The sequence below is a fragment of the Spinacia oleracea genome, chromosome 3 (genome assembly GCF_020520425.1).
Source record: "Spinacia oleracea cultivar Varoflay chromosome 3, BTI_SOV_V1, whole genome shotgun sequence".
In the NCBI taxonomy this organism is placed as follows: domain Eukaryota; kingdom Viridiplantae; phylum Streptophyta; class Magnoliopsida; order Caryophyllales; family Amaranthaceae; genus Spinacia; species Spinacia oleracea.
The window spans coordinates 53362099-53506277 of NC_079489.1; the positions used below are offsets into that span (position 1 = coordinate 53362099).

Consider the following 144179-nt stretch of genomic DNA (forward strand, 5'->3'; position numbering starts at 1 on the left):
AAGGACATATTTCCTTCAATCTCCCACTTGTCATTCAGACAAGTGTGCATCCACATTCCTTTGTCACTTAGTGTTACTTACCGAACATAAGGTAAGATCCAAGCCATCCTTATTAGGTCCAGAAGTGTTTCTCGGATTACAGAGTTCAACTGTCAAACTTTTGCAGAAGGTTAAGCCTAGCCATTCTGAGCACGGCCATGCATTTTACAGTATCTAACTCTCCGAGAGGCCTTGTTACACAACAACACCATATCCTATCAAAGATAGGAGGACCATCCATTCTTGCAATATATGAACACTCACTTTGATTCATAGTACGCCCAATAACTTCTTTTATAGTCTCCTTTTACGGTGCGACGTTTAGCTAGTATCAAAATGAACTAATTCTCAAACGAGCAGACATAATCGCTCATGTTCTGAGGAACGGTTTCTAATCACCATTAATGAGAACTACCTATGACATGACTTTAATCTCTTAAAGCGTTCTCATGGTCAATCCAATGCAAGATCCAATAAGTATCTATGCAAAAGATTCTGACATCCAGTCACTCTAGTTCAAGAAACAGAACTAAGTAATCTACTTGCAATCTAATCTTCATTAGTCATTGGTCGTCCACCTTTCAATGACCTGGATTAGGGATCCTTTGTGACTTCAATATTCAAGTTCACTTGTGGGTGTTTCTTTGTCAAAGAATCCATCTTGACATCCCATTTGAATGATTTGAATCACATGGACTTATCATTTAATTCTAAACCACAATTAAATGAATATGAAATAAATAAATTTCATAAATATGAAATGGTTAAACCAATTGTTTTAAACATAGATCTAACAGATGTTCTAAAACAATACTTAGAAAATCAAAGCCATTCTCCAACATGCTTGATTCCCATGGTTGCTACATGTGCGTTGTGTTTCACTTGTGGCAACGGTTTAGTCAATGGATCCGCGACGTTGTCGTCAGTTCCAACCTTGCAAATCTCGATTTCCTTTCTTTCAACGATCTCTCGAAGTATATGAAATCGCTGCAGTACGTGCTTGGACTTCTGGTGGATCCTAGGCTCATTTGCCTGGGCAATGGCTCCGCTATTGTCGCAATACAAAGCCACTGGTCCTTTAATGGAGGGGACAACACCAAGTTCTTCGATGAACTTCCGAATCCAAACAGCTTCCTTTGCTGCTTCTGAGGCAGCAATGTACTGGGCTTCTGTTGTAGAATCCGCAATAGTGCTTCGCTTAGCACTTTCCAGCTTACTGCTCCGCCGTTGAGGCAGAACACAAACCCAGACTGTGATCTGAAATCATCTCTATCGGTTTGAAAGCTTGCGTCCGTATAGCCCTTAACAATCAACTCATCTGTACCACCATAAACCAGAAACTTATCCTTAGTCCTTTTCAGGTACTTTAGGATGTTCTTGGCAGCAGTCCAATGCGCCTCACCTGGTTCTGACTGGTACCTGCTCGTTGCACTGAGTGCGAACGAAACGTCCGGCCTTGTACAAATCATAGCATACATGATGGATCCAATAGCCAAAGCGTATGGAATTCCACTCATCTTTCTACGCTCATCAAATGTTTTGGGACACTGATTCTTGCTTAGATATATGCCATGAGACATGGGTAGATGGCCTCTCTTGGCTTCCATCATATTGAACCTAGCTAGCACTTTGTCAATGTAAGTGCTTTGGCTTAGTCCAATCATCCTCTTAGATCTATCCCTATAGATCTTGATGCCCAATATGTAATGTGCCTCTCCTAAGTCCTTCATTGAGAAACACTTCCCGAGCCAAGTCTTTACAGACTCCAACATAGGAATGTCGTTTCCAATAAGCAGTATGTCGTCAACATACAAGACTAGGAATGCAATTTTACTCCCACTGACCTTCTTGTATACACAAGATTCGTCCTGATCTTGATGAAGCCAAACTTATTGACTGCTTCATCAAATCGTTTATTCCAACTCCTTGATGCCTGCTTTAGTCCGTAGATGGACTTCTTAAGCTTGCATACCTTTCCTTGGTTCTTTTGATCGGCAAAACCCTTCGGCTGTGTCATGAACACAGTCTCTTCAAGAACACCGTTCAAGAAGGAAGTTTTGACATCCATTTGCCATATTTCATAGTCATGAAAAGCGACAATCGCAAGGATTATCCGAATAGACTTAAGCATCGCGACTGGAGAAAAGGTTTCATCGTAGTCAACGCCGTGAACTTGCTTGTAACCTTTTGCTACCAATCTAGCCTTGTATATGTATACAATTCCGTCTTTGTCTTTCTTCAACTTGAAAACCCATTTGCATCCGATAGGTGTGAACCCATCCGGAAAATCAACCAAATCCCAGACTTGATTTTCAGACATGGAGTCTATTTCAGATTGCATGGCCTATAACCATTTAATGGAGCTTGGGCTCGTCATAGTTTGCTTGTAAGTCAAAGGACCATCACTATCCAATATGAGAACGTCTAAGTTTTCAGTCACGAGGACGCTTGTCCATCTGTCCGGCTGAAAAATAGTTCTATTTGACCTATGAGGGGCAACAACGTTTTGAGGAACTACTCCCACTAGCTCTTCTAAAGACCTTGGAGGTTCATCAACTTGAACTGCTTCTAAAGAGTTTTGAGTTCGTTGTTCGTCTCGAATCTCTTCGAGGTCTATTATTCTCCCATTTGTCAATTTGGAAATATGATTTCTTTCCAAAAAGACACCGTCACGAGCAACGAAAACCTTGTTGTCTGACTTGTTGTAGAAGTAATACCCCATAGTTTCTTTTAGATACCCAACGAAGAAACATTTGTCAGATTTAGGTTGTAGCTTGTCCGAAATTAATCGCTTGACATATGCTTCGCAACCCCAAATCTTCAGAAAAGACAACTTTGGAAGTTTCCCAGTCCATAATTCGTATGGAGTCTTTTCAACAGCTTTTGACGGAGCACGATTCAGTGTGAGTGCTGCAGGTTGCAACGCATGTCCCCAGAACTGTAAAGGAAGTTCGGCCTAACCCATCATTGACCTGACCATATCGAGTAAGGACCTATTTCTCCGTTCCGATACTCCATTCCATTGAGGTGTCCCCGGAGCAGTCAATTCAGAAAGAATACCGCATTCTTTTAGATGGTCATCAAACTCGTGGCTAAGATATTCACCTCCTCGATCCGATCTTAGAGCTTTGATTTTCTTGCCATGTTGATTCTCTACTTCATTTTGAAATTCTCTGAATTTCTCAAACGATTCAGACTTGTGCTTCATTAAGTAAATATAGCCATATCTACTGAAGTCGTCCGTAAACGTTATGAAATAGCTGAACTCACCTCTAGCTTTCGCACTCATAGGCCCACATACGTCCGTATGTATTAGCCCTAGTAGTTCGCTTGCTCTTTCTCCCACCTTTGAGAAAGGTTGATTTGTCATTTTGCCAAGTAAACAAGATTCGCATTGATCAATCTTCTCTAAGTCGAATGATTCTAGAATTCCTTTCCGTTGAAGTAATTCCATGTGCTTTATGTTTATATGGCCTAATCGACAATGCCACAGAAATGTGAGATACGAATCACCAGTTTTAGCCTTTTTGGTATTTATGTTATAAATGTGTTTGCTCGTATCTAGCACATAAAGACCGTTTTCTTGTTGTGCTGAACCATAAAACATTCCATTCAAAGAAAAAGAACAACTATTGTCTTTAAATTGAAAACTAAAACCTTTAGAATCCAAACTTGAAACAGAAATGATGTTTCTGGTGATACTAGGAACATAGTAACAGTTTTCTAGTTCCAAAACAAACCCACTAGGCAAAGAAATAAAATAAGATCCTATGGCTAATGCAGCAATCCGTGCTCCATTTCCCACGCGTAGATCCATCTCGCCTTTATCAAGCTTTCTACTTCTCCTTAGTCCCTGTGAATTGGAACATAAGTGTGAGCCACAACCAGTATCTAATACCCAAGAAGTAGAATTAGCAAGATTACAATGTATAACATATACACCTGAAGTAGAAGCAACGTTCCCGTTCTTCTCATCTTCCTTCTTCTTCAAGCAATCCCTCTTCCAATGCCCCTTCTTCTTGCAGTAGAAGCATTCAGATTCGGCAGGAGAACGAGTCGCCCTTTTCTATTTACCAGAACTAGCGCTGTTGGACTTGTATGAGGGTGAAGCCTTGCCCTTACCCTTCTTGCCCTTATTCTTGCCTGATTTCTTGAAGTTCTTGGCCTTGCGCACCATAAGCATATCGTGCTTGTTCTCTTGCTTGAGCGTCTTTTCAGCGGTTTTCAGCATACCGTGATGTTAGGTTATGATACATATGACAAAACATAAATCATGCGGAAAACCTTAATGCCAGGAAACATATTATTTACACATAATCATTTAGCATAATTTAGGAGCATACACTTTGTAGCGTGCCCTCCCTAGCTGCGCCCGAACCGAACAAGAACAAGTCTTTAGGACTCCAAATGTCGTCCCTCCATAGATAGTCCACAGTACGTCCGGATCCGCGTCAAGTTAGACCAACTAGAATCGCCCTTAAGGTTACTAGGAATTTCGGCTATTGTGTTTGCAAGTGTATGGCTGATTTTTCTTTCAAAAACATACCCTTTGAATACTTCAATTGTATCTATAAATTATGACCCTAGGCACTTATTTATAGAGGTATGGAAAAGGAATTATAATCCTATTAGGTTATTAATTAGTTTAATTAGAATCCTGCTAGGACTCTATTAAATAATCATTATCTAATAGTTTTAGGATTTAATCATATTTCGAATCCCGTTTGCTTTAGGATTCCCGCACGAGCATTGCACGAGCACCGTACACCCGCGCAAGCCTTGCGGCCCAAGCTAGGCGCACAGCGCTCAGCCCACTGCTGTTGTGCTCTCGCGCGCGCGCCCCAGGCCTTGGCTGGGCCTGGCCTTGCGCTGGGCCTGGTCGAGGCTTGGCGTGCGATGGTGTGTGTGGCTCGCTGGGCGATGGCCTGGCTTCGTGCTGGGCCTTCGTCTAGCGGGCCTCATCCGATGCTAATTCGTATGATACGCTTCCGATTAAATTCCCGATTCCGGAATTCATTTCCGATACGAACAATATTTAATATGTCCGATTCCGGAATTAATTTTCGTTTCGAACAAATATTTAATATTTCCGTTTCCGGAATTATTTTCCGATTCCGATAATATTTCCGATTCTGACAATATTTCCGTTTCCGGCAATATTTCCGATTCCGGCAATATTTCCATTTCCGATAATATTTTCCGATACGTACCATGTTTCCATTTCCGGCAACATCTACGACTTGGATAATATTTATATTTCCAATACGATCCATATTTCCGTTTCCGGCAATATCATCGTTTTCGGAGTATTCACTTGCTTGTGACGATCTCAGCTCCCACTGAAACCAAGATCCGTCGATTCCAAATATACATAGATAGAGTATTTAATGCCATTAAATACTTGATCCGTTTACGTACTATTTGTGTGACCCTACGGGTTCAGTCAAGAGTAAGCTGTGGATTAATATCATTAATTCCACTTGAACTGAAGCGGCCTCTAGCTAGGCATTCAGCTCACTTGATCTCACTGAATTATTAACTTGTTAATTAATACTGAACCGCATTTAGTAGACTTAACATTGAATGCATACTTGGACCAAGGGCATTATTTCCTCTAGTCTCCCACTTGTCCTTAGGGACAAGTGTGCATTTCCTAATTCCTTTGTCGCTCGATGCTTGCTCTTGAACATAAGGTAAGAGATGTCATCCTTATTATGTCCAGAGGTGTTTCTCGGTTTCAGAGTTCAACTGATCAAATAAACAGATAATCATAGCCTATGATTCATCTGAGCACGGCCATGCATTTCACAGTTTCTAGCTCTCCGAGTGGCCTTGTACAACTTTTAAGCATCTCATCCCGATTTATGGGAGGACAATCCCAATCTTGCGATCTTGAGATTAGACTTCGTTTGATAGGTGATTACCTGAGCGTTGCCTTTATAGCCTCCTTTTACGGTGCGACGGTTGGTCAACGTCAAAGCAACCAGTTCTCAAACAAGTAATCTCAAATCACTCAGGTATTGAGGATTTAGTGTCTAATAATTTTAATGAAATTTACTTATGACAGATTTTCATCTCTTAGAGTAAAGTTTCATAGGTCTGTCCGATACTAGTCTTCCCAAAGTAAGTATCTATGCAAATGATTATGACATTGCTGTTAGGTTATGATACATATGACAATTCATAAATCATGCGGAAAAACCATAAAGCCAGGAAAGCATATTATTTACACATAATCATTTAGCATAGAATAGATGCATACATGTTGTAGCGTGGCTTCCCTACCTGCGCCCGAACCGAACAAGAACAAGTCTTTAGGACTCCAAATGTCGTCCCTCCGTAGATAGTCCACAGTACGTCCGGATCCGCCTCAAGTTAGACCAACTAGAATCGCCCTTAAGGTGCTTAGGAATTTTCGGCTATGTGTTTGCAAGTGTATGGCTGATTTTTCTTTCAAAAACTTACCCTTTGAATACTTCAATCGTCCCCATAAATTGTGACCCTAGGCACCTATTTATAGGGGTATGGAAAAGGAATTGTAATCCTACTAGGATGTGGATTTGCTAGTTAGAATCTTATTAGGACTCTAAATAACAAAATCAATCTATTAGGATTAGGATTTAATCTTTGCACGAATTCTAATAGGATTAGGATTCCCGCACAAGCGTTGCACGAGCCGTGGACCCGCGCAAGCCTTGCGGCCCACGCCAGGCGCACAGCGCTCGGCCCACGCTGCTGTGCTCTCGCGCGCGCGCGCCCTTGGCTGGGCCTGGCCTTGCGCTGGGCCTGGTCGAGGCGTGCATTGGTGCGTGCGGCTCGCTGGGCGATGGCCTGGCTTCGTACTGGGCCTTCGTCTAGCGGGCCTCGTCCGATGCTAATTCGTACGATACGCTTCCGATTAAATTCCTGATTCCGGAATTCATTTCCGATACGAACAATATTTAATATTTCCGATTCCGGAATTAATTTCCGTTTCGAACAAATATTTAATATTTCCGTTTCCGGAATTATTTTCCGATTCCGATAATATTTCCGATTCTGACAATATTTCCGTTTCCGGTAATATTTCCGATTCTGGCAATATTTCCATTTCCGATAATATTTTCCGATACGTACCATGTTTCCGTTTCCGGCAACATCTACGACTTGGATAATATTTATATTTCCGATACGATCCATATTTACGTTTCTGGCAATATCATCGTTTCCGGAGTATTCATTTCTTACTTGTGACAATCTCAGCTCCCACTGAAACCAAGATCCGTCGATTCCGAATATCCATAGATAGAGTATTTAATGCCATTAAATACTTGATCCGTTTACGTACTATTTGTGTGACCCTACGGGTTCAGTCAAGAGTAAGTTGTGGATTAATATCATTAATTCCACTTGAACTGAAGCGGCCTCTAGCTAGGCATTCAGCTCACTTGATCTCACTGAATTATTAACTTGTTAATTAATACTGAACCGCATTTATTAGACTTAACATAGAATGAATACTTGGACCAAGAGCATTTTTTCCTTCAGTCTCCCACTTGTCCTTAGGGACAAGTGTGCATTTCCTAATTCCTTTGTCGCTAGATGCTTGCTCTTGAACGTAAGTTAAGAGTTGTCATCCTTATTATGTCTAGAGGTGTTTCTCGGTTTCAGAGTTCAACTAATCAAATAAACAGATAATCATAGCCTATGATTCATCCGAGCACGGCCATGCATTTCACAGTTTCTAGCTCTCCGAGTGGCCTTGTACAACTTTTAAGCATCTCATCCCGATTTATGGGAGGACAATCCCAATCTTGAGATCTTGAGATTAGACTTCGTTTGATAGGTGATTACCTGAGCGTTGCCTTTATAGCCTCCTTTTACGGTGCGATGGTTGGTCAACGTCAAAGCAACCAGTTCTCAAACAAGTAATCTAAAATCACTCAGGTATTGAGGATTTAGTGTCTAATAATTTAATGAAATTTACTTATGACAGATTTTCATCTCTTACAGTAAAGTTTCATAGGTCTGTCCGATACTAGTCTTCCCAAAGTAAGTATCTATGCAAATGATTGCGACATTGCCATGTCCACATAGTTTAAGAAACAGAACTACTAGTCCTCTTGCATTCTAGTCGTCTAACGTTTTCTATGCGTCCATCTTTATAGAAAACTCCGACCAGGGACCATTTTCAACCTTTGACATTCAAGTTCACTTGATAGACATTTCTTAGTCACAGGACTGGTCCTGACAGTCTATCTTGAATATTTCGTCAAATTGAAGGAACTCATCATTTAATACTAAACCAAGATTAAATGGAATATGAAAATACATTTCATATATGATAAATTTTCAACCCCAATGTTTTACAACCATGGGCCTTAAACCCATTTTTAAAACAGTTCATGGAATTCAAAGCTATGCTTGATTTCCAGTGCTACAATGTGAGTGTTGCTTCTCACTTGTTGCATAGGTTTAGTTATCATGCTTTGCCAATCTTTTTTTTTTGGCAAATAAAAATTTTATAAACCAAAAGGAAAGAGCAACAGCTCAAAGATTACAAGCACCAGAACAACTGGAGCACTAGTTCCCCAACAGGAACAAAACAAAACCACCTAAACTAGAACCTGACAGCAACAGGCCTAATACAGCAACAAAGCAATGTCTGAATCTCTACATCTGCAAGCAACCTTAAACACAATTTCTTTAACAATTTGCTCAGCTGATTGAACATGACCAGCAAAGACTCTTTGATTCCTTTGAATCCACAGGCAATAAACTGCTTCAGCAAACCCAGCAAGGAGAAGTTTGCTCACAGCAGTACATTTTTTACTCATTCTCATAGCAAATTGGAGCTCCTGATCAAAAGCTTGGCTGCTCCTATTGATAATCAGAATCTGTAGGAATTTCTGCCAGACTTGTCTAGCATAAGAACACTGAAAGAACAAGTGCTGCACTGATTCTGGATCAACACCACATAAACTGCAAACACCATCAGTAGCTATGCCCCACTGCATGAGTCTGTCTTTGGTAGAAAGCCTCCCATGAACAGCAAGCCACAAAATGAAAAGACTTTTAGGGCTAGAAAAGTTATTGCTTTGCCAATCTTAATATCCTTTACATCGAATGTTCTTCGAGATAGATGATAAGATCTTTTGAGTATGTTCATTTTGTGATCTAGTCTTTTCTTGCTTCAAGAGTGGTTCTACGCATTTTTCAATGAAGAACCATCAAGCCAGCAGACATGTGATCTACCCAAGTTCGGTGAAGAACTCTTTAACATAAACAACCCTGTTTTATTGCTTCTTAGGCAATAAGTACTTTTACTTCAAATTTATAGGTTGCTAGTGATGCTTTGTTTGGAATTACTTATCCAAGCAGTTCACAAATATGTGGAAGACTTTCCATCTGTATCTCAGAACATAGAAATTGATATTTAATTTCCCACGCAACAACTCATGGTCTCCAATCCATGTTGCCATTTCAAAACACGATGCTCTTTAGCTCGTCCTTGTCAATGGTTAACTCCAAAGGAATCTTGCTTGATCCTCTGCCAGTGTTTATGCGTGTAGCATCAATATTTTGCATATCTTTATTTCCTTGAATCAAGAACTATTCCTATGTACTTTTCAAGTACCATAAGTATTCTTGATCTCAATCTAGTTGATCTTCACTTAGATCAATAGAGATTGGTATATGTTCGTTATGCCTAAAGCCATACGATATATTTTTGGCGATCCTCATATTATATCATACATGATAAATTCTTTTGCAGAATTATTCTCAATTGAATTCTATTCATGTAACTTTAGCTCATTCAATTTCAGTAGATACTGAATCCAGCTAAATTCTTTGACATATAATATAGGTTTAAGAATCTCATTTAGACTCTTTGATGTTTAACTTAGTAAATGCTTATACATAGTTCAAACATCCTTTACTTAGATTTATTCATATGGGTCGAATATCTCCAATGGAGTCCTTCGTGTTTGATTTAGTAAATTCCATTACTTAATCTAAAACAATATTATAAGACCTTTGTTACCAGATCTTAATACCCAGTATGTACTAAGTTTCTCCATGGTCCGTCATTGATGAATAATTTCAAATCTAAGTCATTAGTATTTGAATGTTATTTCACAATAGAGAGATATGTGTGTGATACACATAGGACCAATTAAGTTTTTATGTACTCCCACTAAACTTCTTATATATCTATAAGAATCATGTACATTTTATGAAACTAAAATACTTATTAGCTTCACTAAAATACAATTCCAATTCCCAATTGCTTGCTTAAATCTGTGCTCAGATTTCATAAGCTAGCTTTCCTTTTCAAACATTTATTTGGATCCACAAAAATCCTATGACATGCCATGTACATAGTTTCTTCCAACATTTGATTGAGGAATACGTTTTGTCATCCAGTTGCCATATGTACCAATATGCAATCATTGCTTGAATTATAGACTTGAGCATTACGATTATGCATGAGGTTTCAACACAATCCATGCCATGAATTTGCTTGTAACCTTTAGCAACTGATCTAGCTTTGTGTGTGAACACAATTCCATGTTTGATGGTTTTTATCCTTAAAACAAACTTGCAACCAATAGGTGTGAAACTATTCTTGCAAATCAACAAAATTTCAATTTTGTCATCAAAACATTGAGTATGTTTTATGGCCTCTAACCATCTAAAACATTTGAGTCTATATATGGCCTCTAACCATTTTAGGGAATCTATATTTCGTCATAGCTTTCTTATAAGTCACAAACTCATTAATCTACATGATAATAGTTTGAATGCAAGTTGTAGGTTTCTTCACTATCTAATAGAAGAATCTCATAGTTTCATTGACCTGAACTCTATGTTTCTTCACTATCTAATAGAAGAATCTCATAGTTTCAGTGACTTGAGCACTATGCCTATTTGGGTATAGAACTTCAAACAATAGAATATCAACAGCCACTTGAAAGTCCTTTGAATATTCTGTTCTCCTTGAAGCACGTATTTGTAAAGTCTTCTAAGAGATGTCTATTCTTTAAAGCCAATGCTTAAGTCCTTAAAGAATAAGTTCGGGTTTTCTGAAGCACTTCGAAAAGCCTCCGGAATGTCCGTTTATGTTTGTTGTTCGCCTCGAAGACCTTCGAGGTCTATTTTCTCCCACTTGTCATTTTGGAAACGAATCTCCAAAAGGACATTATTTCGAGCAAACAAATATTATGTTCTCAAAAATTCGTGGTAGAAACAATACCCTTGTGTCTCATTTGAATAAATCACAATGAAACATATATCTATACTTGGGCCTTAGTTTGTCGAATGAAAAACACTAAGCTCCCACTGAGTTTAGAAACTCTCTAGATATATATTATGAAAAGATATTCTGAAATTACTTTTCAATAGCTTTGACGAATTTGGTTTAGTTTGGTGGTAGTTGAGCATTTTGTTTTAGAAATTATAGGAAAAGTCTTTATGATCCATCATTGATCGAATCAAGTACTAATCGACTTCGATCATTCCAACTTAGATATGCCATATCTTATGGAGCTAGATTGTGAATTATACTACACACAATCATTGATGATCATTCTTGACTTAAGTAATCATCAACATGATTTCTTGCCAAGTGGATCTTATACTTCTGAATCTTTGAACTAGCCAAACAGATTCGAGTTTATATCACTTTGAGTAAATAAACCTATATTCACTCAGATCCATGTGAAATAATAAAGTCATAAAATCTTTCTTTAGCTTTGAACTCTATTGTCTAGGCGTTCTAACAATAGTTCATATCTTTTGTTACTTTCAACAAGTAAGACTAGTTGTCTTAAATTGATCTAGAAATCAATCAACTTTCAAAAGTCCATCAAAATAGATCTTTTGAATGTTAACTTGTTGATATGGTCTAAGCAACAATGCTAAAGGTTAGTGGAACTCAAATCAAGAGATTGATTTGAACCTAGTAAAGTTTTATTGTTAAAGATTTGTTTGTTTTAATCAAGCATATTGACTCAACCCGTAAATGACCATTTCATTCATATAAACAAACAAACAAACAAGCATTGTTTTTGTTCTTCTGAATGTGAGTCTTTCTGTGTTTAAAAACAGAAATTTAGGTATGTTGATTATGGAACAATATAGCCATTAAGTTCCAGCCTTGAAAGGACTTAAAAACAAACTAGATGACCCTACAACTAATGTAGCATTTCCATGCTTCATTTCCCACTTGTAGGCCATTAGTGTAGCCTAGCTTCCATTGTTTGAGTTATTACCGAAGTAAGAACCTCAAGCGGTATATGATACCAAGGAAGTTTGATTGCTAGGTCACTTCTCTTTAAATATAAACTTATAGGTAGTAACGGAATCGTAAATTCTTTCATTTGTTCCTTTGTTTTCCTATTTCTTGTACCTTTTCTAATAGCTTTAAGAATTGAATTCTTTAGTGTTGACTTTTATACTTTGTTTAGACATGTCCAATGTCACTCCAACAAAGTTCTTACCATTTATGTTGAATATTCTGTTTCAACTAGATGATCTTACCAGAAGCTTCTAAAGTTCTCTAAGCATCTATCTATTCGAATGTCTAGGGACTAGACTCATTCGAGAATTAAATGGACAAAGATATTAGGTTGTTAACCATTGGTAAAGCTGAGCGTTTAAACTCAATGCTTTATGATCTCAAAACTACATTGTATTTTGAATTCACAAGCACCAATCGGTTTGCCATTCGACTTTCATATTCGAAAACAACCATAAAAGTCGCTAAAAGAAACGTACATTTAAATTCCTCATTTTCTCTCATTTCCGTGAATCGTTCTTGGATTCACTACCAATCGAGGAAATTTACTGTTACCTTTCTAAAAGGATTTATTGCAGTGCAAGATATTTAATTATAAACAATAATCAAAACATTCATTGAAGCATGCAAAGTCTAAACATTTATCATGAATAATAACTTGAAAATGAAAGCAATCATGAAATTTAAACAAGTCATTAGCATTTTATTCGAATTATGTGTTCCGGCAGGTGTGAATAAAATGATTCCAAGACCCTAAAACCATTGAAGAATTAAGCACAGTTTGTCGACTCAATTCTAAAACATTTTAGGTAAGCAAAAGTCTTTTCCTAATAGTCTAGAAACTACTCTTGGTTGATAGGTACGTCTAAGAACTTATTAGGTAAACCTATCGATTTTGCCACGACATAAAAGGACTCCTTACTTATATCGTTGAGTTTCACCAAAACTAACATGTACTCACAATTATTTTTGTACCTTGCCCCTTTATGACCAATAAGTAACACCTCGCTGAGCGAAAACTATTACTAGATTGATGTAAAGGATATCCAAGCAAGTGTATATTTTGGCATGGCACCTTTTAACTCAATTTTTAAGTTTGGAACTTAAGGCTCTTACTATGTTGGTTAGATTTTAAGTGAACTAAAATCCTTAATCATGCAACATAATCAAGCCACAAACTCATGCATAATTAAGACATATTTAAAGCAATACATAACTTAAAGCATGCATAAGATAAATGTGATCTAGTATGGCCCGACTTCATCTTGAAGCTTCAACTTCAAAGTCCGTCTCGAAAATCTCTGTGGGAGGCACCATTTTCTTCAAATAGGATAAGCTATAATTAAACTAATTACAACTATTTGATGGTACGCAGACCATATTTGAATTGAAAAACAATTTTGGTACTTTAGACCAATTACATTCAAATTAATGGTACGCAGACCATATTTTCTATCCTATTTGGGCCATACTAGTCACTTCATAACCTGCAAAACAGTACATTTACAATATATACCATTCACCCATTCATTATCATGAATGGCCCACATAGCTGATTAGTAAAACACATTATGCATCACATAAACAATTGCAGCAATTAATCAAGGGCACCAATAATCTACAAATTATTCAGTCCTTATTAATTCTAATCAAGTTGTTTTAACCTTAAGGATTTGTAGACCTAATTAAGAGTTTATGACTAAAAGGGCTCCCACTTAAACCAATAAATTCATATGCTTTACTAATTTTAAACATAAAAATGTATTTCTAGTCTAACCGGAAACATACAAATTTAATTAAACTTTAATGCTCTTATAAATTTATAATTGAATCCACATATTTAATTTATTTTCAGTCGTATTTAAATTAATTCATGATTTTAATTTTAGTAAAATAATTAGAATAAATGAAATTTATTATAATTACAATATTCAAAATTAAAATCCAAGAAAATAATTTAAATTATTAATTTTAAAATTAATTAAAATTACGTAAACTGAAAATTTCAAATTAAAATTTTAAGAACGATCTAATCGTGACGCAACATCACCACGCAACGCACAGCCATAGGCCACACGCACGCAGCCATCGCTGGCCATGTGCACGCAGCCCATGCGCTGCGTCGCATCTGCTGCTGCATTCCATCGCAAGGCATCCGAGGAACGCATGACCTCTGGCTCGCTACGCGCCTGCCCTTGTCGCACGCGAGCTTGCGCTAATCGCACGAGGCAGTAGCATGCGAGCAGGCGCTCGCTGCGCGCGAGCGATCGATGCTGGGCGTAGCGCTCGTGGCACGCGAGCTTGCGCTCGCTGCGCGCGAGGCAGTGCGCGCTGTGGCGCAGCTCGCTTGCTGCCCACACGCGACTGCTCGTGCCTTGCTTTCGCCCTTGCCCACTCGCCCATCGCACACAGCCCACGACACAAGGCAGGGATGCTGCCTTGTGCTCGTGCACCATGCCCTTGTGCGCTGCATTCGTACCGCATGGCCGACGAGCTCCCTTGCTCGTCGTCGCATGCCCGCACTATACAACACCCCTGAAGGGTAGCACGTAGCGTCCATTGCTTTGTGCGTGCAAGTTTTATGAGCGAGTCGCATAAAAATTTAAAATTTTTTATTCAAAATTAATGACAAATAAATAAAACATATTAATTTCATAATTTTAGGGCGAAAAATCGAAAATTTATTAATTAATTAATTTCCGATCGATCATGGATTCAAATCTAGGTCATAAAAATTTAAAATTTAACACAAATTTACAATTTTTATGGTGGTTTTTAATCATAGGTATCTAATTAAATTATTAATTAATTATGAAAATCAAATCAATTCTAAATTATTCGAATTTCAACAAATCAATCATAATTACAAATTAGATTGCATAATTAACAAGGCTAGGTATTCAAACTTGTTAAACATATACAGTAGGTCAATCAAAAATTCAAGATTTATCAACAAGAATCGCAAATATTTAATTTAACATCTTAAATTTACAAAATTTTGCGTTCGAAAAACTAAAACCTCCGAAAAGTCATAGTTAGGCTTCGAATTTGAGAATTCTGGGTTCGGCCGAAAAATACTAGTTTTGTCAAAATTTTAGAATGCCTTTTACATGCGGAATTGACACAAAAATCACTCGCTTTGGATGAGTAACGAAGAAACTGCCGAAAAACTGCGTACATATAATTACATAAACGCAATTTGCAATTAATTAACAATTACGAAAATTAATCACCCCTTTTAATTCTTGCAAATTTGTAATATTTAACCATGTTTATGCAATTTAGATTATGAAAATAATAAGAGGCTCGTGATACCACTGTTAGGTTATGATACATATGACAATTCATAAATCATGCGGAAAAACCATAAAGCCAGGAAAGCATATTATTTACACATAATCATTTAGCATAGAATAGATGCATACATGTTGTAGCGTGCCTTCCCTAGCTGCGCCCGAACCGAACAAGAACAAGTCTTTAGGACTCCAAATGTCGTCCCTCCGTAGATAGTCCACAGTACGTCCGGATCCGCCTCAAGTTAGACCAACTAGAATCTCCCTTAAGGTGCTTAGGAATTTTCGGCTATGTGTTTGCAAGTGTATGGCTGATTTTTCTTTCAAAAACTTACCCGTTGAATACTTCAATCGTCCCTATAAATTGTGACCCTAGGCACCTATTTATAGGGGTATGGAAAAGGAATTGTAATCCTACTAGGATGTGGATTTGCTAGTTAGAATCTTATTAGGACTCTAAATAACAAAATCAATCTATTAGGATTAGGATTTAATCTTTGCACGAATTCTAATAGGATTAGGATTCCCGCACAAGCGTTGCACGAGCCGTGCACCCGCGCAAGCCTTGCGGCCCACGCCAGGCGCACATCGCTCAGCCCACGCTGTTGTGCTCTCGCGCGCGCGCGCCCTTGGCTGGGCCTGGCCTTGCGCTTGGCCTGGTCGAGGCGTGCGTTGGTGCGTGCGGCTCGCTGGACGATGGCCTGGCTTCGTGCTGGGCCTTCGTCTAGCGGGCCTCGTCCGATGCTAATTCGTACGATACGCTTCCGATTAAATTCCTGATTCCGGAATTCATTTCCGATACGAACAATATTTAATATTTCCGATTACGGAATTAATTTCCGTTTCGAACAAATATTTAATATTTCCGTTTCCGGAATTATTTTCCGATTCCAATAATATTTCCGATTCTGATAATATTTCCGTTTCCGGCAATATTTCCGATTCTGGCAATATTTCCATTTCCGATAATATTTTCCGATACGTACCATGTTTCCGTTTCCGGCAACATCTACGACTTGGATAATATTTATATTTCCAATACGATCCATATTTCCGTTTCCGGCAATATCATCGTTTCCGGAGTATTCATTTCTTGCTTGTGACGATCTCAGCTCCCACTGAAACCAAGATCCGTCGATTCCGAATATCCATAGATAGAGTATTTAATGCCATTAAATACTTGATCCATTTACGTATTATTTGTGTGACCCTACGGGTTCAGTCAAGAGTAAGCTGTGGATTAATATCATTAATTCCACTTGAACTGAAGCGGCCTCTAGCTAGGCATTCAACTCACTTGATCTCACTGAATTATTAACTTGTTAATTAATACTGAACCGTATTTATTAGACTTAACATAGAATGCATACTTGGACCAAGGACATTATTTCCTTCAATTGCCATGTCCACATAGTTCAAGAAACAGAACTACTAGTCATCTTGCATTCTAGTCGTCTAACGTTTTCTATGCGTCCAATTTTATAGAAAACTCCGACTAGGGACCATTTTCAACTTTTGACATTCAAGTTCACTTGATAGAGATTTCTTAGTCACAGGACTGGTCCTGACAATCTATCTTGAATATATCGTCAAATTGAAGGGACTTATCATTTAATAAACCACAAATTAAATGGAAAAATGAATTCTATTGATTTATTGTGAATGATTAACCAATAATGTTTTACAAAGATTTAAACTCTAAAACTTTAAAACATTAAATAAGGACATCAAAGCCATTCTCCAATATGCTTGATTCCCATGGCTGCTGTGAGGGGGTCGAAAAAGCACGAGGCTATTGCGTGACCTCGTCCCTCGTGGGTGTGACGCTTCTTTTTGTCAAATCAAGTGTAATTTGATTTCCTATGAGTTTACACCCAATTGAATAGTAATATAGGAGTCGCCATTCAGTTTTTAACGACAATGAGAAAAACTGACAAAACCCGGTTATCGTGACATAAAGGGAGTGCAATTATGTTTGACCACGACGGCCATAGGTTCCCTTGTGATCCCTGGTGGTGGGGATCGCTCAACGTACACCCGCAGGGTAGAGATTGAGGGTTCGGGGGACTATAACTACCGAGAGGAGTACTCGCTCTTTGATAACTCTAGAGGCAGGATATCCTTACTAGCTCAGCATAAATAATTGAAGGGACATGCGTTAACTATTAAACTAATCTGAGTTGATTTTATCAATATGCAACATATAGTACTAGATCGAACGCAATTATCTGATTTAGATTATTTTAAGGGACCTAGCATGATAATCCAATTTCCCAAAAATATCAAATTTATTAAGCGTGATCGAACAATCAGATTTTAGTTAGTTTAACAGTTCATAAAAGGGCGAGGAAAGCAATTAAACCATGGAAAAGGGACACATTACGACGCACCCTTGAGAGGTGCGTCACGGTTCTCAGAAAACTAACCACTTTGACTTTGCTATTTCTCCTTTTATTTAACGAATCTCAAATTATGGGACAGGATACGTTCTGTTCGATTTATGGATCGATTGCGACAGAACGCATGATCAGTTTTGCAGCGTGAGGCTTAGGCTTAGGGGTTCAGAGTAGATACTCAGAATATAATTGTGTGTTGTGTTCTTTTCACGTCGAACTTAAGGGTCTATTTATAGGAAAGAGTTCGTGGAAAGATAGAATTGCAGAACCCTAATCCACGAGGAATTAGGAAAAAACACGTACCCGGTATTTTCAGCGCCCAGAGCCAGGCGTTGAAAATAGGATCTGGGCTGTTTTTCTTAGTCAGATTCGGATTCCTAGAATCCGGAGTATTTGAGATTTAATTGAGTCCTTTAGTGCGTATTAACCTTGTGACGGGATGCGTCTGGGCCCGTTACGAACTCTAGGCTCGTTAGGATTTTAATTAATACGTGACTCTTACTTTCGAATCATATTAGGAATAGGATTCTCTCGCAATGTCTATCTCATTTAGGATTTATGTTGCAGTGCAACACCTAATTCTGACAGGTTTCTATCTTTTATGACTTGCCACTTTTAACAACTACCCATTACGGTAGTTACTATTTTTAGCAGGTTTCCATAAATAGCAGGTTTCTATAAATAGCAGGTTTTGGGTGAAATGAAAAGGGGAATTGAGATTCGTTATTTTATAGGAGATGCGTTGTCAAGTGGAGATTTACGTTTTCATCATCGAACCTTCCCTTTCGGGAATAGGGACAAAAGTAGGTGTCTACAGTTAGCCCCCACTTTGACTGAGTCTTGGAATAAGACGATGGTCAAAGTACTAGACGGAGTGCGTCACACAAGCCATGGTGACCTATTTTTGCGAGGGTCTCACGAGCCCCCGAGTGATAACATTTGACTTAAGGGTCATCACTTGGAGTGTCGACATATCCCTCACGTGTCATTGGGATTTGTCAACGGATAGTATAGAAACTTCCTCACTTTATCATTGGAAGGATCTAAAGAAGTGTAGAAAACTCCCTCACTTTGTCATTGGGAGTAGCTACAGATGTTTTCGAAATCAAAGCTATAAAGTGTAATTGGGCCTGGCCAAGCCCAACCACGAGGTAAAAATGTTTTTAAAGATTCTCATTTTCAAGGCTAGTTAAACGAGAAAACCCCCTTGCTTTTATGGGACGTAAAACGAAGGAAAATCCAGCACATCGTTCTTTTTTGGAAAAACGGAAAACCAATCACATCGTTCTTTTTTGGAAAAACGAAAAACCAATCCTTTAATTTTTGGAAAAAGGGAAAACCGATCACATAGTTCTTTTTTGGAAAAACGGAAAACCAATCCTTTAATTTTTGGAAAAAGGGAAAACCGATAAAGGTTATCGCTGCAGTGACTAAGGACCTGCGCGGTTAGTGACGCAGACCCCGCCGGCTAAAGATGGCGAGCCTGTCCGCTAAGGGTGGACACCCCGTCCGATAGAAGTGGACGAATCTGTTTTTTAAATTTGAAGATAAGGACCTACTAGGTTTGTGACGTAGACCCCGCCGGCTAAAGATGGCGAGCCTATTTTGAATTTGAAGACTTTATTTTTCGAAAACTGAGGACCTGCGCGGCTAGTGACGCAGACCCCGCCCGTTGAAGGTGGGCGAGCCCATTTTGAATTTCTTACTTTCTTTCCATTTTGCCTATGTAGAAGGGCTTTTGTGATTACAACCTGTTGGTGGGTCGTAATAGTTCCCGATTAGGTGTGTCCTACAAGTGGGCCCACACTGAGTATATTTCTGTTAACGATTTTTTTTGAAATACCGTCTTTATTTTTTTTTATTTTTTTTTTGAGATTATCCAAACACGGGACTTGTGTATAGCGCAGCCCGGGAATGTGATTTTGATTGCGCGCTCCCTGTTGGAGTATACTTTTTGCGAGCTCGGGCTTTGGTGGTCATTTTTCGCATGCTTCATAACGTTTTTTAATCATGTTTGGGGTGGAGCTCGTATGTGCGAGCGACTCTTTCATAGTGGTGTGCTACTTTGGCGAAGTCATGGGGTGCGACTTCAGTCTTCGGGCGACAAGGTTTAATATCATTCGGTTTAGCTTGGCGCGATTTAATCCTTTGACAGACAAACATTTTTTATTTTTGAGAAACCAACGACTTAACAACATTTTTTGGTGTTTCGAAGAATGACCTTGATATTTTTTTGTTTTGAAAAATGTACATATATGTTTCTTGAGACAAGTCTAAGTTTCGACCAAGTTTTACCATTCATTTTTGCTATTTGGGAGCTTAAAGGTGCTTTTGGGCTTGATCTTAATTGTACATAGGGCCTCGTGTCTAGCAACATGGTTTTAAGTCTTTTCCTGCTCCGCGTTTTGTGAAATCTGGGCCTTGGGCTGCATTTTCGGCGCCCAAGGCTGGGCGTTAAATATTTCGGCGCCCAGCTTCGGGCGCTGAAAGTTCTTTGCTGGCTAATTTTGACTTTCGGATTTCTTAACGCGTTTCCGAATGGGATCTGGATGTCACTTGATGCGTTCAGCTATATATAGGGGCTAGATACGTCCCTATTTTCCATCACTCTCAATTTCCTTTTTTCTTTGCTGTGTTTTAATTACTCCTTGCTTTTGTCATGTCGATTCCCACTTTCTCACTCCAACGGGCTGTTAGGCGTTGGCTCCGGGCCCTTAATCCTACAGAAAAGGCTTTATTGAAAGAATACCTCTTAGAGGCACTTTTAGGCTTACAACAAATTAACATTGACTATAATTTTCTGCACGCAGCCCTAGGCTTTTGGGACTCCGATCATCATGTTTTTGTCTTTTGGAGCAACGAAATATGTCCTTTGCCAGATGAATTTGCTGCGATCCTTAGTTATCCTACTAATGCTACCCCTGCCACTCCTGGCACTATTGAAGAGAGTAAAACAACCATAGGGGCTTTCCTAGGACTAGATGCTAACATGCTTGCTGAAGTTGTTGTAGGTGATGAAGTTAATTTGGCAAAACTTGTAAAACATCACTTTAGACCTAGTAAGAATATGACCGAACAGAAATTGAATATTCGAGCCCTTGTATTTTGCTTGTTGAATCATTATTTGCTGTCGAATAACAATGGTGAGTTCGGTGACATAAGGTTGATCCCCTTGATTAGCCAGATGGAAAGTTGCTATTCTATTATGCCTTTGGTGGTTGCCGAGACTTTGCTGAGTGCGGATGAGCTGAAGAAGGACGCCAAATCTGAATATTTTAAGGGAAGCCCCCTATTACTGCAGGTAATCAAATTTTTTTTGCGCACGTATACGTTTTTTTTCATATATATTTTTTATTCGTCCTGCCTTGGGGCTGAGTTTCAGCTCCCAGGGCTGGGCGCTGGAATTTTTGGCGCCTGGTCCTGGGCGTTGAAACTGCGCCCCAGGAACCGTTTTCTTTTATTATTATTTTTTGATCGTACCCGTTTTTTGCAGATTTGGCTCGTGGAACGGCTTAGACTCTTGGAAGCTCCTGCCGATCCTAAACATTATCGCCCTATAGCCTTGGGTAACCGAAAATACTTGCACCAAGGCCAGGACGAGGCCGAATGGGCCTCCTTTTTTACTTATGGCATTTGTTCTATTAAGTGGGTGGTACCATGGTGGGGTTTGACTACTATGACGGGGGGTTCTGATGTATCAGTTTATGTTTCTTTGTTGGGGCTATCTCGGCCCATTTATATTTTCCCTTACCGAGTCATACGTCAATATGGTTTAAGGCAGACTATCCCCTTTTCTGATACGGTACCACCTAAGGTAGCGGCCTTTGCACAAGCACGGGTTCTAGCGTGGGCTAAGTATTATGATGGTCTCCCGCGTTGGGCCGTAGCTACAAATGGCTTTGTGGGTCTTTCTGAAAACTACAAGTTGTGGATGAGCTCCAATGATAAAGCTGTGAGGACCGAGGCTCGAAATGGGGAGCCGGCTGAGCTTTTGATACCTCGTATTCGTGTTAAGTATGAGGGTCCTGATTCTGCCAAACCTCGTACCTATGGTATTAAGACTGTGAAAGCTCATCCTGATCGAAAGCGAAAGGAAGTTCCTCCCCGTTCCAGTTTCAGGCCTAAAAAGATGCCTAACATGAAGGGGCCTGCTGTTGTTAAAAGGAATGCAAGCTCTCGCGGAGATCATCGCCGGAACAATGTATGGGTTAGGAAGGCTCAGCCGCCTGTAGAAACAGTGGCTAGTCTAGTTGATGATAATAATCCTTCTCCCACCATTGTCTGTGCCCTCGAGGCTGAGCGGGCTATAACTGAGAATGTTTCTGAAGCCTTGGCATCTTTGGAAGTTAGTGTCCAGGAGCCGGTTCTTATGGATTGATATTGGGGCAGCGCAGAAGACTGTGGGGGTGGATCCTGCGAACATTGCCCTCTACAAGACTTTATTTGATGATCCAGAAGAACTAGAGTAGTGTAGTTCTTGCTAGGGTGTAGTTGCCCTTTATTTATTTCAGTTGTGTTTGTTTTTTCATTCCTTAGCACTTTGTTTTCCTTCTTATTATTTTTCAATAAAGGCGTATTTTATTTATTTCATTTTCATTTTTTGTTTCTCCTTCTTTTTATATTTTTACATGTCTAACACTTTTTGCACAATTTATGTATGTTTGTTTTTTGATTGGACCGAATCCTTGGTAAGGATTGCCTACGTATCTTGTCAGAATCAGGTCGCGCGTAGTTCTGGCTAGAATAAGTTCTAGGATGCCAGATTTTAATAGATATGCCCTGAGGTGGTAGCATATAACTTAATCGGTCAAATGAGTGAAGTATTATCATTATTTTCGTCTGCCGATTTTTGTTTGCCGTAAGTCGCGTAAAAAAAATGAAATTCGACTACTTTTTGTATGGCTATATTTTTTGGTGAGCCTATTTGGATACGTGTTGTACCCCCCAAGTGTTCGTTATTTTTCCGTTATGTGCGGATAAAATGACGAGCACTTCTAAAAATTTAGGCAGGCAGAGAGTTTCAACGCCCAGGCTGGGGCGTCAAAGATTTCGGCGCCCAGCCCTGGGCGCTGAAAATGACTTAGGCGGTCGTTTTTTACGCTTTGCTTCACGTGTTCTTGCATTTATTTCTTTTTTCCCTTTTTTAGTGCTTTGATTTTGCTCGTTTTTAAAATCAATTTTGAGGCTAATTCGGAGGCTTTTTTGACTGTTAGCGTGAGATGCATTTTTGTCCGGATTAATTTTTTCTATCCGTGACTCGAAACGGATTTGAAAATGGAGTTAAGGTGTGGAAGATATGAAGATCTTTGTATAGGCTTTTTGGGTGGATTTAGGTGCGCGTTGTTAGTGAAGGGTATGATGGAATTATGTTTTATGAATCTGTTTTTTTTGGTAACATTTGCATTGTTTTGGATTTTGATTTCCTTTGATTTCTTTGGGTTGCATGGATTTATTCTTGTGATAACACTGGTTGACTTTTTTTGGGGATATGAATGGGATGGTGCGGTTTATTTTGTGGGTTTCGGGAACTGGTTCCCATGGCACTATTTCGAGACCGAATGGGCCTCGTTTGTTGGGCCTTAGAGTGGGCCGCCTCTTTATTTTTGTATTTTGCAAGTACACTTGGTGTTTACTTAGTGTTAGAATAAAATTTTAAGAGAAATATTACGCCTTTATTAATTTGGAAAGTAAGGAAAACACACTGAAATAAACTTGATCTGTATTCTAAGGGGCCTTAGGACCATCTAAAGTCTTTATTACTTTTTTACCAATCTAAAGAACAACTAGGCGCTTTTTACTACGGTGCTCTATGTGGCTCAAGCCTTGGGTTTAGTCTCGTAAAACTTTGGTCCTTCACCGGTACTCATCTTGAATTCTATTCCTTTTGCATTGACCCACTGATATGTCTTCACCCATCCGTTATCGATCTCTTCTAGTGTTGATGCAGGAGCAATTAACCGGGTTGGATCGAAACCTTCATCTTGTAAAGCTAGGGTAGTCGTCACAGTCTCGTCCTCCATGGGCCTCGATTCGTTAAACAATGTCCATAGAGCCTGGTCGTCCAATATTTCAGTTGTTTTAGTCTTGGTGAGGTGGGGTGCCTCATCCAAGGTGTGGCAGTCATGGAAGATTTCAAATCCTGGTTTTAGCAAGCCATCCTAAACGAAGGGTTCAGGGAAATCACAGCATGGGTGTCCTTCTCCTTCCCGAACGAACATCCCGTTAAGGGTTCTTTGATATGGGGAAAGGAGGGTGGTTTGTTTGGCATTGTTAAGGCGTAGCCTAGACAGGCGGTCAGCAATATCTTCCTCCGTTGGTTCATAGCCTAAGCCAAAGGGAGTAGATTTGTTGGGTAAAGGATGGAATGTGCATTCCTTCTTCCTTATGGCCAATGGGGTTCCAGGGAAATAACCTTGAGCCAACAGCATTCTAGGGATGACTCGGGATGCATGCGGGTCTAGGAATGCTGGATCATAATCTTCGATGAACTGGATTGTTTCTTCCATTTGAAACCCGTAAAGGTCGTCTGCAGTTTCGGCCGTTCCAACCATAGTACAACTGACGTCGAGAGGAGGGGCGCGGATTTCTAGTATTACCCCGTTATGGTTAAGTTTAACCATTTGGTGCAAGGTAGAAGCCACACCTCCTAAGTCATGGAGCCAAGGTCGCCCCAAGAGGAGGTTGAAAGTGGGCTTGATGTCAATTATTTGAAACTCCGTGGTGCGTGCCACAGGCCCGGTTTGTATGGTGAGGTTGATTTTTCCCAACACAGGCCTTCAGGAGTTATCATAAGCTCGTACCCCTTGTGTGGAGGTTTGGAAGTCATCATTTCCTACCCCCAAGCAATGGGCGGTTCGCAATGGGCAAACATTGACCGCCGAACCGTTATCTACGAGCGCTAGGGGGATGTTTTGTCCTTTGCATCCAACCACTAGATAAAGGGCTTTGTTGTGAGCACCCCCCTCTTTGGGCAAGTCTTTGTCAGTGAAAACTATGGCCTTTTCTCCGGCATCTCTCGTGACATGGCTAACCAGTGAGTCAGGTATCTGTAGGTACTGAGATGAGGTCGAGTGAGCAAATAAGCTTTTCGCGATGTTCCTTTGAAGTACACATGAGATCCCAGATGGTAATTTCGGCTTTGGTTCTTTTTAGTTGTTTCAAGAGAGGATTTTCAATCACTTCCGCGACGGTGGTGTGCCGTCCATTCTCAGGAGTTTTCCTAACTGGGATATCGTCCATAGGAGGTGGGCGAATATCCGGTTGGTATATCCTTCCGGATCGGGTGAGGTTGTCGACCTCGGGCTCCTGAGGGGTGGTGTTAATGAGAGCATACCCGGGCCAAGTTTCAGTAAAGAGGTCCTGGCCCGACACTTGAGATAGGTAAATATCTTCAGTATCATCATTCCACACACCGCACACTTCTCTCTCGATTCGATCCATAGGGACCATAGCGGGTGGTACACCTTGGGGCGTAATGTACACCGTAGGGTCGAAGTTGAAATTCTCTGGCTGGTCGAGAGAGATGTGACAAGAGCCGAGTGGGCTCTTGTTGTTGTTGGGTTTGCCAACGTTAGGGAGAGGTATCACTTCATCCTCTATCATGTCCTGGATCGTATGTTTTAGATTCCAGCAGTTTTCGGTGTCATGCCCATTTCCTTGATGGAATTTGCAGTAAGTACCTTCGACCCAATATTTTTTCTTGACAGGAGGGTCACGGGTGGGGCCTATAGGTCTCAACTTTCCTTGATTGGTTAGTCTTTCAAAGGGTTGTACCAAAGTCGACCCGAGTGGGGCAAACTTTCGGTCTCGGACCCATCTTCCAGGGCTTCTTCGGGCGGGAGTCTCCTCTACGGCATGGACTTCTTGGGCTTGGTATGTGTTGCCCCTGTTGTACGTATTGCTTTTGTATGCGGGTTTACTTTTTATTGTTTTTGCGAGGTCATCCTCGATCTTTATTCCCACATCATAAACTCTTTTGAAAGTGTCAAATCCCAGGTACCTAAGGTGCTGTCTGTAGGCCGGGTCCAGGTTGTCAATGAATTTTTGGACCAATTATGTTTCGGGAGGCCTATTGATTAGCTGGGCCGCCTGATCCCTCCATCTAGCAAAGTAGGTTGTGAAACCCTCATTTTTCTTTTGGAAGAGAACTTCCAGCTCGCGCATGGTGACTTGAAAATCCATGTTCGACGAGTATTGCTTGATGAAGACATTGACAAAGTCTTCCCAAGTGGGGAAGAGCTTAGGGTCCTGGTGATAGTACCATTTGACCGGCACAGGTTCCAAGGACAAAGGAAAGGCAGGTAAATACATGGACTTGTCCATGCCTTTCAAGTTCATGACATTCACAAAGCTCAATAGATGATCACCGGGATTATCCGTGGCTTTAAACTTTGGTAAGTCCGATGAACTAAAATTTTATGGTAGTTTGCCAGGAAAAGGTTCAGGATCGAGGAAGAAGTACTTGCTCCCCATGGTTTGCTGTAGGACCATTTTTTCAATCCTCTTCTCGTTATCGAGGTCGTTTTTGGCTTGCGCAGCCGCTAAGGCTTCATTTTCCATTTTCAGTTGGCCCATGAGTTGGGTCATTTGAGCCATCTGATCTTGCAATTCTTCGATGGACATGTTTGAGGGTGCGAATCGAGGTTGGGGAAGCGCAGATCCTTGAAATGAGGGATGACGGACGGAGCTTGGAGTCGCTAAACCTGGTGTTGGTGATGTATCTTTGAGGCGCACTAACCGTTGATTTCCTGATCGGCACCAAGTGGCAGGACCAGTCCTATGCATAAGATAAGCTAAAGTTTAGGTCCCAAAGTTTCAAGTATTACTTAGTCTAGACTTCGACTCTCTCTATTGGTTTTTCACTCTTTCTTTTGTTGGTACACTTTTCAGTTCTTTCTTTTGGTCATTCTTTGGATTTTCGAAACACTTGCCCGTGTGACATTCATAATTATTAGCATGTTCGGTTTTTAGTGTCGAGCATTGTCGTCGTAGGAGGCCTAACAACGACGCAAAGAGTTATTAATTTTTTACGAGTCGCTTTTGAAATCGAGTGCTTTTCTTACGCCCTCGTAGCAATTCTTTTTACGAACGTTTTTTTTGTGCTACGTATTTTCCTTTTGCGCGGGCACCGAGGCTGCTGCGCCTGACCAGAAGGTCAAGCAGCAACTTCAGCGCCCAGCGTAGGGCGTGAGAAATTCTGGCGCCCAGCCAGGGGCGTTGAAAATGCGTCCCTGGCTGGTTCTCGTTTTCTGTTTGCGTCTACTTTTGTTTACGCGACTTCAATTTTGTGTGCTTGCCTAATAACTTCCTTTACGCGTTGTGCAGCGTTTGTGGGATTCGTTACAGGCCATCCCGAGGGCCGCTTATTTTTGTGGCGATCGTTCGGGTTTGCGAAACACGTGTTTTGGTATAACTCTTTGGCAAATTGGTTTATGAATGTTTGGGCAATTTTTAAGGTCGTTGGTTTTTCTAGGACAGTTTGTCACACACAATCATATATTTCGCTACACATAACTAACATTCCATCATGAGGCAATAATAATATGTCATGTAGTTTATGATAGGCTTCTATAGGTAGTTATTTGCGCCTGGCTTGGTACCGATTCTATCTTAGATCCAACACATGCCCCGGTCGAGGTAGTGTCTTCAGCAGACGAATTTCGCTCAAGAGGCCAACCCGCAAGTGCAAGCCAAGGGGGCATGCAGGCGAGAGGACCTAATGGGCGAGCGATTGGGTTTGGGACGGGTGTACTACTAGCGAAAGTGCCGAGTGGACAACATTCGAAGCGTATGCACCCCCCGGTTGGCGATGGGTATCCTTAGTCCCAACTCCCAAGATGAAACACCAAGGGAGCCAAGATTCGTTATGCGGTTCTGTACGTTCACATTAATATGATGATTTTCAGGTCGTCCCAACTTGATTGGGAAATAAACGCGGGGTAGGATCGTTTCACCCTTCGGCTATTTTGACTACCTACAAGCACGAGTATTTCCTTCACTATCCCCAGTGGAGTCGCCACTGTGAGGGGGTCGAAAAAGCACGAGGCTATTGTGTGACCTCGTCCCTCGTGGGTGTGACGCTTCTTTTTGTCAAATCAAGTGTAATTGGATTTCCTGTGAGTTTACACCCAATTGACTAGTAATATAGGATTCGCCATTCAGTTTTTAACGACAATGAGAAAAACTGACAAAACCCGGTTATCGTGACATAAAGGGAGTGCAATTATGTTTGACCACGACGGCCATAGGTTCCCTTGTGATCCCTGGTGGTGGGGATCGCTCAACGTACACCCGCAGGGTAAAGATTGAGGGTTCGGGGGACTGTAACTACCGAGAGGAGTACTCGCTCTTCGATAACTCCAGAGGCAGGATATCCTTACTAGCTCAGCATAAATAATTGAAGGGACATGCGTTAAATATTAAACTAATCTGAGTTGATTTTATCAATATGCAACATATAGTACTAGATCGAACGCGATTATCTGATTTAGATTGTTTTAAGGGACCTAGCATGATAATCCAATTTCCCAAAAATATCATATTTATTAAGCGTGATCGAACAATCAGATTTTAGTTAGTTTAACAGTTCATAAAAGGGCGAGGAAAGCAATTAAACCATGGAAAAGGGACACATTACGACGCACCCTTGAGAGGTGCGTCACGGTTCTCAGAAAACTAACCACTTTGACTTTGCTATTTCTCCTTTTATTTAACGAATCTCAAATTATGGGACGGGATACGTTCTGTTCGATTTATGGATCGATTGTGACAGAACGCGTGATCAGTTTTGCAGCGTGAGGCTTAGGCTTAGGGGTTCAGAGTCAATACTCATAAAATAATTGTGTGTTGTGTGTTCTTTTCACGTCGAACTTAAGGGTCTATTTATTGGAAAGAGTTCGTGGAAAGATAGAATTGCAGAACCCTAATCCACGAGGAATTAGGAAAAAACACGTACCCGGTATTTTCAGCGCCCAGTCCTGGGCGCCGAAGATTTCGGCGCCCAGAGCCAGGCGTTGAAAATAGGATCTGGGCTGTTTTTCTTAGTCAGATTCGGATTCCTAGAATCCGGAGTATTTGAGATTTAATTGAGTCCTTTAGTGCGTATTAACCTTGTGACGGGATGCGTCTTGGCCCTTTACGAACTCTAGGCTCGTTAGGATTTTAATTAATACGTGACTCTTACTTTCAAATCATATTAGGAATAGGATTCTCTCGCAATGTCTATCTCATTTAGGATTTATGTTGGAGTGCAACACCTAATTCTGACAAGTTTCTATCTTTTATAACTTGCCACTTTTAACAACTACCCATTACGTTAGTTACTATTTTTAGCAGGTTTCCATAAATAGCAGGTTTCTATAAATAGCAGGTTTTGGGTGAAATGAAAAGGGGAATTGAGATTCGTTATTTTATAGGAGATGCGTTGTCAAGTGGAGATTTACGTTTTCATCATCGAACCTTCCCTTTCGGGAATGGGGACAAAAGTAGGTGTCTACAGCTGCAGTGTGTGAGTTGTGCTTCGCCTGCGGCAGAGGTTAGTCAATGGATCTGATATGTTGTCATCAGTTCCAATCTTGCTTATCTCGACTTCTTTTCTTTCAACGAACTCTTGTAGAAGGTGAAATCTACGAAGTACATGCTTGACTCTTTGCCTGTGCAATAGCTCTGTTATTATCACAATACAGGGCTATTGGTCCTTTAATGGAGGGGACTACACCTAGTTCACCTATGAACTTCCTTAGCCATATAACTTCCGTTGCTGCTTCATGTGCAGCAATGTACTCCGCTTCAGTTGTAGAATCCGCAATGGTGCTTTCGTAGCACTTTTCCAGCTTACTGCACCTCCGTTGAGGCAGAAGACAAACCCAGACTGTGATCTGAAATCATCTTTGTCGGTTTGGAAACTTGCATCCATATTGCCTTTAACAATTAATTCATCATCTCCACCGTAGACCAGGAAGTCATCTTTGTGCCTTTTCAGGTACTTCAGAATATTCTTGGCAGCAGTCCAATGCGCCTCTCCTGGGTCTGACTGGTATCTGCTCGTAGCACTGAGTGCGTACGCAACATCCGGGCGTGTACATATCATAGCATACATTATTGAACCAATCAATGACGCATATGGAATCCCATTCATTCGTCTACGCTCATCAAATGTTTTTGGGCACTGAGTCTTGCTTAGAGTCATTCCATGAGACATGGGTAGGTAGCCTCGCTTGGAGTCTGCCATCTTGAACCTATCAAGCACCTTATTGATATAAGTGCTTTGACTAAGTCCAATCATCTTTTTAGATCTATCTCTGTAAATCTTGATGCCCAATATGTACTGTGCTTCTCCTAGATCCTTCATCGAAAAACATTTCCCAAGCCAAATCTTGACAGAGTTCAACATAGGAATGTCATTTCCGATTAGTAATATGTCGTCGACATATAATACTAGAAAAGCAATTTTGCTCCCACTGACCTTCTTGTATACACAAGATTCGTCTGCGTTCTTGATGAAACCAAAGTCACTGACTGCTTCATCAAAACGTATATTCCAGCACCTTGATGCCTGCTTCAATCCGTAGATTGATTTCTTTAGCTTGCATACCTTTTAGCATTCTTTGGATCCTCAAAACCTTCAGGCTGTGTCATGAACACAGTTTCTGTTAAAACGCCGTTTAAGAAAGCGGTTTTGACATCCATCTGCCATATTTCGTAATCGTAATATGCAGCGATTGCTAACATTATCCGAATAGACTTTAGCATTGCAACTGGTGAAAAGGTTTCATCGTAATCCACACCGTGGACTTGCCTGTAACCTTTTGCAACCAATCTAGCTTTGAAAACTTCAAGTTTCCCATCCTTGTCCTTTTTCAGTTTGAAAACCCATTTGCTTCCAATGGCTTGGTAGCCATCTGGCAAATCGACCAAATCCCATACTTGGTTTTCAGACATGGAGTCTAATTCAGATTGCATGGCTTCTTGCCATTGCTTGGAGCTAGGGCTCGTCATAGCTTGTTTGTAAGTCGCAGGTTCATCACTTTCAAGTAATAGAACGTCATAGCTCTCGTTCGTCAAAATACCTAAGTACCTTTCCGGTTGAGATCTTATCTTTGCGATCTACGCGGGGTAATATTTCTAGATTGACCATGATTCTCACCAGATTCTTCTAAAGATCTCTGAGTTTCATCCTGAATGTCATCTTGAGCATTCTCTAGAGTTTGTTGTTCGACTCGAATTTCTTCGAGGTCTACTTTTCTCCCACTTGTCATTTTGGAAATGTGATCTTTCTCCAAAAAGACACCATCTCGAGCAACAAACACCTTGTTCTCAGATGTATTGTAGAAGTAATACCCCTTTGTTTCCTTTGGATAGCCCACAAGGATACATTTGTCAGATTTCGGATGAAATTTGTCTGAAATTAATCGTTTGACGTATACTTCACATCCCCAAATCTTAAGAAAAGACACATTTGGAGGCTTTTCAAACCATAACTCATATGGAGTCTTTTCGACAGCTTTAGACGGAGCTCTATTTATAGTGAGTGCAGCTGTATTTAGTGCATGTCCCCAAAATTCTATTGGAAGTTCGGCCTGACCCATCATTGACCTGACCATGTCTAGCAAGGTTCTGTTCCTCCGTTCCGACACACCATTCCATTGTGGTGTTCCAGGAGGAGTCAATTCTGACAGAATTCCACATTCTTTCAGATGGTCATAAAATTCATAGCTCAGATATTCACCGCCTCTATCAGACCGCAGTGCCTTAATCTTCTTGCCTAATTGATTCTCTACTTCACTCTGAAATTCCTTGAATCTGTCAAAGGATTCAGACTTATGCTTCATTAGGTAGACATAACCATATCTACTGAAGTCATTAGTGAAAGTGATAATGTAGCTGAAACCACCTCTAGCATTTGTACAATTGGTCCACATACATCTGTATGGATTAAACCCAATAGTTCGGTTGCTCTTTCTCCAACGTTAGAGAAAGGTTGCTTTGTCATTTTGCCAAGTAAACATGATTCGCATTTACCATAATCCTCTAAGTCAAATGGTTCTAGAATTCCTTCCTTTTGAACTCTTTCTAAGCGTTTCAAGTTAGTATGGCCTAATCGACAATGCCACAGATAGGTGAGATCTGAATCATCCTTTTTGGCCTTTTTGGTATTTATGTTATAAACTTGTTTGTCGTGATCTAATAAATAAAGTCCATTGACTAATCTAGCAGATCAATAAAACATCTCTTTAAAATAAAACGAACAACTATTGTCTTTTATTAAAAAGGAAAATCCCTTAGCATCTAAGCAAGAAACTGAAATGATGTTTTTAGTAAGACTTGGAACATGGAAACACTCTTCCAGTTCCAAAACTAGCCCAGAGGGCAACGACAAATAATAAGTTCCTACAGTTAATGCAGCAATCCGTGCTCCATTTCTCACTCGTAGGTCGACTTCACCCTTGCTTAACTTTCTACTTCTTCTTAGTCCCTGTGGATTGGAACATAAGTGTGAGCCACAACCTGTATCTAATACCCTAGAAGTTGAATTAGCAAGTATACAGTCTATAACGAAAATACCTGAAGATGGAACGAATGTTCCGTTCTTCTGATCTTCCTTTAGCTTCAAGCAATCTCTCTTCCAATGCCCCTTCTTCTTGCAGTAGAAGCATTCGGATTCAGAAGTGGGTTGACTGACCTTCCTCTTTTCAGATTTGGCGCCAGCTGGTTGCTTAGTCTGGCTGGCCTTGTTGCCACCTTTCTTAGCATTCCTCTTCTTTCCAGATTCTTGAACTTGCCCCCACGCACCATAAGCACATCTTGCTTATCACTTTTGAGCGTCTTTTCAGCGCTCTTCAGCATACCGTGAAGCTCAGTGAGCGTTTTGTCCAGACTATTCATACTGTAGTTCAGTTTGAACTGATCATACCCGCTATGAAGAGAATGGAGGATGGTGTCTATAGCCATTTCCTGAGAGAATTGTTGATCCAGCCGACTCATATTCTCAATGAGTCCAATCATTTTGAGAACATGTGGACTTACGGGCTCGCCTTTCTTAAGCTTGGTCTCAAGAATTTGCCTATGAGTCTCAAATCTTTCGACTCGAGCCAGATCTTGGAACATGTTCTTTAACTCACTGATGATCGTGAAAGCATCTGAGTTGATGAACGTTTTCTGCAGATCTGCACTCATGGTGGAAAGCATTAGACATTTCATATCCTTGTTGGCATCAATCCAACGATTGAGGGCTGCCTGAGTGACCCCGTCGCCTGCGGCTTCGGGCATCGCCTCTTCCAGGACATACTCCTTTTCTTCCTGCATAAGAACTATCTGCAAGTTCCTTTGCCAGTCAAGGAAGTTTTTCCCGCTCAATTTCTCCTTTTCGAGAATTGATCGAATGTTGAATGAATTGTTGTTTGCCATAATTAAAACTACAATTGAAAAGAATAAACAAATATATAACCATTCACAGTTTCTCTTAATAAACTTAAATTCTAGCTTACATGCATAATTCAATGTTCATTAAGCATTTTATTCAAGTTATGTGTTCCGGCAGGTGTGAATAAAATGATTCCAGGATCCTAAAATCCATTGAAGAATTAAGCACAGTTTGTCGACTTAATCCTAAAACATCTTAGGTAAGCAAAAACCTTTTGCTAATAGTCTAGAAACTATTCTTGGTTGATAGGCACGTCTAAGAACTTATTAGGTAAACCTATCGATTTTGCCACGACATAAAAGGACTCCTTACTTATATCGTTGAGTTTCACCAAAACTAACATGTACTCACAATTATTTGTGTACCTTGCCCCTTTAGGACCAATAAGTAACACCTCGCTGAGCGAAAACTATTACTAGATTGATGTAAAGGATATCCAAGCAAGTGTATATTTTGGCATGGCACCTTTTAACTCAATTTTTAAGTTTGGAACTTAAGGCTCTTACTATGTTGGTTAGGTTTTAAGTGAACTAAAATCCTTAATCATGCAACATAATCAAGCCACAATCTCATGCATAATTAAGACATATTTAAAGCAATAAATAAATTAAAGCATGCATAAGATAAATGTGATCTAATATGGCCCGACTTCATCTTGAAGCTTCAACTTCAAAGTCCGTCTCGAAAATCTCCGTGGGAGGCACCATTTTCTTCAAATAGGATAAGCTATAATTAAACTAATTACAACTATTTGATGGTACGCAGACCATATTTGAATTGAAAAACAATTTTGGTACTTTAGACCAATTACATTCAAATTAATTTTACGCAGACCATATTTTCTATCCTATTTGGGCCATACTAGTCACTTCATAACCTGCAAAACAGTACATATACAATATATACCATTCACCCATTCATTATCATGAATGGCCCATATAGCTGGTTAGTAAAACACGTTATGCATCACATAAATATTTGCAGCAATTAATCAAGGGCACCAATAATCTACAAGTTATTAAGTCCTTATTAATTCTAATCAAGTTGTTTAAACCTTAAGGATTTGTAGACCTAATCAAGAGTTTATGACTAAAAGGGCTCCCACTTAAACCAATAAATTCATATGCTTTACTAATTTTAAACATAAAAATGTATTTCTAGTCTAACCGGAAACATACAAATTTAATTAAAATTTAAAGCTCATATAAATTTATAATTGAATCCACATATTTAATTTATTTTCAGTCGTATTTAAATTAATTCATGATTTTAATTTTCTTAAAATAATTAGAATAAATGAAATTTATTATAATTATAATATTCAAAATTAAAATCCAACAAAATAATTTAAATTATTAATTTTAAAATTAATTAAAATTACATAAACTGAAAATTTAAAATTTTAAAACGATCTAATCGTAACACAAGGTACGCAACATCACCATGCAACGCACAGCCATAGGCCACACGCACGCGGCCATCGCTGGCCATGTGCGCGCAGCCTATGTGTTGAGTCGCATCTGCTGCTGCTCACCATCGCAAGGCATCATCGAAGCACGCTCGCTGCTCACCATCGCTGGGCGCGCGCCAGCGCTCGTCGCACGCGAGCCAGCGCTCGCTGCGCGCGAGGCTTCGATCGCTGCGCGAGGCAGTGCTCGTTGCACGCGACTGCTCGCTGCCTTGCTCTCGCCCTTGCCCACTTGCCCATCGCACACAGCACACGACACAAGGCAGGGCTGCTGCCTTGTGCTCGTGCACCATAGCCTTGCTCATTGCATTCGTACCGCATGGGCGACGAGCTTCCTTGCTCGTCGTCGCAGGCCCGCACTATACAACACCCCTTAAGGGTAACAAGTAGCGTCCATTGCTTTGTGCGTGCAAGTTATATGAGCGAATCGCATAAAAATTAAAAATTTTATTTTCAAAATTAATGACAATTTAATAAATCATATTAATTTCATAATTTTAGGGCGGAAAATTGAAAATTTATTAATTAATTGATTTCCGATTAACATGGATTCAAGTCTAGGTCATAAAAATTTAAAATTTAACACAAATTTACAATTTTTATGGTGGTTTTTAATCATAGGTATCTAATTAAATTATTAACTAATTATGAAAATCAAATTAATTCTAAATTATTCCAATTTTCAACAAATTAATCATAATTACAAATTAGATTGCATAATTAACAAGGCTAGGCATTCAAACTTGTTAAACATATACAGTAGGTCAATCAAAAATTCAAGATTTAACAACAAGAATCGCAAATATTTAATTTAACATCTTAAATTTACAAAATTTTGCGTTCGAAAAACTAAAACCTCTGAAAAGTCATAGTTAGGCTTTGAATTTGAGAATTCTGGGTTCGGCCGAAAAATACTGATTTTGTCAAAATTTTAGAATGCCTTTTACATGCGGAATTGACACAAAAATCACTCGATTTGGATGAGTAACGAAGAAACTGCCGAAAAACTGCGTACATATAATTAAATAAACGCAATTTGCAATTAATTAACAATTACGAAAATTAATCACCCCTTTTAATTCTTGCAAATTTGTAATATTTAACCATGTTTATGCAATTTAGATTATGAAAATAATAAGAGGCTCGTAATACCACTGTTAGGTTATGATACATATGACAAAACATAAATCATGCGGAAAACCTTAATGCCAGGAAACATATTATTTACACATAATCATTTAGCATAATTTAGGAGCATACACTTTGTAGCGTGCCCTCCCTAGCTGCGCCCGAACCGAACAAGAACAAGTCTTTAGGACTCCAAATGTCGTCCCTCCATAGATAGTCCACAGTACGTCCGGATCCGCGTCAAGTTAGACCAACTAGAATCGCCCTTAAGGTTACTAGGAATTTCGGCTATTGTGTTTGCAAGTGTATGGCTGATTTTTCTTTCAAAAACTTACCCTTTGAATACTTCAATTGTATCTATAAATTATGACCCTAGGCACTTATTTATAGAGGTATGGAAAAGGAATTATAATCCTATTAGGATATTAATTAGTTTAATTAGAATCCTGCTAGGACTCTATTAAATAATCATTATCTAATAGTTTTAGGATTTAATCATATTTCGAATCCCGTTTGCTTTAGGATTCCCGCACGAGCATTGCACGAGCACCGTACACCCGCGCAAGCCTTGCGGCCCACGCTAGGCGCACAGCGCTCGGCCCACTGTTGCTGTGCTCTCGCGCGCGCGCCCCAGGCCTTTGCTGGGCCTTGCCTTGCGCTAGGCCTGGTCGAGGCTTGGCGTGCGATGGTGCGTGTGGCTCGCTGGGCGATGGCCTGGCTTCGTGCTAGGCCTTCGTCTAGCGGGCCTCGTTCGATGCTAATTCGTACGATACGCTTCCGATTAAATTACCGATTCCGGAATTCATTTCCGATACGAACAATATTTAATATTTCCGATTCAGGAATTAATTTCCGTTTCGAACAAATATTAATATTTCCGTTTCCGGAATTATTTTCCGATTCCGATAATATTTCCGATTCTTACAATATTTCCGTTTCCGGCAATATTTCCGATTCTGGCAATATTTCCATTTCCGATAATATTTTCCGATACGTACCATGTTTCCGTTTCCGGCAACATCTACGACTTGGATAATATTTATATTTCCGATACGATCCATATTTCCGTTTCCGGCAATATCATCGTTTTCGGAGTATTCACTTGCTTGTGACGATCTCAGCTCCCACTGAAACCAAGATCCGTCGATTCCGAATATCCATATATAGAGTATTTAATGCCATTAAATACTTGATCCGTTTACGTACTATTTGTGTGACCCTACGGGTTCAGTCAAGAGTAAGCTGTGGATTAATATCATTAATTCCACTTGAACTGAAGCGGCCTCTAGCTAGGCATTCAGCTCACTTGATCTCACTGAATTATTAACTTGTTAATTAATACTGAACCGCATTTATTAGACTTAACATTGAATGCATACTTGGACCAAGGGCATTATTTCCTTCACGTGAAGCTCAGTAAGAGATTTCTCCATGATGTTCATGTTGTAGTTCAACTTGAACTGATCATAACCATTATGAAGCGAATGGAGAATGATGTCAATAGCCATTTCATTTGAGACGTCAGAATCTAGAGCTCTCATGTTCTCAAAGAGTCCAATCATTTTAAGAACATGTGGGCTCACTGGTTCTCCTTTCTTGAGCTTAGTCTCAAGGATTAACCTCTGAGTCTCGAATCTTTCGATTATGGCTTGGTCCTGAAACATGTTCTTCAACTCCGAGATGATTTGGTAAGCATCCGAGTTAATGAACGTTTTCTGAAGTTCAGGACTCATGGATGCAAGCATCACACATTTGACATCCCTGTTGGCCTGAATCCAATGATTAAGGGCAGCTTGAGTTACCTCCGGCCCAGCCTCTTCCGGTAACTCTTCCTCAAGGACATATTCTTTTTCCTCATGCATAAGAACTATTTGTAAGTTCCTTTGCCAGTCAAGGAAATTGTTGCCATTCAACTTCTCCTTGTCAAGAATTGAACGCAGATTGAAGGTGTTATTGTTTGCGGCCATTTTGATTACTACAATCGAAAAGAATTTGCAATAAATAACCATTCATACAATTCAATAACTTTGAAATAAAAGCAAAAACATGCAATCATTAAAGCTATTAAAACATTTCATTCATGCAAAAAGCAAAAAACATGGTCCAAAATGAATGAAACGATTCCAAGACCCCAAAAGTCCTAAATCCTTAAGCAGCTTTAGCATGTCTTAAGTAGTTTAAGATTTGAGGTAAGCAAAACCTATTGCTAGTAATCTCCAAATTACTCTTGGTTAATAAATTAATGCCATAATTTATCCCATTGCCACAACTTAATGCCATTGTTGTTTGAGTTGTAACCACAATCAACGTGCTCCTTTAGGACGCCTTACCACCTAAGTCAACTAAAATAGCACCTCGCTTTAGCGTAAACCTAATATCTTAGATCCCTATATTTTTGTAAGTGTTCATTTGGAAGGCAATTTTGAAACTCAATATTACTTGGACCTAGTTGTTTCTATGTTGGTTCGATTATTAAGTGAACTTAAAACTAATCGATTCGTAGGAAACAACCTGTTCATGCAAAGCATACATACATTCATACATTCACGCATAATATATATATATAGAAGTGCATAAATAAATGGTGATCTAGTATGGCCCAAAAAATCTTGTCTTGAAGCATCCAATCTTCATCACCTCCTTGTTAGCTTCGCATCGTCTTGAATCTTCGTTCAAATGCTAACTTAAAGTTATAAACTTAGAAATACTTGAAATAATAAAGTTACATCAAAATTTCCATGGTACGCAGACCATATTTAAAACTTTACATTCAAAGATAGAACGGTACGCAGACCGTATTTAACTATCCTAAATTGGCCATACTAGTCACTTGGAGTACCTGCATTACATAAAATATATATACTATGCATTAACCCATTCGTATGCTAAAACGAATGGCCCATGTTAATATGCATGTATTTACGTGAATTAATTAAAATTCACGTTCACATAAACGCGTCCTAAAAGATTAATCAATTTCCAAATTATTAATCCTTAGACTTTATTCTAATTAAAATTGAATTTAATTAAAATAATGCGACCTACGAAAATAATTAAAAATAATTATTTCATTTTAATTTCATTTAGTGGCTCCCACTCAAACCAATAATTATTCCGGATAATTAATTGCGAAATATTAAATTAAAACTCGCGGCCCGGCCCAAGCAAATAAAATATTAAATTAAATATCCCGTTAGCCCAAATTAATGCAAATATACGAAGCCCAACGAATTAAACGATTTTTAACAAAAAAGTCCAATTACTTAGTCGGGCTAGGCTTGCGCCCAGCCCTTGCCTTGCGTGAGGCCCAAGAGCGCACGAGCAAGGCTCGCACACCCCCAGCCCCATCGCGCGCGCGCACCGCGTCCCCGCAGCTATGCTGCCCCTGCGATGCGTGTTGTGCGTCGTGTGTGTGCTGGACGTCGCAAGGCTTGCGCCTCGCTTCGTCGCAGCCCCGCAAGCTCACCCGCCTGCCCCTTTCTTGCCCAGCGCGCACGAGGCACGCAGCGTAGCTGCTGCTGCCCGTGTCGCATGCAGCTCGATCCAAGCACAATGGCCTCGTATGGCTCGACGAGCCATACGTCCACCATGCTCATGTTCGTGCCTTTGGTTCGTAATACGGACCAACTTAATTAAAATTAAATTTAATTCAAGAACTTGCATTAATTTTATTTTTCAAAAAAAAGTTACGATTTTTATTTTCGAAAAACAACGATTTTTAACGATTTAATAAACTTTAACGACAATCCAATTTCGTAAAATTAATAAATCAAGGGCTAACAATATTCAAACTTTTAAGAACGATCGAATCAACATTTAAAGTTTGAACTTTTAATTAATAAAATCCGAAGCTTTAAATCGTTCATAAACAATTAAATTTCAGATTTTTAATAATTTGGTTTAAGTGCGATTAAAATTAACGAAACCATTCAAAATTTTAATCCAATAATTTTTAAAATTAGTCACAGAACCATGAAATTATATCTCCTTTCCCAATTAACCGAATTATTAAACCAAAATTAATTAAAATTCAATTAGGGTTTCAAATTTTACGAATTGGGGAAAGGCAATAGGGTTTATACTTATCGGAAAAATCTGAAATTTTTACCATACATCAAGCATGTACCCAGAAACATTTTGTTAAAATTTCAAGCAATTCCGAGTAGTTTAGGTCGACCTTTTATTTAATTACTGTCCGACACTTTTAATTTTTAATGAAAAATTAACAAAAACGCCCAAAACACGATACTTCGAGGCCTGTTTTCGCAATTCCGTTCGCATGAGTTGATCTTAGAAAATTGTTTTCAATCAAATTAGGGTTTTAAAACTCGAAAAAACCAATATTTTTGATTTCGGACCTGATTATTACGCAATTCATCCAATAATTCGTAAAAATTCCGAAAAATCAACAAAAATCCCAAATTTTCGACAGATGCAAAAACAATAATAGTCATGCTAATTCATGCTTTGAATACATAAGGCTCATGATACCACTGTAGGGGAATACAGTTAAACATAATAACATGTGCGGAACAATCCCCAAAGCCAGGAAACATGTATAAAGCACAGATTAAGCAAGCTTACATTCGAAGCGTGTTTTCCACAATAATCTGTCAACAAACACGAACAAAGAACTCCACTTGTCGTTCCTCTACTTGGTTCACCGACACGTTCAGATTCGTCTTGATTATCGTAGCTTAGACAATTGATCAAGATACTTTGCCTTTTGGGATGAACACACTATGGAGGCACAGAGAGAATTAGGGTTCTCTATTTTCTCCTAGGGTTGTGTGTAATCTGAATTGTGATTGTGCTTAGTTGGAAATTAGGTTGTAAGGTTATTTACATAACCTTACTAACCGACCAAGTCAAGAGGCAAGGCCGGCTAGCAAGCTTGCACGCCAAGTCACACGGACACACACAGCGAAGGGCCGTGGGCCGCGCTGCTGCTTGTGTCGTGGTCTCGGCCCGCTCGCACGCGCACAACCCTCGCCTCTTGGGCCTCGCTGCTGCCGCGCTTTGCTTGCTCGCCTATGCGCGCGCCCATGGGCCTCGAGTGCTTCGTGCACTCGGCTCGTGGGCCGCTCCTCGTATTCGCGATTAAATATATTTCCGATATATTTATTTATCGTTTCGTATACGACGAATCACCGTCGTACGATACGATTTATTCGTCTCGCCTAGCTTACGAATATTCGCGATACAATATACGATTCCGATGCAAGGTCGTATCGTATAATACGTTTCCAACTTAAATCCCGAAAAGCTATTAAATGAATTTCCGATTCATTTAATCCGGTGATCTGTTACGTGTCATTGGTGTGACCTTGTAGGTTCAGTCAAGAGTAAGTTGTGAGTTCAATATCCACTAGAACTCACTGATCGGAAGCATTGCTCCAGCTAGCTGTTCCGATCACTTGATCTCATTGAATTAATTGTTCGCAATTAATCTGAACCTTGGTATTAGACTTAATGCACCTTGGGTGAAGGACATATTTCCTTCACCATGTTGTACTACTTATTCTTACCACATGTGAAGGGTTCGCTCACGTAAGCCACCACACATGTAGGGTTCAGTTGGGAATATTATATGAAATGAATTAGGATTTGTCGTGCAAGGGCACAACCCTCATGTTAATGGGAATGATGTGGAGTCTCACTTTGGTGAGAAGGAACCTAGTAGTAATTTCACAATGTCTTTCTTTGTTGATCACAAGTCCTAAAGAATTAAAATAAGATTGTATGGTAGTTGTTTATTAATGTTATGTGTGTATGTTGTTGAGTCTTGAGTTCACCTTTATAAAATATTAATAAACGTAAAGACCAGAACAAGCTTCAAAACTCTTAGAACGTATATACCTTGAGTATGAACAATGGGGGGAGACTTGCCGGAAAGCTTGATCTCCTACTAATGATACAAGACGTTGTTTCATTTATATTATGCGCAGGAATTCCGTCGGTATGGCCCGATTTTATTATTTATTATTTGGTGTATGGTTGGCTCCCATCACCTTTTCCTTTATGGAATTTTCTTTTGGCCCGTTCGAAGCTTATTCTAATTAAATTGTGAGTCAAGAGTCGAGTCAAGAGTCGAGTCTTGTATTCATGATTTGTTTGTTAATTATTAAATGGCTTTTGCATGTTGATTAGTACTTAGTGAGTGATGCATGTTTTAGTTTAGTTTCACTCTATTCTTGTAAGTACTCAGCTTTTGCTGACTACGTGCTTTGTGTTTTTTCCGGTCATGGCCTTTGCCTTAATGACCCTATGATGATCTATCATTTGCATTTGCATTGATGGGGAGTAGAATAATATAGCAGGTTGGTAGATCGAAATCATGTGGCTTGGGATGATCGAGAGAGTTGCATGCTTTCGTATTTTGAACTATGTATTTATACTTTAATTATGTTTGAATTCGTTGAACTTTTTTATACTTTGGTTTTTGGGCCGTCATGGTTCCAAATTGTAGGAGACCTCGATAATTCATTAATTATGTTTTTAAAAGTTAGTTGACATTAAATTGCGCTGCGTAATTCTGGTAATAGCCTTAATCGTTATCACGGTGGCGGTAATACTTTAGTAATTCCTTTATTTTAAGTTGGAAAATGATTTTTATAAAAGCAAGGAATTATTAGGGTGTTACAACAAGACTCGACACTTGACACGACTCTTGACTCACAATTTAATAAGAAAGTAGCTTCGAACGGGTAAAATAAAGTATCCTCAAAAGGAAAGAAAAGGGTGATGGGAGCCCACCATACACCACACAATAACAAGTCGGACTCCTACCGACAGTTGGACCATACCGACAGTCGGACCATACCGACGGAATTCCAATGCACAACGGCCAAAAAGAAAGATGAAACAACGTCTTGTATCACCGAAGGATTATAGGTTCTCCGACCAAACTCCCCCCATTGTTCATATTCAAGGTATATACGTTCCAAGAGTTTTGAAGCTCATTCGGGTTACACTTTACGTTAATTAGTATGTTATGTTCAAGGAGACTCAAGACTCTACACAAGACATAATATGCAAGCAGTTAAGCCATTAAACAACTCAACCAGGACACTTCATTTTAATCCTTTAGGACTTGTGATTAAACATAGGACTCAAGTGAAATTACTCCCATTGTTCCTTCTCAAAAACACTGTTTGAGATAACCCGACATTTCCCATTAACAAGCGAGGTGTTCCCTTAGCACGAATTGTCCTTAGTTCAATTCACATAGACTCTCTAAACATATTCTACCCCTTGGTAGAATAGACAATGCACTCCGTCAATATTCAATAGGCTCAACATATGCTAGACATCTCGTACTATAGCATAATAATAACTTGCATGCGCAATACTCATACATGCAAACTAACTTGAACAACATGCTTGACATAATTCAACGATTATAAAAGTCCATAACATGATAGTTTAACAGAATCTATAACGCATAATTCAATTCATAACATGCTCATTCACATAGATTCAATAACAATAATCACATGCTTGTTCACACATCAAACTTGATTCCATAATAATAATAACATGTTCGTTCTCAATATCAAACATGAATTCATAATAACATATTCATTCCCAATCATCCAACATGAATTTCCAACATATAAGTTCACATGATTCGCATTCAATACACTTCACAAAGTCCGCAAGGAATGGGTTGTCACCCTAGTCCTGTACGTAATTGGAATACCTAAGTACGAGGGCCACTATGAGAATCACGACTTGTAGGGGGTATTTTCGTATGCTCTTTTCCCTACGGGGGCGGTTTTTAAAAACCTTTGTATTTTTGAATCTTGAAGGAGTCGCCACCAAACATTATTTAGGGTCCCGTTTGGAGAGACCAAAAGTGACTCGATTAGGATAAGGCTTTGCATATTCGAAACGGAAGGGTGAGATCCGGGCACGGGAACGAGATGCTTATTCCGCGAGCTTTAGAAATAATCCGAGTACGTGGTACAACATTTTCGAAAATACCCTAGTTTATACTATGTGGGTTTGAATTTAGAACAAATAGATTTTCTACTTTGTATTGTGGTCACTTTGCTTTAAAGTTAATTTAAAGGAACCTAAGATCAGTTTGTCCAAGAAATTATCTTCGTTAAGCGTGATGTAACCTTGTATTTGTTGAATTTAGCATGTGAGGTGATGAAAGCGATAAACAAGTAAAGCAACATCACAATTGAAAATAAGTGCGGAATTAGTAAAGTACAAGACCCCCTAGAAATGGACTAGGGAGTAGAACCACATTGCCTAGAAGGACTAGGCAAGTAAAGTTGCATAATTGAAAGTGCGGAATTGAAATGCGTTATTGAAATTGCGGAATTAAAAGTGCGGTATTGAAAGGTGCGGAATTTAAATTGCGGAATTGAATTTGCGGAATTAAAATTGCGGTATTGAAATTGCAATATTGAAATTTGAACTTGGGCACATGAGATCCAAACGCCAAACGACTACTTAAAAATAAGTGCGTTTGACACGAATTCAAAGCCAAAAATCTCAACTTTAGGAGAATTTGCTCATCCCAAAGTATCCTAGATTTTGCATGTAGAACTTGAACTTGAAAGATTGAATCTTGAAATATTGAACTTGAAATATTTGAACTTGACCTTGAAATATTGAGCTTGAACTTGAAATATTGAAGTTAACAGGTTTGAATCTCAAAGATCGGGCCTTTTAATGTTGAAAAGGTTAGATCTTTGATGTGCTCTTACTTTGAAAGGATCCTAGTTTAGGGAAGTAGTCCTGAGCAACCCTAAACATTATTGGATCTTGAAATTTGAAAACTTGAACTTGTATATTGAAAAATGGAGTCTTGAATCTCAAAGACTAAACCTTTAAATGTTAAAAAGGCGTCATTTTTTATTACTCCATATTTTGAAAATGATTCTAGTTCAAAGAAGTGATTACACACAACTTTGAACATCCTTGAATCTTGAAAGTTTGCATTTTTGTATTATGAAAAATTTGGATTTTAAAGAAATTAAGGATTGTTGTAAGTGACATTTTTAAGAGTAAAAATGCCAACTTACTAATCATTTTGAAATAGAAAATCAAAACAACATTAGATAGATTAGGGTTGGGATTCAGAATTACCTAGTTAGGTTTAGGCAAGCTTTCTAATTAGAACTCCCAATTGCTTAAAGCTTGAAAATTGTATGGTGTTTTTGGAGGATTTTGTATTGATTTTTGTATTGAATTTTGAGGGGCGATTTTTGTATTACGAGGTTCTGTTTTGATTTTGCCTCCTGTAGGGGGGTTTTTTTTTGTTGTTGTTGTATTTCCCGTTCTACAAGAGGGGCGGTTCTTTAGAAAACCATTGAATTTTTGTACCTCGAAGGAGTCGCCACCAAACATTGTTTTTAGTCTCGTTTGGAAAGACCGCAAGTGACTCTTTTTTGGATAAGGCTTTGAATCCTCGAAACGGATGGGTGAGTTCCGGGCACGGGAACGAAATGCTTATTCGGCGAGCTTTAGAAATATTCAAGTACATTGGCACAACATTTTCGAAAATACACCCTAGATTAGACTATGTGGGTTTGAATTTAGAGCAAATAGAATCTCTACTTGTATGGTGGTCACTTTGCTTTAAAGATTAATTCAAGGAACCTAAGGTCGGTTTGTCCAAGAAATTATCTTTGTTAAGCGTGATGTAACCTTGTATTTTGTTGTATTTAGCATGTGCGGTTATGAAAGCAATAAAGCAAATAGAGCAACATCACAATACTAAATAAAGTGCGAAATTAGTAAATACAAGACCCCCTAGAAAAGGAATAGGGAGTAGGTCCACATTGCCTAGAAATGGACTAGGCAAGTAAAGATGCAGAATTGAAAGTGCGGAATTGAAATTGCGGAATTGAAAGTGCGGAATTGAAAGTGCGATATTGAAATTGCGGTATTGAAATTGCGGAATTGAAATTGAGGAATTGAAAGGTGCATAATTGACATTGCAATATTGAAAGGTACATAATTGAAACTTGAACTTGGGCACATGAGATTCGAACGCCAAGCGGCTCCTTAAAAATAAGTGTGCCCGACACGAATTCAAAGCCAAAAATCTCAACTTGGGAGAGGTTGCTCAACCCAAGTATCCTAGACTTTACATATTGAACTTGAACTTGAAAGCTTGAATATTGAAATATTGAACTTGAAATATTTGAACTTGAACTTGAAATATTGAACTTGTATTTGAAATATTGAAATTTAAGAGACTTGAATCTCAAAGATCGGGCCTTTTAATGTTGAAAAGGTTAGATCTTTGATATGCTCTTACTTGAAAGGATCCTAGTTTAAGGAAGTAGTCATGAACAACCCTAAACATGGTGGGATCTTTGAAATTTGAAAACTTGAAATTGTATATTGAAAAAATGGAGTTTTGAATCTCAAAAGATTGAACCTTTAAAAGTTAAAAAGGTGTCATATTTGATTACTCCATACTTGAAAGTGATTCTAGTTCAAAGAGGTGATTGCAAACAACTTTGAACATCCTTGAATCTTGAAAGTTTGCATTTTTGTATTTTGAAAAGTTTGGATTTTGAAAAGATGTATGATTGTTGCAACTGACATTTTTAATAATAAAAATGTCAACTTGCTAATCATTTTTGAAATCAAAGCAACATGATTGAATATGGTGGGATTCAGAATTACCTATTTAGGTTTAGGCAAGAATTCCTTTTAGAGATCCCAATTGCTTAAAATTAGAAATTTGTATGTGTTTTTGATTTGTATTTTGATTTGTATTTTGAGGTGTAATGTCGATATTACGACGTTGTATTATGTTGTGCTCCTTCCTAATGCTGAAAATGAGGGGGTATTTATAGGAAGAATTGGTGCAAAACGCCAGCAGGCGCTAGCGTAGAACGCTGGACCTGCGCTGGGCGCTGGTGACGTGGCTTGAATGCCGCCAAAGCAAGGACGCGGGCTCCGTCCTTGTTTCGTCTTGTAGTGTTGTACCTGTTGTACAAATAGTACTAGGCTTGGCGTTTTGTGTTTGATTGGAGGTTAAGGCACTATTTTCTCGTCTAAAAACAAGCCTTTCTCGGGTTTTGAATTCCGGTTTTACGGGACGGGGCCCGGCATGCTCGGTTTTGTGGGTCGGCGCCCGAATTTGACTTGCCTTATATGATTTTGAGTAGAAAAGGCCTAGTAAAACCAATGAGATGGTCTACTAGATGAGATTGTACTTGGATTTTGATATTGGTTTTTGAAAGTTGTATTTTGTACCGAGTTCCGGAAGGGGAACGGCCTCGGGGATTGGATTTTGGACCTTGAATTTAGGAGATATTCTTATCAATTGGGATTTCCGCCTGGAGTTATTCCAACCGCCTAGTAAGGATAATGGTATCGTCATCATCCCAGAGGGGAGACACAAATTAGGTGTCTACAGAAGCCCCCACTTTGACTGAGCGTTCGGTTAGGAAAGCGCAAGTCAAAGTATTTCGAAAGGGACGGAGAATGGTCAAGATGTTCTGCAATCAAGACCACTCTTTGTACGCTGGTACCTGCATAAAACAGGCGTTATAAAAAAGGACAGAGTCTACCTCGGTGCGGTGGTGATGAGTCCGGCTTGTACTTGTACTTTTCCGCCTCTGGTTTAGGACGGAGCTTTGCATCGAAAAATTTGAATCATGAATTTTTGAATCTTGAATTTCGAATCTGGAATTTTTGAATCTTGAATTTTTGAACTTGAACACCCGGAGTTGATCCGTTGGGGATGTGCTTTGCTGGGGATAAGAGCTTTTTACTGGCCCTTAGAATTTTGAAACTTCGACTGACTTTCCCAAAGCTTGGGTCCGTTGGGAGTTGAACGCCTGAGTCGTTGTATTTTTTGGACTTTGTATTCTTGAAATATTCATATGTTTGTACTTGGAGATACAGGTGTATACCCGTATTTTCGACGGATGGTCTGATGCGACGCTTGATGCCTGGTGCGGAAGACCGTAGCAGCAAAGGACGTGCAATCAGCACGGGAGACCGTGCGCGCTGCTGATTCACGCATGCAGCAGGCAGCGCAAGGCACTGGGCCTGCGCAAGGCGCGGGGCTGAGCTATAAAAGCTCCCCTTGTCGTGCCATTTTCAGGCACACTCTCTTGCATTCTTTGCTCTTCTCTCTCAAAGGTCGATTAGCCTCTCCCCTTGGTCTTGTTCTTGCCTTGTCCATATAAGTTTTTCATGTTTTGCTTATGAAATAACTCTAGGATTGCATGTAGTTTTAATTTTTTCGTACTTTGAAATGATGCTTGCATGCTTAGGCTTCTTGAATCTTGTAGAAAATTGTTTGATAGCCACTTGAACTTGAACTGTTGGAACTTGTAGTTTTGCATTCCTAAACATTTTCTTGAACGTTGTACCTGGTATTTGTAGATAGTAGCCTCACTGGTGACCTAGCGGGGTCTTAGGTATAGAAATAGGCTAGGATGCCTGGGTGTTATTTTGTAGAGTTTTGAAATGCTGGCTTCGGCATGGGTAGCCTAGGCGTTGATGTGGAACTTGTATACCTACTTCAGCGTGGGTAGCTTAGGCGTTGGTGTAGAACTTGTATACCTGCTTCGGCGTGGGTAGCCTAGGCGTTGGTGTAGAACTTGTACCTTGAACTAGAGGTCCACTAGGATTTGTTTTGAAAATTGTTGATTTTATATAGGCTAGTATAGGATAGCCCCCAGTTTAGAGTTTTGAAACTTTGTACTCCACTTGATTTAGTATGCCTCGTCACACTCGGAGGAAGCTCGCCGAATCGTCAACGGTTCGAGCTGCTAAGGAGGATGCTTCGGATGATGAAGCGGCTGCAATAAACGCGCCAGATGGGGGTATGGTTCCCCGAGATGCGCCCACTTTTTCTGGTACTGGTTGGAGTCCTTCCGACCTGGCGTTTCGACCGGAGTGGCACTTGTCTTAGCGGCCTCGCGCTGGTTTGGTGAGTCGTGTACTGTGTTTTGAGTTTGTATTTTGTACTCGTATAGGCTTTGAGCTAACTCGTTCACCTGTAGGCTGATGGGAAGCCGTTTCGTACTTTCTGGTCCTTAACGGAGGTTCAGAGGGCTTTTAAAGCTCTTCGTGCTGATGAGGAGGCCATGGGGATTTGGTCACAGACTGGCCTGGCTGAATTCTGGCGTACCATGGGAGGTACTTCGAGGAGAACGGGGATCAAACCCCGGCTGTGGGCTTTGTTGGAGCGATGGTGGGATACCACCAACACTTTCCACATGGCATGGGGGGAGATCACCATTACCCCCTTTGAGTTTGCTATGATTACGGGCCTTCCTTTTTCTGAGAGGAATGTGACCTTTGATCCGGAGCTGACGTGGCGCTCGACCCTGTTGTTAACTTGTCGGATGACGATACCCATGCTTCTATGACGGTGATCGTGGATGCTATATGCGGTGTGGGTGTGTCCGCGGAGCAGAGGGTTAGGCTCTTCCTCCTAGCTTTGGTGAGCAGAGTGATGGCCCCGAGTAGGAACAGTCGGGTGCACATCAGATTCTTGTCCATTCTACGGGACTTGAGAGATGTTTCGAGCTACAACTGGGGTGGCTTGGCATATAGCCACCTCTTGTATGAGATGAAGCAGGCCTCCCGGACTGCGCCGGGGAGTGACCCGAGCATGGCTGCTTTGTGGAGTGTGCTGGAGGTATTTGAGACTCCTTGTACTTTGTATGTTGTACTTGTATGTTTGTATTTGAACTTGACTGATGTTTTGCTTGCTTCTTGAAAGATTTGGATATATGAGCACTTTCCGACTTTGTAGCCGGAGCGTACTAGAGATGCGGCTTACCCGTATGCTGCCTCTTGGATAGGAGCGGTGCGCGCTAGGGTGCCTCTGGCGACCTCTCGCAGAGCTTGGAGAGTTCTACCTGCTGATAGGGTAATCTTTTGTACTGTTTTTCTCTCTTGTATTTGTATTCGTATTGTTGCCTGAGTTGTCTGCTTTGCAGGTGGTATGACGTCCTTTTGCCAACGCGCTCGTACCTGCCTCAGCTGCTAGTGCACATTTCCTGTCTGGGCGGCGGGTTTTGCTTCCAGGAGTGTACCGCCACATGTGGTATCTAGGGGAGCGAGTGTCCCTTCAGCACCATTCGGCGGATAGACTTGTCCCCAAGGACCAACCGGAGTCCATGCTGGCGTCGGATGAAGATCTTGCCCGGCTCTACGCGGAGGCTAGGGGCGATGCTGTCTGCCGTTCTTGGAGGGATTTTGTACATAGGAAGGGTAGCTATGACGACTTCCTGAGGAGGCTGGCTCCACCAGTACGCTTCGTACTGCCGGTGAGCTTTTGAACCTTGTATCTTATATTCTTGTATTCTTGTATTGATTGTATTGATTGTATGTAGGAGGAGGAGGTTGATCCTGAGGACATTCCCCATGCTGATAGGATCCTCCGCTATGAGAACTCGGACGGGGAAGAGGTGGTGGAGACCATCCCTGTAGCTTCTCCTCCGCACCGGAAATCATATGATGTTTTACCTGAGCATTATGCCGCTGTAAGTACTGTTGCATTTCCTTGAAACTGTTTGTAATCTTGTATTGGGAAATTGATTTTGAACTTTTTATGCAGGCGCCTCGGGCGAGAGTGCGTCGCTGGATGCTCTTGATTGATTCCTGGAAGAGGCAGTGTGCCAAGCTGACCCGGAAGCTTTCTGGCCGGAGCAGAGAGGTGCCTTACTTGATCTTGAAATTTGTATTCTGGAAGTTCGAACTTGGATGTTGATTCTTGAACTTGTATTTTGTATAGGAGCGCCGTCGAGACCGTAGAGGTTCTGTTGACAGGGAGCCCCAGGTGGAGACGTCCTTGAGGCAGGAGGGGCCGAGCTTAGAGCTGGGACAGGGGTCCGGTGCCGGTGCTCATCAGAGGCATTCTGATGTTGAGCGGGGAGCTTCCCCTTTTGTACATGTCGACCCTACCAGGCATTCGTTTGGAGGTGCAGGCAGCTCACGACCCTTTGTTTCTTCCTCTGGTTACTACTTAGGAGGGAGTGGTCCTCAGCCTTGGGGTGCAGACTCATGGGCTTACTATGCGGAGATGGAGAGGATGCGCCAGGCTCAGATGTTTGCGTCGTACCAGTATATGGTGATGCCGTCGCCTTATCAGTATTCCTCTCCTCAGCAGGGAGTTCATCCCTCCCCTAGCACACTTCGTATCTCGGAGCAGGATCCTAGTACCCCTGGGACGGAGTTGGATCAAGAGCTGGAGAGCCTTAGGAGGCGGAACAAGGACAAGGCGCCTGTGGTTGATGTCACTGTTGATGATGACTCAGACTGACCCTGCATGGTAGCGAGTTCCAGCTTGCCTGGGTTGATTTTGTATAGGCTGGGTTGTATTGTATTTGTATGGATTGAAACTTGAATTTTTGTATGGTTGTATGGTTTTGAACTTGAATTGGCTTGAAATTTTTGATGATTGTCTTTTGTATGTTTGAATGCTTGGAATTGTATGCGTTGTGTGTGCCTTGAAAATTTGTAGCTATATGCATGCATGATAATTTTGAAAAAAATTTGAAAAAATTTGCCCATTTTTTGGGTGTATATACCCACTATAAGCCTCCACTTTGACTGAGGTTTTTTGGTTAGGAAAAGCGCAAGTCAAAGTATATTCAACTTTTGCTTATGCATATGCAGACTCGACTTAGGACGCCGATCTAGGACTAGCATGCTTGAATTTCTGAAAAAAATTGACCCGAAATCTGCCCAAAGCGTTGATCCGGACTGCTTGAAATTACGCGGCTTGCGGCTTTAGAATCTTGAATAATGGAGGTTGTACTTTTGCTGTCCGAAACACTAAAGAGTGTGTACGCGGAGTCATAAGAGAGGACGGTGGTCTCGTCCTTTGATGTAGGCCCCTGCGCCTGCCGCAGGCTTGGCGCCTGCCGCCTGTGGGCTGTCGTGCAAGCCGACTTTTGTATAAATAGGGAGGTTGTTGGATCACTTCTTGCATCAATCCTTCCCTGATATCCCTTGCATACTGCTTCCTCACGAAAAGAAAAGAGAATATGGCTGTGTCCTTTGAATGCCTTGAACTCGTGGCTTGGTTCGCTAGGCAAATTGGAGAAAAGGGAGCTTGATGGCATGCATCTTGGGGTGCTCGTCTCTCTCCGGTTTGTAAAATTGAATTTGCACTTCATTCTTGCTGCTCTGGAGGCTTGGGACCCAAATCATCATGTCTTTCGCTTTGGAAATAATGAGGTATGTCCCCTCCCTGAGGAATTTAGTGCCATATTGGGGTGGCCCATTATGCTGGAGCCACGCATGGCCAGTGTTGAAGAACACTTTTTTTTTCAGTTTTGAAAGGTATTTGGGCTTGAAGCCCCCACTTTTGAGTGCTGTTGTATATGGCAGAGGGGTGGATTTGTCCCTCTTTGTCACCTACTTTGCTGGGCTTGATCTTCCCAAAGTTTTCCGCCTGAGAGCCTTGAGTTTTTGTATATTTGCTTGCTCCCTCTTTTCGAAGCAGGGGTTTGGCAACGGTGATGCCTCCCTAATAGAGATTGTAGAGCAGTTTGCTAATGGTCGGGACCCAATGCCGCTCGTGATTGGCGAAACATTGATGGGCCTTGATATGCTGAAGTCGGACCCCTCTTCTCTGCCGTCGGGAAGTCCGGTATTACTCCAAGTAAGGATCTGGAGCCTTCTTGTATTTTGAATTTGTACTTGTATTTGAATTTTGAACGCTGAATTTTGAAATGCACTTTCTTGTATATTCCCCAAGGTTTGGCTTATGGAGAGGCTCATGCTGGTGGCACCACCGGAGAACATGGAGAGCTACAATAGAAAGGGGTTTGCTGTGCGGCCCATGCTGCGTGGTCGGCTTTCATTGGATGAGTGGCGATGCGCACTCTCTAGAATTGAATCTTGCATAAGGTGGGTAGTTCTTTGGTGGGGAATTGCTGCTATGAGGCATGCCCCTGGTTCTACTTCTTTGAGGGTGCCAAGCCTCACAATGCTGGTCTTCTACTCGCCTGCTCGAGTGATGAGACAGTATGGCTTGAAACAGGAGATCCCGAACTGCAACGAAGAGAACCCGAAACCTGTTGTGCTGAATGCAAATCGACTTGAAGTTTGGAGGCGGTATTGGGTCGCCAAACCATTCTTGAGTATCCATTTCCCACCTGAGCCAGTTACTCTGTCTGCGGGGTATATTGTATGGATGAGAGGTCTAAGCCAGAGGGACATTTCTCTCTCCGGACCAGCTAGAGTCCGAGGTTCTAGAGCTAGACGTCCTGCATCAACTGACTATGAGGAAGGGGACGGGAGTGTGGCCCATCCAGTGCTTGACCGTTCGGAGTCCAAATGAGGTTCTCGTCCTCCCGTCTTGGAAGGCTAGCAAGTTCCTTCTCCCGCCGCTTAGGCAAGGGGAAGATTGATGATTGATTGCAGGAGGAGCCAGGGGATAGTACTCAAGGTGCCAAGACTCGAGAGCATAGTCGCCCGACCCTAGATCTTTGTAGGCTAAATGTGTTTGAAATTGCATTGGAACGAATTGTGTTTGGAATGTGTTTGGAAAGATGTATTTAGAAAATGTGTTTAGGAAGTGAAAAGGCTTTTGAACTTTGCTTAACTTAATCCTGACTTTGTATTTGAATTAGCGTTGAAGGCCTTTAGAGCCAAATAAAGAGTTATTGTGTTAAATTCCGCTTGAACATGCTTTGCTTTGAATTGGCACATTTGGAATAAAGACAACAACTAATTGAATTTTGAAATTTGATTTGATTTTCTAGGATGCCCTTAATTGAGGAAATTTTGAATTTTTTTTTGTATTAAAGTGGTCGAGCCTCGTGATGAGGTTGCCTACGTGTCCCGTTAGGGAATCAGGCCGGACGTAGTTCTGACTACCTTACAGGACTTTGAATTGGATTCTTGAATTTGAACATGGAACTTAGACATAGAACTTCTTGAGTTGATCGAGGTTGGTCAGAGATCTGAATTCTGTTCCATCGATGTCTGTTAGTTCGACTGCTCCCCCGGAGAGGATCTTCTTGACAATGTATGGGCCTGCCCAGTTGGGTTTGAATTTTCCCCTTGGGTCCATGGTGCTTTTGCAAAAGAGCTTTCAGGACAAGCTCGCCTTCCTTGATGTTTGGGGTTCTGACCCTTTTGTTGAAATGTCTGGCCACTCGGCGCTGATAGACTTGTACATGGTGAGCGCCTTGAAGCCGTCGCTCATCGAGCATGACTAGCTCGTCATATCTTGCTTGTACCCATGCGGCTTCTGTGATTTTGATTTCGAGGACAATCCTTAGAGAAGGTATCTCCAGCTCGATAGGTTGTACTGCTTCCATTCCATAGACCAATGAGAACGGAGTTGTACCAGTTGAAGTGCGAATTGAAGTTCGATATCCCCACAATGCGAAATGCAGCTTTTGGGGCTAGTCCTTGTAATTGGTAGTCATTTTCATGATGATGGTTTTTACATTCTTGTTGGCTGCATCAACTGCCCCATTGGTTTGTGGGCGATAAGGTAAAGAGCGATGATGTTGGATCTTGTACTCGGTGAATAGCTCTTCACACTCTCCTTGAAAATGGGTTCCCTGATCACTGATGAACTCGTGAGGAACGCCGTATCTGCATATGATGTTTTCTTGTATGAACTGGGGCACTTGCTTGGAACCCAACACTTTGAAAGATCTGAATACTTGGATTATTGAATAAACCCAGCCTCTAGCTGCTTAGAGACCTCTTCTTGAATTTTGAGGGAAACATCCGGTTTCATGTGACGGAGTTTTTGCTTGATGGGTTTTGAACCTGGAATAAGGGGAATTGTATGCTGACCGATGCTTGGATCAACCCCTTGCATATCATGATAGGACTATGCGAAGACGTCTACATACTCTGAAAGTAGCTTGATAAGATCGTCCTTCTCTGCTTCAGAAAGAGTTAAACCAATCTGAACTAGTTTTGAATCACTGTTGTTAGAAAGGTTGAGTTTTTCTATTTCCTCAATTATGGGCGTCATGTTTTCGTGATTTTCGATAGCTTTTAGAAATTCAAAGTCAGTTTCTTGTGAATCAAAGTTGTTTGGATTAGGATTGTGTTTTGAATTAGGACTCGAAGAGTAAGTAGAAATTGAAGTGTCATTGAAATCAGCAATCATTACATCGACTGTTTTGACTTGAAGCTCGGCCTTTAGAGGCTCTTGATTGGTGCAAGACTCTAGTTCTAGACACTTAGACTCATTGCTAGACTCAGATCCAGACTCATCCTCCGACTCGGACTCGCTCATCATAGATCCTTCGCCCACAGTAATCTTGAACATTTTGCCATTTGGAGCAGATATCTTGAGAGACTTTCTCCAGCCTTATGCATTGAAAAGAGTTTCTTGATTGTCCTCGAGAGCCTTTATGCGAGCCTCGGATTCCTCAACACGGTCATAGAGTTCAGCTACAGCCGTTGCCAATGAGGTAGTCTTGAATTGCCTTTTGAGAGAATGAGTTCGAGCACATGATTTCGAACCTTGGAACTTGGACTTCCCGACACATGATATGATATGCATGCAATAAATGATACCTAGACTTGACTCTAAGTGCCACTCCGAAGATTCGGGATTCTGGATGTTTGTACTTGTATCCGGGATTTGCAACCCGTTGGAAATGTTTGAGAGGAGCCTTCATTCTTTTGTGGAAGTTGATTCTTTGTACTAGAGCTTGAAATATCGAGAAAGGAATATTTCGACCTATTGGAATTTGGACTATTTTAAGGTAATTTCAACCCGCTCGAGAATTTGGAAATTGGAATTGTACTAAGAGATTGAATTTTGTACTATTTCAAGGGAATTTCAACCCGTCAATATTTTAGGGGAGTTTCAACCCGTTGGAATTGGAATATTTGAAGGGAATTTCAACCCGTCAATATTTTAGGGGGATTTCAACCCGATTGGAAGGGAATATTTGAAGGGAATTTCAACCCGACTGAAAGGGGATTGATTTTGTATTATTTCAAGGGAATTTCAACCCGTCAATATTTTAGGGGGATTTCAACCCGATTGGATTTCGAAGTATTTTAGGGGAATTTCAACTCAGAGATAGAATATGGAATTTGAACTTGTATTATTTCATGGGACTTTCAACCCATTAGAAAATTGGAGGGTATTGAATTTGTATTATTTTAGGGGATTTTCAACCCATTGGAAAATTGGAACTTGTATTATTTCAAGGGATTTTCAACCCATGGGAAAGGTTTCGAATTTTGAGGTTTGTATTATTTTAGGGGATTTTCAACCCATTGGAAAGGTTTCGAATTTTGAGGTTTGTATTATTTTAGGGGATTTTCAACCCATTGGAAAGGTTTCGAATTTTGAGGTTTGTATTATTTTAGGGGATTTTCAACCCATTGGAAATGTTTTGAATTTTGTATTGGAGAGCAATGGAAAGCAAGATTTTTTTGTAGCTTGAAGATGAATTTGAAAAATTGGAATTTGACTCGAAGTTTGAACTTTGAAATGGGAAGGATGCATTTTCGCATGTAGAACATGAGGCTTTGTATTTTGAAAACTCCGGCATTATGCCGCCATGGAGTTAAGGGATTGAATTTGGAAACTTGAAAGTCCGGCCTTGTGCCGCCGTGGACTTGGAATTTTGAAGTATAGGACTTGAGATTGAATTGAGAATTTCGAACTTGAGGTTTGAAATATAGAATAGAAAAGTCGGCATTACGACGGCATGAATTTGGAACTTGACACTTGAAGTTTGAAATTTTGAAAGATCGAGTTGGAAAGTTGGCATTATGCCGGTATGAATTTGGACATTTGAACTTGAGATTTTGAGATTGGTATCGACAACTTGAGTTTGTGGTTTTGTTAGGGGGGAAAATACCCTCTTGGTGACGTAGGCAAACGTGGCAAGCATTGCATACGTGGCTGCCAGCAAGGCACATGGTGGCACCGTTCGAACTCACTCTCAACTGTTGGGATCAAAACAGCCGTTGCAAACCCTTGATGAAGCCGGCCTTCATTACACATTTATTGTCTAATTATGTGCAATTAAGCACAAACGTTACACTTTCATTGTAAATGCCTATAAAATGGCTTAATCTTGTCTATTTTACATACACGATTTCTAAGCAATAAACATACTGTCATTCCATGCTATTACAACTTGCTCTCACCATTTTCAATTATCTAGCTCCATCGATTGTTAGCACCATCATCAAGGCAAGCTCGTCTCTAAGTCGAATTTGCCCAAAACAATTTGGCGCCCACCGTGGGGCTGACAATCAAATACAGCTTGATAATACCATTCCAATCACCATGGCCGGAAATACTAGCTCATCCGACGATATTACTCGTCGCTTTGAAGCCATGGAGCAGCGCATCAACATCCTCCAAAAGGAAAATGAAGCATTGCACTCTCAAGTCAGGTCCGCCGCCTCCATCGCCACCGGATCCAGGTTCTAGTACCGACGAGACACCTCCGGGCTAAACCGCCGCTTGGATCTAGACGCCGCTCCAGACCATCCCCTCCATATACCCTTTGGCGAGCCTGGGGGTCCTGTTCTCGAACAGATCCGCGAGTTCGATCCGCTACCAAATCAGCCCCGCTCTAACACAAGTTGGCTTCCCCCGCCTCCAACTCGACCATCTTCTGTAGGTACATCGGCGACAGTCGTCGCCACGACAGCTGCCCGGGTCGCCCCACCTCAGGTCGGCATGACAACATCCACCATAGTGTCGGCTCCCGCCTCTGTTCCGGCGTCTCGTCCGTTACCGCCCCCAATGGTAACCATGTCGATGCCCTCTGCCCGTTACACTTCCGGCACAAGGATCAGCGCCAGTGACTCAAATGCCATGGGACCAACTCTTCTCTCAGCCAGTCGTCCAACCTGTCGTCAGCCTAGTCACTTCGGCGCCAGGAGCACCCCCCCAGTTGATGGCTGTTCCTTTAGCCAACCAGGCGCCACAAGCAGCGTTTCCAAATGCCCTAATGCGCCTTGACTCTTCTCGAAACTATTCTCCATACACTCCTCTTAACAGGTCAGTCGTTCCAGTTAGTCACGGTTTCGTAACTCCTTTCCCCTATGTTGCAGGTACCCACGCTACTCAAGGAACGCCCCCTTACATGCAACAAGTGGTACCGCAGTTCACTTCTCACCAACCTCATGGTGTATATCCACAAAACACCTATTATCAACATCTCCAAGCCAGCCTTCCCAAAACATTCAGCCCCCTCGTCCCGGTGCTCTACAGCATCTGTGAGAACACCAATAACCAACTCCAACAAATCATGACTATGATAAAAAAAAATCCCAGGTGTGCCAACACCAATCAAATAAGCTAGCCTAGACAGTTATGCCGACTCCCCATATGCAGACCCCATTGATGCAATCGACATCCCGAAGCGATTCATTCCACCCAACATGCCCATGTATGACGGGACGACCGATCCAAGGGAACATATCTTGACCTACAAACAACGGATGATGACCATCCCAGTCCCCAAACACATGAGAGAAGCCAGCCTTTGCAAGGGGTTCGGTTCAACACTGGTTGGACCCGCCTTGAAGTGGTTAACCAGCCTGCCAAATGGATGCATCACCTCTTTTCCTCATCTCGACAACATGTTTAATCAGCAGTTCGCTAGCAGCAGGTGCCTGGAGAAGCAGACAAGCGACCTATACCGAGTGATCCAACGCCCTGATGAACCCCTGAAGGATTATATAGCCTGGTTCATCAGGGAGAAGGTGATTGTTCCTGAATGTGATGTCCCGACAGCTATCGAAGCATTCAGGCAAGGATTGTAAGGCGAAACCGACCTCTGGAGGGATCTGATCAAATACCCCTGCAAAACGTTCGAAGATGCTCAAGCCAAAGCAATGGCCCAAGTAAGGTTGGAAGAAGCTCTCTATTCCCGGAAAGCGGGTAATGACTACTCAAAGACGGAAAGACGATTGCACTATTCCAAGAGAAGCAATGATCGTCTTCCTCCTTATTCCCGACCTCAACATGTAGCAGTGGTGGAAGATGACGACGACTCCGACTAGAAGAACAGCCCGGGTCTGCCTCCAAAAATTAACGAATATTCTTTCTGTGTTGACACTGTAGGTCTGATGAACCACCTCTCGAAGATGGGGAAAGTAGTGCAGTGGCCACCGAAGTCCAGCAAACCCGAGTCGAAGAAGGATCCCTCAAAATGGTGCGATTTCCATGCCGACATCGGTCACACCACCAACGACTGCGTTGCGTTGAGAAGAGAAGTAGCCTGTCTATTGAAAAATGGTTACCTCAAGGACGTCATGTCAGACAAAGCTCGTGGTGTTGTCAACAAAGACAACTCTAACTCTCCATCTCGACCTCCTCCACCTCCCCCTCATACTAAAACTGTGAATTTTATTGCTGGAGGTTCTGACATTTATGGTTTAACTTATTCTGCAGCGAAGAGACACGCCCGAGAAAATGAGATAGATAGACCGGTCCGAGCCGTAGCCGCAAAATATCTAACCCCTATATCTTTTGATGAATCTGATGCAGGGGACTCGGATAAATATCATGACGGCTTGGTAATATCCATTCCTGTTGGGAACTGCATGATCAAACGAGTCCTAGTCGACAACGGTAGCTCGACTAACGTGATGATGCTCGACGCCCTCAAAGAGATGGGGCTCAACCCGGATACAGATGTCGTCAAAAAGTCCACCGTGCTAATAGGGTTCAGTGGTGAAGCAAAGACCACCTTCGGAGAAGTTACCCTACCTGTTTACGCTCAAGGAATCAACCAACAGGTAAAATTTTGTGTTATTGATTGCCCTTCATCTTACAACATTATCTTGGGCAGGCCATGGATCCACGACATGAAGGCCATCCCTTCGACGTATCACCAAACCATCAAGTTCCCAACTCGATGGGGGGTTCAGGAAATCAAGGGAGATCAGCAAGAGTCCAAAGAGTGTTACAAGGCAGCCCTAAAACCCTCAGCCACCAATAAATCCTCATTATAGCAATTACAGTCCAGTTCCGAACCAGCAAGCTACAATGAGCCCAAGTCCGAGCAACTCGACGAGGTCGTCTTAGATCCCATAAAGCCGGAACATGTTGTTTTTATTGGATGTGACGTACCCGACGACATCAGGCCGGAACTTGTCACGTTTCTCAAAGCCAATGCAGATTGCTTCGCGTGGTCCCATGAAGATATGCCAGGCATCAGCCCATACGTCATTACTCACAAACTCAGTGTTGACCCCCGTCACAAGCCCGTCAAACACAAACGACGGAAGTTCGCTCCAGATGCAGCCCTACTTGGAAATAGCAAAAATGCTCGTGAACAAGTTCGACTCATGCACCTTACAACAAATACCAAGAGATTTAAACACCCAGGCTGACGCCTTAGCCAATCTCGGCTCAAACATCAAACCTAAACTCACTTCCATCCCCGTAGTCCACTTAATGTATCCAGCCATCACCAAAGATAACCTACCCATCACCGAACAGTCCTAACCTACTCAAACGCCTTCATGGCGGGACCCCTATATGCACTGGCTCAAACACAACACCACCCCACCTGGAGTCACCCACGAAAAATCCTTCCGCATGAAAGCCTCCAGATTCATCCTAATTCATGGAGTATTGTTCAGAAAATCAGTTGCAGGACCGTACCTGAGATGCCTAGATCATGACGAGATCGAGTCGACACTGCGCAGCATACATGATGGAGAATGTGGAAATCACGCCGGAGGAAGAAGCTTAGCTCACAAAACTCTTACCATGGGATATTTTTGGCCCACCATGAAGAAAGACGCAATCGCCTTCGCTAAGAAATGCGACTCTTGCCAGCGGTTCGCATCTATCTCTCACCAACCTTGTGAAGTACTCCACCCCATCCTATCCCCTTGGCCCTTCATGAAGTGGGGGATGGACATAGTGGGACCCTTACCACAAGCATCCGGGCAGCGCGTCTTCATGTTGGCAATGACTGATTACTTCTCCAAATGGATCGAAGCAGAAGCTTTTAAGCGAGTTCGAGATACTGAGGTCATCTCGTTCATCAAGCGAAATATCCTTAGTCGGTTCGGTATCCCTTCCGAGATCGTCTGCGATAATGGTTCTCGGTTTATCAGCAACAAAACCAAGGAATTCTGCAGTAGATATAACATCACCTTGCATACCTCAACACCAACATACCCTCAAGCAAATGGCCAAGCCGAGTCAAGCAACAAAATCATCATCAACAATCTCAAGAAGCGCCTCGACAACGCCAAAGGAAGATGGGATGACGAGTTACCTATGATCCTTTGGGCCGACAGAACGACACCCAAGATGGCGACCAATCACACTCCTTTCTCCTTAGTCTTCGGTTGTGAAGCAGTCATCCCTCCCGAAGTCGAGCTCCCCACAGCAAGAAGTAGTTTTATGGCTTCAGGAATGAACGACTCAGTCTTGGCTTACGACATCGATACTGTCGACGAACTCAGAGAAGCAGCATTGGTCAGGATGGCGTCCTACCAACAAGAAGTTGCAAACAACTACAACAAGAATGTGAGGGTTCGAGTATTTCAGCAGGGAGATTGGGTTCTGCGCAAAGTCTTCCCAAACAAAAAGGATCCTCGACACGGCAAACTGGCCCCGACATGGGAAGGTCCTTACCAGATCATGAGACGAACAGGTCATGGTGCGTACGAGTTGGTTGACAAAGATGGAACATCCATCCCAAGAAGTTGGAATGCAACACACCTAAATTTGTACCATTTCTGAACACTCAAGCCTTTTTTCTTTCTTTCTAGTTTTTCCTAACACACAGGCACCCTAGCATTTGCCGTCATTATGACGACGTCCCCAAAACAGAGTAGGCACGACGTATCATGAAACCGAGAACATCTGGGACAGTATACACTTACAAGTAACAAGAATTTAAGTCCCTCTCCTCTATCCTTTTTACTTCTTTTTCTCTCTACATATTATTATCCTTACTGACTTAGGCATCGGAGGGTCGTTGGCTCCACCAACGGCCAATCCTCACGCCATCGTTCTATTTTGCAGGCAATAACATGACGCCAACGTAAAGTATACACTTAGAAGGAGTAACAAACATAAAGCACTCGACTAGACCTCGTCCAGTACCTCTCCTTAACCTTTCCTTTCTTTTTTCTCCTTGTCGTAATTTCCTCTCATTTTCATGTTGCTCTATACTGACTTAAGCATCGGAGGGTCGTTGGCTCCACCAACGGCCAATCCTCATACTCTGCTATGTTGACAGTATGATGCCCACATGATGACGGATTCGGCAAGGAGAGAACAGATGAAGCGAAGTATACAACACAGCATACAGGAAAACAAAGTTCGAAACTGAGCACAAATGTTCAAAAAACGAAGTGAAAGGAAACATTGTTAAATTTTATTCAAACATGATTGTATACATCACATATTACAAATTTTACAAACTACCAAACACAATTTAGGCCATTACAAAAACGCCTGGTACACTACAATATACGTTACATACACAATGGAATATAGATCTACATTTCCTACAATATACATTTTGCAGGTTCTCCTTTGACAAGCTGGAGACGTCTCCAAAGTCGAACTCGAGGTATGTGCCCAACCTGCAAAACAAAACACCAAACCAAAGCACATTTTTTCCAAACACAAGAAAACAACACAGGATTGAAAACCCACAAAATATTTACATGACTTGCCCCCTTGGACAAGCCCAAAAACATCCAAAAGAATGCCGCCATCAAGGCGAAACACTGCCACAAATATTCTTTCGACCTTTCCAAAGGCCGAACACACAAAATATTGTTTAAAACAAACCATTGTTTGAAACACACACCATTAAAATTTTAAATTTTTGAGGGGGGGGGGGGGACAGAGCTACTCCTGAAGATCTGCTGGGCCTGCATTCTCCCCTTGTTCGCCATCGCCTTGTGCCGCTACCGTCTCGGCATTGGGGCTGGTTGCAGTTGCACCCTCCTCAACGTCTTCTTCATCGCTAACGGCACCAGGGGGGATATAGTCCTCGGGGAATGCAGTGTTGAACTGAGCAATGTCTTCCTCAGGAGTCCAGTTCACATGTTTGCCCATCTTGAATTCCTCCATCATCTCGGCCTTCATCTTCCAAGTGTAATAACCAGCATACTCGTAAATCCTCGCCTTGACTTTGGAGAGAGACGTCTTCAGCTCGTCAACCTCAACAACTAGCGTCTCCTTCTCGGCATTCAACTGTGCGACCTCAGCAACCCCCTTTTCTTACGCCACTTGCAACGCCTCAGCTCTGGCCGTCGCCTCCTTGGCCACACCGCCAAGACGGCCAGCTTCCTGCTTTGCCTTCTTCATGTCGTTTTTCAGTTTTACTATTTGATCTTCTAACATTATGACATGATGAAGTGTGGCTAAAGCAGATTGCAAGGCCTATTTGAACAGGGAAAGAAAATTACTCAAAGTCACTAAAATGACGAGATGAAGATGGCATGCAGGAAAGTAAGGAGACGAAGAATAAAAAAAAGGAGCAAAAACATACCCTCCATGCATCTGAGACGCTCTCAACAGTTGCAGCAACTGGGGACATGGATTCCTGACACTCCCGGCTTGACGGCATCCATAGACGGTCAACCTCAGGCCAAAGCTGAACCCGTGGCGCATCTGCCGACCCGTAGTTGTCAGGGAACTCCACAGCGAGCTTCCTCTTCCGAGTTGGAGGCGGCAGCTTTTTCTCAGCAGGCATGAGCGAGCTGGTCTCCCCCGTCACCGTGGCGTCAATTGAAGCCTTTGGCGGCTTCGGAGGTGACAACACAGTGATGGGTTTGGCCCGGGACACACTCCCCAGTGACTCCAGCCTCTTCCTCAGCAATGCATCCGCAGATGGGGCCTTGCTAGAGCGTGTCGATGGGCCAGTTCCTGTTGACAGCATTTTTTGACGACTCAGTCTCGTCACAACAGTTGTAATTTGTATTTGTTTTGAAAAGGGCAACGAACCCAAAGCTGTAAACTAACCCTAACCCATGTTTACCTGTTGACGTCGACATGTTTGCAGGCTCAGAAATTTCTTCTTCTTGAGAGGTCTCCTCACGATCGAACTTGATGCCGATAAAAGCTCTATCCTTTAGAGGGACTCCCAACAGCACGGCAGTCTTTTCTACAGCTTCGGCACCGACTCCAACTGTGTCAAAGGACGCACCTGCAAAAAAAAGAAAGTGAGATAAAGTCAAATCAACAAGCCCAAAAAACAAATACCAACAAAATAAAATACCTCTAGCCATTCATTCCCCCGTCAAGAAGTCGGAGTCGGGCCCTAAACTAGCCAACTCCACAAAAAAGAACCGACCCATCCACCCGCGGTCGTTCGACTTGTCCGCACCAAGAAGAGCCTCCCTGTCATCCTTGACATGCAGCAAGTATCTACCAGCCCCATAATTCTGGACCTTATAGGTGTAAACAAGGTCCTTAACCCGGAATTCCATATCCAGTTTGCCGGCCAAATGGTCGAGCAAGTGCATTACGCTCCAGACCTGCGGCATCAGTTGCGCCGGCGGCACCTCCAGTGCCCTCAGAATTCCTCGCACCAGTGGCGAGAAAGGATAAGTGTACCCAATTCTGAAGGGGTACTCGTAAAAGTACACCCAACCGTCCGATACCCAATCGGCCCGTTCATCGGGCTGCGGCAACCGAATTACCGCCGACAGAGGGAAACCACACTCCTCCTTGAGCGCCTCCACATCTTGCTTCCCCCAAGTGGCCGGCCGAGCATTCTTTTTGTCCAGAATGTGGGTAGGCCTAAAGATTGGCCCCTCAACCAGGTCGCACTCCACCACCGCCCTTTTGTTCTTCGCACGGGTGGATTTCGTTCCCATTCGTTGCGACATAGAAAGAATTGAAGAAAGAAAGAAGAAGGGAAGAGGATGGAAGCCAAGCAGTTACCTGAAGAAAGGAGAGAGAAAGAGCGCCGATTGCTTTTCTGGGAAAGAGAAGAGAGAGATTGCAGAAGTGAGTACGGGTGGTTGGGTGCACAGCCCTATTTATTGGCGCAGTTGGGCGGTTGGTCTTTCCAAAGCAACAGTCATCATAGTCTTGAATAGTTGAAATAGGAAATCCGGAATGAAGCCGTTGGATTTGAGTTTTGTCTGGAAATTTTGACTTGAAAATCCGGCATTATGACACCGTTGGATTGATTCTTGAATTTGGAAATGGAAGTTTTGACTAGAAAATCCGGCATTAGGGCGCCGTTGGATTGGACTTGAAAACTGAAACTTGAAATTTGAAACTTGAATTGGAAAATCCGGCATTATGGCGCCGTTGGATTGGACTTGACTTGAAACTTGAGACTTAAAACTTGAAACTTGAATTAGAAAATCCGGCATTATGGCGCCGTTGGATTGGACTTGAAAATTGAGGTTTTGGACTAGAAAATTTTGAATTTGAATTTGAAACTCGAAATTTGGACTAGAAAATCCTGCATTATGACGTCGTTGGATTGGAATTTTGAAACTTGAGGTTTGGATTTGAAAATCCGGCATTATGACGCCGTTGGATTGCATTTTGAACTTGAAAGTTAGAATTTTGACTCGAAAATCCGGCATTATGACGCCGTTGGATTGAAATTTGAACTTAGAATTTGGAATTTGGACTTGAAAATCCGGCATTATGACGTCGTTGGATTGAATTTTGAATTTGGCATTTGAAATTTGGACTCGAAAACCCGGCATTATGACGCCGTTGGATTGAATTTTGAATTTGGCAGTTGTGCGTAAGGCGTGTTTAAGGGTTTTGAATCAAATGGAGTGTCACTCCTAAAGACCCTAAAATCGGCGATTTAGATGCATGAGGTTTGAATGATGCTCCTAGGGGTTTGGTTTCCTAGTTGGAGGCTGATGGGTTTTGGCAAGTTAGAACTTGAGGTTAACCATTCACGCGTGCAAAGACGCCCACACAATGCACAAGTAGCACGTTGTCACACTAATCATGAATATGAATGCGACATGCAAAGTTCTCAACCTAAGGTCGGTCTAAGTTTTGTATGATGCAAGTGGTCGGCTTAGGGTGTCAAAAGGTACTCGACTAAGAGACGGATCCGGCGACAAGCTTGCACATCCGCCTAAGGGAAGTGTGTGTCAGCAGACGGCCTCCATACTTGACATCGGGAATGTCAAGTAAATGTCAAGTTTCGATAGGCGCGGAAATGGTCACACACTTTGGTCGGGAACCGTATGGAGAGCCACCATTTCGTTGCCCCCGGGGCTAGCCCGAATGTAGAACACATCCGTTTGCGCAAAGGTAGAAATTCATTTTGCACAAATATGGTTTTCGAAAAATGCATGAAATGCCTAGAAATTGAAATTGAAATCGTACTTGAATTTGTATTTGTAAAGCTCGTTTTTTTACACTCGTTCGCGAGGTTTAGGAACGTCCTTCGAAGTTCAAAAATAGACTAACTCCCAACATGAAAAGTTGAGCAAAAGTGGGCAACAAGCCACTGTGAGCCACTGTCCTGGATGCAGGCAGCGGCGTTGGGCGCAGGGGCTGCGCCTGGCGCCAGTGCTGGCATCCAGTACTTGAGCAGATCAGTGGCTTGCTGATCGAAATCTGCTCGCATTTTTGAAATTGAAATTAGAAAATTCCCCAGCGGAGTCGCCAGAATTGTAGGGTTTTTTTTTTGTTGTATTTCCCGTTCTACAAGAGGGGCGGTTCTTTAGAAAACCATTGAATTTTTGTAACTCGAAGGAGTCGCCACCAAACATTGTTTTTAGTCTCGTTTGGAAAGACCGCAAGTGACTCTTTTTTGGATAAGGCTTTGAATCCTCGAAACGGATGGGTGAGATCCGGGCACGGGAACGAAATGCTTATTCGGCGAGCTTTAGAAATATTCAAGTACATTGGCACAACATTTTCGAAAATATACCCTAGATTAGACTATGTGGGTTTGAATTTAGAGCAAATAGAATCTCTACTTGTATGGTGGTCACTTTTCTTTAAAGATTAATTTAAGGAACCTAAGGCCGGTTTGTCCAAGAAATTATCTTTGTTAAGCGTGATGTAACCTTGTATTTTGTTGTATTTAGCATGTGCGGTGATGAAAGCAATAAAGCAAATAGAGCAACATCACAATACTAAATAAAGTGCGAAATTAGTAAATACAAGACCCCCTAGAAAAGGACTAGGGAGTAGGTCCACATTGCCTAGAAATGGACTAGGCAAGTAAAGATGCGGAATTGAAAGTGCGGAATTGAAATTGCGGAATTGAAAGTGCAGAATTGAAAGCGCGATATTGAAATTGCGGTATTGAAATTGCGGAATTGAAATTGCGGGATTGAAAGGTGCATAATTGAAATTGCAATATTGAAAGGTGCATAATTGAAACTTGTACTTGGGAACATGAGATTCGAACGCCAAGCGGCTCCTTAAAAATAAGTGCGCCCGACACGGATTCAAAGCCAAAAATCTCAACTTGGGAGAGGTTGCTCAACCCAAGTATCCTAGACTTTGCATATTAAACTTGAACTTGAAAGCTTGAATATTGAAATATTGAACTTGAAATATTTGAACTTGAACTTGAAATATTAAACTTGTATTTGAAATATTGAAATTTAATAGACTTGAATCTCAAAGATCGGGCCTTTTAATGTTGAAAAGGTTAGATCTTTGATATGCTCTTACTTGAAAGGATCCTAGTTTAAGGAAGTAGTCATGAACAACCCTAAACATGGTGGGATCTTTGAAATTTGAAAACTTGAAATTGTATATTGAAAAAATGGAGTTTTGAATCTCAAAAGATTGAACCTTTAAAAGTTAAAAAGGTGTTGTTTTGGGCAAATTCTACTTAGAGACGAACTTGCCTTGATGATGGTGCTAACAATCGATCGAGCTAGATAATTAAGAGTAACGAGAGCAAGTTGTAATATCATGGAATGATAGTATTTTTATTACTTGAGAATCGTATATGTAAACATACAAAGTTAAGCCATTTTATAGGCCTTTACAATAAGAGTGTAACGTTCGTGCTTAATTGCACATAATTGAACAATAAATACGTAATAAAGGCCGGCTCCATCAATGGTTTGTAATGGCTGCCTTCGATCCCAACCGTTGAGAGTGAGTTAGAACAGTGCTGCCATACGACCTGCTGGCAGCCACGTATACAATGCTTGCCACGTCTGTCCATGTCACCAAGAGGGTATTTTCCCCCCTAACAATTATCCCCAAACCCATTTTGAATTTATTCCGACAAAAAGTTCAAAAGGAAAAATGGGTTTCACGGAAGGGTGGAAACTGCCCCTTGATCCCCCCCAACGCTGACGGCGTTAGAGTAATGATGACTTTGCTTTGGAAAGATCAACCGCCCAACAGCGCCAATAAATAGGGTTGTCCGTCCAACCACCCCTACCCACTTCTGCATTTTCTCTCTTCTCTTTTCCAGAAAAAGCAATCGGCGCTCTTTCTCTCTCCTTTCCTCAGGTAACCGCTCTGCTTCCATCTTCTTCCCTTCTTCTTTCTTTCTTCAATTCCTTCTATGTCGCAACGAATGGGAACAAAATCTACCCACGCGAAAAACAAGAGGGCAGTGGTGGAGTGCGATCTGGTCGAGGGACCAATCTTCAGCCCTACCCACATTCTGGACAAGAAGAATGCTCGGCCCGCCACTTGGGGGAAGCAATATGTGGAGGCGCTCAAGGAGGAGTGTGGTTTCCCTCCGTCGGCGGTAATTCGGTTGCCGCAGCCCGACGAACGGGCCGATTGGGTATCGGACGGTTGGGTGTGCTTTTATGAGTACCCCTTCAGAATTGGGTACACTTATCCCTTCTCGCCACTGGTGCGAGGAGTTCTGAACGCTTTGGCGGTGCCGCCGGCGCAGTTAATGCCGCAAGTCTGGAGGGTAATGCACCTGGTCGATCATTTGGCCGGCAAACTAGATATGGAATTCCGGGTTAAAGACCTTGTTTATACCTACAAAGTCCAGAATTATGGGGCTGGTAGATACTTGTTGCATGTCAAGGATGACAGGGAGGCTCTCCTTGGTGCGGATAAGTCGAACAACCGCGGGTGGATGGGTCGGTTCTTTTTTGTGGAGTTGGCTAGTTTAGGGCCCGACTCCGACTTCTTGACGGGGGATTGGATGGCTAGAGGTATTTTGTTTGTTTTTTGTGTTTTTGGGCTTGTTGATTTGACTTTGTCTCACTTTCCTGTTTTTGCAGGCGCATCCTTCGACACGGTTGGAGTCGGTGTCGAGGCTGTAGAAAAGACTGCCGTGCTATTGGGAGTCCCTCTAAAGGACAGAGCTTTCATTTGTATCAAGTTTGATCGTGAGGAAACCTCTCAAGAAGAAGAAATCTCTGAGCCTGCAAACATGTCGACATCAACAGGTAAACATGGGTTAGGGTTAGTTTACAGCTTTGGGTTCATTGCCCTTTTCAAAACAAATTTATATTACAATTGTTGTGACGAGACTGAGTCGTCGAAAAAATGCTTTAAACTGGAACTGGCCCGTCGACACGCTCTGGCAAGGCTCCCTCTGCGGATGCGTTGCTGAGGAGGAGGTTGGAGGCACTAGGGAGTGTGTCTCGACCTAAACCTATCACTGTGCTGTCACCTCCGAAGCCGCCAAACTTCCATCAACGCCACAGTGACGGGGGAGACTGGTTCGTTCATGCCTGCTGAGAAAAAGCTACCGCCTCCTTCTCGGAAGAGGAAGCTCGCAGTGGAGTTCCCTGACGACTATGGGTCAGCAGATGCGCCACGAGTCCAGCTTTGGCCTGAGGTCGACCGTCTGTGGATGTCGTCCAGCCGAGAGCGTCAAGAGTCCCTGTCCCCAGTTCCTGCAACTGTCGAGAGCGTCTCGGGTGCATGGAGGGTATATTTTTGCTTGTTTATTCTTTGCCTCCTTTTTGTTGCATGCCATCATCATCTCGTCACTCAGTGACTTAGAATTATTTTCTTTTCCTATACAAATAGGCCCTGCAATCTGCTTTAGCTACACGCCATCAAGTCACAATGTTAGAAGATCAAATAGTAAAACTGAAAAACGACAAGAAGAAAGCAAAGCAGGAAGCTGGTCGCCTTGGCGGTGTGGCCAAAGAGGCGACGGCCAAAGCTGAGGCGCTGCAGGTGGCGCAAGAAAAGGGGGCTGCTGAGGTTGAAACGCGAATGCCGAGAAGGAGACGCTGGTTGCTGAGGTCGACAAGCTGAAGACGTCTCTCTCCAAAGTCAAGGCGGGGATTTTCGAGTGTGCTGGTTACTACACTTGGAAGATGAAGGCCGAGATGATGGAAGATTTCAAGGCGGGCAAACATGTGAGCTGGACTCCTGATGAAGACATCGCCCAGTTCAACGCTGTATTCCCAAAGGACTATATCCCCTCTGGTGCCGTTAGCAATGAAGAAGACGTTGAGGAGGGTGCAACAGCAACCAGCCCCAATGTTGAGACAGTGGAGGCACCAGGCAATGGCGAACAAGGGGAGAACGCAGGTCCAACAGACCCTCTGGAGTAGCTCTGTCCCCCCTCCTTAAATAATTTAAATTTTCAATGGTGTTTGTTTTAAACAATGGTTTGTGTTAAACAATGTTTTTGTGTTTGGCCTTTGAGGAGGTCGAAATGATATTGTGGCTGTGTTTCGTCTTGATGGCGGCAGTCTTTTGGATGTTTTTGGGCTTGTCCAAGGGGGCAAGTCACGTAGATATTTTGTGGACTATTAATTTTTGTGTTGCTTGCTTGTGTTTGGAAAAAATGTGTTTGGTTTTGTGCTTTGTTTTGCAGGTGGGCACATACCTCGAGTTTGACTTTGGCGACGCCTCCAGCATGTCAGAGGAGATGCTGCAGAATGTATACTGTAGAAAATTTAGATCTGTATTCAGATGTGTATGTAATGTACATTGTAGTGTACCAGGCGTTTTTGTAATGGCCTAAATTATGTTTTGTAGTTTGTAAAATTTGTAATATGTAATGTATACAATCATGTTTGAATAAAATTGACAATGTTTCCTTTCACTTCGTTTCCTTGAACGTGTGTGCACAATATCGAATTTTGGTCTTCCTGTATTCTGTGTTGTATACTTCAACTTGTCCGTTCTCTCCTTGTCGAATCCATCATCATGTGGGCATCATACTGTCAACATAGCAGAGCGTGAGGATTGGCCGTTGGTGGAGCCAACGGCCCTCCGATGCTTAAGTCAGTATAGAGCGACATGGAAATGAGAAGAAATTACGACAAGGAGAGAAAAGAAAAGAAAGGAAAGGTTTAAGGGGAAGTACTGGACGAAGGCGAGTTTATCATGTTTGCGACTCCTCCTAAGTGTGTGCTTATGTTGGCGTCATGTCGTTTATCTGCAAAATAGGACGGTGGCATGAGGATTGGTCGTTGGTGGAGCCAACGACCCTCGGATGCCTAAGTTAGTAATGATAATAATATATAAAAAGGAAAAGAAGTAGGAAAGATAGAGAAGAGGGACTTAACTTTTTGTCACTTGTAAGTATATATTGTCCGAGATGTTCTCGATTCCATGATACGTCATGTCCATACCGTTTTGGGGATGTCGACATAATGGCGATGAATGCTAGAGTGCCTATGTGTTAGAAAAAACTAGAAAGCAAGAAAAAGATTCGAATGTTCAGAAATGGTACAGTTTTAGGTGTGTTGCGTTCCAACTTCTTGGGATAGGTGTGCCGTCTTTGTCAACCAACTCGTACGCGCCATGACGTGTTCGTCTTATGATCTGGTAAGGACCTTCCCATGTCGGAGCCAATTTGCCGTGTTGAGGATCCTTCTTGTTTGGGAAGACTTTGCGTAGAACCCAATCTCCTTGTTGAAATACTCGAACCCTCACATTTTTGTTGTAGCTGTTGGCAACTTCTTGTTGGTAGGACGCCATTTTGACCAATGCTGCTTCTCTGAGTTCGTCGACAGTGTCGATGTCATAGGCCAAGACTGAGTCGTTCATTCCTGGAGCCATGAAACTGCTTCTCGCTGTGGGGAGCTTGACTTCGGGAGGGATGACTGCCTCACAACCGAAGACTAAGGAGAAAGGAGTATGATTAGTCGTTGTCTTGGGTGTTGTCCTGTCGGCCTAAAGGATCATAGGTAATTCGTCTTCCCATCTTCCTTTGGCGTCGTCGAGGCGCTTCTTGAGGTTGTTGATGATGATCTTGTTGCTTGACTCGGCTTGGCCGTTTGCTTGAGGATATCTTGGTGTTGAGGTATGCAAGGTGATGTTGTACCTACTGCAGAATTCCTTGGTTTTGTTGCTGATAAACTGAGAACCATTGTCGCAGACGATCTCGGAAGGGATACCGAACCGACTAAGGACATTTCGCTTGATAAACGAGATGACCTCGGTATCTCGAACTCGTTTAAATGCTTCTGCTTCGATCCATTTGGAGAAGTAATCGGTCATTGCCAACATGAAGACGCGTTGCCCTGATGCTTGTGGTAAGGGTCCCACTATGTCCATCCCCCGCTTCATGAAGGGCCAAGGGGACAGGATGGGGTGGAGTACTTCACAAGGTTGGTGAGAGATAGATGCGAACCGTTGGCAAGAGTCGCACTTCTTGGCAAAGGCGATTGCGTCTTTCTTCATGGTGGGCCAGAAATATCCCATGGTAAGAGTTTTGTGGGCTAAGCTTCTTCCTCCGGCGTGGTTTCCACATTCTCCATCATGTATGCTGTGCAGTGTCGACTCGATCTCGTCATGATCTAGGCATCTCAGGTACGGTCCTGCAACTGATTTTCTGAATAATACTTCATGGATTAGGATGAATCTGGAGGCTTTCATGCGGAAGGATTTGTCTTGGGTGACTCCAGGCGGGGTGGTGTTGTGTTTGAGCCAGTGTATGTAGGGGTCGCGCCATGAAGGCGTTACAGTAGGTTGAGATTGTTCGGTGATGGGTAGGTTGTCTTTGGTGATGGCTGGGTATATTAAGTGGACTACGGGGATGGAAGTGAGTTTAGGTTTGATATTTGAGCCGAGGTTGGCTAAGGCGTCAGCCTAGGTGTTCTAATCTCTTGGTATTTGTTGTAAGGTGCATGAGTCGAACTTGTTCACGAGCCTTTTTGCTATTTCCAAGTAAGCCTGCATCTTTGAGTCCTTTGCTGCATGCAAACCGTTAATCTGACTGATAATCAATAATGAATCACAACGTACCTCAAGTGGGCGGATATTCATGTCGAGTGCTAATGATAATCCCAGGATCAAGGCTTCGTATTCCGCTTCATTGTTGGTGGCTTTGAACTAGCAACAGACAGACTGTACTATGGTGTCCCCTTGTGGCGACTTTAGCATGATGTCGAGGCCTGTCCCCCATATGTTGGAGGAGCCGTCAGTGTGTAGAGACCATGTTGATGAGAATCCACCATCGATCAACATGTTGACTTCCTGATCGACTTCATGTTGGAGGCTTGGGCTGAAGTCAGCTACAAAATCAGCTAGAGCTTGCGACTTGATGGTTGTGCGAGGTTCATACCTGATATCATAACAAACTAATAGTATTGCCCATTTGGACATCCTGCCAGACAACTCGGGCTTCCTCATGATTGACTTGATGGGATAGTTATTTCTAACAGTGATAGGATAACATTCAAAATAAGGGCGTAATTAACAGAAGCAACAACTAGTACAAGTACAAGTTTTTCGAGATGGGAGTACCTTGTTTCGGCGCTAAGTAAAGACTTACTGACGTAATAAATAGGTAGTTGCTTCCCATCTTCTTCTCGTACTAGCACTGCACTGATGGTCGACTCCGTAACTGCAAGGTATATCTGTAATTCTTCATCGTCTTTTGGTTTGGATAGTAGCGGAGGGTTCGATAGGTACTGCTTGAGTTTTTGTAATGCAGCTTCGTGTCGATCGGTCCAGCTGGACTTCTCATTCTTCCTGAGGATGTCGTAGAATAATTTGCACTTATCGGACGACCTGGAGATGAAGCGGTTGAGGGCGGCCACTCTACCTGCTAACTTCTGTACGTCTTTTTTATTTCGAGGGGATTGTAGGTTGATGATTGCATGGATCTGATTGGGACTAGCTTCGATGCCTCTTTGAGTAACCATATAACCCAAGAACTTCCCGGAGGAGACTCTGAATGAGCACTTGGTAGGGTTGAGCTTCATGTTGTATTCTCGTAGTACGTCGAAGGCTTGCTGAAGATGCGAGATGTGATCCGAGGCTTTCTTGGATTTCATCAACATGTCGTCGATGTAGACTTCCATTGTGTCGCCTAGCTGTTTTCTGAACATTTTGTTGACTAGGCGTTGATAGGTGGCACCTGCATTTCTTAAACCGAACGGCATGACTTTGTAACAATAAGTTCCCCGCTCCGTGATGAAGGTGGTTTTTTCCTGATCTTCCGGGTGCATCAAAATCTAGTTGTACCCACTGAATGCATCCATGAATGTGAGCATTTCATGCCCTACAGTAGCATCGACCATGGCATCGATGTGGGGTAAAGGAAAAGAATCTTTGGGGCACGCCTTGTTGATGTCGGTGAAGTTTATGCAAACACGCCATTTCCCATTCTTCATTCTGACTACGACGACATTGGCCAACCAATCTGGATACGTGACTTCTCTGATCTTTCCCATATCTAATAGCTGCTGAACCTCGTCGTTGATAATTTGGTTGCGTTCTGGAGCGAACTTCCGTCGTTTCTGCTTGACGGGCTTGTGATGTGGATCGACACTGAGTTTGTGAGTAATGATGTCTTGGTTGATGCCTGGCATATCTTCATGGGACCAAGCGAAGCAATCTGCGTTGGCTTTGAGAAATTTGATGAGTTCCGACCTGATGTCGTCGGGGACATCGCATCCAATGAAGAAAACCTATTCCGGCTTCGCAGGATCCAAGATGATCTCGTCGAGCTATTCGGACTTGGGCTCCTTATAACTTGTTGGGTCGGAACCGGGCTGTAGTTGCTATAATGCGGACTTGTTGGTGGCTGAGGGTTTTAGAGCTGCCTTGTAACATTCTTTGGACTCTTGCTGATCTCCTTTGATTTCCTGAACCCCCCATCGAGTCGGGAACTTGATGGTTTGGTGGTACGTCGAGGGGATGGCCTTCATGTCGTGAATCCAGAGCCTGCCCAAGATAATGTTGTAAGATGAAGGGCAATCAATAACACAAAACTTTACCTGTTGGTTGATTCCTTGAGCGTAAACAGGTAGGGTAACTTCTCCGAAGGTGGTCTTTGCCTCGCCGCTGAACCCTATTAGCACGGTTGACTTTTTGACGACGTTTGTATCTCAGTTGAGTCCCATTTTCTTGAGGGCATCGAGCATCATCACATTAGTTGAGCTGTCGTTGTCGACTAGGACTCGTTTGACCATGCAGTTTCCAACAGGAATGGATATCACCAAGCCGTCGTGGTGTTTGTCTAAGATGTCCCCTGCATCAGATTCATCAAAAGATATAGGGGTTAGATATTTTGCGGCTACGGCTCGGGCCGGTCTGTCTATCTCATTTTCTCGGGTGTGCCTCTTCGCTGCAGAATAAGTCAAACCACAAATGTCAGAACCTCCAGCAATGAAATTCACAGTTTTAGTATGAGGGGGAGGTGGAGGAGGTCGAGATGTAGAGTTAGAGTTGTCCTTGTTGACGACGCCACGGGCTTTGTCTGACATGACGTCCTTGAGGTATCCATTTTTCAACAGATCGGCTATTTCGCTTCTCAGCGCAACACAGTCGTTGGTGGTGTGACCGATGTCGGCATGGAAATCACACCATTCTGAGGGATCCTTCTTTGACTCGGGTTTGCTGGACTTCGGTGGCCACTGCACTTCTTTCCCCATCTTCGAGAGGTGGTTCATCAGACCTACAGTGTCAACACAAAAAGAATATTCGTTAATTTTCGGAGGCAGGTCCGGGCTGTTCTTCCAGTCGGAGTCGTCGTCGTCTTCCACCACTGCTACGTGTTGAGGTCAGGAATAAGGGGCAGGACGATCATTGCTTCTCTTGGGGTAGGGCAATCGCCTTTCCGTCTTTGTGTAGTAATTACCCCCTTTCCGGGAATAGAGAGTTTCTTCCAACCTAACTTGGGCCATTGCTTTGGCTTGAGCATCTTCGAACGTCTTGCAGGGGTATTTAATTAGATCCCTCCAGAGGTCGGTTTCACCGTACAATCCCTGTCTGAACGCTTCGATTGCTGTCGGGACATCACATTCAGGTACAGTTACCTTCTCCCTGATGAACCGGGCTATGTAATCCTTCAGGGGTTCGTCAGGGCGTTGGATCACACGGTATAGGTCGCTCGTCTGCTTCTCCAGACATCTGCTGCTAGCGAACTGCTGATTAAACATGTTGTCGAGATGAACAAAAGAGGTGATGCACCCATTTGGCAGGCTGGTTAACCACTTCAAGGCGGGTCCAATCAGTGTCGAACCTAACCCTTTGCAAAGGCTAGCTTCCCTCATGTGCTTGGGAACTGGGATAGTCATCATCCGCTGCTTGTAGGTCAAGATATGCTCCCTTGGGTCGGTCGTCCCGTCATACATGGGCATATTGGGCGGGATGAATCATTTTGGGATGTCGATTGCATCAATGGGGTCGGCATATGGTGAGTCGGCATAGCTATCTAGGCTGGCTTCTTTAATTGGTGTTGGCACTCCTGGGATTTTGTTTATCATAGTCATAATTTGTTGCAGTTGATGATTGGTGTTTTCACAGATGTTGTTGAGCACCGGGACGAGGGGGCTGAATGTTTCGGGGAGGCTAGCTTGGAGGTGTTGATAATAGGTGTTTTGTGGGTAGACACTGTGAGGTTGGTGAGGAGTGAACTGCGGCACCACCTGTTGCATGTAAGGAGGCGTTCCTTGGGTGGCATGGGTACCTGCAACATAAGGAAAAGGAGTTATGAAACCGTGGCTAACTGGAACGACTGACCTGTTAAGAGGAGTGTATGGAGAATAGTTTCGAGATGAATCCGGGCGCATTAGGGCATTTGGGAACGCTGCTTGCGGCGCTTGACCGGCTAGAGGGACTTCCATCAACTGGGGAGGTGCTCCTGGTGCCGAAGTGACTAGATTGACGACAGGTTGAACGACCTGCTGAGAGAAGAGTTGATCCCATGGCATTTGAGTCACCGACGCTGGTCCTTGTGCCAGGATTTTAACGGGCAGGGGCATCGACATGGTTACAATTGGAGGTGGTAACAGACAAGATGCCGGAGCAGAGGCGGAAGCCGACATCATGGTGGATGTCGTCATGCCGACCTGGAATGGGGTGACCCGAGCAGCTGTCGTGGTGACGGCGGCCACTGATGTACCTGCAGAAGATGGTCGAGTTGGAGGCGGGGGAAGCCAACTCGGGTTAGAGCGGGGCTGATTTGGCAGCGGGTCGAACTCGCGGATTTTCTCGAGAACTGGACCCCCAGGCTCGCCAAAGGGTATATGGAGGGGATGATCCGGAGCGGCGTCAAGATCCAATCGGCGGTTTAGCCCGGAGGTGTCTTGCCGGTACTGGAACCTGGATCCGGTAGCGATGGAGGCGGTGGATCTGACCTGGGAGTGCAACGCTTCGTTTTCCTTTTGGAGGATGTTGATGCGCTGCTCCATGGCTTCGAAGCGACGAGTGATATCGTCGGATGAGCTAGAATTTCCGGCCATGGTGATTGGGATGGTATTATCAAGCTATTTTTTATTGTCAGCCCCACGGTGGGCGGCAAATTGTTTTGGGAAAATTCTACTTAGAGACGAACTTGCCTTGATGATGGTGCTAACAATCGATCGAGCTAGATAATTGAGAGTAACGAGAGCAAGTTGTAATAGCATGGAATGATAGTATTTTTATTACTTGAGAATCGTATATGTAAACGGACAAAGTTAAGCCATTTTATAGGCCTTTACAATAAGAGTGTAACGTTCGTGCTTAATTCCACATAATTTAACAATAAATACGTAATGAAGGTCGGCTCCATCAATGGTTTGTAACGGCTGCCTTCGATCCCAACCGTTGAGAGTGAGTTAGAACAGTGCTGCCATACGACCTGCTGGCAGCCACGTATACAATGCTTGTCACGTCTTTCCACGTCACCAAGAGGGTATTTTCCCCCCTAACAGGTGTTATCTTAGATTACTCCATACTTGAAAGTGATTCTAGTTCAAAGAGGTGATTGCAAACAACTTTGAACATCCTTGAATCTTGAAAGTTTGCATTTTTGTATTTTGAAAAGTTTGGATTTTGAAAAGATGTATGATTGTTGCAAGTGACATTTTTAATAATAAAAATGCCAACTTGCTAATCATTTTTGAAATCAAAGCAACATGATTGAATATGGTGGGATTCGGAATTACCTATTTAGGTTTAGGCAAGAATTCCTATTAGAGCTCCCAATTGCTTAGAATTAGAAATTTGTATGTGTTTTTTATTTGTATTTTGAGGTGTAATGTCGATATTACGACGTTGTATTATGTTGTGATCCTTCCTAATGCTGAAAATGAGGGGGTATTTATAGGAAGAATTGGTGCAAAACGCCAGCAGGCGCTAGCGCAGAACGCTGGACCTGCGCTGGGCGCTGGGTGACGTGACTTGAATGCCGCCAAAGCAAGGACGCGGGCTCCGTCCTTGTTTCGTCTTGTAGTGTTGTACCTGTTGTACGAATAGTACTAGGCTTGGAGTTTTGTGTTTGCTTGGACGTTAAGGCATTATTTTCTCGTCTAAAAACAAGCCTTTCTCAGGTTTTGAGTTCCGGTTTTACGGGACGGGGCCCGACATGCTCGGTTTTGTGGGTCGGCGCCCGAATTTGACTTGCCTTATATGATTTTGAGTCGAAAAGGCCTAGTAAAACCAATGGGATGGTCTACTAGATGAGATTGTACTTGGATTTTGAAAGTTGTATTTTGTACCGAGTTCAGGAAGGGGAACGGCCTCGGGGATTGGATTTTGGACCTTGAATTTAGGAGATATTCTTAGCAATTGGGATTTCCGCCTGGAGTTATTCCAACCGCCTAGTAAGGATAATGGTATCGTCATCATTCCAGAGGGGAGACACAAATTAGGTGTCTACACCTCCCTAAAATGCTCAGAATTAGGGGTTTTTATAGAAGGATTTGCTGCTAAACGCCAGCTCACGCCAGCGCCAGGCACTGCTGACGTGGCGCAGAAGCTGCCAAAAAGGACGGAAGGATGTCGTCCTTGCTTTTGGATTGTATTGATGTACCATTGTACGATGTGTAAGAAATTGGCACGTAGTGATTTCTTGGGGATTAAGGCTTAGTTTACGTCTAAAAACAAGCCGTTTCGGGTTTTTGAATTCGGTTTTACGGGACGAGGCCCGACTTGCTCGGTTTTGTGGGTCGGCGCCCGAATTTGACTTTCCTTATATGATTTTGAGTGGAAAAGGCCTTGTAAAACCAATGGGATAGTCCATTGGGTGAGATTGTACTTGGATTTTGAAATTGATTTTTGGGAAATTGTATCTTATGCCGAGTTCCGGGATGGGAACGGCCTCGGGGATTGGATTTTGGCTCTTGGATTTTGGACATGCTTTTAGCAATTGGAATTTCCGCACGGAATTGCTCCAACTGCCTAACAAGGATAAAGGTATCATCATCATCCCAATGGGGAGACACAAATTAGGTGTCTACAGAAGCCCCCACTTTGACTGAGCATTCGTTTAGGAAAGAGCAAGTCAAAGTTTTCGACTCGGGACGGAGAATGGTCAAGATGTTCTGCAATCAAGACCACTCTTTGTACGCCGGTACCTGCATAAAACAGGCGTTAGAAAAAAAATTAAATAAAAAAAGGATAGAGTCTACCTCCGTTTGACGACTCCGGTTTGTACTTGTATTGTTCTTCCGTCTTCGGTTTAGGACGGAGGTTGGCATTTTTAAATTTCGAACTCTTGAATTTTGAATTTTGAATTTTTTGAATACCCGGAGTTAATCCGTTGGGGATGTGCTTCTCTGGGAATAAGAGCTTTTTATTGGCCCTTGAGATTTTGAAATTTCGGCTGACTTTCCTGGAGCTTGGGTCCGTTGGGAGTCGAACGCCTAAATTGTTGTATTTTTTGGACTTTGTATTCTTGAAATGTTCATCTGTTTGTACTTGGAGATACAGGTATATATCCATATTTTCGGAAGATAGCACGATTTGATGTTTGATGCCTGGTGCAGAAAACCGTAGCAGCAAAGGGCGTGCAATCAGTACGAAAGACCGCGCGCTGAAGATTCCTGCGCATGCCGCAGGCCAGCGCTGGGCCCTGAGCTCGGCTTTGGACGCGGGGTTGTGCTATAAAAGCACCCCTTGCCGTGCCATTTAAGGAGAAATCACTTGTTGTCTTGCTTTCTTTTCTCTCTCAAAGGTCGAATTGTCTCCCCTTGGTCTTGTTCTTGCCTTGTCCATGTAAGTATTTCATGTTTTGCTTATGAAATAAATTCTAGGATTGCATGTAGCTTTAATTTTTGCACTTTGAAATGCTTGTTGACATGATGCTTGTATGATAGTAGGCTTCTTGAATCTTGTAGAAAATTGTTTGATAGCCACTTGAACTTGAACTGTTGGAACTCGTAGATTTGAATTTTTAAATTTTTGAAAATTTTCTCGCATTTTGTACCTGCTTCGGCATGGATAGCCTAGGCGTTGGTGTAGAATTTGTATACCTGCTTCGGCGTGGAGAGCCTAGGCGTTGGTGTATAACTTGTATACCTGGTTTGGCATGGATAGCCTAGGCGTTGGTGTAGAGGTCCCTGGCTGGGTCTGTACAGCCACTGGGGATTTTTTGAATTTTGTACGGGCTAGTATAGCATAGCCCCCAGTTTAGAATCTTGATGTTTTGTATTTTGCATGATTTAGTATGCCTCGTCACACTCGGAGAAAGCTTGCTGAACGCTCGGTGGTTCGAGCTGCTATGGAGGACGCTATGGAGGACGCTTCGGATGACGAAGCAGCTGCCATAAACGTGCCGGAGGGGGGCATGATTCCTCGGAGACTACCCGCTTTCGTTGGTACTGGTTGGAGTCCTTCCTATCTAGTGTTCCGACCGGACTTTCATTTGTCTCAGCGGCCTCGCGCTGGTTTGGTGAGTCTTGTACTGTGTTTTGAATTTGTGTCTTGAACTTGTATACCTTTTGAACTGATCCGCTCATCCATAGGCCGATGGAGAGCCGTTGCGCACCTTTTGGTCCTTGGCGGACCTTCACAAGGTTTTTCCAGCCATCTGTACTGACGAGGAGGCTATGGGGACATGGTTGCACACGGGCCTGGTCGACTTCTGGCGTGCCATGGGAGACACTCAGAGGAGAACGTGAATCAAACCCCGGCTACAGGCTTTGCTGGAGCGGTGGTGGGATACCACCAACACTTTTCGTATGGCATGGGGGGAGATCACCATCACCCCCTTCGAGTTTGCTATGATCACGGGTCTTCCTTTTTTTGAGAGGAATGTGATCTTTGATTCTGGGCTGACGTGGTTCTCGACTAGCGCCAGGACCTTGCTCGGCCCTGTTGTCGATTTGGTAGATGATGACACCCATGCTTCTGTGACGGTGATCATGGATGCTATCCGTAGTGTGGGCATATCTGCGGAGCAGCGGGTTCGACTTTTCTTCTTGGCTCTGGTGAGTAGAGTGATGGCCCCGAGCAAGAACAGTCGGATGGACATCGGCTTCTTGACGGCTTTGCATGATTTGAGGGCTGTTTCGAGCCTCAACTGGGGTGGTATGGCATACAGCCACCTCTTGTACGAGATGAAGTGGGCCTCCCGGATTGCGCCTGAGAGAGAACCGAGCATTGCTGCTTTGTGGAGTGTAAGGCTGGAAACTTCACCCTGACTCGACGGATAACCGATCCACCCGACCCGAAAAAATGGATGAAAACCCGACGAAACATGGATTTTAGTCGGGTGACGGGTGGGTCGGGTGGTGGATCGGGTCGGATCCGGGTGGAGACATATCCAACCCACCACCCGACCCACCCGACCCACCTGTTATTTTTATTTTAAAAAAAATATAAGCGTTTTAAATGACTGGAATAAAACACAAGAGTAAAATTAGGGTTTCATACACAATTTCACGCAATCACCAATTCACCTTCTCAACTTCTCTCACTTCTCGCGGTTCTCTCACGCAGTCACAACTCACAATTCGCCGGCGCCGCTCTCCTTTTCTGAGATATCAGGTATCATCTTCTTTTCTGTCTCCCTCTTATTACTTCATCGTCTTCTATTTCGATTTTCTTACAATGAATTTAGTTTTCACCCATATTCAAAATGAAATCCACTAAATTTCTTAATTAATTGCTTAATCGCCGGCGACACTGACCGATATCATGTTTGTTGTATAATTTCTTGATTGTCTAGACTCTAGTGTTAAATCTCAACTAAAAACACTAAATAAATGTAGTTATTAGGTTGTTTTGGGAAATCCCCTAAATTCATGTTGATGTCGAATTGTCGATTGGTTTGTTTCAGTAGATTCTTTCATGATGTTGCTGACATAGTAATTACTAAAATTGCTTCTTATATGAATGTCGAGTGGTGAGTGTTGAATTGTTGATTGGGGAGTGGCTAGTCTGGCTACAAGATTGGAGTTGTTAATGCTCTTATTTTAGTTAGTGACCATATTAAAGATTAAAGATGTTAGTATTTTAGTTAGTGGCCATAGTAAAGATGAATGATGATAGTATTCTACTGATATTACAACAATGGCCTACTGATATAAGGAATTAGGTATATTTATGAACATACAAAACATAATAGTACTCTAATGACCATATAAAACATGGTAATATTATAGATTAATGTATTTAAAAATATCAAAATTGTAGATTGACTAGTCAGATACTCATATCTATTGTTTGTACCTCTGATTTTATATGAAACGAGATTTCTTATTAATGTTTTTAATTGTTAATTGCAGCAATCATGGAGGAAGGAGATAGTACTGCCGGGTCCAAGTCTTTTTCATTCTCCCCATCTCCGTCGTCTCCTGAAATCTCAATTCTAAACCCACTGGCTTTTCAAAACTCACTGCCTTTTCAAAACTCACTGCCTTTTCAAAACTCACTGCCTTTTCAAAATCCACTCCCTTTTCATCCTACTAATACTACTCAAACTCAACAAGCTGAGATGCCTGAGAACAACTTTCAAGAGTTCGGGCAGGGGGAAGGAGAAATGGGGCCGCCACCTCCACGTCCTAGGAGACTGAAATCAGATGTGTGGAATCACTTTGAGAAGATAATAATCAATGGTGAACAAAAGGCTAGATGTTTGCACTGTAAGCATCTATTTTCAGGAAATAACAAGAATGAAACCTCTCATTTGAAAGATCATCTGAATCTAAGATGCACTCATAAACACATGAGGGTTGATGTACGTCAAAAGTTGCTATCAGTTAATCGTAGGCAAGATTCAAGTGTAAGGTTGGAAAACCATGTCTTTAATCAAGAGGAATCCAGAAAGGATATGGCTCACATGGTTATTCTCCATGAGTACCCATTGTCAATTGTAGAACATGTTGAGTTCAAGAGGTTTATTAATGGCTTGAATCCAAACTTCAAGAAAAAAAGGCGTAATACTTTGAAAAGTGATATTCTGAAGATGTTTGTGAATGAGAAAGCAAATCTCAAGAAGATGTTTGATGGTCATGCGGGAAGAGTAGCCATTACAACTGATATGTGGACTGCTTCACACCAGAAGAAAGGTTATATGGCTGTCACATCACATTTCATCGATAGTCAATGGGTTTTGCGGAACAAAACTTTGAGGTACTTAATTTTTTAATCTCATTCTTTAGCATTTAATTTGATGATTGCCTTTGATTGGTGGCTTTATATTTTCTTGTTTAATTTTATGCGTTCTACCAAATTGATTTTTTTTTTAAATAGGTTTGTTTACGTTCCTTGTCCACACACTACCAATATGCTTCTCAAGTTCTAGTGGATACCTTGAATGTGTACAATACAGCTGAGAAAATCTCTTATGTGGTTCTTGATAATTGTTCCACAAATGATGCCATGGTTGATATTTTGCACGAAAAGTTTGTGAGATTAAAATAGCTTTGCGTTTGTGGAAAAACAGCAATGAGCAAGTTGTTAGGGACATGGCTGAAAAAATGGTTGAAAAATTTGATAAATATTGGTCAAATATCAATGGAATATTGGTTGTTGCTGCAATTTTAGATCCTAGAAATAAGTTGGAATGTGTGGAGTTTTATTTTAATGAAATATTTGGTGATGAAGCTAGTATTGAGGTGGAAAGAGTAAAGAGTTTGTTGTATGAATTGGTTCATGAGTACCATGAGAAATCTGAAAGAGAAGAAATTTTTTCTCCTACTTCTACTGCTTCTGGTTCCACTGTACTTGGGAAGCGACCTTTGGATTCCAATTCTTCTACTAATGGAGATGAGATGGATAAGTGGACGTTGATAAAGAAGAATAAGAAAAGAAGGCCAATGTGCGGTGTGAGTTAGATCACTATCTCGAAGATGATGCATTACCAGAGAGTAGTGAGTTTGATGTCCTTAATTTCTGGAAAACTGATTTGAAGTATCCTACTCTAAGAAAAATTGCTAAGGATATTTTAGCAATACCTGCATCGACGGTAGCTTCTGAAAGTGCTTTTAGCATGGGCGGTAGGGTAGTGAGTCCTCAACGTTCAAGCCTTCACAATGATACAGTGGAAGCACTTATCTGCATGCAAAATTGGCTACTTGGAGAGTATTCAGGTAATATACTTGTACTTTAATCTGTTCTTTATGTTCTTTACAATACTGTGATAAATGATACTTTTTGTTCTTTAACATGTTCTTTATAATCTTTATAATACTTGTACTTAATCTGTTCTTTATAATACTATGGCAAATGATACCTTCTGGTTGATTTCATTGTATAGAGTGTTCATTTGTCAATGCACAAGCATATGGTTCTGTCTTAGATGATGCGGACGGGGGAAGCGAGGGAAGCCCTAAAAGTGATGTTATTGATGTTAATTCGGTAATTTGACATTTCCTTTGTTCTCTTGTTTTTTTGTATAATACTCTTTTTTTCTTTGATAATATTTTAGTTTTGATCGTCTTCTCTAATTCATGCCAGGACGGAGAGGACATGGATATGTGATTTGAAGACTTTGTAGGATTCATGGATGCTGATGTATGCTGAGTTCTTAATATGTAATCTTTTTTATGCGTTCCTAGTTTAAAACTCTATGTATTACAATATATAATACTGTTGAAAGTTCCATTATTTAGATTATTTGGGATGATTTAGGCCCCTGCCTCTTTGTGTTTTGGATGAATTGGGCCTCTGCCCCTTTGTTTGGGATGATTTTTGCTCGGCCTTTGCTTTATTGGTGGGCTAGGGCTTGTAAAAACAATTTGATGTTATTTATGTTATGTTTTTGCGTTATAAAAAATTACAGATGCATGTATTTACATAATTAACCCGTTAAGCACCCGATCCACCCGATTCACCCGTGGATGATGGGTGGATCGGATATGGATGAAGGGTTTAGCGGATGATGGATGGGTTGGATGGTGGATGGATCGCTAACGGATGGAGGCGGATGAAGCTCCACCCGATCCACCTCCGATCCATTGCCACCCCTAGTGGAGTGTGCTGGAGGTATTTGAGACGGCTGGTGATGACTCGGACTGACCCTGTATGGTAGCGAGTTCCAGCTTGCCTTGGTTGGTTTTTTTTGTACGGATGGTATTTCTATGGATTTGTATGGTTTGGAACTTGAATTTTGTATGGTTGTATGGTTTTGAACTTGAATTGGTTTGGAATTTTTGAAGATTGGTTTTTGTATGTTCGAAAATTTGAATTTGTATGCGTTGTGTGTGCCTTTGAAATTTGTAGCTATATGCATGCATGAGGAATTTGCAAAAAAATTTGAAAAAAATTTGCCCATTTTTTTGGGTGTATATACCCACTATAAGCCCCCACTTTGACTGAGGTTTTTTGGTTCGAAAAAGCGCAAGTCAAAGTATATTCAAATTTTGCTATGCATATGCAGACTCAACTTAGGACGCCGATCTAGGACTAGAATGCTTGAATTTTGAATAAATTGACCCGAAATCTGCCCGAGGTGCTGACTCGGACTGCTTGAAATTGCGCAGCTTGCGGTTTTGGAATCTTGAATAATGGAGGTTGTACTCTGCTATCCGAATCACTAAAGAGTGCGTACTCGGAGTCATAAAAGGGGACGGTGGCCTTGTCCTTTGTTGCAGGCCCCTGCGCTTGGTGGGTAGTTCCTTGGTGGGGAATTGGATCTTGTATAAGGTGGGTAGTTCCTTGGTGGGGAATTGCTGCTATGAGACATGCCCCAGGTTCTACTGCTTTGAGGGTGCCAAGCCTCATAATGCTAGTCTTTTACTCGCCTGCTCGAGTGATGAGACAGTATGGCTTAAAACAGGAAATCTCGGACTGTGCTGAAGAGAACCCAAAACCTGTTGCGCTGAATGCAAATCGACTTGAAGTCTGGAGGCGGTATTGGGTCTCCAAACCATTCTTGAGTGTTCAATACCCGCCCGAGCCTGATACTCTGTCTGCGGGGTACATTGTATGGATGAGAGGCCCAACCCAGAGGGACGTTTCTCTCTCCGGACCAGCTAGAGTCCGAGGTTCTAGAGCTGGACGCCCTGCATCAACTGATTACGAGGAAGCTGACGGGAGTGTGGCCCATCTGGTGCTTGACCGTTTGGAGTCCAAAGGAGGTTCGTCATCCTCCCGCCTTGGAAGGCTAGCAAGTTCCTTCTCCCGCCGCTTGGGCAAGGGGAAGATTGATGATTGATCGCAGGAGGAGCCAGAGGATAGTACTCAAGGCGCCAAGACTCAAGAGCATAGTCGCCCGACCCTAGATCTTTGTGGGCTAAATGTGTTTGAAATTGTACTAGAAGGAATTGTGTTTTAGAATGTGTTTAGAAAATGTGTTTAGGAAATGTGAAAAGGCTTTGAACTTTTCTTCACTTGATTCCAACCTTGTTTTTGGATTAGCTTTGAAAGCCTTAGAGCCAAATAAACAGTTATTGTATTAAATTCCGCTTGAACATGCTTTGCTTTGAATTGGCACATTTGGAATAAAGACAACAACATTTTGAACTTTGAATTTGGTTTGATTTTTAGGATGCCCTTAATTGAGGAAATTTTGAATTTTTTTGTATTAAAGTGGTCCGGCCTCGGAATGAGGTTGCCTACGTGTCCCGTTAAGGAATCAGGCCGGACGTAGTTCTAACCCTTACAGGGCTTTTGAATTGGATTCTTGAATTTGGACATGGAACTTAGACATAGAACTTCTTGAGTTGATCGAGGTTGGTCAGAGATCGGAATTCTGTTCCATCGACGTCTGTTAGTTCGACTGCTCCCCCGGAGAGGATTTTCTTGACAATGTATGGCCCTGCCCAGTTGGGTATGAATTTTCCCCTTGGGTCCATGATGCTTTTGCGAAGGGCTTTCAGGACAAGCTCGCCTTCTTTGATGTTTCGGGTTCTGACCCTCTTGTTGAAATGTCTGGCTACTCGGCGCTGATAGACTTGTACGTGGTGAGCGGGTTGAAGCCGTCGCTCATCAAGCATGATTAGCTCATCATACCTTGCTTGTACCCATGCAGCTTCTGGGATTTTTCTTTCGAGGACTATCCTTAGAGAGGGTATCTCCAACTTGATAGGTTGTACTGCTTCCATTCCATAGACCAATGAAAATGGAGTTGCACCAGTTGAAGTGCGGATTGAAGTTCGATATCCCCACAATTCGAAGTGCAACTTTTGGGGCCAGTCTTTGTAATTGGTTGTCATTTTCATGATTCTGGCTTTGACATTCTTTGTTGGCTGCTTCGACTGCCCCATTAGTTTGCGGGCGATAAGGCGAGGAACGGTGATGTTGAATTTTGTACTCGGTGAATAGATGTTCACACTCTCCTTGAAAATGGGTTCCCTGGTCACTGATGAACTCGTGAGGAACTCCGTATCTGCATATGATGTTTTCTTGTATGAACTAGGCCACTTGCTTGGAACCCAACACTTTGAATGATATGGCCTCGACCCATTTGGTGAAATAGTCGATAGCAACCAGCATGAACTCATGACCCCCAGTGCCTGTTGGAGTGATTTTGCCAATGACGTCGATACCCCAGGCTGAGAATGGCCACGGCGATGATTGAGAATATAGCAATGATGGGGGAATGTGCTTTAGATTCGCACACTTTTGACAGGTAGGACATTTCTTGACAAAAAAGTAACAATCCCGTTTGAGGGTAGTCCAGTAGTATCGAGCCCTGATGATCTTGAGGGCCAACATCTTCCCATTCATGTGGGTGCCACAGACTCCGGCATGTACGGTGTCCATGACTCTTTGTGCTTCGTACTTGTCAACACATCGGAGATTAGGGCCGCTAGGGGACCTCTTGCATAGAATGCCGCCTTCTATGACGAAATTAGCTGATTGTAGTCGTAAAGCCCTCTGACTCTTGCTCGAAAAGTGTGGGGGATACTCTGAATGTTGTAGATACCTTTGAATGTCTGTAAACCAAGGCTCATCTCTATCTTGCTCGACGTCGTCAATAGCATGGACATATGCTGCTTCTTGACGCGTTTCAATTGTAAGTGGCATTTCAGCCTGTGAGGGGGTCGAAAAAGCACGAGGCTAATGCGTGACCTCGTCCCTCGTGGGTGTGACGATTCTTTTTATTCAATCAAGTGTAATTGGATTTCCTGTGAGTTTACACTCAATTGACTAGTAATATAGGAGTCGCCATTCAGTTTTTAACGACAATGAGAAAAACTGACAAAACCCGGTTATCGTGACATAAAGGGAGTGCAATTATGTTTGACCACGACGGCCGTAGGTTCCCTTGTGATCCCTGGTGTGGGGATCTCTCAACATACACCCGCAAGGTAGAGATTGAGGGTTCGGGGGACTGTAACTACCGAGAGGAGTACTCGCTCTTCGATAACTCCAGAGGCAGGATATCCTTACTAGCTCAGCATAAATAATTGAAGGGAAATGCGATAACTATTAAACTAATCTGAGTTGATTTTAACAATATGCAACATATAATACTAGATCGATCGCGATTATCTGATTTAAATAGCATTAAGGGACCTAGCATGATAATCCAATTTCCCAAAAATATTATATTTGTTAGGCGTGATAGAACAATCAGATTGAGTTAGTTTAACAGTTCATAAAAAGGGCGAGGAAAGCAATTAAATCATCGAAAAGGGACACATTACGACGCACCCTTGAGAGGTGCGTCACGGTTCTCAGAAAACTAACCACTTTGACTTTGCTATTTCTCCTTTTTATTTAACGAATCTCAAATTATGGGACAGGATACGTTCTGTTCGATTTATGGATCGATTGCGACAGAACGCGTGAACAATTTCGCAGCGAGAGGCTTAGGCTAAGGGTTGGAGTCAATACTCAGAATATGAATTGTGTGTTGTTGTCCTTTTCACGTCGAACTTAAGGCCCTATTTATAGAAAAGAGTTCGTGGAAAGATAGAATTGTAGAGCTCTAATCCACGAGGAATTAGGAAAGAATACGTCCCAAGTATTTTCAGCGCCCAGGGCTGGGCGCCGAAGATTTCGGCGCCCAGAGCCAGGCGTTGAAAATAGGATCTGGGAAATTTCAGCGCCTAGGGCTGGGCGTTGAAATTGATGTTTTGGCCGTTTCTTTGTCAGATTCGGACTCTTAGAATCCGGAGTGTATGAGACTTTAATCGAGTCTTGTAGTGCGTATTAATTTTATGACGGGATGCGTCTGGGCCCGTTACGAACTCTAGGCTCGTTAGGATTTTAATTAATACGTAACTCTTATTTTCGAATCGTATTAGGAACAGGATTCTTCTCGCAATTTCTATCTCATTTAGGATTTATGTTGGAGTGCAACACCTAATTCTGACAGGTTTCTATCTTTTATGACTTGCCACTTTTAACAACTACCCATTACGGCAGTTACTATTTTTAGCAGGTTTCCATAAATAGCAGGTTTCTATAAATAGCAGGTTTCGGGTGAAATGAAAAGGGGAATTGAGATTCGTTATTTTATAGGAGATGCGTTGTCAAGTGGAGATTTACGCTTTCATCATCGAACCTTCCCTTTCGGGAATGGGGATAAAAGTAGGTGTCTACAGTTAGCCCCCACTTTGACTGAGTCTTGGAGTAAGACGATGGTCAAAGTATTAGACGGAGTGCGTCGCACAAGCCATTGTGACCTGTTTTGGCGAGGGTCTCACGAGCCCCCGAGTGATAACATTTGACTTAAGGGTCATCACTTGAAGTGTCGACATATCCCTCACGTGTCATTGGGATTTGTCAACGGATAGTATAGAAACTTCCTCACTTTGTCATTGGAAGGATCTAAAGGTGCGCAGAAACTCCCTCACTTTGTCATTGGGAGTAGCTACAGATGTTTTCGAAATCAAAGCTATAAAGTGTAATTGGGCCTGGCCAAGCCCAATCACGAGGTAAAAAGTGTTTTTAAAGATTCTCATTTTCAGGGCTAGCTAAACGAGAAAACCCCCTTGTTTTTATGGGACGTAAAACGAAGGAAAATCCAGCACATCGTTCTTTTTTGGAAAAAACGGAAAACCATTCTTTTAAATTTTGGAAAAAGGGAAAGCTACTCACATCGTTCTTTTTTGGAAAAAACGGAAAACCAAAAGCTACTCACATCGTTCTTTTTTGGAAAAACGGAAAACCAAAAGCTACTCACATCGTTCTTTTTGGGAAAACGGAAAACTAGAAAAAGTTATCGCTGCAGCGACTAAGGACCTGCGCGGTTAGTGGCGCAGACCCCGCCGGCTAAAGATGGCGAGCCTGTCCGCTAAGGGTGGACACCCCGTCCGATAGAAGTGGACGAATCTGTTTTGAAGTTTGTTTGTTTTTTTTTTGAAAATAAGGACCTACGCGGTTTGTGACGTAGACCCCGCCGGCTAAAGATGGCGAGCCTATCCGCTAAGGGTGGACACCCTGTCCGATAGAAGTGGACGAATCTGTTTTGAAATTTGTTTGAAAATAAGGACCTACGCGGTTCGTGACGTAGACCCCGCCGGCTGAAGATGGCGAGCCTGTTTTTTTGTTTTGAAGATTTTTATTTTTTGAAAACTGAGGATTTGCGCGGCTAGTGACGTAGACCCCGCCCGCTGAAGGTGAGCGAGTCCTGTCCGCTGAGGGTGGACGTCCCTGAATTCGTTTTTCTATTTGGAACTCGCGCGGTTCGTGGCGCGATCTTGCCCGATTGAGGTGGGCAAGTCCCTATTTCATTTGTTCTTGTGATTTCTTTGAGAATTTCTTTTCTTATTCATTCTCGCAGGAGCGAATTCTTTCGAGGGATGCTCGAATTTAGTTGCAACCTGAATGTGGGTTGACAACGTGCTTAAACGGACCATTGTCTTGTGGTCATCTTCTTTCATGGTTTTGAGCTAGTCTTTATGGCTCAATTTTGCCATTACCTGGGTCCTTGATTAGGGGACCATGTATAAGTATCTACGGCGACCTTTGTCTTGAGGTCGTGATCCGGTTTTATCTTTTGAGGTTATCCAAACACGGGACTTCGTACAGTGTAGTCTGGGAATATTGTTTTAACTTTGCACACTTTCTTTTGAAATATATATTTTCTTTCGAGCCACTAAGCACTCGTGCTTGGCGGTCAGTTCTTGTCAAAGAGGTTCTTTGGGGATACGCATTTTGTAATGTCCTTGATTGTGTTTGGGATCGTGCTCGTAAGTGCGAGCGATCTTCGTAGTGGTGTGCTACTCTTGACAAAGTCGTGAGGTGCGACTTTCAGTAAGGAAATCGGCAATTTTCGAGTTGAATGGATGCGGCAGGGCCCAATAGAAGTTAGGGCCTTTTTTGAGCCTGGGTTCATTTTCGGCGCCCAGGCCTGGGCGTTGAAATAATTCACGCCCAGGTGGGGCGTTGAAAGTGTTGTTTGGGCTGGTCTTTTGATGACACAGTCGGCCTCTTATTCATTCGTTTATTTCACTTGGAAGTTCTATGTATTCTCTTCTCTTTTGTTTTTTCTTTATTTTTAGAACGTGATGATTTTCTTGAGAAGCCGTAGCCGATTGGTGGACTACGGTGCTTGTCTCTTTGGGGCGATTATTTTAAGGAACTGTTGCTCTTTAAGTCGTACAGTTATTGCAACAGTTGGGCGAGTCTATATGGCCCGAGGAACATACCTTGAGGCGTAAGACTTTGATCGCTCTTGTATATACTTTTTTCTTTTGAATGCGTTCGTGAATGATGATATGTATGTGCGAACGAGTGTTCATAGAATGGCCGTTGTGTGCGGTCCATTAATCAGTTTGCTTAAATCATTTTTTTTTTAGCAATGACTGATTGTGAATAGTTTTCTTAGAAGCTTGATAGGGTTCAGGCCCATTCATGAAGTGGGCTCAAACATCGTGCCCTTTCGATTGTTCAAACATTTGCTTCGAGACCTTTTTTTTTATTATGGTTGTTTCGTAGCTTGGAGCCCCCAAGTATGCATGTTGGGATGCTTCCTTTTGGCGTACGATTTTTGTAGGTTCTTTCGAAAAAGATGCCTCGGGGTTCCTGCTCGTGTGGGTGCGAGCTATCCCTTCCGTGGTAGGTAATGTTTTGCTACTTTTAATCCATAATGTAGAAGTCGTGTGGCTTGCATTTTGAATTTGGGCGATAAGTAGTCTTTGCCTCCTTTACACATGCTCTTTGGTCGTGCCCGCATTAGTGCAATATGCCTTACTCTCTTTTTTAGACTTGTACCGTGGGATAGTTGAACTTATGGTGCGACGTAGGCTTGTGTGGCCTACCAACATGTTTTAGAACATTTCTCCGGGTGTTGGGATATCATTATTATTTTTTGCATTGGAGTACTTCATCACGCCTCGTTCAGGTGCTCGAACAAGTGTAGCACCTTCTGCGTGGGTTTGCACGGCTTATTACTTCGTTCGATGCGAGGATTCATAGATGTTTATTTCTTGTTTTTATATCTGGGAAATATTTGACAAGCAGAAAGATTCAGCGCCCAGGCTGGGGCGTTAAAGATATCGGCGCCCAGCTCTGGGCGTTGGAAATGATTTCTAGGTATAGTTCTTATCCTTGATTTTTTTTCTTTCGCTTTTGCTTTGGAACGAGGTAGATTGTGTAACAGGCGCTTGTAGGGCGAGCGTTATGTGCAGTAGTTTGATCAGAGTTTTGGTGACTCGCGATTTTCAGTTACCCTTGTTAGTGGGGTGACTTTATATATTCTAAGTAGTGCTTTAGAATTTGGGAGGGGTTGTAGCCATTCTAAGGTTCGTTTTACACGATTAAAGCTTAGGATTGTGCCCCTATGATGTATGTATAGCATTAGCGTCGAGAATTTGCGATAAAATCGTCATTTCAAACATTTTTAAAGTGTTTTTCTCAAGCCCCCAATTGTAGCTACGGGACTGGCTTGGTGCTATAATGCTTGGCATACGTCTTTATGCATTCATAGATCATGAATAGTTTGAACCAGACTCGTTTATTGCGAGGTACGTTCGAGTAGTGACCTGCTACTTCTCTTGTAAATGTCGTATTGTGCGACATTTCCATGGTCAAGGTAGTCACATGTTGTAGTGTGCCTTGACCAAAAGTTAGGTGCCTTTCTTTACACATAATCATATTTAGAAATCTTTGACTCACTTGCAACATCGGGATAAACGCATACTTAGATTAAACCAACGACTCTTTATTATGTTCGAAGAAGTCTTTGAATTTTTTTTGAAATCCGAGTCCTACTATGTACAATCCGAGGTGTCCTAAGTAGGTTAACTTATAGAAGGGTTCGTACAGGATTACATGAATGAATCAAAATACTGTTACGATTTTTGGAATGTTGTCTAAGGATTTGCTGGAATCCAGGGTGCAGGCGTCAAGATATACTTGTGCCCGTTTGGCATATGCTTTAGGCTTTTAAGGCCATCTTTTCCAAAATTGCGGGAATATAAACCGTTTTCAAATTGACTTAGATTTACTTGGTGTATGTCTGCCCAAAAGGTCAAGGTATACTTAGTTTTTTCCCTAGCTCTTTCATTTCAATTTTTAGCCCCCAGTTGCTGTTATGTCTTCCCATTAATGATGCTTTCAGATTTCGATTTTAGATGCCCGTGTCATATGTCTGAGTAGGGTGAGCCTTGGTTAAGTGCCAAGTCCTATTGACAATTTCTGATTTTTTTTCAAAGGGGATTAGCAAGCATTTGAATTACCATGAACGGGTGCCCTGAGTTCGAAGGAACGATGGGGCGATGCCGTAGAACAATCTTTTCCATTGCAAGCTTACTGCCCTTACTACTTGTTGGCGATCATGACTGTGTCTAGTGGTGAAAGAAGGTCTTTAAGGGAACGACTATGTCTAGTGGTGAAAGAAGGTCTTTAAGTGAGTTAGTTCGCTTTAGGGAGGGTCAAGTCGAGTACTTTAGAGGTCATGGACGCTTGCGCTAGCCCCCATTCAATTGAGGCAAAGCGATCTTTTGGGTCTTGGCTAAGTGCCTAGGAGTGTGAGTGCTCCTTCTGGCAAGGGTACGTGCCTTTATTATTTTTCGATGTGTGCTCATTAATTTTGGCGCCTTGATGACTTGGATTTTTCCTTTGACTTAAATTTTTCTTTCGACTTGGGTTGCAAGTAATTAAATTTCAATAAGGGACTCTATTTCTTATTCTTGTTATTCTATAGGCTTTAATATTTTTGCAAATTGGTTGGACCGAATCATGGATTGCCTACGTATCCGCCTTAAATAGATTTAATTTGGAATCAGGTCTTGCGTAGTTCTTATCCTAGAAAATGGTTTTTTAGAATGCCGATTTTAAACAAGTACGTTCTGAGGTGGAAAGATATTATTTGAAACGGTAGAATAAGTGAAGTTTATTATTATTTTAATCTGCTGCCTTGCCGTAAGCCAAAAATTTATTTTATATTTTTTTTGAGTACATGTATTTTTTGGTGGTACGTATATCTGAATACGTGTTGTACCCCTCCAAGTGTTCGTTATTTTTCCGTGCAGGTGCGGATAAAATGACGAGCACTTCTGAACAAAACTTGGCAGGCAGAGAGTTTCAACGCCCAGGTTGGGGCGTCAAAGTTTTCGGCGCCCAGGTGTGGGCGTTGGAAATGTTTTCTGGGCGGATCTTTTTTGGTGCGCTAAATGCTTCTTTTTCTTTTTAGACGAACTTTTAAACGCGCTTCGCAAAGTTTGCTTTTTTATTATTCATTATTGTTTTGTACTTTTCATTTGTCTTCTTTTTTTACTCGTGACTCAAGACGGTTTGAAAAATGGGTTGAATGAGATAGGATAATTTGTATAGGTATTGGTCAAGCATGAGGATTATAGGACTCACAATTTGCAGCCTCAAGCTAGTGTCACGAGTTTACATCAATCAAGGCCAATGAGTAGCATGGGGACGGCTCAAGGGTATATCAACAGGATGTATTCAAACAAGTTATATGGTCATTATGCTAATGGTGATGTAAGAGACGGTTTTGGAAATAATGGGTATGACGCACGTGTCAATAGCCGCACGTGATTTGCAGTTGACAACAAGTTCAAGAACAAGAGTCGAGGTAATGGTTTCTTGGGTTATGGCAATGAGAACATGGATGGGTTAAATGAGTTGAACAGGGGCCCCAGAGCGAAGGCGTCTAAGAACCTAAGGATTGGAAAGGGTAGACATCGTAGAATTTTATGATTTGGATTGGTTGACTCAATTCTTTTCCTTTGTTTATTGGGTAAATTTCGCACTTTGAGAGGTACGGGCTAAGTATTTCATGGCTCGCTCTTTTCGCTCTCCCTTTTCTCTTTCTATTTTTTTTCTTTTTGCTCGGGATATCCCCCCCTAACATAAATCCTTCAATCAAATTTTTTATTTGGGCTAAAAGGTAGATGGTTGTGGTCTTTGAGTCACGAGGCGAGACTGAGTGAGCCTCGTTTGGTAGGCCTAGGGTGGACCTTTAATTTTAGCAGTCCTAGGGTGGACCTTTAAATTGCCTTACTTTGCAAGCGTATTTAGTCGTTTCTTAAAAGGTGCAAATAGCGTAGATTCGAAATCTTGTTTTTACCTTATTGAAATTTAACGAAAGAATTGCATCGAAAATAACTTTTTTGCTTCTTTTCAGATTCCAGTTTCTGGGATTTCATTGGAAGTTGTGATTTAGACTCGAACTTTCATTAATCTTTCTGATTATAACCCGTGTATGAATACAAGGAGGTGGCCTAGACTCAAAATAATGACATGGCGTAAGCCTATAATACTTGACTAAGCGACTCTCGGACTTAGGCTAATTGGACCATAACTCTCGTTGGTTGACACTTTAGATTTTAACCCTTGGGTGTTCATTTGTCATGCGCCATTTTGCTTAATGTTGGCAAGGTAGTTAATTGGGGAGATCGAATTTTTATTTTTGCAAGACTAGAATCATTAGTGCGGCTTCTCTCTTAGTGTGTATTGCTTTACCCCAATGGTAGCCTTACGGTATGCCGATTTGGGTATTTTCATGGTTGGTCATGTTGCAATCCTGGAAAATCTTTTAGTCCGTACTTAGTAGTATTTCAAGGAGTGAGTGACTCGAGAGGACTATGATAGTCGTGACCCAATGTGATCATAAACCTTGAGGCCATTAATTCTTGCTAATGGTATTGACACCTTAGGTTCACTTTGGGGGTTGTGCGACTATGGGGGAATGATTTTCAGAATGTGACCGTTCCCATTTTGCAAATACATAACATATTCTTTTTATGGGTGAGAGAGAGTATTGAGGCCGTAGACTCTTAGCAAGGGATGACAATTACATATGGGTGCTTATTGATTTAAATGTTAGGAAGGGAGACTCAATATGGTTTAACCTTTTGACTTGCAGAACGACACCAAGCATTAGGACCGATTCTATGGATAAGACAACTAAGACTTAGGATTTAGATTGTACTTTGGCATAGCCTAGTCTAGACTCAGATTTTTATTTGAACATTATATTTTTTTTTTCTTGAAGACTTTATTCGAACATCATTTTTTGAATTCTTTGCCCATGAGACATTCAAAGTTTTTTAAATTCGCATGCTCGGTTTTGGTGCCGAACATCGTCGTCGTAGGAGGCCTAACAACGACACAAAGAGTTAATTTTTTTTTTATAAGTCGCTTTTGAAATCGAGTGCTATTTCATACGCCCTCGTAACAATTTTTTTTCATGAAAAGTTTTTTTTGCTACGTATTTTCTTCATGCGTGGGCACTGAGGCTGCTGTGCCTGACCAGAAGGCCAGGCAGCAACTTCAGCGCCCAGCGAAGGGCGTGAGAAATTCTGGCACCCAGCCAGGGGCGTTGAAAATGCGTCCCTGGCTGGTTCTCGTTTTCTGTTTGCGTCTACTTTTGTTTATGCGACTTCGATTTTGCATGCTTGCCTAATAACGTCCTTTACGCGTTGTGCAGCATTTGTGGGATTCGTTACAGGCCATCCCGAGCGTCACTTATTTTTGTGGCGATCGTTCGGGTTTGCGGAACACGTATTTCGGTATAACTCTTTGGCAAATTAGTCTATGAATGTTTGGGCAATTTTTAAGGTCGTTGGTTTTCTAGGATAGTTTGTCACACACAATCACATATTTCGCTACACATAACTAACATTCATCATGAGGCGATAATAACATGTCATGTAGTTTATGATAGGCTTCTATGGGTAGTTATTTGCGCCTGGCTTGGTACCACTTCTATCGTAAATCCAACACATGCCCCGGTCGAGGTAGTGTCTTCAATAGACGAATTTCGCTCAAGAGGCCAACCCGCAAGTGCAAGCCAAGGGGGCATGCAGGCGAGAGGGACCTAATGAGCGAGCGATTGGGTTCGGGATGGGTGTACTACCTGCACAAGTACCGAGTGGACAACATGCGCGGCGTATGCACCCCCCTATTGGCGAAAAAAGGTATCCTAACTCCCAACTCCCGAGGGAGCCGAGATTCGTTATGCGGTTCTGCCCGTTCACATTAATATGCTGATTTTCAGGTCGTCCCAACTTGATGGGCAAATAAACGCGGGGTAGGATCGTTTCACCCTTCGGCTATTTTGATTACCTACAAGCACGAGTATTTCCTTCACTATCCCCAGCGGAGTCGCCACTGTGAGGGGGTCGAAAAAGCACGAGGCTAATGCGTGACCTCGTCCCTCGTGGGTGTGACGATTCTTTTTATTCAATCAAGTGTAATTGGATTTCCTGTGAGTTTACACTCAATTGACTAGTAATATAGGAGTCGCCATTCAGTTTTTAACGACAATGAGAAAAACTGACAAAACCCGGTTATCGTGACAAAAAGGGAGTGCAATTATGTTTGACCACGACGGCCGTAGGTTCCCTTGTGATCCCTGGTGTGGGGATCTCTCAACATACACCCGCAAGGTAGAGATTGAGGGTTCGGGGGACTGTAACTACCGAGAGGAGTACTCGCTCTTCGATAACTCCAGAGGCAGGATATCCTTACTAGCTCAGCATAAATAATTGAAGGGACATGCGTTAACTATTAAACTAATCTGAGTTGATTTTAACAATATGCAACATATAATACTAGATCAATCGCGATTATCTGATTTAAATAGCATTAAGGGACCTAGCATGATAATCCAATTTCCCAAAAATATTATATTTGTTAGGCGTGATAGAACAATCAGATTGAGTTAGTTTAACAGTTCATAAAAAGGGCGAGGAAAGCAATTAAATCATCGAAAAGGGACACATTACGACGCACCCTTGAGAGGTGCGTCACGGTTCTCAGAAAACTAACTACTTTGACTTTGCTATTTCTCCTTTTTATTTAACGAATCTCAAATTATGGGACAGGATACGTTCTGTTCGATTTATGGATCGATTGCGACAGAACGCGTGAACAATTTCGCAGCGAGAGGCTTAGGCTAAGGGTTGGAGTCAATACTCAGAATATGAATTGTGTGTTGTTGTCCTTTTCACGTCGAACTTAAGGCCCTATTTATAGAAAAGAGTTCGTGGAAAGATAGAATTGTAGAGCTCTAATCCACGAGGAATTAGGAAAGAATACGTCCCAAGTATTTTCAGCGCCCAGGGCTGGGCGCCGAAGATTTCGGCGCCCAGAGCCAGGCGTTGAAAATAGGATCTGGGCAATTTCAGCGCCCAGGGATGGGCGTTGAAATTGATGTTTTGGCCGTTTCTTTGTCAGATTCGGACTCTTAGAATCCGGAGTGTATGAGACTTTAATCGAGTCTTTTAGTGCGTATTAATTTTATGACGGGATGCGTCTGGGCCCGTTACGGACTCTAGGCTCGTTAGGATTTTAATTAATACGTAACTCTTATTTTCGAATCGTATTAGGAACAGGATTCTTCTCGCAATTTCTATCTCATTTAGGATTTATGTTGGAGTGAAACACCTAATTCTGACAGGTTTCTATCTTTTATGACTTGCCACTTTTAACAACTACCCATTACGGCAATTACTATTTTTAGCAGGTTTCCATAAATAGAAGGTTTCTATAAATAGCAGGTTTCGGGTGAAATGAAAAGGGGAATTGAGATTCGTTATTTTATAGGAGATGCGTTGTCAAGTGGAGATTTACGCTTTCATCATCGAACCTTCCCTTTCGGGAATGGGGACAAAAGTAGGTGTCTACACAGCCATGCCGTTTGGAATGTTGATCATTGAGGCCAGCTTTTCCAGTGCGTCGGCGAATTGGTTCTCCTCTCTCGGGAGATATGTATAGCGAAGCTCTTCTACTTGCTCAGACAGCTTCTCAAGATAGGACTGGTATGGAGCCAAGCTCTCGCTCCTTACTTTCCATTTGCCGGAAATTTGATTGATGATTAGGGAGGAATCCCCATAGAATCGAAGTTTCTGGACACCCAATGCTAAGGCGGCTTCCAGGCCCATAATGCATGCTTCATATTCTGCCGCATTGTTTGTGACGTTGAATTATTGTTTTGCTGATATAGGAATGCGGGTGCCGTCTGGGGCTACTAGAATTACTCCAACACCACATCCGTTCTGATTTGAAGCACCGTCAAAATGCATTGACCAACTGTCATCACTTGTCATTAAGATTTGCTCGTAGGGTAAGTCGTAATCCTCCTCTTCTGCCTCGATGGGACAGTCGGCTAGGAAGTCTGAGACTGCTGAACCCTTGATGGACTTTTGCGAAATGTATTTGAGATTGAATTCTGCTAGCATGACCAACCATCTGGACAACCGTCCGTTGAGAGCTGACTTTTCAAATAGATACTTGAGAGGATCCGCTTTGCTGATTACATGTACTGTATGGGAGAGCATGTAGTGTCGTAGTTTCTTTGTGGCCCAAACCAAGGCGATGCTGAGTTTCTCGAGCTGAGTGTATCTGGTCTCGTACTCGATCAGCTTTTTTCTTATGTAGTATACGGCGTTCTCCTTGCCTTCAATCTCCTGGGCGAGCATGGCCCCTACTGCTGAATTTGTTGTTGTGAGGTAGAGCCTGAGAGGAATCCCTGGCAAGGCTGGCTTTAGCACTGGTGGGTTGGAAAGGTAGTTCTTGATAGTTTCGAACGCATGCTGACAGTCGCCATCCCACACTTTGGGCTCGCTTTTTCGGAGCTTTCGAAATACCGGTTCACAGATCATAGTGAGTCTTGAAATGAACCTACTGATGTATTGTAGTATGTCGAGAAAACCCCGAATCTCCTTTTCATTCGTTGGTGGTTGCATCTCTAGAATTGCTTTGATCTTGGAAGGATCAACCTCGATGCCCCGAGAGCTGATGACATATCCGAGCAACTTGCTTGACGTTACCCCGAATGCACACTTTTGAGGATTGAGCCTCATATTGTATCGCCTGAGCCAGTTGAAAAACTTTCAAAGTACTGAGGTATGCTCGTGTCGCTCTTTGGATTTGACAATCATGTCGTCAACATATACCTCAATTTCCCTGTGAATCATATCGCTCATGATGGCTGTGGCCGTTTTTTGATAGGTAGCCCCTGCGTTCTTTAATCCAAACGGCATAACTGTGTAGCAATACGTACCCCACTGAGTGATGAAGGTTGTCTTCTCCATATCCTCCTCTGCCATGGGAATCTGATTGTAGCCTGCATACCCGTCCATAAAAGAGAGTAAGGCATGCTTTGCGGTGTTGTCAACCAAGATGTCGATGTGAGGCAATGGAAAACCGTCTTTAGGGTTGGCCCTGTTAAGATCTCTGTAGTCCACACACATTCGTACTTTACCGTCTTTATTTGGAACCGGGACGACATTTGCAATCCATTGCAGATACTTGGCTTCTCGAATAAACCCGGCCTCTAGCTGCTTAGAGACTTCTTCTTGAACTTTGAGGGAAACGTCCGGTTTCATGCGACGGAGTTTCTGCTTGATGGGCTTTGAACCTGGAATGAGGGGAATTGTATGATGACCGATGCTTGGATCCACCCCTGGCATATTATGATAGGACCATGCGAAGACATCTATGTACTCTGAAAGTAGCTTGATAAGATCATCCTGCTATGCTTGAGATAGAGTTAAACAAATCTGAACTAGTTTTGAATCACTATTGTTAGAAAGGTTGATTTTTTCTGTTTCCTCAATTATGGGCGTCCTGTTTCATGATTTTCAATAGCTTTTAGAATTTCAAAGTCAGTTTCTTGTGAAGCAAAGTTGTTTGGATTAGGATTGTGTTTTGATTTAGGACTCGAAGAGTAAGAAGAAATTGAAGTGTTATTGAAATCAGCAATCATTACATCGACGGTTTTGACTTGAAGCTCGGCCTTTAGAGGCTCTTGATTGATGCAAGACTCTAGCCCTAGACTCTTAGACTCGTTACTAGACTCGAAAATTGAAAGACAGACTCTGGACTTGAACAAAGACACTAATCGTAAAGATAGTTCTTGGGGTTTTCCCAAACATCCACGCCATCGTCATCATCATCGTAAGCGGGGTTACATGCACAGATCTTCGAGACTTGATCCCAGACTTGGTCCCACGTGCTATAGGGGAATGCAGCGAAGCAGCCTTTGCATGAAGTATTGAGCCCTAAGAGGAACATTCTCACCATTTTTCCCTCTGGAAGCTCAGGCTTGATTGTACGAGCAGATATTACCCACATGTGGTAGTATTCTTGAATGCATTCATCTCTTTCCTAGCGTAGAGCTGGCTTTTGCTTGATGGAAGTGTCATGGAAGCTTGAACCTTTGAGGGTAAGATAGGTAGGGCCGTCTAATAGCTCCTCGAACCAAGGCTCTCTAAATAGTAGATCTAAGTTGGCAGGCACATCAATGACTAGAAATTCAGCACTGTTGTAGTAGGTGTCAAAGGAAAAGACCAAATCGAGGACTCCCAGGACTTTGGATTTAACGCCTTGGAGCTTGACAGTTTGCTGGGTGGTTAGCATGAGATCATAATCGGAGAAAACCAAAGCCTTTAGGGTGGCCAGGGGACAGATGTTTTCTTGAATATCGGTGGTTACCCTAGGTTCGGGGATCGCCCAGTTTTGAACATTTGGAATGAGATGGCAGAAACTTGGAACCATTAGCTCGTAACCTGACTTGTATATTGTAGAGATTAGGTTGCATGGAAATTCCTCTCCTTCGTCTTCATAATCATAGGAGATGGCTTGCACCGAGGGAGTTTGCTTAGCCCCTGGGGGTAGAGGCAAGGTCTTGTTGTCGACCATGTTCTGGATCAAATGCTTAAGCTTGTAGCAATATTCAATCTCATGGCCCTTCCCTTGATGGTATTTGCAATAGGGTGCAGGATCCCAGCTCTTGGACCTGTTGTCGACTGGAGGATCAGGTGTAGGACCGATTGGTGTGATGACTTGCTTTTCGACCAGCCGATCGAATGCTTCACTGTAAGACATTCCAAGGTTAGTAAAGACCCTTTGGGGTTTGTGATGAGTGACATTTATGTCACTCCTAGGGGTAGTTTTTAACTTATTTTCACTTTATTTTTCCTATTTTTAATCTAATTCTATCCTTTTTAACCTTTATTCCATCCATTTTATGTTTAGTAGCTTAATTCGAGTAATTAGCAATTTTTATTTATTTATAGATCTTATTTTCTTATCTTATTTCTTTTTCTTTGTTTCGGTATTTTTAGTTTAATTATGTCAGTTGATCTTCTAATTTATTATTATTTTTATTATTATTATTATTATTATTATTATTATTATTATTATTATTATTATTGAAATATAAATTCTAACGATGTTTTACTTATTATTATTATTATTATTATTATTATTATTATTTATTTATTATTATTATTATTATTATTATTATTATTATTATTATTATTATTATTATTATTATTATTATTATACAAAGTTGGATGGGAGCCTAGCCACTAATTGGGCTCCAACACCCTTATTCAAAGCAAAACACAAACGATGAAAAAGAAAAGAACAAATGTTAGCAGCAGCCGTGTTACTCTGAGCAACCCTTGAGACCAATAACAACGGCCCCGCAGAAATTCCTTTTATTATTATTATTGTTATTATTATTATTATTATTATTATTTGTTTCCCTTTTATTTTTATTCCGTGATTTTCCCCTCCTGTTTAATTTTTTATGTGTGTAGGTAAGAGTATCGTGGTCCGGGATCAAGTGGTTATGGTCAAGAAAAGTCATTGTTGATTTAGAGAATTCTAACCCCCACATCTTAGCCTACACCACATCATCCTCTATCCTACACCACACTCAACATCAATAACAACGGCCCCGCAGCATTTCCTTCACCTACGCAAGCAACCACCGTTGCTCAGCCAACACCAATAACACAACAACCAATTCGCCCCACAATCACCAACAACAACATCAAATACAACAATTCAGCCCAAAATCGCCTAAAACAGCAGCAAGAAACAGACCAAAAAGTAGAGCAAAAACAGAGTAATTAAGTTTGGTCGAACCGTATTCAAGTTCGACCGAACCCGAATTTAAAAGTTCCTGACAAGGCCGGGTCCTGCCGAACCCACCGTGTGTTCGCCCAAACCAGAAATGGGTTCGCCCGAACTTCCATTAAAGTTCGACCGAACTTTTGAGCGCTCAATTGTTGTACGAAATTAATGAATTCATGTGGTTGCGCTCGTGGTTGAGGTTGATGGAAGATCGACGGTGATGATGGTTGAGGTTGATGGATGAATGGTTGATTGATGAAGAATCAACGATGATGATGTGTGGGTGATGATGAGCGGTGATCGACGATGATGATGGTTTGATGAGATGATGATAATGAATGATTGTTTTTCAAAAGGGGATCTTTATTTTTCTTCCTTTTTATTTTTTATTTTTTATTTTTTATTTTCTCCTTTTATTCCTTTTCCTTTTCTTTTCCTATTTTCTTTTCCTTAATTCCTTTTCTGATTTTCTCTTTCCTTTCTAATTTTCCTTTTTAATTTTATTTTAGGCTTTTATTATAAATACTCTTTTTTTGGGGTCATAATGGAGGAGGCATGTACATAATTACTCTTTTTCTTAGGGTTTAGGGTTTATGCTTAGTTTTCTAAGAGAGAGAAAGTGAGGAAAAATCAAGCCAAATTTGGGGATTTTCAAATTCAAGGGATTACAACTTGTTTTTGATGATCAACCAATTAATCAATGACCAATTTATTACTCTCTTTCCTTATTTATTGCTTTATTTATTATTTTGATTAGTTTAATTATTTTTTCTTAATTTCATGTTCATGATTTAATTAGTTACTTTATTCTTTAGATTAATGTTTTTTTTTTTTTGAGAAGGTAATAAGAAATTTATTAACATAAAACTTAAGGTTTCAAACAAAACATTACAGCCCAGAGGCCTCAACCAAACACAAAACAACAACTACTACACATAAAAGGGGATGGAGTTGCTATATCATCATAGGGTCTTCTCATTGCCACCTTCTAGGAAGGGTTCAAGGGGAGGACCCAAATCATCTGAGCAACCTGATTGTTAATCATTACCACCTTTAGATTAATGTTTAGTTTCATGTTTCTAGTTGTTAATTTCTTTAAATTTCCTATTTTTATGTTTATGGAGTAGTGTTGTTGGTTAGGGTTTGGGTGAAAACTCAACCATGATTGATTTGGGGATTTGAGTTTGAAATTAGAGATTTTGCATGATTAAATTATTTCATGTTTGAATGTACTCAAGCTTTGTTGCATATGAATTGATCACTTGTGTGTAGCATTGAAATTGGGGTAGTCGGCCTTGGGAAATCAAGGGATTGTGACTTTGTGTTGACTATTTTTTGGTTGATGCTTAATTTACCTAACAGTGAGAGTGTAGGATGGGAGTCCGCATTTTGTCATCCTAAGAAAGGATTCGCCTCGGGAGATGATTGGAGTCCATAATTGAACCAACATTTCATTCATGTAGTGTTTATGCATTATCGTCCCTAGTTTTGGTCCTCTTATGCTTGTATCATGATTGGTTGGCGTTTGATCCCCATTCCCTAACCTCGTTTGTCTTTGGTAGTTAATTTAGTTGATTTAGTTTTAGTTAGTTGACTTTCCAAAACACCGTTCCTACCTAGCTTGTTGTTCGATTAACATAATCTAGTGCACCTTAGTCCTTGTGGATTTCGACCCTTACTTATCGCTTTACTTGTGTTTAGTGGTTAGTTTAGGTAATTTGTTTAATTAGGAGAGACTGGTAAACGACCTAGTTTTCCCCTTGATCAGTTTGCCTTGAAAGTTGCGCTGATTGGTGTTATTCTTGAAATTGTTCGGCTTTGGACCTTGAGGAGCCTCTAGGGCGTTGACCTCGTGGACCTTATGTGTTGCTTCATCTTTCTTACCCTTCCACTTTTCAGCTTGTGGATCCGGGGCTATTGGTGCTTTCATCAGGTCATCCTCTATATCGACCCCAATGTCATAGGTTCTCTTGAAGCTTTCCAAGCCTAGGTACTTCATGTGAGTGTTGTATTTTGGAAGAAGTCCAGCAATAAAGATCTTGATCAATTCTCCCTTGGAGGGTCGAGTCACCATTTGGGATGCCATTTCTCTCCACCGGTTGAGGTAATTAGTGAAGCCTTCCTGAGGCCCTTGTCAGAGAACCTCTAGCTCCCTTAGAGTAGTTTGAAGTTGAATATTGTGCTGATACTGCTCCATGAATGCTCGAGCGACCGCTTCCCATGTACTGGTTTGATGCTCTTTGAGTGAGTAATACCACTTCTGGCAGACAGGTTCTAGGGACATAGGGAATACCACATGGTATAGCTCAAGTTCGACCCCCTTAATGGCCATTGTAGCTCTGAAGTTCTTGAGATGATACTTGGGATTTTCAGTTGATTTGAATTTCGGAATGTCATTGGTAGAGAATTTGTCTGGCATGTTTGCCTTTCCCTTGAGGTTGTCCTCCATTGAGGTATCGAAGTAGTTCTCTTGATTGGTAACCTTGTCATGACCAGGCTTTCGATCTTCTTGGTTAGGTCATCGGTGGGTGCGGCCTGCTCCACAACACCTAAGCGGTTGCTCACATTCTCCAGGTTGGTACTGAGGTTGGCTACGGCGGCCATGAGCTGAGTGATTTGATCGACAGTGGACATTTGAACTGATTCTTGAAAGGGACTGGGAGTTTGATTTGCAGAAGGTGAACTGAATGCTCGTTCGGTGCCGACTATGAGTGAGGCTAGGCCTGATGGAGTTCTTTTCAACCTTTCTCCTCTTCGGCGAACCCACAGGATCTTTGGACTCCTATTTAGGACACATGACATGATTTAGAACTTTAGAACCTGGACTTCTCGACACACGATATGATATGCATGCAATGAATGAGACCTAGACTTGACTCTAAGTGCCACTCCGAAGATTCAGGATTTTGGATTTTGTATTTGTATTCGGGGTTTGCAACCCGTTGGAAGTGTTTGAGAAGAGCCTTCATTCTTTTGTAGAACCTGACTCCTTGTGCTAGAGCTCGGAATATCGAAAAAGAATATTTCGACCTATTGGAACTTGGACTATTTTAGGGGAATTTCAACCCACTTAAGAATTTGGAAATTGGACTTGTACTAGGAGATTTAATTTTGTATTATTTCAAGGGAATTTCAACCCGTCAATATTTTAGGGGAATTTCAACCCATTGGATTTGGAATATTTCAGGGGAGTTTCAACACGTTGGATTTGGAATATTTTAGGGGAGTTTCAACGCATTGGATTTGGAATATTTTTACGGGAGTTTCAACCCATTGGATTTCGAACTATTGGAACTTTTATTATTTCAGGGGATTTTCAACCCATTGGAAGTATTTGGAAATTGGGTTTGTATTATTTTTGGGGATTTTCAACCCGTTTGACAATTGGACTTGTATTATTTCAAGGGATTTTCAACCCATTGGAAGTATTTTGAATTTTGTACTTGGGAGCAATGGAAAGCAAGAATTTTTTGTAGCTTGAAGATGAATTTGAAATTTGAATTTGATTCGAAGTTTGAACTTTGAAATAGAAAATTCCGGCATTACGCCGCCATATATGGAATTGAAATTGAAAGCTTCGAATATAGGACTTGATATTTGAAAGGTTGAATTTTAGAACTTCGAACTTGAGGTTTGAAATATGGAATGGAAAAGTCGGCATTACGACGGCATGGATTTGAACATTTGAACTTGAGGTTTTGAGATTTGGAATTGGCAACTTGATCTTGAGGTTTTGAAGACTTGAATGTTTGAACTAGAAAATCCAGCATGACGCCGTTGGATTTGAGTTTTGAACTTGGAATTTGAAATTTTGACTAGAAAATCCGGCATTATAACGCCGTTGGATTTGAACTTGATTTTGAAACTCGAATTTTGAATTGGAAAATCCGGCATTATGACGTCGTTGGATTGCATTTGAACTTGATTGTGAAACTCGAAGTTTGAATTGGAAAAAAATTCGGCATTATGACGCCGTTGGATTTGACTTGATTTTGAAACTCGAATTTTGAATTGGAAAATACGGCATTATGACGCCGTTGGATTGCATTTGAACTTGATTGTGAAACTCGAAGTTTGAATTGGAAAAAATCCGGCATTATGACGCCGTTGGACTGCATTTGAACTTGATTTTGGAACTTGAAATTTGGACTAGAAAATCCGGCATTATGACGCCGTTGGATGAAATTTGAAATTTGGAGTGGAAAATCCGGCACTATGACGCCGTATTGAATTTTGAATTTGGCATTCGGAATTTGGACTCGAAAATCCAGCATTTTGACGTCGTTGGATTGGATTTTGAATTTGGCATTTGTGCGTGAGGCGTGTTTAAGGGTTTTGAATCAAATAGAGTGGCACTCCTAAAAGACCTTAAATCGGCGATTTAGATGCATGAGGCTTGAATGATGCTCCTAGGGGTTCGGTTTCCTAGTTGGAGGCTAATTGGTTTTGGCAAAGCTAGAACTCGAGGTTAGCCATTCACGCGTGCAAAGACGCCCACACAATGCACAAGTAGCACGTTGTCACACTAACATGGATATGAATGCGACATGCAAAGTTCTCAACCTAAGGTCAGTCTAAGTTTTGTATAATGCAAGTGGTCGGCTTTGGGTGTCAAAAGGTACTTGACTAAGAGGCGGATCCGGCGACAACTTGCACATCCGCCTAAGTGACGTGTGTGTCGGCAGACGACCTCCATACTTGACATCGGGAATGTCAAGTAAATGCCAAGTTTTGGTAGGCACGGAAATGGTCACACACTTTGGTCGGGAACCGTATGGAGAGTCACCATTTCGTTGCCCCCGGGGCTAGCCCGAATGTAGAACACATCCGCTTGGGCAAGGTAGAAATTCATTTTGCACAAATATGGTTTTCGAAAAATGCATGAAATGCCTAGAAATTGAAAATTGAAATCGTACTTGAATGTTGTATTTGAAAAGCTCGTTTTTCGACATTCGTTCTCGAGGTTTGGGAACGTCCTTCAAGATTCAAAAACAGACTAACTCCCACATGAAAACTTGAGCAAAAGTGGGCAACGGGCCACTGTGAGCCACTGTCCTGGATGCAGGCAGGGGCGTTTGGCAAAGCAGGAGGCTGCGCCTGGCGCCAGTGCTGGCGTCCAGTACTTGCTGCTCGAAATCTGCTCGTATTTTCAAAGTTGAAATTAGGAAATCCCCAGTGGAGTCGCCATAATTGTAGGGGGTATTTTTGTATGCTCTTTTCCCTACGGGGGCGGTTTTTAGAAACCTTTGTATTTTTGAATCTTGAAGGAGTCGCCGCCAAACATTATTTAGGGTCCCGTTTGGAGAGACCAAAGTGACTCGATTAGGATAAGGCTTTGAATCTTCGAAGCGGAAGGGTGAGATCCGGGCACGGGAACGAGATACTTATTCCGCGAGCTTTAGAAATAATCCGAGTACGTGGCTCAACATTTTCGAAAATACCCTAGTTTAGACTATGTGGGTTTGAATTTAGAACAAATATAATTTATACTTTGTATTGTGGTCACTTTGCTTTAAAGTTAATTTAAGGGAACCTAAGAGCGGTTTGTCCAAGAAATTATCTTCGTTAACCGTGATGTAACCTTGTATTTTGTTGAATTTAGCATGTGAGGTGATGAAAGAGATAAACAAGTAAAGCAACATCACAATTGAAAATAAGTGCGGAATTAGTAAAGTACAAGACCCCCTAGAAATGGACTAGGGAGTAAAACCACATTGCCTAGAAGGACTAGGCAAGTAAAGTTTCATAATTGAAAGTGCGGAATTAAAATGCGTTATTGAAAGTGCGGAATTGAAAGTGCAGTATTGAAAGGTGCGGAATTGAAATTGCGGAATTGAAAATGCGGAATTGAAATTGCAATATTGAAATTTGAACTTGGGCACATGAGATCCGAACGCCAAACGACTACTTTAAAAATAAGTGAGTTCGACACGAATTCAAAGCCAAAAATCTCAACTTTAGGAGAATTTGCTCATCCCAAAGTATCCTAGATTTTGCATGTAGAACTTGAACTTGAAAGCTTGAATCTTGAAATATTGAACTTGAAATATTTGAACTTGAACTTGAAATATTGAACTTGAACTTGAAATATTGAAGTTAAGAGGTTTGAATCTCAAAGATCGGGCCTTTTAATGTTGAAAAGGTTAGATCTTTGATGTGCTCTTACTTTGAAAGGATCCTAGTTTAGGGAAGTAGTCATGAGCAACCCTAAACATTATTGGATCTTGAAATTTGAAAACTTGAACTTGTATGTTGAAAAATGGAGTCTTGAATCTCAAAGACTGAACCTTTAAATGTTAAATAGGCATCATCTTTGATTACTCCATATTTTGAAAATGATTCTAGTTCAAAGAAGTGATTACACACAACTTTGAACATCCTTGAATCTTGAAAGTTTGCATTTTTGTATTATGAAAAGTTTGGATTTTGAAGAAATGTATGATTGTTGTAAGTGGCATTTTTAAGAGTAAAAATGCTAACTTACTAATCATTTTGAAATAGAAAATTAAAACAACATTAGATAGATTAGGGTTGGGATTCGGAATTACCTAGTTAGGTTAGGCAAGCTTTCCGATTAGAACTCCCAATTGCTTAAAGCTTGAAAATTGTATGGTGTTTTTGGAGGATTTTGTATGGATTTTTGTATTGAATTTTGAGGGGCAATTTTTGTATTACGATGTTGTGTTTCGATTTTGCCTCCCTAAAATGCTCAGAATTAGGGGTTTTTATAGAAGGATTTGCTGCTAAACGCCAGCTCACGCCAGCGTCCAACGCGGCTGCCAGCGCCAGGCGCTGCTGACGTGGCGCTGAAGCTGCCAAAAAGGACGGAAAGATGTCGTCCTTGCTTTTGGATTGTATTGATGTACCATTGTACGATGTGTACGAAATTGGCACGTAGTTATTGCTTGGGGATTAAGGATTAGTTTACGTATAAAAACAAGTCGTTTTGGGTTTTGAATTCGGTTTTACGGGACGAGGCCCAACTTGCTCGGTTTTGTGGGTCGACGCCCGAATTTGACTTTCCTTATATGATTTTGAGTGGAAAAGGCCTTGTAAAACCAATGGGATAGTCCATTGGGTGAGATTGTACTTGGATTTCGAAATTGATTTTTGGGAAATTGTATCTTGTACCGAGTTCCAGGATGGGAACGGCCTCGGGGATTGGATTTTGGCTCTTGGATTTTGGACATGCTTTTAGCAATTGGAATTTCCGCGCGAAGTTGCTCCAACTGCCTAACAAGGATAATGGTATCGTCATCATCCCAATGGGGAGACACAAATTAGGTGTCTACACGACTCACTAGAAATCACCTTCTATAAACACAAAGGAGAAACTAAATTATTAATCATGTTTACTAAATTTCCAGCAACTATTTAAGAAATTAAAACCCTTAGTTTTACTAGAAATTAATCGTTATTCGTTAAATTAATAGTCTCAAATAGTCAACTCAAGTCCTAGCATAAAAACATTGACTTTTTAGCTTTAAAACCAATAAAAACCAACTTTTTAAAACTTAAAAACAATCTGAAAACTTAAGTTGATTCCCATAATTTAAATTATCATTAAATTATGTGAACCAATCGCTTAATCAATTAGAATTAAAACCCTAATAATAGGTCATCATAAAAACCATGTTTTGACCTTAAAAATGGACACTTTATTAATTCATTAAATCTGAAAATAATAATTTCAATCATCAAAATCAATCCTATCAATTCAAATACGAAAACATTAAAACACGGTGTTCATAACCGTTCTCAATAATTTAAATAATCCAAAATAATAATAATAATCATAATAATTAAAACAATTTAAAAACTGAAATTAAAGTTTATAAGTATACACTTGATTATCACCAATCAACAACACACACACACACACAACAATTGATGTGTTGTGTATGTGGGGCGTCGAGCAACAACAACAATAGCATACACGCACCGCACGCGGGCAGCGCGCATAACGTGGGCGCGAGGCAGCGACGAGGCTGGGCGAGGGTACACGAAGTGCTGAACGAGAGAGGAAGCACGCGAGTGCTGGGTGCGCAAGGCAGCAGCAGCAGCAGCAGCACGACGGGTAGGCGCTGCGGGGCTGCAGGGCGAGGCGAGGCAAGGCAAGGGCACGCAAGCAAACTCTCGTGCCTTGGGCTGCAAGAAAGGGGACGGACGAAAGGGTGTGCCGCAAGGAGAGAGAAAAAGAGGAGAGAGAGAGAGATTGCTGAAAATTTGTGAGGGTTTAATGAGGGGGTGTATTTATAGTTTTTCTCTCTCACATGGGCTAGGTTTTGGTAGTTTGTGTTGGGCTTATTTCCGAGCTCAATTAAAATTAATCCTTGCAAGCCTGTTGGGTTTGGTCATGGAAATTAAACTGGGCTTTAATTAAATTAAATTCGTTTTCAAAATACGACCCAACAAATCCCGATTAAATAAATTCGTTGAATCTATTTAATAAAAATACGTTTTCGTAATTAATTAATAATTAAAATAATTAAAAATAAAATGCATTTAATTCTCATTAAATGGAATTAAATTCATAAAAATAGTTTTTAAATATAACAAAATACTTTATAAATATAATAAAATAAATTTATAAATACAGAAAAATACGAGCTATTACAGCAATGCTTCCGATCAGTGAGTTCTAATCTATATTAGGCTCACAGCTTACTCTTGACTGAACTTATAAGGTCACACCAATGACATCTAACAGATCACCGGATTAAATGAATCGAAAATTCATTTAATAGCTTTTCGGGAATTAGTTTGGAAAAACGTATTATATGATACGACCTAGTATCGGAATCGTATATCGTGTCGCGAATATTCGTAAGCTGGGCGAAACGAATAATCGTATCGTACGACAGTGATTCGTCGTATACGATGCGATAAATAATAGTCGTAAGGCGTTAGTCGCGCATACGAGCCACATCAGAGCTGCCGGCCCGTCGAGCTAAACGCGCATGCGCGCAAGGCCCAACGTACTAGCGAGCTCGCAACGCAGCAAGCAAGCCAACCCGCCTGGCCACGGCAGCGCGCACAAGGCACAACAACACAGAAGCGAGCAAGCAAAGGCCCACGGCCCATCGCTTCTCGGCTGCGCTGTGGGCTTCGGCCTGCGGTGTGTGCTGTGCGCATGGGATGTGCGTGCAGTGTGTGATGTGTGGCCGATCAAGGCCTTGTGCCTTGGCTGGTTACACTTAATATAATTTAGGTTATATTTTCACACACACACAGTTCAGTTTTCCCCCTAACCTAAACCTAATTTTAAATTACGTCGTTCAGTTTTTGCTCTCTACCAAAAATTGTTCTTCCCGAAAAACAAACTATCTTGTACGTTGTCTAAGCTACAATAATCAAGACGGATCTGAACGTGTCGGTGAACCAAATAGAGGAACGACAATTGGAGTTCTTTGTTCGTGTTCGTTGATACTATACTCGGGAAAACACGCTTCAAATGTAAGTATGCTTAATTTGTGCTTTATACATGTTTTCTGGCTTTGGGGATGTTCCGCACATGTTATGTATGTTTAACTGTATTCCCCTAAAACCCCGTCATTAAAGACTTTGGAACACTGCTTTAACAATTCGTTGGCTTGGTACTCAAATTTGAACAAATTCAATTTTTTCTTTGTTTGGGTTGGCCTACCAATTAAAAAAATCGTAACAGCTTTATGGAGCATCTAGAAAACAAAAAATGCAACTATTTTTAATCAAACCCCTTTCTTTGTTGTTAGCCTCTACACTAGAGCCTTTGATTTTTTTTTTAATGAATGGACCATGCCTACTTGTTTAGACTCTTTGGATATACATTCATATGTAAATATTCCTAAACGCCCGCTTTGTTTTGTTCAGGTTGCCAGGACACCCCCTGCCCCTGACATTTTTAAACTCAACTTTGATGGCTCTGTTCTTCACAACTCTAGTGCCGCAAGAGCGGTAATTAGGGATCATTTGGGAAATAATGTTGCTAGCAGCTCTTACAATCTAATATATACGTCCCCTTTTCTTGCAGAGGGCTATTTCCCTTCGTAATGAGTTACTATTAGCAATTGAAATTAATATTAGACATATTTTCATTGAATCTGAATAATTTACTAATAATTCAGATTATTCAGATTTTACAGCAACGTGTTACATGTCCGTGGAAAATTCAGTTGCTTATGAACGACGTCAAAAATCTGCTTACATATTTTGACAATCTTACTTTGCATCGTGTATATACGTGTCGCTACGTTGCAGCCATCACTCACCACATTCAGACCTACCAACATATAAATCCTCTTTTAATCTTAAATTTTCTTATTTTATTTCCTTAGTAAGTTAGGATACAGTGTTGAGAGATCTTAACTTCTATGAGTGATTTCCTTGAATAATGTTGGAAGATCCTAAATTCCCAAAATACACCATATTTTTAGTTACTTCCCACTCTACCTTCCACGTCAGCAAGTAACCCGGTTCAATTTCTTTTAATCGTTCAGCATTAAAACGTCAACTGAAACAACGGTTCAAATATGATACCGTTATTTCAATTGGCGGTTTACCTAAGTAACCGCCATTTGATTTAGCGGTTTATATTACCCAAAAAAAGGGAAGGAACGTAACAACTATTATTTGTCAGCAAGTTTAGAAATGTAAGGCATACAAAACCGCCAATTGTTTGGTTTCAGAAGAAATCGTCGTTTGAGCTGGCGGTTTACCCCATTCAACCGCCAATTCAAATGATTGTTTCTTCTGAAACCAAACCGTCAATTCAATTGGCGGTTCAAAGCTGAACCGGTTTTTTTTTTCTCTATACCCTGCTGACATGGATGGTAGAGTGGGAGATAACTAAGGGCCTGTTCGGTATCATTTGCAATTTTGAGCTGAGTTTTAAGTTTTTAAAAAGCTGAAAGCTGATTTCAGTTTTTGTTTTATATTTTTTCAAAACTGTTATAAAACACACCTTTTTGTTTTATTAGAATTACAAATCGAAGGAGAACGAGAATGAATACTCCATTAAAAAAAACATTTATTATCTATCTCCCCCTCCTCTACTTTGTATTTATCAAAATCAATGGTGCTCCACTACACCGTGCTGCAGACATTTCCATAAATCCAAATCTTACTCTAAACTCAAAATAATTGTCTTTCAATCTTTTATAACCAATCTCTTCTTCATACCTTAATAAAAACAAGTATCCATTTTAAATCGGACAATTAATCACCAAAATAACATGTTGCGTGATTTTCAAACATGGTAGGAAGGATCATTTGAAATTTGGAACAAAAAGAAACTGAAAGGGTTTTGCTCGAAATCAAATTCGAAGAAGACTAATTCAATGTCTTCTTGGAATTGAAATTTCTGGGGTCACGAGGTCAAGATCTAATGGCGAAGAAATGAAGAGCAATTAATCAGTTGGTTGAAGAGAGGGAGAGGGAGATACAGATGTAGAAATAAGGTTGAAAAAGGAGAGAGAGAGAGAGAGATAATAGTGTTTGAGGACGACAGGGGATTTATTAAACAATATTTCAAAAACCAATTCTTCAAAACTACCCTTTATTTGTTTTATAAATTGATTTTACCGAACAAGTTTTGATGTTTTTTTGGTGGAAAAAAATAAAAAACAAGAAAACGGTATTGCTGCCGAACAACACCTAAAAATATGACGTATTTTAGAAATTCACGGATATTCAAACATTATTCAATAAAATCACTCAACTTCAGCTGGAATGGAACAATAAGAAAAAATACTAGAAAAAAATGCTCTCTCCAAACGCTCTCTCCAAAAATGGGGAAAACAGCAACTCACAAGAAGAACAAGACCAGTTAATTCTCTCAAACAAAAAACAAAAATGTAAGATTACTCATCTAATCTTTGATAAACAACAACCGCAAATAGTAGACACACAAGACATGATGATTGAAGGGGAGGAGGCTGAAGGGGATGTTGCTAACAACCCCTTACAACCCTCTATGAACCAACTTGGCCTTTCGGAGATCTCATTTCGTGACATGGTCAAAGGAAATACCATGACGAACCAGCTAGATAAATTGCACTCAGTGCAAAATGAAGATGAAGAGGATGATATCTCTGATGATGATGTAGCACCGGAGGAATTTTCGGATGATGCAAGATGCCCCGCAATCTTGCTCACCAAGGATGAGAAACGCAGAATGAGAAAACCATGGAAAAACTCCTTGATTATCAAGATGTTTGATGGCAATATTGGGTACATGGGGCTAATGATACGTCTAAAAAAGAAGTGGAGCATCAAGGGAGAACTTGCTTTAACTAATATAGGGTGCAAGTACTTCATATCCCGGTTTACCAATGCCGCAGACTACCAATTCGTCCTAACGCAAGGTCCATGGATGATAGACGACAATTACCTCACAATCCGCAAATGGGTGCCCAACTTTGTCCCTGATGAATCACCTATTCGCATCCTTATTGCGTGGGTGCGTATACCTAACCTATCGGTGGAATACTTTGATGTGAACTTCCTACATAAGATAGGATCGAAGATCGGGAAAGTGCTTAGGGGGGATAAGACTACAACAAAGGCTGAGATAGGCTAATTCACTCGTATAAGCGTTGAGATTGATATGTCGAAGCCTTTACTTTCCAAATTTTGGCTTAAAGGAAAAGTGTGGAAAGTTCAGTATGAGGGAATTCGAATGGTTTGTTACAAATGTGGTAGACTTGATCACCAAGAATCAGAATGTCCAGCGCTGTTGCAAGCTGATATTGAGACCTCTCAACCCATGGTGGATCAACTTCAGGGTATTAGTACCCATTCTAAACCAAACCCATCAAGGCCAGAAAATGGAGAAGATTTTGGTTCGTGGATGCTAGTCAAGAAACCAGTTCGAAAGAGGACACCGAGAACGGAAAAAACCACTACGGTGGTAGGCAAAACCACACCAAGTGGTCACACGGTGGGGGAAAAGGTCAATCCCGGGAAAAGCGGTCCAACTTTGGCATCAGTTACTGCTGCTACTAATCTAGGCGAGAATCATGGGACAGGATCAAGATTTTCCATATTAAAAATGCAAGATATGGACACAGATAAGGCAAGTGAAGATATGGTGGAAGATACTAGAGAGATTCTTGGGGAAAAAGAGTCCAACTTGTTAGGGAGATCTCAAGAGAATCAATTATCCCAACAACTACGTGAAACTATCCCTAGAGTTGCGTCATTTAATATAGGAAGGAGATCTGCTAATTTCCAAAGTCCTACTAACCCTAGGGCTCCCACGAAAGTCTACCAAGAGAAGTGCAAACTCGTGCAACAATTGACTAGAAGAGCCCTAATAGACTCCAACACAGAAAGTGGTACTGAACCAAATCTTGCTACCCTAATTAACAATAACTCACGGAAAGAGAACTCTCCATTAATTTTCCAAGCACAACCACAAGCCAATAAGAAGATCACTGAAAGCCATGACAAGCAATCCCCCATGCCTAATCACCCAATCGACATTCCCCATGAACCTGCACCCGAATGTGATCAAATTAATGGTGCCCACGGAGAAGATTTTGTGTGTGGGACAGCCAATGGAGTGCCCATATCTGGTCATAGTAGACCCCCTGACTCACATCCTAGAAGTGAGAATGGAAACATGGAGAGCTCCTCCACCGGAGCTAATAGTAACAATGTTACTTCCCAATGAAATCAAGCGAATCATGCGACTTATAAGTCAGGCTTATATGACCACTCTACCATCTATACCTAGTTCGATGCAGGATCGTATTCCCAACTTGGCCTCGGATACATTACCTATTTCTTGTATGGTCTGGAATGTACAAGGAGCAAGAAGTAAGAGTTTTATCTCATCTCTTAAAGAGTTGGTTTGACAGCACGAACCTGAAGTGCTAGCACTGATTGAGACCCATATAAGAGGTTCACAAGCACTCAAAATAGCTAATATCATTTTCTTTACGGGTCATACAAGAGTTGATGCCGCGGGTTTTAGGGGAGGTATATGGATTTACTAGCGAAAGGAGGTAGTCACCGTCGAACCAATTAAGCAGCATGAGCAACACATTACGATGGACATCACCCGAGTTTGGGCAGTCCCTTGGTTCTTTACGACAGTTTACACCAGCCCTGACCCTTCAAAAAGAAAAGAATTATGGGCTGAACTAAAAGAATTTGCCTCCAAGCATAATAAACTGTGGATGTTAGCGGGTGACTTCAATGATACACGGTTCGCATCTGAGAGAAACAGCTCCTGCAATGAGACTAATAAAAGGTCTGCAAAGTTCAACGAGTGGATCGACGAAATGAATCTCCTGGAAGTCGAATTCTCCGGGTTATCTCACACATGGGCTAGGGGTTTAACACCTGAAACACGGCAAAGTGGACGGCTTGATAGGGCTCTATTCAACGTCGAATGGGGTTTACGGTTCGATAGGGCCATTTTTAAACATCTCCCAGCAATCAATTTCGATCATTGCCCCCCTGCTGATTTCCCCCAACGGATTTGAACCACTACAAGCTTCCAATAGACCATTCAAATTCCAAGCAACTTGGCTCACCCACGAAAAATTCCAATCTTTCATTCGAGATAAATGGGATAGTCGTTGCCCCCTTGTTTCTGCATTAGCTAAACTATCCTTCGAACTCCAAGACTGGAATAGGGATACCTTTGGCAATATTTTTCACCAAAAAAAGTTGATACTTGCCCGAATTGCTGGTGTTAAAAAATGACTGGCCATTCGTATTGATAGAGTTCTACTGAAGTTGGAGTCTAAACTTAGACGCGAGTTGGATGAGGTCCTGGCCAAGGAAGAGTTGTTCTGGTATCAAAAATCAAGAATTGAGTGGATCAAAAACGGTGATCGAAACACGACCTTTTTCCATCTCAGCACCATCATGAGAGGGTGGAGGAATAAAATTGTCGTTATAAAGGATGCTAATGGAAATTGGATACTGGATAAGGAGCTTGTCAAACACCACTTTGTCTCGTACTTCTAGTCTCTATTCACTGAAGAAGGGTCAGAGGACTTACTTGCTGTCCCACAAGATGTATTCCAGGAGCTTCCAGATCGAGACTAGAACACCATCAAAAGACCATACTCCCCACTTGAAGTTGATATGGTTATCAAGCAAATGAGCGCTCTCAAAGCACCTGGACCAGATGGATTCCAGGCTTTATTTTATCAAAAAAATTGGGAGTTGCTAGCCCCAAGTGTACACAAATTAGCACTTGATGTTCTGAATGGAAAAGGCCTACCAGAGGGGTTGAACAACACGTTTATCACCCTCCTCCAAAAGGTCGAACACCCGGAGTCAGCCACCCAATTCCGTCCCATTGGGTTGTGTAATGTTGCCTATAAGATCATAACCAAAGTTATTGTTAATCGTTTGAAGCCGGTCTTACCATTCCTCATCTCTAACACCCAGGCCAGCTTTGTACCAAGGAGGCAAATAACCGACAATGTCGTTATCATGCAAGAGGTTCTTCACACCATGAGGAAGAAACAAGGGAAGAAGGGGCTCAGGGCAATCAAAATAGACTTCGAAAAAGCCTATGATCGCCTCCGTTGGTCCTTTATTCTTGACACATTGCTCCAAATGAACATCCCATACTTGCTAGTCACTGTGATAATGGAGTGTGTCACTACGGCTTCTTTACAAGTGTTGTGGAATGGAGAACCCACTCAAAGATTTAAGCCAAGCAGAGGTATTCGGCAAGGGGATCCCCTCTCACCTTATCTATTTGTTATGTGCATGGAGAGATTATATCAAACAATACAGGAGACGATAGCTGATGGGAGGTGGAAGCCTATTCGGGTCAATCGGGATGGGTCGCAACTTTCGAACTTGTTTTTTGCCGACGACATAGTACTATTTGTAGAAGCTGACACTGACCAAGCCAAGATCATCAACGAGTGCCTGAACAGGTTTTGTAGTGCATCAGGCCAGAAAGTTAGCAGGCCCAAATCTAGAGTTTATTTTTCGAAAAATACAAGCCTGGAACTACAAACTGAAATTTGTGCCAATCTCCATATCGAAGCTACTGAAGACTTTGGGTTCTACCTCGGCATGCCGACGCTAACCAGTAGGGTAACCAAGGCTACGTTTCAGCATATTTGCGAGAGGATCGATCGACGCCTGGCTGGTTGGAAAACGAGATATCGTTCTCTTGCAGGCAGGATCACATTAGCAAAGTCGACCGTCTCACCGATGGCCTTCTATTCGATCCAAACGGCTAAGATACCTCGATAAATTTGTGATGAAGTAGATCGCAAAACTCGCCGGTTTATATGGGGAGGCAATGATGAAAAACTCAGCACTCACTTACTCTCATGGGAGACACTCCAAAAACCGAAAGATTATGGAGGAGTAGTTATAGTTTCTACTAGACAAGCTAATGCGGCTTTCTTATCGAAATTGGGGTGGAGGGTCCTCTCGGAGCCAAATTCTCTGTGGTCTCGAGTGTTACGACACAAATATTGTAGTGGGCGGTGTGACATAGACATGTTCACTCGTAAGGCAGGAGCTTCGAATGTCTGGAACGGTATAACAGACAACACAAAGTTGTTATGTGAAGGCATGAGGGTGGATGTTGGAAACGGGAATCGAACCTTATTTTGGGAGCATCGATGGGCTACCAAACCTCTAAGCAATCTGGTAACACAACCAGTTCCTTTGGAACTGGAGAGAGCAACTGTGGGAGCTATGGGAGCCAGGAGTGGGTTGGAAATGGGACGATTTTGCGGAGTATTTACCTCAAGAAACACTCAAAATCATTCAGTCGCACGAATTGAAAGAAGACCCAAATACAGGGGACCTAGTGTATTGGGGTGACGCAAAAGGGGGGAAATTCTCAGTCAAGTCGGTGTTGAGCATCATGCGTCACGAAAGTGATGTGTTGGATGATGACATATGGAATCTAATTTGGGGTACTCCAGTGCAGCAACGAATTCGAGCCTTCCTCTAGATTGTTTGCCATGATCGATTAATGGGTAATGCCAACAGATTTAAACGAACTATGGCAGATGATGCCAAGTGTTTCATATGTGGTGTTGTGGGATCTTTTACGGTGATGACATGTCACGCGTTCCTTGGAGGTATCAAGTATGAGCTAGCACGAAATTCTGGCAACCTGCAAAACAAGAATATTCCCGTAGGAATATTCCCTCCGATGCTTAAGTAAGTATAAGCTAGAGAGAGAAGTAATTTGTAGAGAGAAGGCAGAGCAAAGAGGGTTTTAGGTTGGTGGGAATGAATTAAAATTCCTTACCTTGGGATCTGAGCCTTTTATAGGGCTAGGGTTTCTTGGGAAGTGATCCCTCAACCCTATTTGTGGGATACGTGCCCCTTGGGATTTGGGACACGTGTCCTTTAGCCAACAATGATGAGCCTTTCGTAAATTGGGCCAGAGAAAGTGGGCTTTCCAAAGTAAGGTGGTGCCTTTTACCTCGCTTGAGTACCAAGGCCTGAGCCTACTTCCTGGGATTAGGCCCACGAATTATCTGGGCTAGCTCGATTGGTCATTGTAGCTTCTTTAGGCCTTATGATGGAGATATTAAGGCCCACATCATTTTCCCCTCATGAGGGATGAAAACAGACGTTAGTTTTCACTACTCTTGGGTTATCCAGTAAGGCGACGACGCGTGGCAGGGGTAATCATTTCTTACCCCTCTATAAATAAGTGATAAGTTTGTGTGATTTTCCCCCCATTTCTAATAATCATTTGAGAGCCACAGAAGAAGGCGATTTCCGGCGTTCGGCATCCACCAGGAGACACTGTAGCACCGCCATAATCTTAAAAGTCCGGTTCTTGCAGTTCTTCATCGAATTTCTTTGGAAATCTTTTCTTCGATCTTTCAGGTAACATTTATTTTGAGAAAACTTGTTTGTTAATTTTGGTCATTCCTCGTTCCTTTTTCTTATCTATGATGTGAGGGCCTCGTCAAAACTGAGGGCGGCGACCTGGTATTTTGACGTCTTCATTTCTCAAGTTATGCCCCTCGTCTTGAGCCAATTCTTCAGCCTGTGCAGGATATCATGGTGCAAATAGGAGACGAGCCATATTTCGAAGGGGAATCTTCGTCCCCCCATAGAGGAGGACGTCCCTACAAATGAGCGCGCCGACGGTGCGCCAGTGGGCCCTTTAGGTGGAGAAGAAGGCCACCTTTGCCCCTGTGAGATTTTCCCACTTCAGACGTGGCTGAACTTTCTTACTGCCCATGGGGCTGATTATGGGGTATCTCTAAACTTGGGTTCTGAGTACAAGTTTTGCATGCCAGCCGGCATAGACTATACTAGTTTGGGCTTAGTAGAAGGGGAGTTCGCTGTGTACAGCTCCTTCTTGAAGCTAGGCATGAGGTTTCCTCCCCACCCTTTTATGGTAGAGGTGCTGGACGGCTTCAACATTGGCTTGAACCAAATGTCCCCTAACTCCTGGGCCGGCGTCTTTGGGTATATTGCCCGTTGTAAAGTGGAGGATATTACGCCTTCTTTCCCGGCCTTTCTTAGGATAGCCTCTATGTCCTAGGTTCCGCGAGCGGCCGAGGGTTGGCTAGCCCTTACCTATAAGGGAGCGTACAGGACGGTGATGGGCAAGGCGTCCAAGTGGCATCACTGGCGCAAGAAGTGGGTGGTTATCATGACCACCAATTTGGAGATGTGTAGCAGAATGAGACGTTGGACGCTTCAACCCAACTTCGTTGGAAAGAGTGGTTCTTTTCCTCCAGTTTCTACCGCCCTCTGGAAACAAATTTCGTCTTTGTTCAAGGCCAAACCACTCATAGTTGGGACCAAGACGGTGTATATTCCTGAGGGGTGGTTGCCACATTTGGATCAGTTGAATGATCATATCTTCCTCTCGGCTGTGGGCTTGTGTCCGTATATGCCGAGAGGTAAGGTTTTGTACGCTGGCTCTTTTACTGTTTTTAATGCTTCGTGTTTTTCTGACGTCTTCTTCATTTTTCAGACAAGGCCATGGAGAAGCTGGATGACGCGGCCAAGGGCCGAGTGCACATGCCGACCTGGCTAGAAGAGGTGCTTAGCATAAGTGCCTTTCAGGCCTTACAACGTCAGCAGGCCGCTGAGCAGGCCGTTCCGGAGCAGGCCGTCCAGCAACCTAACCCCTTCAACGAGAAAAAGAAGGTATTGCTCAAGCTTTCTGAAGTATGTGACTTTCTCCAGTTCTGCGACTGACGTAACTTTGTCCTTCCAGGATCCGAAGAAGGCCGCCACGACCACGGCGCTTCCTTCCAAGCGTAAGGCTGGTGGTACGGGGAAGCCTATCTTTAAGTCGGCGGCCCCGAAAGCGTCGAAGGCAGCTCCTGCTCGGCAAAGGGTGTTTGCTCAAGACACACCAAATGCTGGGGAGTTTGCTTCTCCTAACTCCCGAAAAGTCAAGGCGGCGACTGATCCTCTTGGGGGAATTTCGGAAGACGTCCGCCGGAATATTCCTCCGAAGACGGCGGAGAGGGCTAGGAATTCGGGTGGTAAGTTTTACTCCAACATCGTAACCACTTGTCGTTCTTCGTCTGACAGTTCTATAGTCTCTCCCATGGATTCTAAGGCAGTTGTTTTTCCAATAGAAATACCCGACCCTCAAAAAGCCATTGATGCTGAATTGGAACAGATCCCTTCTTCAAGCCGTTTTACTTCTCAGGAACGCAGGCAAATAATGAGTCAGCTGCGCAATGCTATTCCTCCGAAGTACGTTTAGACTCTTCCTGAGGAGGCCGAGACTCAGCTTGCCGCCATGCAGTCCTCCGTGCTGGACGTAAGTTAAGTTTTTTTTGTTTTTTTTTGGGTGGTTCGATAATTACTCTCGCCGCTTTGCAGATGTTTATCCTGCTGGACTCACTGAAGAAATGGCGCACTTCCCTGGTGCATGAAGAGGTTAAACACCGCCTTCTTGCTATCTAGTGTGGTGATCAGCATGGAGCTACGCTTAAATAGGAGGGAGGAGATTGACGTGCTGACCAAGTCCTTAACTTCTCAATGTGCTGAAAACAAGCAACGTCTCGAGCAGATTGATCAGAACTTCTCTCAGATTAAGGATATGTCCGAGAAGACGAAGGAGAAAGAGGCTGAGTTTTCTCGCCTTGAGGCTAAGTTTAAGGAGTTGGAGGCGCAGCTGGAGGCGGCTCGTAAGGAAGTGGCTACGTCCAAGGGGGTACGTAAACCAATCGGTCGTGCTGGGTGAGAAGTCAATTCGAGGAGGTATGGAGCTTGCCTGGAATGCCAAGTTTAGCAGCATGCGTCCCTTCAGCTGGTTTGAGAAGTTCCTCGATTACCAGGTGGAGGTGGAGAAAGCCCTGAAAGAAGGACGTTCTCCTCCTGAGTTTGTCCCCGGCTATGATGATGAATGAGGCATTCTAGGTGCCTTGTATTTATTTTGGGTTTGTATTTGTGACGCCCTGCTTTAATGGCACTGTGCATAATTTGTAATTATAACTAATTTATTGGAATGACTAGGAGTCTTTTAAGCGTTTTTAGCTTTATTTGTTGTTTCTGTTTATTTTTATTATGTTGATTAGTTCACCATTTACAGCTGACGCCCCTAAATAGGGACGGCAAATATTTGCCTTGGTCTTTATTGCAAAGGTCTTTAGCTACTTCATATAGCTGCTAAAAAATGTGTGTCCCCTGTGTTCTAGGTGATCAGCCTAATGAGGGTGCTAATCTGGGCCACTTCTCAGGCCTTTAAATGACTAGTCTTTAATTCTTAAGAGAATGTTAATTTGCACCTCTTCAAGAGATTTGATAACGTATTTGACATAAAGGTTTCCAAACAAGGCCGGCTTGCAGGAATTTTTTTTTTCATTTAAAATTCATTAAGCCGTGCTACATGATGCGTCTATACTTTGGACGTCTTCATCTTTACAAAACATTCATTAATCATGATAACATAGATGTTAATTTAGAAAAAGTACTTCTTCAGGTTGTCCGCATTCCAGGTGCGCAAAATCGGACGTCCCTGCATGTCTTGGATCCGATAGGTTCCGTCTCGAACTTCCTCGTAGATCTCGTATGGTCCTTCCCAGGTAGGGGTGATTTCCCTTGTTCATTGGCGCGTCCAACAGCTTTCATCTTCCTTAGCACAAAATCTCCAACTTTTAAGTTTCTTCTAGAGACCCTTTTGTTGTGCTCCCTAGTCATTCGAAGTTTGTATAGTTGCTGGCGCAGAGCCGCGTTCCCTCTGGTTTCAGGCAAGAAATCCAAGGCCGCTTTCATCATTTCCCAATTGGCATCTTCATTAAATAACATGACGCGTAGAGTAGGGTCACACATTTCAATTGGTAGGACGGCCTCAGCTCCATATGCTAATAAGAACGGTGTTTCTCCTGTTGAATTTTTTGCCGTTGTTTGTATGGACCACAAGACATTGGGTAACTCGTCAGCCCACAACCCTTTGGCTTCATCAAGTTTCTTTTTCATCCCTTCAGAGATGATTTTGTTGAATGCTTCTACCTGTCCGTTTGCTTGAGGGCGGCCTACTGATGCAAAACATGTCGTGATGCCATGATCAGCCAACCAGCTTTCCAACTTGGGTGTCTTGAATTGTGGCCCATTGTCAAAGACAATAGACTGAGGCACGCCAAATCTTGTAATGATATTTTTCCAGATGAAAGCTCTCACGTCTTGTGCCTTAGTGTTTTTCAGGGCTTCGGCTTCTACCCATTTGGTGAAATAGTCGACGGCAACTATCACATAGCGCAGTCCTCCTGGGGTCGTCGTATAAGGACCTAATAGGTCCATTCCCTACTTGGCAAATGGTATAGGGCTGATGATGGGTGTTAGTTTCTGAGCCGGTCGACGAATCAGATGAGCGAACCGTTGACATTTATCACATCGTTTAACCAAGTCAAGGGCGTCTTCTTTGAGAGTGGGCCAATAATATCCAGTCCTTAGAGCTTTTTCGGCCAAGGCCCTCCCCCCTATGTGCGAGCTGCATAATCCCTGATGGAGATCTTCCAGTACTTCATGCCCCTTCTCTGGGGTTACGCAGCGAAGAAGAGGCCGTGAGAAAACCTTTTTGTATAGAGTCTCGTTCCATATCTCGAACCATCCACATGGACCACCCATTGGATTCTTTTCATTTTTCAAGTAGGGGTCTAGTCATTTCTGCAATGAAATCGGCAAAGGCCTGCCCCTTTATGGCCTTCCGCGGCTCATATGAAATATCAAATGCATTAAGCTCAATTGCCCAATTGAGCATTCTCCCCGACGCTTCCAGGTTGGTAAATGGATTTTTCAAAGGTTGATTTGTGTATACTATCAGCCGGTGAGCCAGGAAGTAAGGGCGAAGCTTCTTGCTAGCCAAGAACAGAACGAAGCCAACTTTTTCAACAGTTGGATACTTAAGCTCTGCATTCTGCAACATGTGGCTGACGCAATAGACAGGTAGTTGTATTCCGTCCCTCTCTGTAAGTAAGACAGCGCTTAGAGGGTAGTCTGAGATGGCAAGATAGTGTAAGGTTATGATACATATGACAATTCATAAATCATGCGGAAAAAACCATAAAGCCAGGAAAACATATTATTTAGACATAATCATTTAGCATAGTTTAGATGCATACTCTTTGTTGCGTGCCTTCCCTAGCTGCGCCCGAACCGAACAAGAACAAGTCTTTAGGACTCCAAGTGTCGTCCCTCCGTAGATAGTCCACAGCACGTCCGGATCCGCCTTAAGATTGACCAACTAGAATCGCCCTTAAGGTACTACTTATTTTCGGCTAAATGGGCAAGAGTTATGGCTGATTTTTCTGCTTAAAAATCCTTGCTTTGAACACTTGAAAACTTGTGTATAAATTTATGACCCTAGGCATATATTTATAGAACCTCGGAAAGGATTTCGAATCCTGTTAGAATACTAATTAATTAATTAGAATCCTATTAGAACTCTAAATAATTAATTTAATCTTTTAGGATTAGGATTTAATCTATGCACGAATTCCGATAGCTTTAGGATTCGTATAGCACGTACACACGCACCGCACGAGCATCGAACGCCCATGCGCAAGCCTTGCGGCCCACGCTGTGCGCACGGCGCACAGGCCCACTGCCCGCAGCCCATTTGTGCGCGCGCGCCAGCCTTGGCTGGGACTGGCCTTGCGCTGGGCCTGGTCGAGGCATTGGCGTGTTGTTGGATGCGTGTAGCTTGCTGGGCGATGGCCTGGCTTCGTGTTGGGCCCTCATCCGGCAGGCCTCGTCCGATGCTTATTCGTACGATACGCTTCCGATTAAATTCCCGGTTCCGGAATTCATTTCCGATACGAACAATATTCAACATTTCCGATTCCGGAATCAATTTCCGTTTCGAAAAAATATTTAATATTTTCGTTTCCGGAATTATTTTCCGATTCCGATAATATTTCCGATTCTGACAATATTTCCGTTTCCGGCAATATTTCCGATTCCGGCAATATTTCCATTTCCGATAATATTTTCCGATACGTACCATGTTTCCGGTTCCGGCAACATCTACGACTTGGATAATATTTATATTTCCGATACGATCCATATTTCCGTTTCCGGCAATATCATCGTTTCCGGAGTATTCATTTCTTGCCTGTGACGATCTCAGCTCCCACTGAAACCAAGATCCGTCGATTCCGAATATCCATAGATGGAGTATTTCATGCCATTAAATACTTGATCCGTTTACGTACTATTTGTGTGACCCTACGGGTTCAGTCAAGAGTAAGCTGTGGATTAATATCATTAATTCCACTTGAACTGAAGCGGCCTCTAGCTAGGCATTCAGCTCACTTGATCTCACTGAATTATTAACTTGTTAATTAATACTGAACCGCATTTATTAGACTTAACATTGAATGCATACTTGGACCAAGGGCATTATTTTCTTCAGTCTCCCACTTGTCCTTAGGGACAAGTGTGCATTTCCTAATTCCTTTGTCGCTCGATGATTGCTCTTGAACATAAGGTAAGAGTTGTCATCCTTATTATGTCCAGAGGTGTTCCTCGGTTTCAGAGTTCAACTGATCAAATAAACAGATAATCATAGCCTATGATTCATCCAAGCACGGCCATGCATTTCACAGTTTCTAGCTCTCCGAGTGGCCTTGTACAACTTTTAAGCATCTCATCCCGATTTATGGGAGGACAATCCCAATCTTGCGATCTTGAGATTAGACTTCGTTTGATAGGTGATTACCTGAGCGTTGCCTTTATAGCCTCCTTTTACGGTGCGACGGTTGGTCAACGTCAAAGCAACCAGTTCTCAAACAAGTAATCTCAAATCACTCAGGTATTGAGGATTTAGTGTCTAATAATTTTAATGAAATTTACTTATGACAGATTTTCATCTCTTACAGTAAAGTTTCATAGGTCTTGTCCGATACTAGTCTTCCCAAAGTAAGTATCTATGCAAATGATTATGACATTGCCATGTCCACATAGTTCAAGAAACAGAACTACTAGTCATCTTGCATTCTAATCGTCTAACGTTTTCTATGCGTCCAATTTTATAGAAAACTCCGACTAGGGACCATTTTCAACCTTTGACATTCAAGTTCACTTGATAGACATTTCTTAGTCACAGGACTGGTCCTGACAGTCTATCTTGAATATATCGTCAAATTGAAGGGACTCATCATTTAATACTAAACCAAGATTAAATGGAATATGAAAATACATTTCATATATGATAAATGTTCAACCCCATTGTTTTACAACCATGGGCCTCAAACCCATCTTTAAAACAGTTCATGGAATTCAAAGCTATGCTTGATTTCCAGTGCTACAACGTGAGTGTTGCTTCTCACTTGTTGCATAGGTTTAGTTATCATGCTTTGCCAATCTTAATATCCTTTTCATCGAATGTTCTTCGAGATATGATGATAAGATCTTTTCGAGTTTGTTTATTATGTGATCTAGTCTTTCTTACTTTGATGGTGGTTTTACTAATTTTGCAATGAAGAACCATCAAGTTAGCAGACGTTTTTCTTGCTTCAAGAGTGGTTCTACGCATTTTTCAATGAAGAACCATCAAGCCAGCAGATAGGTGATCTACCCAAGTTCAGTGAAGAACTCTAAACAACCCTGTTTTATTGCTTCTTAGGCAATAATTACTTTTACTTCAACTGTATAGGTTACTAGTGATGCTTTGTTTGGATTTACCTGTCCAAGCAGTTCATAGTGTTAGGTTATGATACATATGATATTACATAAATCATGCGGAAACAACCATTAACCCAGGATTACATATTATTTACACATAATCATATAGCATAATTTAGATGCATACTCTTTGTTGCGTGCCCTCCCTAGTTGCGCCCGAACCGAACAAGAACAAGTCTTTAGGACTCCAAGTGTCGTCCCTCCGTAGATAGTCCACAGCACGTCCGGATCCGCCTTAAGATTGACCAACTAGAATCGCCCTTAAGGTACTAGAATTTTCGGCACTTTTGAGCAAGATGTGTGATTGAATTTTTCTCTCAAAAACTCACTTTGAATACTTTGAAAACTCGTTATAAATTGTGAGCCCAAGCCACATATTTATAGGGGTATGGAAAGGGAATTGGAATCCTATTCAGATACAAATTAATTAAACCTAGAATCCTACAAGAACTCTAATTAATTAATTTATCAAATAGAATTAGGAATTTAATCATTAACCGAACTCTGCACGTTTTAGGAATCGTGCATGAACACAAACACTTACGCACACACACACGGCAGCCACGATGGGCCGCCCATGCGCGTGCGTGCGAGCAGCCCACGCAGCGAGGCCTACGCGAGCTACAAGCCCACGTAGCTCCTGCACGCGCTGTGCGCGCTGTGCGCGCTGCCACGGCCTGCTGGGCCTAGCCTTGCGCTGGGCCTGGCGTGGCCTTGGCTGTTCGTGTGGCGCGCTTGGCTTGCTGGGCGATGGCCTGGCTTCGTGCTGGGCCCTCGTCCGGCAGGCCTCGTCCGATGCTTATTCGTACGATACGCTTCCGATTAAATTTCCGATTCCGGAATTCATTTCCGATACGAACAATATTTAACATTTCCGATTCCGGAATTAATTTCCGTTTCGAACAAATATTTAATATTTCCGTTTCCGGAATTATTTTCCGATTCCGATAATATTTCCGATTCTGACCATATTTCCGTTTCCGGCAATATTTCCGATTCTGGTAATATTTCCATTTCCGATAATATTTTCCGATACGTACCATGTTTCCGTTTCCGGCAACATCTACGACTTGGATAATATTTATATTTCCGATACGATCCATATTTCCGTTTCCGGTAATATCATCGTTTCCGGAGTATTCATTTCTTGCCTGTGACGATCTCAGCTCCCACTGAAACCAAGATCCGTCGATTCCGAATATTCATAGATGGAGTATTTAATGCCATTAAATACTTGATCCGTTTACGTACTATTTGTGTGACCCTACGGGTTCAGTCAAGAGTAAGCTGTGGATTAATATCATTAATTCCACTTGAACTGAAGCGGCCTCTAGCTAGGCATTCAGCTCACTTGATCTCACTGAATTATTAACTTGTTAATTAATACTGAACCGCATTTATTAGACTTAACATAGAATGCATACTTGGACCAAGGGCATTATTTCCTTCAGTCTCCCACTTGTCCTTAGGGACAAGTGTGCATTTCCTAATTCCTTTGTCGCTCGATGCTTGCTCTTGAACATAAGGTAAGAGTTGTCATCCTTATTATGTCCAGAGGTGTTCCTCGGTTTCAGAGTTCAACTGATCAAATAAACAGATAACCATAGCCTATGATTCATCCGAGCACGGCCATGCATTTCACAGTTTCTAGCTCTCCGAGTGGCCTTGTACAACTTTTAAGCATCTCATCCCGATTTATGGGAGGACAATCCCAATCTTGCGATCTTGAGATTAGACTTCGTTTGATAGGTGATTACCTGAGCGTTGCCTTTATAGCCTCCTTTTACGGTGCGACGGTTGGTCAACGTCAAAGCAACCAGTTCTCAAACAAGTAATCTCAAATCACTCAGGTATTGAGGATTTAGTGTCTAATAATTTAATGAAATTTACTTATGACAGACTTTCATCTCTTACAGTAAAGTTTCATAGGTCTTGTCCGATACTAGTCTTCCCAAAGTAAGTATCTATGCAAATGATTATGACATTGCCATGTCCACATAGTTCAAGAAACAGAACTACTAGTCATCTTGCATTCTAATCGTCTAACGTTTTCTATGCGTCCAATTTTATAGAAAACTCCGATTAGGGACCATTTTCAACCTTTGACATTCAAGTTCACTTGATAGACATTTCTTAGTCACAGGACTGGTCCTGACAGTCTATCTTGAATATATCGTCAAATTGAAGGGATCATCATTTAATAAACCACAAATTAAATGGAAAAATGAATTCATTTCATTTATTGTGAATGATTAACCAATAATGTTTTACAAAGATTTAAACTCTAAAACTTTAAAACATTAAATAGAGACATCAAAGCCATTCTCCAATATTCTTGATTCCCATAGCTGCAGTGTGCGAGTTGTGCTTCGCTTGCGGCAGAGGTTTAGTCAATGGATCTGATATGTTGTCATCAGTTCCAATTTTGCTTATCTCGACTTCTTTTCTTTCAACGAACTCTCGTAGAAGGTGAAATCTACGAAGTACATGCGTGACTCTCTGGTGGTGTCTAGGCTCTTTTGCCTGTGCAATAGTCCGTTATTGTCACACTACAGGGCTATTGGTCCTTTAATGGAGGGGACTACACCAAGTTCACCTATGAACTTCCTTAGCCATATAGCTTCCTTTGCTGCTTCATGTGCAGCAATGTACTCCGCTTCAGTTGTAGAATCCGCAATGGTGCTTTGCTTAGCACTTTTCCAGCTTACTGCTCCTCCGTTGAGGCAGAAGACAAACCCAGACTGTGATCTGAAATCATCTTTGTCGGTTTGGAAACTTGCGTCCGTATAGCCTTTAACAATTAATTCATCATCTCCACCATAGACCAGGAAGTCATCTTTATGCCTTTTCAGGTACTTCAGAATGCTCTTGGCAGCAGTCCAATGCGCCTCTCCTGGGTCTGACTGGTATCTGCTCGTAGCACTGAGTGCGTACGCAACATCCGGGCGTGTACATATCATAGCATACATTATTGAACCAATCAATGATGCATATGGAATCCCATTCATTCGTCTACGCTCATCAAGTGTTTTTGGGCACTGAGTCTTGCTTAGAGTCATTCCATGAGACATGGGTAGGTAGCCTCGCTTGGAGTCCGCCATCTTGAACCTATCAAGCACCTTATTGATATAAGTGCTTTGACTAAGTCCAATCATCCTTTTAGATCTATCTCTGTAAATCTTGATGCCCAATATGTACTGTGCTTCTCCTAGATCCTTCATCGAAAAACATTTCCCAAGCCAAATCTTGACAGAGTTCAACATAGGAATGTCATTTCCGATAAGTAATATGTCGTCGACATATAATACTAGGAAAGCAATTTTGCTCCCACTGACCTTCTTGTATACACAAGATTCGTCTGCGTTCTTGATGAAACCAAAGTCACTGACTGCTTCATCAAAACGTATATTCCAGCTCCTGGATGCCTGCTTCAATCCGTAGATTGATTTCTTTAGCTTGCATACCTTCTTAGCATTCTTTGGATCCTCAAAACCTTCAGGCTGTGTCATAAACACAGTTTCTGTTAAAACGCCGTTTAAGAAAGCAGTTTTGACATCCATCTGCCATATTTCGTAATCGTAATATGCAGCGATTGCTAACATTATTCGAATAGACTTTAGCATTGCAACTGGTGAAAAGGTTTCATCGTAATCCACACCGTGGACTTGCCTGTAACCTTTTGCAACCAATCTAGCTTTGAAAACTTCAAGTTTCCCATCCTTGTCCTTTTTCAGTTTGAAAACCCATTTGCTTCCAATGGCTTGATAGCCATCTGGCAAATCGACCAAATCCCATACTTGGTTTTCAGACATGGAGTCTAATTCAGATTGAATGGCTTCTTGCCATTGCTTGGAGCTAGGGCTCGTCATAGCTTGTTTGTAAGTCGCAGGTTCATCACTTTCAAGTAATAGAACGTCATAGCTCTCGTTCGTCAAAATACCTAAGTACCTTTCCGGTTGAGATCTATATCTTTGCGATCTACACGGGGTAACATTTCTAGATTGACCATGATTCTCACCAGATTCTTCTAAAGATCTCTGAGTTTCATCCTGAATGTCATCTTGAGCATTCTCTAGAGTTTGTTGTTCGACTCGAATTTCTTCGAGGTCTACTTTTCTCCCACTTGTCATTTTGGAAATGTGATCTTTCTCCAAAAAGACACCATCTCGAGCAACAAACACCTTGTTCTCAGATGTATTGTAGAAGTAATACCCCTTTGTTTCCTTTGGATAGCCCACAAGGATACATTTGTCAGATTTTGGATGAAGTTTGTCTGAAATTAATCGTTTGACGTATACTTCACATCCCCAAATCTTAAGAAAAGACACATTTGGAGGCTTTCCAAACCATAATTCGTATGGAGTCTTTTCGACAGCTTTAGACGGAGCTCTATTTATAGTGAGTGCAGCTGTATTTAGTGCATGTCCCCAAAATTCTAATGGAAGTTCGGCCTGACCCATCATTGACCTGACCATGTCTAGCAAGGTTCTGTTCCTCCGTTCCGACACACCGTTCCATTGTGGTGTTCCAGGAGGAGTCAACTCTGATAGAATTCCACATTCTTTCAGATGGTCATCAAATTCATAGCTCAGATATTCACCGCCTCTATCAGACCGCAGTGCCTTAATCTTCTTGCATAATTGATTCTCTACTTCACTCTGAAATTCCTTGAATTTGTCAAAGGATTCAGACTTATGCTTCATTAGGTAGACATAACCATACCTACTGAAGTCATCAGTGAAAGTGATAAAGTAGCTGAAACCACCTCTAGCATTTGTACTCATTGGTCCACATACATCTGTATGGATTAAATCCAATAGTTCATTTGCTCTTTCTCCAACTTTAGAGAAAGGTTGCTTTGTCATTTTGCCAAGTAAACATGATTCGCATTTACCATAATCCTCTAAGTCAAATGGTTCTAGAATTCCTTCCTTTTGAAGTCTTTCTAAGCGTTTCAAGTTTATATGGCCTAATCGACAATGCCACAGATAGGTGAGATCTGAATCATCCTTTTTGGCCTTTTTGGTATTTATGTTATATACTTGTTTGTCGTGATCTAATAAATAAAGTCCATTGACTAATCTAGCAGATACATAAAACATCTCTTTAAAATAAAACGAACAACTATTGTCTTTTATTAAAAAGGAAAATCCCTTAGCATCTAAGCAAGAAACTGAAATGATGTTTTTAGTAAGACTTGGAACATGGAAACATTCTTCCAGTTCCAAAACTAGCCCGGAGGGCAACGACAAATAGTAAGTTCCTACAGCTAATGCAGCAATCCGTGCTCCATTTCCCACTCGTAGGTCGACTTCACCCTTGCTTAACTTTCTACTTCTTCTTAGTCCCTGTGGATTGGAACATAAGTGTGAGCCACAACCTGTATCTAATACCCAAGAAGTTGAATTAGCAAGTATACAGTCTATAACGAAAATACCTGAAGATGGAACGACTGTTCCGTTCTTCTGATCTTCCTTTAGCTTCAAGCAATCTCTCTTCCAATGCCCCTTCTTCTTGCAGTAGAAGCATTCGGATTCAGAAGTGGGTTGACTGACCTTCCTCTTTACAGATTTGGCGCCAGTTTGCTTAGTTGGGCTGGCCTTGTTGCCACCTTTCTTAGCATTCCTCTTCTTTCCAGATTTCTTGAACTTGTCCCCACGCACCATAAGCACATCCTGCTTATCACTTTTGAGCGTCTTTTCAGCGGTCTTCAGCATACCGTGAAGCTCAGTGAGCGTTTTGTCCAGACTATTCATACTGTAGTTCAGTTTGAACTGATCATACCCGCTATGAAGAGAATGGAGGATGGTGTCTATAGCCATTTCCTGAGAAAATTGCTGATCCAGCCGACTCATATTCTCAATGAGTCCAATCATTTTGAGAACATGTGGACTTACGGGCTCGCCCTTCTTAAGCTTGGTCTCAAGAATTTGCCTATGAGTCTCGAATCTTTCGACTCGAGCCAGATCTTGGAACATGTTCTTCAACTCACTGATGATTGTGAAAGCATCTGAGTTGATGAACGTTTTCTGCAGATCCGCACTCATGGTGGCGAGCATTAGACATTTCACATCCTTGTTGGCATCAATCCAACGATTGAGGGCTGCCTGAGTGACCCCGTCGCCTGCAGCTTCGGGCATCGCCTCATCTAGGACATACTCCTTTTCTTCCTGCATAAGAACTATTTGCAAGTTCCTTTGCCAGTCAAGGAAGTTTTTCCCGTTCAACTTCTCCTTTTCGAGAATTGATCGAATGTTGAATGAATTGTTGTTTGCCATATTAAAAACTACAATTGAAAAGAATAAACAAATAAATAACCATTCACAGTTTCTCTTAATAAACTTAAATTCTAGCATACATGCATAATTCAATGTTTATTAAGCATTTTATTCAAGTTATGTGTTCCGGCAGGTGTGAATAAAATGATTCCAAGATCCTAAAATCATTGAAGAACTAAGCACAGTTTGTCGACTTAATCCTAGAACATCTTAGGTAAGCAAAAGCCTTTTGCTAATAGTCTAGAAACTATTCTTGGTTGATAGGTACGTCTAAGAACTTATTAGGTAAACCTATCGATTTTGCCACGACATAAAAGGACTCCTTACTTATATCGTTGAGTTTCACCAAAACTAACATGTACTCACAATTATTTGTGTACCTTGCCCCTTTAGGACCAATAAGTAACACCTCGCTGAGCGAAAACTATTACAAGATTGATGTAAAGGATATCCAAGCAAGTGTATATTTTGGCATGGCACCTTTTAACTCAATTTTTAAGTTTGGAACTTAAGGCTCTTACTATGTTGGTTAGATTTTAAGTGAACTAAAATCCTTAATCATGCAACATAATCAAGCTTTTGATCTCATGAATTTTAAGACATATTTAAAAGCAATAAATAACTTAAAACATGCATAAGATAAATGTGATCTAGTATGGCCCGACTTCATCTTGAAGCTTTGACTTCAAAGTCCGTCTTGAAAATCTCCGTGGGAGGCACCATTTTCTTCAAATAGGATAAGCTATAACTAATTACAACTATTTGATGGTTCGCAGACCATATTTGAATTGAAAAATAACTTTGGTACTTTAGACCAATTACATTCAAATTAATGGTACGCAGACCATATTTTCTATCCTATTTGGGCCATACTAGTCACTTCATAACCTGCAAAACAGTACATATACAATATATACCATTCACCCATTCATTATCATGAATGGCCCACTTAGCTGGTTAGTAAAACACATTATGCATCACGTAAATATTTGCAGCAATTAATCAAGGGCACCAATAATCTACCAATTATTCAGTCCTTATTAATTCTAATCAAGTTGTTTTAACCTTAAGGATTTGTAGACCTAATCAAGAGTTTATGACTAAAAAGCGCTCCCACTTAAACCAATAAATTCATATGCTTTACTAATTTTAAACATAAAAATGTATTTCTAGTCTAACCGGAAACATACAAATTTAATTAAAATTTAAAGCTCATATAAGTTTATAATTGAATCCAAAAAGTTTAATTTAATTTCAGTCGTATTTAAATTAATTCATGATTTTAATTTTAGTAAAATAATTAGAATAAATAACATTTATTATAATTACAATATTCAAAATTAAAATCCAAGAAAATAATTTAAATTATTAATTTTAAAATTAATTAAAATTACGTGAACTGAAATTTTCAAATTAAACATTCAAAACGATCTAATCGTACCGCAAACACCCTACGCATTGCACGCCCATGGGCCGCACGCACACAGCCATCGCTGGCCATGTGCGCGCAGCCCATGCGCTCGTCGCATAGCTGCTGCATCTCCATCGCAAGCCATCGCACGCTGTGGTGCTTGCTGCGCGCGCGCCAGCGCTCGTCGCACGCGAGCCATCGCTCGCAGTGCGCGCTCGCCAGCGCTCGCTGTGCGCGCGAGCCATCGCTCGCTGGGCGCGCGACATCGCTCGTTGTGCGCGCGACATCGCTCGCTGGGCGCGCGACATCGCTCGCTGTGCGCACGAGCAACGCTGGGCGCAGCGCTCGTGGCACGCGAGCTTGCGCTCGCTGCGCGCGAGGCTGCGCACTCTTGCGCGAGGCAGCGCGCGTTGTGGCGCAGCTCGCTTGCTGCCCACACGCGACTGCCTTGGCTTGCCTTTCGCCCATGCCCATTTGTTCATAGCTCGTGGCCCACGACACAAGGCAGGGCTGCTGCCTTGTGCTCGTGCACCACGCCCTTGCTCATTGCATTCGTGCCGCACGGGCGACGAGCTCCCTTGCTCGTCGTCGCATGCCCGCACTATACAACACCCCTTAAGGGTAACACGAAGCGTCCATTGCTTTGTGCGTGCAAGTTTTATGAACGAATCGCATAAAATTTTAAAATTTATATTTAAAATTAATGACAAATTAATAAATAATATTAATTTCATAATTTTAGGGCGAAAAAATCGAAAATTTATTATTCAATTGATTTCCGATTTACATGGATTCAAGTCTAGGTCATAAAAATTTAAAATTTATCATAAATTTACAATTTTTATGGTGGTTTTTAATCATAGGTTTCTAATTAAATTATAATTAATTATGAAAATCAAATTAATTCTAAATTATTCTAATTTTCAACAAATTAATCATAATTACAAATTAGATTGCATAATTAACAAGGCTAGGCATTCAAACTTGTTAAACATATACAGTAGGTCAATCAAAAATTCAAGATTTATCAACAAGAATCGCAAATATTTAATTTAACATCTTAAATTTACGAAATTTTGCATTCGAAAAACTAAAACCTTCGAAAAGTCATAGTTAGGCTTCGAATTTGAGAATTCTGGGTTCGGCAGAAAAATAACTATTTTTGTCAAAATTTTAGAATGCCTTTTACATGCGGAATTGACACAAAAATCACTCGATTTGGATGAGTAACGAAGAAACTGCCGAAAAACTGCGTACGTATAATTAAATAAACGCAATTTGCAATTAATTAACAATTACGAAAATTAATCACCCCTTTTAATTCTTGCAAATTTGTAATATTTAACCATGTTCATGCAATTTAGATTATGAAAATAATAAGGGGCTCTGATACCACTGTTAGGTTATGATACATATGATATTACATAAATCATGCGGAAACAACCATTAACCCAGGATTACATATTATTTACACATAATCATATAGCATAATTTAGATGCATACTCTTTGTTGCGTGCCCTCCCTAGCTGCGCCCGAACCGAACAAGAACAAGTCTTTAGGACTCCAAGTGTCGTCCCTCCGTAGATAGTCCACAGCACGTCCGGATCCGCCTTAAGATTGACCAACTAGAATCGCCCTTAAGGTACTAGAATTTTCGGCACTTTTGAGAAAGATGTGTGATTGAATTTTTCTCTCAAAAACTCACTTTGAATACTTTGAAAACTCGTTATAAATTGTGAGCCCAAGCCACATATTTATAGGGGTATGGAAAGGGAATTGGAATCCTATTCAGATACAAATTAATTAAACCTAGAATCCTACAAGAACTCTAATTAATTAATTTATCAAATAGAATTAGGAATTTAATCATTAACCGAACTCTGCACGTTATAGGAATCGTGCATGAACACAAACACTTACGCACACACACACGGCAGCCACGATGGGCCGCCCATGCGCGTGCGTGCGAGCAGCCCACGCAGCGAGGCCTACGCGAGCTACAAGCCCACGTAGCTCCTGCGCGCGCTGTGCGCGCTGCCACGGCCTGCTGGGCCTGGCCTTGCGCTGGGCCTGGCGTGGCCTTGGCTGTTCGTGTGGCGCGCTTGGCTTGCTGGGCGATGGCCTGGCTTCGTGCTGGGCCCTCGTCCGGCAGGCCTCGTCCGATGCTTATTCGTACGATACGCTTCCGATTAAATTTCCGATTCCGGAATTCATTTCCGATACGAACAATATTTAACATTTCCGATTCCGGAATTAATTTCCGTTTCGAACAAATATTTAATATTTCCGTTTCCGGAATTATTTTCCGATTCCGATAATATTTCCGATTCTGACCATATTTCCGTTTCCGGCAATATTTCCGATTCTGGTAATATTTCCATTTCCGATAATATTTTTCGATACGTACCATGTTTCCGTTTCCGGCAACATCTACGACTTGGATAATATTTATATTTCCGATACGATCCATATTTCCGTTTCCGGTAATATCATCGTTTCCGGAGTATTCATTTCTTGCCTGTGACGATCTCAGCTCCCACTGAAACCAAGATCCGTCGATTCCGAATATTCATAGATGGAGTATTTAATGCCATTAAATACTTGATCCGTTTACGTACTATTTGTGTGACCCTACGGGTTCAGTCAAGAGTAAGCTGTGGATTAATATCATTAATTCCACTTGAACTGAAGCGGCCTCTAGCTAGGCATTCAGCTCACTTGATCTCACTGAATTATTAACTTGTTAATTAATACTGAACCGCATTTATTAGACTTAACATAGAATGCATACTTGGACCAAGGGCATTATTTCCTTCACAAAGATATGTGGAAGACTCTCCAACTATATCTTAGAACATAGAAATTATTGTTTTAATTTCCCACGTAACAACTCATGGTCTCCAATCCATGTTGCCATTTCAAAACACGATGCTCTATAGCTCGTCCTTATCAATGGTTAACTCCAAAGGGTCTTGCTTGATCCTTTGCCAGTGTTTATGCGTGTAGCATCAATATTTAGCATATCTTTATTTCCTTGAATCAAGAACTATTCCTATGTACCTTTTCAAGTACCATAAGTATTCTTGATCTCAATCTAGTTGATCTTTACTTAGATCAATAGAGATTGGTATATGTTCGTCATGGCTAAAGTCATACGATACGTTTTTGGCGATCCTCATATTATATCATACATGATAAATTCTTTTGCAGAATAATTCCCAATTGAATTCTATTCATGTAACTTTAGCTCATCTAGTTTCAGTAGATACTAAATCCAGCTAAATTCTTTGACATATAATATAGGTTTAAGAATCTTACTTAGATTCTTTGATGTTTAACTTAGTAAATGCTTATACATAGTTCAAACATCCTTTACTTAGATTTATTCATATGGGTCGAATATCTCCAATGGAGTCTTTCGTGTTTGATTTAGTAAATGCCATTACTTAATCCAAAACAATATCACAAGATCTTTGTAAATAGATCTTAATACCCAGTATGTACTAAGTTTCGCCATGGTCCATCATTGATGAATAATTTCAAACCTAAGTCATTAGCATTTGAATGTTATTTCACAATAGAGAGATATGTGTGATACACATAGGACCAAATAAGTTTTACGTACTCCCACTAAACTTCTTATATATCTATAAGAATCATGTATATTTTATGAAACTAAAATACTTATTAGCTTCACTAAAATACATTTCTAATTCCGAATTGCTTGCTTAAATCTGTACTTAGATTTCATAAGCTAGCTTTCTTTTTCAAGCATTTATTTGGATCCACAAAACCTATGACATACCATGTACATAGTTTATTCCAACATTTTATTGAGGAATTGTTTTGTCATCCAATTGCCATATGTACCAATATGCGATCATTGCTTGATTTATAGACTTGAGCATTACGATTATGCATTTATCCTTAAAACAAACTTACAACCAATAGGTGTGAACCTATTCTTGTAAATCAACAAAATTTCAATTTTGTCATCAAAACATTGAGTATGTTTTATGGCCTCTAACCATTTAAAACATTTGAGTCTATATATGGCCTCTAACCATTTTAGGGAATCTGGGTTTCGTCATAGCTTTCTTACTGGTCACAAACTCATTAATCTTCATGATAATAGTTTGACTGCAAGTTGTAGGTTTCTTTACTATCTAGTAGAAGAATTGCATAGCTTCAGTGACCTGAACTCCATGTTTCTTCACTATCTAATAGAAGAATCTCATAGTTTCAGTGATTTGAATTCTATGCCTACTTGGGTATAGAACATCAAACAATAGAATATCAATAGCCACTTGAAAGTCCTTTGAATATTCTGTTCTCCTTGAAGCACTTGTAAAGTCTTCTAAGAGATGTCTATTATTTAAAGCCACTTCTAAAGTCCTTAAAGAATAAGTTCGGATTTTCTGAAGCACTTCGAAAAGCCTCCGGAATGTCCGTTTATGTTTGTTGTTCGCCTCGAAAACTTTCGAGGTCTATTTTCTCCCACTTGTCATTTTGGAAACGAATCTCCAAAAGGACATTATTTCGAGCAAACAAACATTATGTTCTCAAAAATTCGTGGTAGAAACAATACCCTTGTGTCTCATTTGAATAAATCACAACGAAACATATATCTATACTTGGGCCTTAGTTTGTTGAATAACAAACACTAAGCTCCCACTGAGTTTAGGAACTCTTTAGATATATTATGAAAAGATATCCTGAAATTACTTTTCAATAGCTTTGACGAATTTGGTTTAGTTTGGTGGTAGTTGAGCATTTTGTTTTAGAAATTATAGGAAAGGTCTTTATGATTCATCATTGATCGAATCAAGTACTAATTGACTTCGATCATTCCACTTAGATATGCCATATCTCATGGAGCTAGATTGTGAAATTACAACACACAATTGATGATCATTATTGGTCTCAAGCAATCATTAACATGATCTATCCTAGATCTTTATGATTTCTTACCAAGTGGGATTTATACTTCTGAATCTTTGAACTAGCCAAACAGATTCAACTTATATCACATTTGAGTAAATAAACCTATATTCACTCAAATCTGTGTGAAATAATAAAGTCATAAAACCTTTCTTTAGCTTTGAACTCTATCGTCTAGGCGTTCTAACAATAGTTCATATCTTTTGTTACTTTCAACAAGTAAGACTAGTCGTCTTAAATTGACCTAGAAATCAATGAACTTTCAAAAGTCCATCAAAATAGAGCTTTTGAATGTTAACTTGTTGATATGGTCTAAGCAACAATGCCAAAGATTAGTGGAACTCAAATCAAGGGGTTGATTTGAACCTAGTAAAGTTTTTATTGTTAAAGAGTTGTTTGTTTTAATCTAGCATATTGACTCAACCCGTAATTGACCATTTCACTCAAATAAACAAACAAACATTGTTTTTGTTTTTCTTGAATGTGAGTCATTCTGTGTTTGAAGCAGAAATTTAGGTATGCTGATTATGGAACAAAATAGCCATTAAGTTCCAGCCTTTGAAAGGACTTAAAACAAACTAGATGACCCTACAACTAATGTAGCATTGCCATGCTTCATTTCCCCACTTGTAGGTCATTAGTGTATCCTAGCTTCCATTGTTTGAGTTATTACCGAAGTAAGAACCTCAAGCGGTATATGATACCAAGGAAGTTTGATTGCTAGGTCACTTCTCTTTAAACATAAACTTATAGGTAGAACCGGAATCGTAAATTCCTTTCATTTGTTCCTTTGTTTTCCTATTTCTTGTACCCTTTCTTATAGTCTTAAGAATTGAATTCTTTAGTGTTGACTTTTATACTTTGTTAGACATGTCCAATGTCACCAACAAGGTTCTTTACCATTTTAATTTATGTTGAATATTTGTTTCAACTAGATGATCTTACCAGAAGCTTCTAAAGTTCTCTAAGCATCGATCTATTCGAATGTCTAGGGACTAGACTCATTCGAGAATTAAATGGACAAAGATATTAGGTTGTTAACCATTGGAATAACCTATATTCACTCAAATCCATGTGAAATAATAAAGTCATAAAATCTTTCTTTAGCTTTGAACTCTATTGTCTAGGCGTTCTAACAATAGTTCATATCTTTTGTTACTTTCAACAAGTAAGACTAGTTGTCTTAAAATGATCTAGAAATCAATCAAATTTCAAAAGTCCATCAAAATAGAGCTTATGAATGTTAACTTGTTGATATGGTCTAAGCAACAATGCCAAAGATTAGTGGAACTCAAATCAAGGGGTTGATTTGAACCTAGTAAAGTTCTTTAAAGAGTTGTTTGTTTTAATCAAGCATATTGACTCAACCTGTAATTGACCATTTCATTCAAATAAACAAACAAACATTGTTTTTTGTTTTTCTTGAATGTGAGTCTTTCTGTGTTTGAAAACAGAAATTTAGGTATGTTGATTATGGAACAAAATAGCCATTAAGTTCCAGCCTTTGAAAGGACTTAAAACAAACTAGATGACCCTACAACTAATGTAGCATTGCCATGCTTCATTTCCCACTTGTAGGTCATTAGTGTATCCTAGCTTCCATTGTTTGAGTTATTACCGAAGTAAGAACCTCAAGCGGTATATGATACCAAGGAAGTTTGATTGCTAGGTCACTTTTCTTTAAACATAAACTTACAGGTAGAAACGGAATTGTAAATTCCTTTCATCTGTTCCTTTGTTTTCCTATTTCTTGTACCCTTTCTTATAGCCTTAAGAATTGAATTCTTTAGTGTTGACTTTTATACTTTGTTAGACATGTCCAATGTCACCAACAAGGTTCTTTCCATTTAATTTATGTTGAACATTCTGTTTCAACTAGATGATCTTACCAGAAGCTTCTAAAGTTCTCTAAGCATCGATCTATTCGAATGTCTAGGAACTAGACTCATTCGAGAATTAAATGGAAAAAGGATTTTAGGTTGTTAACCATTGGTAAAGCTGAGCGTTTAAACTCAATGCTTTATGATCTCAAAACTACATTGTATTTTGAATTCACAAGCACCAATCGGTTTGCCATTCGACTTTGATACTCGAAAACAACCATAAAAGTCGATATAAGAAACGTACATTTTAAATTGCTCACTTTCTCTCATTTCCGTGAATCGTTCTTGGATCCACTACCAATCGAGGAAATTTACTGTTACCTTTCTAAAAGGATTTACTGCAGTGCAAGATTTTTAATTATAAACAATAATTAAAACATACATTGAAGCATGCAAAGTCTAAACATTTATCATGAATAATAACTTGAAAATTAAAGCAATCATGCAATTCAAACAAGTTATTAGCATTTTATTCGAATTTAATGTTCCGGCAGGTGTGAATAAAATGATTCCAAGACCCTAAAACCATTGAAGAATTAAGCACAGTTTGTCGACTCAATTCTAAAACATTTTAGGTAAGCAAAAGCCTTTTGCTAATAGTCTAGAAACTACTCTTGGTTGATAGGTACGTCTAAGAACTTATTAGGTAAACCTATCGATTTTGCCACGACATAAAAGGACTCCTTACTTATATCGTTGAGTTTCACCAAAACTAACATGTACTCACAATTATTTGTGTACCTTGCCCCTTTAGGACCAATAAGTAACACCTCGCTGAGCGAAAACTATTACTAGATTGATGTAAAGGATATCCAAGCAAGTGTATATTTTGGCATGGCACCTTTTAACTCA

General features: G+C 41.5%; 3 protein-coding genes across 3 annotated transcripts; 1 reads left to right on the top strand and 2 right to left on the bottom strand.

Annotated features, from left to right (window-relative positions):
- Positions 1–8660: 8660 nt before the first annotated feature.
- On the bottom strand, positions 8661–58380 carry LOC130469696 (uncharacterized). The gene is made up of 3 exons (XM_056839125.1): positions 58328–58380; positions 58112–58243; positions 8661–9099 (listed from the first exon to the last, which is right to left on the bottom strand). Exons 1-3 carry the CDS (start codon positions 58378–58380, stop codon positions 8661–8663), a joined length of 624 nt encoding a protein of 207 aa, XP_056695103.1.
- Positions 58381–81893: 23513 nt separating this feature from the next.
- On the top strand, positions 81894–85113 carry LOC110800221 (zinc finger BED domain-containing protein RICESLEEPER 1). The gene is made up of 5 exons (XM_022005524.2): positions 81894–82031; positions 82772–83618; positions 83739–84577; positions 84745–84845; positions 84945–85113. The coding sequence occupies exons 2-3, from the start codon at positions 82777–82779 to the stop codon at positions 83788–83790; spliced, it is 894 nt and encodes a 297-aa protein (XP_021861216.2). The 5' UTR covers positions 81894–82031; positions 82772–82776; the 3' UTR covers positions 83791–84577; positions 84745–84845; positions 84945–85113.
- A 39494-nt stretch (positions 85114–124607) lies between these two features.
- On the bottom strand, positions 124608–125429 carry LOC130469697 (uncharacterized). The gene is made up of 2 exons (XM_056839126.1): positions 125142–125429; positions 124608–125099 (listed from the first exon to the last, which is right to left on the bottom strand). The coding sequence occupies exons 1-2, from the start codon at positions 125427–125429 to the stop codon at positions 124608–124610; spliced, it is 780 nt and encodes a 259-aa protein (XP_056695104.1).
- Positions 125430–144179: the final 18750 nt, after the last annotated feature.

Coding starts and splice junctions, on each gene's coding strand:
- LOC110800221 (XM_022005524.2), top strand. CDS start 82,777: ATGGAGGAAGGAGATAGTACTGCCGGGTCCAAGTCTTTTTCATTCTCC. Junction 83,619..83,738: donor TTGCGGAACAAAACTTTGAG/GTACTTAATTTT, acceptor TTTTTTAAATAG/GTTTGTTTACGTTCCTTGTC.
- LOC130469696 (XM_056839125.1), bottom strand. CDS start 58,380: ATGGGCATGTTGGGTGGAATGAATCGCTTCGGGATGTCGATTGCATCA. Junction 58,244..58,327: donor ATGTCGATTGCATCAATGGG/GTCTGCATATGG, acceptor TTTTTATCATAG/TCATGATTTGTTGGAGTTGG. Junction 9,100..58,111: donor TTGTGGATATACACCATGAG/GTTGGTGAGAAG, acceptor TAACTTTTCTAG/CCCTAAAAGTCTTTTCATTT.
- LOC130469697 (XM_056839126.1), bottom strand. CDS start 125,429: ATGGACCTATTAGGTCCTTATACGACGACCCCAGGAGGACTGCGCTAT. Junction 125,100..125,141: donor GCCCTCAAGCAAACGGACAG/GTAGAAGCATTC, acceptor GGGATGAAAAAG/AAACTTGATGAAGCCAAAGG.